Source organism: Protomyctophum bolini (genome assembly GCF_963924005.1).
Source record: "Protomyctophum bolini genome assembly, chromosome: 6".
Taxonomy (NCBI): Eukaryota; Metazoa; Chordata; class Actinopteri; order Myctophiformes; family Myctophidae; genus Protomyctophum; species Protomyctophum bolini.
In genome coordinates, this window is record NC_137867.1 from 43,909,169 (window position 1) to 44,053,347 (window position 144,179).

General features: G+C 40.9%; 5 protein-coding genes across 6 annotated transcripts; 4 read left to right on the top strand and 1 right to left on the bottom strand.

The window, feature by feature from the left end:
• Positions 1-1,761: 1,761 nt before the first annotated feature.
• Positions 1,762-13,460, top strand: klf9 (Kruppel like factor 9). The gene is made up of 2 exons (XM_080765250.1): positions 1,762-3,198; positions 9,979-13,460. The coding sequence occupies exons 1-2, from the start codon at positions 2,388-2,390 to the stop codon at positions 10,296-10,298; spliced, it is 1,131 nt and encodes a 376-aa protein (XP_080621376.1). The 5' UTR covers positions 1,762-2,387; the 3' UTR covers positions 10,299-13,460.
• Positions 13,461-14,898: 1,438 nt separating this feature from the next.
• On the bottom strand, positions 14,899-15,969 carry LOC308317036 (UDP-galactose translocator-like; the record flags this gene model as incomplete). Its single annotated transcript, XM_080765827.1, has 1 exon — positions 14,899-15,969. One exon carries the CDS (start codon positions 15,967-15,969, stop codon positions 14,899-14,901), a length of 1,071 nt encoding a protein of 356 aa, XP_080621953.1.
• A 10,096-nt stretch (positions 15,970-26,065) lies between these two features.
• LOC308316590 (uncharacterized protein) lies at positions 26,066-33,863 on the top strand. Its single transcript, XM_080765279.1, has 4 exons — positions 26,066-26,151; positions 27,487-27,567; positions 29,892-30,063; positions 31,709-33,863. The coding sequence occupies exons 3-4, from the start codon at positions 29,892-29,894 to the stop codon at positions 33,103-33,105; spliced, it is 1,569 nt and encodes a 522-aa protein (XP_080621405.1). The 5' UTR covers positions 26,066-26,151; positions 27,487-27,567; the 3' UTR covers positions 33,106-33,863.
• A 1,993-nt stretch (positions 33,864-35,856) lies between these two features.
• LOC308317152 (uncharacterized protein) lies at positions 35,857-58,134 on the top strand. 2 transcript variants are annotated; one of them, XM_080765989.1, is made up of 5 exons: positions 35,857-35,940; positions 37,892-38,540; positions 50,962-51,162; positions 52,979-53,048; positions 54,512-58,134. In XM_080765989.1, exons 2-5 carry the CDS (start codon positions 38,139-38,141, stop codon positions 55,441-55,443), a joined length of 1,605 nt encoding a protein of 534 aa, XP_080622115.1. In that variant the 5' UTR covers positions 35,857-35,940; positions 37,892-38,138; the 3' UTR covers positions 55,444-58,134. The 2 variants fall into 2 exon arrangements, with proteins under 2 accessions (XP_080622115.1, XP_080622116.1); XM_080765990.1 differs by lacking the exons at positions 52,979-53,048; positions 54,512-58,134 and having other exon boundaries at positions 50,962-51,361.
• Positions 58,135-66,278: 8,144 nt separating this feature from the next.
• Positions 66,279-88,873, top strand: LOC308317747 (uncharacterized protein). The gene is made up of 23 exons (XM_080767027.1): positions 66,279-66,413; positions 66,747-66,886; positions 67,045-67,241; positions 68,346-68,508; positions 69,054-69,628; positions 71,938-72,028; positions 72,171-72,225; positions 73,200-73,289; positions 75,257-75,412; positions 76,014-76,186; positions 77,570-77,610; positions 79,841-79,967; positions 80,113-80,188; positions 80,506-80,590; positions 81,934-82,026; positions 82,139-82,327; positions 82,979-83,063; positions 83,532-83,626; positions 84,166-84,244; positions 85,212-85,313; positions 86,555-86,652; positions 86,825-86,965; positions 88,233-88,873. The coding sequence occupies exons 1-23, from the start codon at positions 66,389-66,391 to the stop codon at positions 88,366-88,368; spliced, it is 3,012 nt and encodes a 1,003-aa protein (XP_080623153.1). The 5' UTR covers positions 66,279-66,388; the 3' UTR covers positions 88,369-88,873.
• The last annotated feature ends 55,306 nt before the right edge of the window (positions 88,874-144,179 follow it).

Consider the following 144,179-nt stretch of genomic DNA (forward strand, 5'->3'; position numbering starts at 1 on the left):
AGGGAGGGGAGGGGTATTTGGGAGGGTCCACCCACCATGATCCTAGACGGCCCGCCCCCACATGCTTCTAGGAACTTGAATGAAGGACCTTGAATGAACCCAACCGTCTCCAGCAGCTCCCTGGAAGGATCCTGTTACGTTTCCAACCCCCCGTCCCCCCGTACCCGTCCCCCCCCTCCTCTCTCATGAGAAAACATATACGTTTTCACATTGCCAAAGCAAAAGTGGAACAAGACAATCGAGATAAAACAATAAAATAAAGGTGTAAACGGAGCTGTGTTACATAATTAACACTGAGTTATACTATCTTCTGAAACTACCGTATAAAAATGATTTAAAAATGCATTTTGTGTCAGAGATAGAACTTTATATATACATCCATATAAGAGACATTAGCTTTATACTTTTGAAAGTTGACAGCAGTATTTCAATGTTACAGCATTCATTTGGATATAAACATGTCCTTGGGTGATTGTAATCCGTGGGAAGTATATGTCTCTGATGTCTTGGTACAGTGGGCAGACGGTTAGGAAGTGTAGCTCACTACTAGCTCAGTCTCTACCTCTCTCTCTCTCCTCTCTCTCACACACACACACACACACACACACACACACACACACACACACACACACACACACACACACACAGAGAGAGAGAAACAGACCCGTCTTTATACATGACTATAGAGATCACCGATTCTGAGCAAGACTCAGAAGTTCTGAACCCCTAAATTGCTCCCGGTTTGTGCAGATTGGTACCTTGCATGGTTTCCACCGCCATCGGTGTGTGTGTGTGTGTGTGTGTGTGTGTGTGTGTGTGTGTGTGTGTGTGTGTGTGTGTGTGAATGTAATGCACAATCTATGTGAAGGTGTGTGAATGTGTGTGAATGTGTGTGTAATGAATGGGTGAATGTAATGCACAATCTATGTAAAAGCGCCTTGGATAAAGGGCGCAATGTAAATGCACCATTTTGCCATTTAAGTGTGGTGCATTGTGTGATGGATGTTAACGGTATGGGTGTGCTGTGAAGGGCACCAGAAGGTCATGACCTCTGCACGGCTTGCTGCATGGCTGCATGGCTGCAATGCCCATGGCTGCAATGCAGCATGCATGCTGCATGCTGCATTGCATGGCTGCGTCTGCATGATGGCTGCATCTGCATGATGGCTGCATGCTGCATTGCATGGCTGCGTCTGCATGATGGCTGCATCTGCATGGCTGCATGCAGCATGCTATGCATGCTGTATTGATGTTGGTACCATGAGGAGAGATGTAACAGGCAGACGTTAATTGGATCAAAATAACAATTCTCCTACATTCTCTAACTGTGTAGACTTCTTGTATATTAAGTAATGCAGATGTTTAACAATAATGTAACTCTTGAGAGTGTAAAATTAAACCAAATGGTTTCTTTTTACACACTCAAGATTTGTTTTTCCCCGAAGGGGTCAAAGTAAGCATATTGCTCTCTCGCTCTCTCTCTCTCCCTCTCACACACACGCACGCGCGCGCACACGCACACACGCACACACACACACACACACACACACACACACACGCCCCCTCCCCGCCGTTGTCGACGCCGATTGGCCGCTCGCTCTGTCACTCAGGCCCACGCACGTGGGGGGCTATTCCAAGTGCCGCGTCACCGCTCCCTCCTTGGCCAATCGGTGCGCGTTTCCGTCGTGACGCCGTGGGATTCCGCGAATTTGGTTCTTGGAGAGTTCAGAGAGAGAGAGAGAGAGAGAGAGGCTAGTCCAACATGCAGTAAAATAAGGACAAGTTGACGCATGTGTCACAGAGAGAGAGACAAAGACGGAGAGAGAGAGAGAGAGAGGGCGAGGACAACTAAGGACACAACACCATCGATTATTGGAGAAGGGAAAAAAACCGTCCTTGGTTTAATCTGGTATTTTAATCAGACCAGATTACTTTTTATAGGCTATTTTATCCAGCCGGAGCCGCATGGGGGAAACACACGATTAGCACAACTTTAAACTTCATTTTACGCCGGGGGAGAATATTATATCTGCCTAATATACATATACAACACCGCGGCGAGAGAGCACGAGACACGCGTATCTAAGGCTACGAGAGAGAGAGAGAGAGAGAGAGAGAGAGGAGGAGCACATGTTTCCCGGCAGGTCGAGCTAGGACGGAGGCAGTGCGGTGTGTGTGTGTGTGTGTGTGTGTGGGGTGATTTATTTATCTGTGATCTGTCACATGTCCGTTTGAATTGATCGGGTTGATTTTTGGAGTTGGAGATTGAGCTAGAGAGAGAGAGAGCAGCAGCATCTGGACCGGATCTGGTCATTTCTCTCACAGCGGATCATAAACATTAACGGTCTCATCGATCCATGCATGGATGATGAATTCATAAAGTCAAGATGATGTCGGAGGTGGATTTGGCCGCAGAGACGCATCATCACCACCACCACCGTCTCTCGGTGTGCCTGGGGCCGGGTGAGGTGGCCCTGGGGCCGGGTGAGGTGGCCCTGGGGCCCGGGGGAGGAGGGAGCGTCTCCCTGGGGCCGGCGGCGGGGGAGGTCGCCGGTTGTCCCGCCGGCGCCGACGCGAGGCTGCCGGCATCGGAGGAGGACGGCACCTCCCTGAAAGAGAGCCAGGAGAGCAGGACTTTACTGATGGTGGCCATGATCCTGCTGGACCTGAACCAATGCAACCACAACAACAACAACAACCCCGACTTGAACAACAACCACCACGGACACGGGGCCGCGGGGGAAAGCGACCAGCACCACCAGGACATTAAGGTGGACCCGGACCCACCGCCGGGCATGGCGGGTGGGATGGCCGGGCGACCGACACCGAGCGGTGGCTGCGGCCACCCCGGGCTAGACGCACCGCCACCAGGTGGTTCGGTGACACCGCCACCACCGGCAGCTCGGGGGTCTTCTCCGCGGAAGAATCCGACCCGGAGCCTGCACCCGGTCCCCGGCGCCGCCCCCGCCCGGCCCGCCGTCGCGGTGACCCCCCTTGCGGCCAAACGGCCACGGAGTCACCGCAACAAGAAGGCGTTATTATCAACCTCCTCCTCCGCCGCCACCACCGGCTCCTCCACGCCGGGACACCGGCCTCATCCTCCCGGTCCGGACAAGAGGCACTGCTGTCCCTTTGCGGGCTGCGGGAAAACCTACGGGAAGTCGTCGCACCTCAAAGCGCACCTCAGGGTGCACACGGGTGAGTGTGTGTGTGTGTGTGTGTGTGTGTGTGTGTGCGCGCGCGCGTGTGTGTGACTGTGTGTGTGGGTTTCTTTTTTTGGGGGGGGGGGGGGGGCATACTGACGACAATGACAACAAACCAACCATGATGCATGTCATTTATATGATGCAAAAACAAGTAGGCCTATATACACGAAACTTTAGCAAAAACACATTTCTCAGTTTTTTCAAGGTGTAAAAATAGCCGCTCGCTACAGCCCCCCCCCCCTAACCCACACACACACACACACACACACACAAATTGACTGTTTTTTACAAGCCCCCCCCCCCCTCTCTGTATGGGAAACTGAAATATGATATTTATATGCTCGTGTTGTTTAGGCGACAATTCATGTCAACTGACACAAACATGCGTGCCAAGGAGAGAGAGAGAGAGAGAGAGGAGAGAGAGAGAGAGAGAGAGAGAGAGAGAGAGAGAGAGAGAGAGAGAGAGAGAGAGAGGAGACACGTTGTGTTACTGCAAATGGATAACAGATTATAGGAAAGGAAGAGAGAGGCCCTCCCATGAATTGGCACAGCTGGGGGGGGTGTGACCGCAGCCGGCGCTGTCGTGTCACTGTGTGTGTGTGTGTGTGTGTGTGTGAGAGAGAGAGAGAGAGAGATATGTTGACACGCACACAGAGATTGTGTTCTGGGAACGTACTGTCTAGGGCTATATAATATGAACGCCACCGCCCATTATGCGTGCGTGCATCCGTGCACGCGGAAGCATGCATGTGCTATTACACGACATTGCTACTAAAGTGTGTGTTGTTGTGCACATGGTGTGAACTGTGAATGATAGCCAGCCTATAGCCATAGGCTATAATAACACACCACAACAAGGTCAGATATTACTAGTACACGTATCTTATTATTATCCTTGCATTGTTTCGTGTCATAGGCCTAATAATACCTAATTGACATTTATCAATGTAAATGAGTACAAAAAAAGATTATTGGTTGTTTATTTTAGGCTATATCCTTAACCTCCGACAGTCCCAGGCTTATTCTTATCTGCCAGGGCTATCCTCAAATCTGCCCGAGAGCATGTGATAGGCTAATATCAGTGGTTTTAAACCAGTGGTCCGAGGACCACCGGTGGTCCTTGAGGGGGTTCCAGGTGTTCCCCACGCAGCTAAGTGATGGAGAGTTAATTGGTAACCAAAGAACTTTTACTCTCGAGAGCGTAAAATGAAACCAAATGGACCCTCATTTGGTTTCATTTTACACGCAAAGATTACTAGCAAAATAAACTAGAATAAAACAACAGTACAGTATAGTACAGTAGTGCATCCCGTGGATGCAGAGGTCTTTGTTTTATCGCGTCCCTTAACTGTAAACTGCGTTTTGGGATGCAAAATGCACCCTATTTTAATCTCTGTGCTGTTTTGTTGTGTGTGACGCTGTATCTTAGTGTGATCATGGATCAAGTATAGGAGCTTTAACTCGTTTTGACCTGAGGACGATTCCACAAAATGTCTTCTAAATACTGACAGTTTTCTGAAAAACCTCATGTTTCTGTGTCAGTCGTTCTCAAACATTTTCATGTCAAGGACCCCCAAAGATATTATGTAATTGGCCGCCGACCCCGCCCTTTGAAAAAGTTTTGTTCCAGCCTCCAGGGACCCCCCCCACCCCCCACCCCCCCCCCCCCCCAAAGATTTGAGCAAAAAACGTTCGCTCTGAAAGAATATATATCAAAAGATTTGCACTACATTTTCACGATTAAAAAAAAAATAGCAGAGTGCCGCGCTACGAGCTTGTAGATCTGCTATTTTATAATAGTATAAAATAATAGTTAAAACACCAAAAAGGGGTTCCCATCCTGAACGGGTTCTACGGGGGAAGAAAAAGAAGGAAAACACACACTAGAGTTGTCCTGACACCATTTTTTCCCCAGACAGAGTACAAGTACAAGTACCGATACGAGTACTTTTTATTTTTGTTATGAGTAACCACTTATTTGACCCCCTTTTCCTCATAGTTGCAGATGGATCTCCGATCTACACTTGATGCTAGATCGGCTGTTTATTTGGCGATTTGCTGCAGTGTTGGGTCAGATTTATATCGTTATGTTATCATGTTTTGGTACTCGGGTCACACACACACACACACACACACACACACACACACACACACACACACACACACACACACACACACAGTTTTAATGTGGAGATAATGATGCCTCAGTCAGTGAACACATGCCATGTGGGGTCACTGCGACACTGCTGGCTGGCTGCATGGCTGTGTTGCCAGATTGTGTGAGGGAAATAAGCATCCAGGTCTACGAAAACAAGTCTGACTACTAGTATTAGGCTATTTGTAAATAGCCGATCTGTGTCAAGTTGTGAGCGTGTAGATCGGCTATTTTCAAAACAATCATGGAGAAGAAAAAAAGGGACAAAATGTGGAATATTCTTGGAAACGTTTTCGTTTTTATCAACAACACTAATCTTGTAATGGGGGTTCCTGGCCCTAGATCTAGGCCTTAGGGTCCTTAGTCCTTGACACGGAAATGTGTGAGAATTACTGGTTTACATTAGGAAACCAGCCCAAATCAGCAATTATTACACTTTAGAAACAACGTAACCCTGCAAGACCCGGATGTATTTCTACCTGCAAAAAGGAGATTTCAACCTTACTACTAGTTGTACTACTAGGACTTTGTAGAAGAAATCATGTAAAAAAAGAAAATCTAATTCTATGCACATTTATAGTAAAAAAATATTTATTTATAAAAAAAAAAAAAAAAAAAACCTGCAACCCAGCTTAAAGGACCACTTCACCACTTTTCAACCTATCTTCATATAATACGTCCTCACTAATAATCATGAAAAAATGGTGCAATTTTATTCTACTCGGTCTGTGTCTCATAGGAGGGCTGTGGGCAGTTCAGAAACCGTCTTCCAGTGACATCATCAATGGGGAATACAAGCTAATAAAAACTGCAGGCTTTCTAGTCCTGAAAAGTTGCAATGCGAAAATGGAAGCCATCGTTCGCACGATAATGAAAATCTAAACATTTTTGTAAAAAAAAATCTTATCTCATGATCTGCCTAATGATGATGTCACTGGAAGACGGTTTCTAAACTGCCCACAGCCATAATAATAGTGAAGACCTATTATATGAAGATAGGTTGAAAAGTGGTGAAGTGGTCCTTTAAAGGGACACTTCACCCTTTTTGCAAAAAAATATATGTTAATGACGTTTAGGAGCTTTAGAACACTTTCCTGGGGGTCTTTTTGTGTGTAATATGTGATTTTAGATATTTTAGATTGTAGCAGTGAGCCTGTTGTCTCTGATGTCATGGACACTGGGCTCACTTCCTTCCTGGACTACATGTTGTCTCAGTAAGACAGCTCTCACCCCTATCCACAAGGAGGAGCAGTGCACCAAAGAATTATGGGAATTGTAGTCCAGGAAGGTAGTGAGACCAGTGTCCATGACATCAGAGACAACAGGCTCACTGCTACAATCTAAAATATCTAAAACCACATATTACACACATAAATACCCCCAAGAAAGTGATCTAAAGCTTCTAAACGTCATTAACATATATTCTTTTGCAAAAAGGGTGAAGTGTCCCTTTAAGTCTACCAATATTTACAAGCAACTATACAGAAAAAACAAGCCCTAAAGGTGCTTATAATAAGCGGACATGGCAACCCTGGCTGGCTGCTGTCCCCACATGTTCCTCTGACTGCATGGTGGTGTTCGGAGGTAACCTTCCCCTCCCCTCCCCTCCCTCCTGCACCACTACAGTTCCTCCTAGCTAGTAGCTACGTCATCTCTCTGAGGTTGTAAACATCACGAGACCAGACGTGTTTTTAGAGCGAGAGAGAGACAGAGACAGAGTGAGAGAGATAGAGACAGAGAGACAGAGACAGAGACAGAGAGAGAGAGAGAGAGAGAGAGAGAGAGAGAGAGAGAGAGAGAGAGAGAGAGAGAGAGAGACACACACACAGAGTGAGAGAGACAGAGAGACAGAGACAGAGACAGAGAGAGAGAGAGAGAGACAGAGACAGAGAGAGAGAGAGAGAGAGAGAGAGAGAGAGACAGAGAGAGAGACAGAGACAGAGTGAGAGAGATAGAGATAGAGACAGAGAGAGAGACAGAGAGAGAGAGATAGAGAGACCACGTGGGTGGATGGGTGGGCGTGCTGGTGTTCTGTAGTCTGTAATGTGCTCTCTGTGGTTTGTTGTTTTAGGATGTGCTATTTTTGTGATGTTCTTTTTTCTGCACGGTTGGTTGTAGACAGTCAGTAGTTGGTTGTAGACAGTCAGTAGTTGGTTGTAGACAGTCAGTAGTTGGTTGTAGACAGTCAGTAGTTGGTTGTAGACAGTCAGTAGTTGGTTGTAGACAGTCAGTAGTTGGTTGTAGACAGTCAGTAGTTGGTTGTAGACAGTCAGTAGTTGGTTGTAGACAGTCAGTAGTTGGTTGTAGACAGTCAGTAGTTGGTTGTAGACAGTCAGTAGTTGGTTGTAGACAGTCACGGTTGGTTGTAGACAGTCAGTGGTGCAAAGTCACTAATAAGTACATTTACTCAAGTACTGTACAACTTTGAGTTTTTATTTATTTTTGCTTTACTGTACAATTTTCAATAATTTTACTTTACTCCAGTACACCTCAAATATTGTACTTTATACTTTATACTATATCGTTTATTATTTGAAAACAGTAGTTACTTTGTAGATTTTTATTATCATTATCATTTATTACAAAACCACTTCAGACCTACTTTGGAAATTTGAACATAGCCGATCTACCAGCTCACAACGCGCTGTGAGCTGGTAGATCTGCTATTTTCAAAGGATTTGTATACATTTCATGCATTTGAAAACTTGTGACGTGGCCAGGATCTTCTGCATAATGGTGCGTTCACACACCATCGTCATGTCGCTGGCTTCCATTGACAATGATTGGTAGACTGTGTATTTGCGTCATGTCGCTGGTTTGCTTCCATTGACAATGAATGGTAGACTGTATATTTGCATCATCATATCGCTGTGCTTCCATTGACAGTGAATGATAGACTGTATCTTTGCATCATCATATCGCTGTGCTTCCATTGACAGTGAATGATAGACTGTATCTTTGCATCGTCATATCGCTGTGCTTCCATTGACAGTGAATGGTAGACTGTATCTTTGCATCGTCATATCGCTGTGCTTCCATTGACAGTGAATGGTAGACTGTATCTTTGCATCGTCATATCGCTGTGCTTCCATTGACAATGAATGGTAGACGGCGTCGTTGCGTCTGCCCATGTGAACGCACCATAACGAGTAGCCTACTTTTAATCGTAGACTGTTGAATGCCGAACTTTACCTGTAACAGACAGCGTGCATGCGTGCGTGTGTGCATGCGTGAGTGTGAGGGTGTGTGCGTGCGTGTTTCTTATCAGTGTGCTGTTATGACTCAGTATTTGTCAGTCGAGTTGGGACGTTTGCCAAATTATGTTCCTATAAAAAGTGCTGTGACAAGCAGGACAGGTTTCCACCGCTTCAGCAGTGGCATAAAGTCACTGAGTACACTTACTTAACCCATTCTGGGCGGGAACCCCTTTTAGTGTTTTAACTAAAGCATTTTGTTATGCTTTAGCTATTGAAAAATAGCAGATCTACAAGCCGCGCTACGAGCTTGTAGGTCTGCTATTTTTGAAAAATCGTGAATCATGTGGCGCAAATCCTTGAATATATATTCACTCGGGACCACTTGGCAGGGAGCGGATCGCCCAACCGTCCCCGGGACCGCATGGGCTTTGCTTGGCATAGTTTCCAAAGTAAAACAAAATAATAATAATAATAATGCTAAAGTAGAATCCATAGCAAACTAATATCAAACACGACACTGGCGCACAGAACTGACTGACACAGTGAATAGCAGGCAGGCTGACAGTGACGTAGTATAACGGCCATAAGAGCCAGTGTGTGTCTGGATTTATTTGAGACAATGTCGCAGAGTTGATGGTCAGTGTCCGTGCACGCCAGCCATCAAGCACAGCGCCACCTGGAGGATTAAAGTGTGTTATGCAAGTGTACCCGGGTGCACTGTTGAATCTCGGGCAATGTGAATCATGGCCATCGGGGACCAGGCAACCGTATTCGGAAGCGGTTCCAATGAAACGGATTCAGTCCGTCTCAGTGTGAATTGCCTATCAAGTTTGTAGATCTGCTACATTTTGCCTTTTATTTTTTTTAATGAATCCTGAAAAGTAACAGTTTTGGACAATATGAGATATCATATTTCCCCCCCGACAGAGACGATGTTGTTTTATATTTATTTACAATTACAGTATATGTAATGTACTCTTATTGTATATGACGTGGATTACTCATGCAATGCAAAAGTCAACAGTAAAAAAAAAAAAGAAAGAAAGAAATAAACCAAAAATTGGTAACAAATTACCACATTTATTTTCTACAAGAAAAGAAGAAAAAAAAATTGTTAAATGAAAGCATGTATTTCAAAGATTCAAGATGTTTATTGTCACACAGATACGTACATAAGTACATGCGTTTGTGAAAAACGTAGGTTGGGGGGGGGGGGGGGTGCTCCACAATACACATGTTGTCTATTTATCAGTTTTCGTCTAACTTTACTTTTCCCTTTTTCTCCCTCTTTTTTCCGTGTGTGTGTATTTATGTCTGTGTGTGTGTGTGTGTGTGTGTGTGTGTGTGCGTGTGTGTGTGTGTGTGTGTGTGTGTGTGTACTGTGTGTGCGTGTGTGTGTGCGTGCGTGTCCCTCCTCCAGGCGAGCGCCCGTTCGAGTGCACGTGGCCGGACTGCGGCAAGCGGTTCTCGCGCTCGGACGAGCTGACGCGCCACTACCGCACGCACACGGGCGAGAAGCGCTTCGGCTGCCCGCTGTGCGCCAAGAGCTTCATGCGCAGCGACCACCTGACCAAGCACGCCCGGCGCCATGCGGGCTTCCATCCCAGCATGCTTCGCTGCTCCTCCTCCTCGACCTCCTCCTCCTCCGGCGGTGGCGGCGGCGTCGCCGCCAAGAGACGGCGCTGCTCCGTGTCCGTGTCGTCCACAGACTCGGGGGACCAGAGTCCCGCCGGGCCGTAGCTGCTGCTAAAGCTGCTGGCATAATTATATATACTCAAAGTCAAAGTCATACGATTTGTCACACACGTTACCGCGGTGAAATTCTTCCTCCGCATTTGACCCTTGATCTCTTGGAGCGGTGAGCCGCAGCCAAGGAGCGGTAAGATGCAGCCGTGCCGGTGAATCATTTTGATGAGTTGATTTGTCTCCCCCCCCCCCCCCCCACAATCCAACCCATTGATACTGAGTGCCAAGCAGGGAGGCATTGGGTCCCATTTTTTACAGTCTTTGGTATTTGGATTGAACCCCCGACCTTCCAGTGTCAGAGCGGACACTCTAACCACAAGGCCACTGTCTGGTCGATGCCGAGCATACTCACGACCGGACTCACAACCGCAGTAGACACTTTTTTCATGATTGGCTGCCTCGTCTCTCGGGCCACCAGACACTTTTCCATGATTGGCTGCCTCGTCTCTAGGGCCACCAGACACTTTTCCATGATTGGCTGCCTCGTCTCTAGTCTCTCTATAGGCTACCTCTAAGCCAATGGGAGAACCCAAAAGCCATCGTCTGAACGGACATGAAATCGCCTAGTCCGATCGTGCCAATATACACACCATATCGATAAGACGGGAGGAGTTGGACGAAGGCCCTACAATGCACGTCCTCCCGGTGGGGGCTCCTCACTGGAACGTGAGTCAGTGGGATATACAAAACCATCCCTGCTAGTTGGCTCACTGGCGTTCGAACTGAAGCATCCGGAAGAACGCTCCCTCTACTTCCGCATTTTTCTTGATTTGGACACCAACATTTACTTTTCATGTACGGAATAAATCAATAAACTCTGCACAATTTTTCCTCGTCTTTCTAATCCTGAAGATTTTTTTTGGTTCTCACAAGGACATTGGTACACGCATGCACGCGCACGCACCACACGCACGCACGCATGCACGCACGCACACACACACACACACACACACACACACACACACACACACACACACACATACACAGTTAACTTGCCACTGCAAGACAAGGTGAATGTATTATTAATTATTGTTATCATGTAAATAGATCGAATTAATTAAATATTTGCCAGATAGAGCTGATTATACTCAACGTGACCGGAGGGTAATATTGGCAACGTTTATGATATGGAGAATTGTGTGGCCGGGGAATATAATTTACTTAACTGTAATTAATCAAATCAGGTTTACTGACGGTAGACGATATTCATGGTCGGTGTGATTCTCAACTCATGTCATTGCATTAACGGACTTCCATCTTGTTATGTTTTTTTTACAGTAATTGTAGCAATTAGCTCAAAATCTGTTTGACACGGTCATGATATACAATACGAAACCTCATGATTATTTTTTTTACATAATTTCTGTACATAATAAGTGGGAATCTGTACATTTATAGAATTATTTCTTTTATGGTGAATGGAACACAGTACCATTCTTAACCCATTTAGACCGTACGACGTGTGGGAACGTCATAACTAATCCAACAGACGGGTTGCTAGGACGTCCTAGCGCATTTTCATTGATATCAAACGAGAGGAAAATATTCAGATTCTTTTTTTTTTCTTTTTGGCCTCTCCTTCTGCACCATACTCCTTGCTCTTCGTTCACTTGTTTACGGCTCAGAAATAATGCCTCGTATCTGCTAATCAAGGTGAAGTAGAACTAGAATGCACTAAATCGTGGCGAGTCGGTAAACTGGCGAGTTCTCCGGATACCGAAGGAAGTATAGGGAAGCGGCCCGGAAGTAGGAAGAGTGCATAGACGTAGAGCCCATTGGTTTCATTTGTACACTCTCAGAGATACAACAAACAGATAGATTAACACTTGAGGGATGTTACTGTGAAAGAGTGACTTATTGCCCATTTGCAGACTGTGGCCATTGGAAGCACTCGTTTTCAGTAAAGGAATGGTCCTGTTGCCTCTTGCATTATATGCTAATAATAAAACAGGTGGTACACAGGAAAGTTGAGTGATATCTAACGAGCGCTTCCAAACTCCAGCACCAAAAGAATCACCTGCAAGGACACAAAGTAGCTCATAACAACATGTCTACAGTGGATCTTTATTATGAAAAACAAACACTTTGAGGATAGAAAGAGAATAATTCAAGGCAAGCTTTCCGTACAGCTGCAATGTTGGTGAGTTTGACGTTGTTTAATACAATTTAGATACTTTTCTGTTTGGATGAATGGGCTGCCATTGGAAGTTGCACCTAGGTAGCACCTTGCCATTAACTTACAGTATATGGTAAGATGGCCGTGGTCTGCATATGGAGAATTACAGGTCCTAATTCACACACAAAGGACGTACTGTACTGTACTGTACTGTACGCGGTGCAGAGTTTTACCAACGGCTGTCGTGTGTAACTCATAACTTCAGTTTTGCCACTTCCTGCCTGTTGCATATTATTCATCATCAGAGAGTATAATGTTAGATGTGTTGCTACTCAGCCCCTGCCCGCCCCCTGGAGGTGGTAACTTGGAAGCACAACATCTACAGGAAAAAAAAAATAAAAAATAAGGTTTTGTCAGATAATAATTAATTACGTCTTTTCTGTATCCGAATCTTTCACCAGCATTTCTCACGCTTGCATAAAACAAATAATTCCATCTGTCATCATGTAGCATGTATGCTTATGTCTGGCAAAAAACAAACAGACATGTATGTTTATTTCTTTGATAAAACATATTTTATATAACAGCTAATGGGGTGAGATGTATGAGAGGTTTTGACACTTATTGCCACGGAGATGTATCCTAAGTGTTGAAGTAGTGTTCAAACATAAATAATACCCTCAACCTTAATCTGTAAAAGTGTATTATGATGATCAATGCTGTTTTAGTTTTTTATTATCAGCATTACAACATGCAAGTTGCAAGCAACTATGATCCAGATGTCAGTGCCTTTCACAGTGTGAAGTTGTTGGGTTTTTTATGCTGTTACTGTACTGTAATCCTTACTGTACTGTAATCCACTGGTTCCCAAACTGGGTCCCCCCCTTTAAAAAAAAAAAGCATATCAAAATACCATTTCTGTAATCAGGGAACGTTCTCATCATCACAGCCCCTGCGATGCATTATCACAATGTTCACAGCTCTGTAATTATACTGCTTAGAAAGCCTTTAACATTAAAATGACTTTCATTTCTTAACAACGCTCTCAAGTTCATCCTTACATGGCCAAGTTGAAGTCTACACCACTGAGGATGTTTCTTTCATGTCTTTAAGATGTTGCCTTCATGAAATGGATTGGGCCCTATAGGCTCCAGAGTCAGTGTCGAAGAGTCCTTGAGCAAGACACTGAACCCCCTAATTGTTCCTGATGTGCTGGTTGGTGCCTTGCATGGTCTCTGCCGCCATCGGTGTATGAATGTGTGTGTGAATGGGTGAATGTAATGCACAATCTAAGTAAAGCGCCTTGGATAAAGGTGTGTTACATCGATAGATTGTGCCATGCACCATTTACCATGTTGGGCTCTGCGTTTTCATGAATGCAATTCTGTGAAGTTTTTAGGCCCCAACATGGGCAGAGACCAACCACTTTTCCAACCCGGAAGAAGGGGTGAAAAGGGAGTACATGCACTGGATAAGCAACTCCATTCAAGTGGATAGGAGGGGATTTCCGGTGCTGTCTCTTATTTATGACTATTGGCTTATACCCCCCCTTGTCCGGCAGAGGAGATAGGCCTTTGTTCTTCATTGCAGAGGGGCCAGACTTAGTTTAGACTATAGCCTTTTTGTGGTGTCGAGTGAAATGTATGCCAAGGCGGGTTCCTTCCTCTTTAAGTAGTTCTGTTTCTGGAGAATCAGGATGTACACACACACACACACACACAAAAAACAAAGAACTTGTCAAAGCTTGTGCCGCCCAGCCCCATGTGTTCTGCTCTCGTTTTCACTGAAACTAAACTCATCTCTGCTTCTCTTGTTCTTCCCTATTTAATACCGCCCGTTACTGTTTCTGTCAGCAGTGCTTGCTTGTGTGAGTCTCCTAGTCAGTAGTAGACCACCACGTACGTGGAACAGCAGCGATGGCCGAGGAGGGGGACAATAAGGAGGCCAACATCTCTGTGTCTCAAGACCACTTCACCTGTCTGGGTCTGCTGAAGGATCCCGTGACTGTACCATGTTGCACACAACTACTGCATGGGCTGCATCACAGCCTGCTAGGACCGGCAGGAGGCTGAGGGGTGCAGAATGACTTTCACCCCCGAGGGACGTGCTGTGCAGGAACCCCCCCTTGCTGGTGACGGGGTTGCACTCACAGCGGCGGCGGCGCCAGGGGAGGTGGAGTGCACGGCCTGCGTCGGGAGGAAACGCAAGGCCGGCAAGTCGTGTCTCTGGACTGCCTGGCGTCCTACTGCGAGTCTCACACGAGGAGCTCCACTCGAGGGAAAGACACAAGGACGTTAGACACTTCCTTTGTACCGACAACCAATCATGAAAATAGAGATACAGAAAAACGAGCTGTCATTGGCTAAAGTAAACTATCAAAATCTGTATTTTTTTTTAAATGTTTATTTTACTATGTTTAGGAAGCAAAATAGAAGAAAGAAAAAACGACGGAGAAACACCACTAAAAATAAATTGCGATTACACCACTGACGATGATGAAGAGCGGCCAGCGGCGGTCGTACTGCGCAGACTGTACATGCAGATGGCTCCGATCACCATGGCGGCTCCGACAACAAACTGATCGTCTATAACAAACCCGAACAGGTACACCGACATGGCCATGGACACCACGATGGAGAAGGACGAGGCGAAGCCCTTGAGGATGTTGTCGGCGTAGCGCACCACCACGGCCACCAGGAGGCCCCCGAACGCCTGGTTGAGGACGCACGCCCACACCATGGGCGTGTAGCCGTGGAAGAAGCCTCTGGCGGCGACCTCCGCGCCGTCCTTCCACCAGAGCGCCAGCATGCTCAGGGCCGCGCCAAAGAGTCCCATCTGGACGTTGCGGACCCAGAGGGAGGCGGGCGTTCCCTTGAGGATCTTCTCGAAGTAGACGCCCGCGAACCCCGACGACACGCAGTTGACCAGCACGACGGCGAGCCCCAACACCTGGTTCTGGACGTGGGAGTGCATGAAGGCCAGCTCTGTCTGGCCGTCCTGCCGGCTCGGCGCCTGCACGACGACCACCCCGGCGAACAGGAGCAGCAGGGAGAGCCACTGGACTTTGGACAGGGACCTCTTCAGCATCACCACGCTGAACAGCGCCGTGGTCAGGATCTTCAGCTGGTAGGTCACCTGGAAGGTGGCGGCGGGCAGGTTGGACACGGCCACGTACTGCAGGTTGTTCTGCAGTGTGTAGAGGAAAGACGGCACGAACAGCTTCAGCGTGTCGCGGTACTGGACCACCACGCTGTGGTAGAGGGACCGGACCGTCCGCCTCGGACCGCATCCGTTCTGCAGGAGGACGACGAGCGAGCAGGCCACGAGCTTGAGGACCTCGGCCACGACCACGGCCGAGGTCCTGAGGAAGCGGTCGCCGGGCTGCATGCAGACGTACCGCATGCCCAGGACGAGGAACGTGTTCTGCAGCACCAGCAGCACCAGGCTGACGTATTTCAACATCCCGCCGTCCGTGTCATTGTGGCGTTTGCAGCCTGCCTCCGTATATGTGGCCCTTTTCTCTTCTTCTTCCCCGGCCTGGCTTGCCATGTTGGGCAACAGCGGCTGGAAAGAACTAACTTTGACTGGTTGTCTGGGACCAAGAGACGTCTAACCCGGGTTCACAAGGTGGTTCAATCTAACGTGTTAGCAGAGGCTGAAATGATACCTGCAAAAGGGCCCTGTACGACAATGGGGCATCTGGGTTAGCTTATGAGACCCAGATAAGGTTTTGTACAGGAGAACGCGGAACTTCTGAACTCCAAATTTAAGTTGGTAAGAGGTCTTGATGCCAGGTTCTTCAAGATGGACAAAGCTTTGCACAGAGCCGGGGACACTGACTGAATCTCACATGAGAATGCAATGCCTCTTATTCTGTTGGCTAAAATGTCATCAGTCGGCTATATCCATATTTGGAGTCCCACCAGGACAGCCATGCCCAAAAACAGAGTCCCGAGGCCAGATCATGAACTTAGATCTATCGGCCAGACCCAAACATGGAGTTTGGATACAACTAGTACAAGTACACCACTGGTCCCGCTCAGGAGTAGAAGACCAGACCTGCGGTGTGTATGGTCTTCCAGGACTCGGCGTCTGCACCACCTTCCCATCAGGCAGGGTCACGGTGATGGAGTCCATGGGGAGAGTCTAATGTCTTAAGTACCAGTCCTTGCCAACTCGCCCCCGCGAAAAGTGAAGACGGCTCGCCACAAGCCGTGGATAGCTCGCCCCCAAAGCGTGTGCAATGCAAACTAATAGGCGAGTGCGCTCCGGTGTGGTATATTTCCACACGCGCCCTATGAAATCCACCTTTTTTTCCCTGCAGGGAAGATTACATCCTATTGGCCTGAATATAAGACTATGCTTTTTTCCCAATGGAAATATAACACAAAAAGGGGGGCTCTTTATCAATAGCTTTGTATGTTTGTGTATGAAGACGTCACATAAGTGGAAAAGCAGGTCAGTATTAGCCTTTTTTTTGCCTCAAAGCCAGAGTATTTTACTGTTTTATGTAGGCTACATACAGACAGACAGTATAGACAGTCCATTGTAATGTGCACAACAGTACTGTATAGTAACACCTCAGTGTTGAGGACTATGCTGTCCGTTATTTATAGATAACAGATATGCCAAATAAAAAGACAATGTCAACCTGACTAAGTTCATATCCATGCAGTAATTAACGGGGCCCACTAGGTGGCACAATCACACAGGAGAAAACAGAACACAACACAGACCCTAGTAATATCATATCATAGAATTCCATACCTTTTCCAATCTCTTTAAAATCCAAACAGAATAAACTTGTTCGATATTCAACACCTCAATCGCAATCGGTATAAAATGATTGAAGTTCTTTATATAAACGATTAATGGAAAATGGAGGAACCTGATGAGTTTAAGTGCTTTTCCTGGTTTTATCCTCGTAGCAGTTTTTGTATTGACCTGTACTGTCGTTAAACTGTACCCATTATCCATCATGTGCATACTGTTAAAAACATTATCAATTTATTTCAATCAATCATTCTCGTTTGAGCCTAAAATCGAGCGATTAGTGAGGTCTCGGTAGTATCAGCGTTGCATGATGGGTAGTGTAGTCAAAATGGTGTTTATTACAGTCCAAACAAAGCAGCAGCTCTGTGTGTCTGTCGTGTCTATACAAACGTCATTGATTCACTTGATCTCCTCCTTTCAGGTACAGTGTTGTGTAGCAGGCTTTATTGCGATAAGTGTGGGGAATGTATTGTCATGTTGGTGTGTGTATGATTGATTAATTACTTGTGCATATAATATATAGGCCTATGTAGTCAATGTATGAAGACAGACGTGTGTTTGCTGTTATAGCTGCATGCATTGTGTGCATGCTGTAATGGCTGGTAGGGTTCGCTTTCCCAGAAAACATCATGACAATCTTCTTAGAGATAATCTTCCTTTAGCAGCAACAATTCCAACTAATAGGCACAGTCAGTGTGGAACCAAATATTATTAATTTATAAAGATAGGTGAATTTCAGTGGAGCCATCCTACCTTCCTACCTATAGCCCCTTTCGGCACCCTCCATAATGTTTGGAAGCGCTCTTTGGAAATCACTCAACCGGCCTGCGTGCCACCTGTTTCTAAATGTCACATAATGTTAAACTCGCCAACATTGCAGCTCTGAGCCAAGCTTGAAATATCCTCTTTCAATCTGCCGAGCTTTTGTTTCATAAAAATCCACCGTGTTATGAGCTATACTTTCTGTCAAGAAGTTCTGTGCAGGTGATTCTGTGCTGGAGTTTGGAAGCACTCGTCGTAAGTCACTGAACGGGCCTGTGTACCACCTGTTTCGAATTTGCACATAATGCAGGAGGCAGCAGTGTGACCCGAGTGCTTCCAAACTGCAACACAGAATCACATGCTTTAAGAATTTCTTGACAGACAGTAGCTCATAACATGTCTACGGTGGATTTTTATGAAACAAGCTCGGCAGATTGAAAGAGGATAATTAAAGCTTGGCCTAGAGCTGCAATGTTGCTGAGTTTAACGTTGTTTAATACAAGCAGATCGCAAACGCAATTTGGATGAATGGGGAGTCAATGGAGGGTATTGCAACTCAATCCCATTATAAAACAAATTAGAGTTGCAAAATGCGGCTAGTTCAGAAGCTGTGTTCACGTTCACTCTCCCATTGGAAATCGATAGACTCCAACCTGCTTCCCGTCTCCTAATAATGTGTCCGCCCCCTCCACACAGATATGGGAAGTAAAGCAAAGTTGGGACCTCTTGCTATTGGCCTCTGGGGTGGAACTCTCTGGAACACTCCTAACATGCTAACCATATCATCATGATACGCACAATGCCTAACCCAAGAGGCCAATAGAGCGTCGCAGTCCCGTCCGCTTTCATGACGACGACAGCCCCAGGAAATAATTCCCCCATGCACTTTTCCCATAGACATTTCAAAAAGTATTTATTTAAAGTAATCCTCGAACAAAGCCAACTCTGATTGTGACAAATCATGACAACAACAACAAAAAGTGTTGTAACCTGCCCTTTTTTTCTTCTTTCTAATTATTTGTTCGTCCCCCAAAAGAAATGTGTTTGTTGTCTTGATTATCGCGATCCGAGTTGGCTTACAGATCTGATAAATACTTTTTGAAATGTCTATGGGAAAAATGCAGTGGGAATTATTTCCTGGGCAGGAAGAGACACACAAGTCAACTGCTTGTGGCCGGTAGGTAAGCTCCGCAGAGCGGGCAGCAGTGTAGAATTGTAGATGCCTCTCGCTGGCCAGTCTGCCAGGCTGTTTTTGCCTTATAATGTAGGCTGTACAGGCTGTATATATTCAAAGATCTGTGCCACATTTTCACGATTTTTCAAAAATAGCAGACAAACAAGCTCGTATGAGCTTGTAGATCTGCTATTTTTCAATAGCTAAATGCTTATAGTTAAAACACCAAAACGGGTTCCCGTCCAGAATGGGTAGCCTTATGGATTTGGCACTTTTAGGCAGACATGGTATAAGTATGCCTACATTCATACTTAGAAAATGTTTCAGGTGAAAAAACAATAGAGATTATTTTAATCGAATATTTAGGAAAAGTCAAGGATGGTGAACCTTCTGAGAGCTTTGCGGGCAAAGACAGCACTTCCCAAAAACGGAGTAATCGGTTTGTCATTTCCATTCACAAAAATATATTTTAAAATATCTTTTCCCTTGTCTAAATGGACACTTTAGTGTATGTGGGTGCTTTGTAGTTCACTGAGAACTACAACTCCCATGAGCTATCATTCTAATTGAAAAGTTTTTACATAGGTGTGATCATTCAGCCAATCAAGTGAATATATATTCTGTCCTATGTCACTTTTTGATTGTGCCTGAAGAAGGTCAGTAGACCGAAAGGTTGCAAAATAGATACATTGATTGTGCGCAGATCTGAGTGTGCAGAGCTTCCCTTTATTTTTTTGTTTGTGGCTCCAGCACCTCACATAAGTTGTTTTTTTCAGCGGATGAGTGGTGGTTCTTTTTACAAAATATCTTTAGAGCACATTTTTCCAATGCCCAGCTTTCTGGGAACATTGGCTTGTGATTGGCTGGCAAAATTACATATTGAAGATAAAAGTGAGGGCAGAAAAGTGAAGACGCCAAAAGTGATTGGCCGGATTGAGTTGTGATGATTTGATTGGCTGAGCACTGAACGTGATGTATGATGATGTGTGACGATGAACAGTAGGAGCAGAAAGTAAAGTGAATGCTGTTTATTTGGCGAATATATTGCACCGGCCGTCGGGGATTAATTTCGTTCCATTATAATATTAACTATATTTATTTAACGGTATTTACGTCATGGCCAACACTGATGTGCCATTACAGTTCTTTTTAACTAATAAAGATCTAAATATGAATGAACCTGGCAGCTAGGGGATACATTAATTCACTTGAGAAAAGGTGATAATTTGTCTTGTTTATGTTTTTTTCTTTACTGTTTACTTTACAATCGGTCTCTCGCAGAGCTGCCAGTTCTCTCAAGCAATGAGCATGCACAACTGAGAAATCCAGCGACAAAGGCAATTCAATTTTGTATCAGAAGTACAGTAGACCTTTCCGTTAACGGTAGTGAAAAGGAGCCAGGAAACTGAGGACAGGCATGCCTTGTCTTACTGTGTGTGTTTGTCTTGTGTGACTGTGAGGTCCACAGTGGCGGCGGCAGGGTGTAAAATTAAATTGCATGCTGAAAATTGCTTATTTTTCAGCAATCAAGTGTAATATGACTTACTGGATCTCTTGTCCACACATTCAATTCTGTGCATTAAATTCATTAGATTTTAAACTTGGTGTCAGTAAAAAGGAACATCACAGGTGCAGCATGGTGACTGGGCGTATCATGTTTGTTTTTAGTTTTTTCCAAAAATGATGTTTTAGCAAATTCAACATAAACTAGGTGGGACCAGGGCGGAACAAGGCAGAAGAGCATGCTGGTTAGTCAGTCAGGGACCAATCGGAAAGGCTCACAAGAAAAATGTTTTGTGCCAGGGACCCCTATTCAAGATTTGTGTTGTCAAAATATTTAAAAAGTATATATTTTATTTAATTCTTAATATTGTTGTTTAAATAACAGATCTACAACCTCTGCTTCTAGAATCTGTTCTTTTCAAAATAGCCAATGTAAAGTGGTAAAACACAGACTAATTTGCTTCTTTTGGACTTGTTTTCATAGACTTGGCCGCTTGTTTCTCTTGCTAAAACTGAGTCACAGCCGCAACGACAACCAAGACGGTGAAGGTGCAAGACGATAATAGCAAGACATGCCATCTCCGGTTTACTTCCCGCATCTGTGTGAAGTAGGCGGTCGCAGTTTTTAGGAGACCAGTAGCAGTTTTCATACTAAAATAGCTTTTTTTCAGAGAGACAAATCGGTAGAAAATCTACTTTATTATCGACATTTCTGTGTCCCCAATAGGCGGCCCGTGGAGAGCCCCCTTGTGGCCCCTGGAAGAATAAAAAATAGACCTCGACCTCGCGTGTGCAGACTCGGCCCCCAGCCTGGTACCCTAGTCAAAATATGGCCCTTGAGGAAAATTAATTGGGGAACCCTCTGCACACTCTCGCAGTGGCAAATGGCCATTTGTTTGTACAGTATATTGATGTCACTTCCTAAATGTGTCACATTTTTATTTAACCTGACTAAGGCCCACATTATGAACATTATGTTTGTATAATGTGTACAGACCAGAGCCTCCTTTTTAAGCAACTGCGGCCAGATATGACGTGGTACCAGATACAACGGCAACAATATGATATTAAATGTCCTGGTTCCATTGATTCCATGTCTAAAGTGTCTCTCTCATCAGTCAGCAGATACTAAGGACCAGGCTGAGAGTGAACTCCTGATTGAGAAGGTGGAGGGGGCTGCAGCGATGCATTGTGGGGCTGTGGAGACCAGAGAGACTGGCCGGGAGGCCTTCACAGGAGGAGGAGGAGATAGTAGCTCCCCCTGTGGCCTGGAGGACCACGGTGACAGGGAAGTGGCTGCTCATCCCAGCGAAATGACGGTTAGTGGATTCCTTCCCCCTGAACAGCAGGAGAGGATTCTCCGTCCAGTGCAACGGGAACCTGCACAGATTAAAGAGGATCAGCGGGAGATGCGTCTCGGTATGGTCGAGGTGAAACTACAACCTCCACAGATTAAAGAGGAACAGGAGGAGGTACTTCTAAGAACAGAGGGTAGTGGGTCAACGTTGCCGTTACTAGCAGTGAATAGTGAAGATGTTGATGAAAATGGAGAAATGGATACTCCAGCCAGCACCTCAGCTGAACACATGGAAACACAAGCTTATATAGAGTACCGGGTATCGTCTGACACTGAAGACAGTGATGAGAACCTGGAATCATCTAAACAAACACCATCCATGAGGAGTCAAACTAGAAAGAAAAGCTTTGCCTGTACGGTTTGTAGCAAAAGCTTTGTTTGCAGAGACCATCGGAAAAAACACATGAGGGTTCATACGGGTGAAAAGCCCTTTGCATGTACAGTTTGTAGCAAACGCTTTGCACAGAAAGAATATCTGAAACCACACATGAGGATTCATACAGGGGAAACCCCATTTGCTTGTACAGTTTGTAGCAAAAGCTTTGTTTTCAAAAACCAACTGAAAGTACACATGAGGTGTCATACAGAGGAAAAACCCTTTGCTTGTCAAATTTGTAACAAAAGCTTTAGACAAGCTGGATATCTGAAAATACACATGAGGATTCATACAGGGGAAAAGCCCTATGTTTGTACAGTTTGCAACAAAAGCTTTGCCGTTCAATCAAATCTGAAAGACCACATGAAGATCCATGAAAAGAAAAGGCCAGTTACTAGGGAATTGTCCTTTAATTGTTCATTTTGTAGCAAAAGTTACACTAGTAAGAAGATTCTAAAAATTCACATGAAGATTCATAGTCGTGAAAATCCCTTTTGTTGTGCAATTTGTAGCAAAGACTTAACTCTTAATGAAGATCTGGAAACTCACATGAAGATTCATAAGCTCTTTTCTTGTACAGTCTGTGACAAAAGCTACCATATAGAAAAATCTCTAAAGCAGCACATGGATATTCATAAACGAGGAAAGCCCTTTGCCTGTTCAGTTTGTAGCAAAAGCTTTTACAATACAACAAATCTGAAAGACCACATGATAATTCATACAGGGGAAAAACCCTTTGCGTGTCCATTTTGTAGCAAATGCTTTAATCGAGCTGGAACAATGAAAACTCACATGAGGATTCATACAAAGGAATAGTAGCCCTTATACATTTTGTGAAACAAGCTTTACTCCTGAAGGAGAATTTCATGCTAGAAGGCTTTCTCGCCTTTAGTTGCAGTTGTTTAGTCCATAAAAGTGGTCCAGTTGTCCCCCTGAATAGGGCGTTGGATTGTAATGTAATACTTATTTCCTCCCATCCGTCTCCTCTATCTACACCATACGCACTAAGCGCAGATTGCAGAAGGTGATCGCCGACCCCTCCCACCCTGCCTGCTCTCTTTTCGCACCCCTGCCCTCAGGTAAGAGACTCCGGTCTCTAAAGTGCAATACCTCCCGCTTCAAGAACAGCACTTATCCCGAGGCTGTTCGCCTCTTGAATGCTGACCCTCTTTTCACTCGCACTTTACAGCGTGAAGCTGCTTTGTAAAACGATGAACTGTGATGAATTTGCTATTTATTTATTCAACATGAATTGTAACGTTTTACATTCTTATTTATTGATCCCCCTCATATGATGCCTGTACTTTTGTATCGTGTTCTGTCTGATTATGTGATGTGAATATGTGTATGTATCGTATGTATGTTTTTAGTGCACTGAAACAAATTCCAATCAACTCTGTTGACATGGCAATAAAGTCTTGAATTGAATTGAATTTTTTAAATATATATCCTCTTCATAATGTACAGTAAATAGTATCCCAAGCAGCACACTTTACTTCATAGTAACGCCTTTGCCGTGTTTCAGCCGCAAAGCGCGAACTCTGGTCTATCGTGAGACTTCGCGAGCTCCATCCACTTGCATGGAACTCGCGAAGTCTCGCGATCTCCTGTCACCTCTGAATAATGTGCTTTGAAATCTAAACGAATCTGCTGCTGCCTTTTACTGTTGTTTTTTTAATGTATTATTATTATTCTGTAGCCTACTGTTTATTCTTAATTTTCTGTTTATTTCAATGCATTCTCATGTTCTATTCTAACTAGTTATATTGTGTTACAGTACAGTACAATGCAAATTTATAATCTATTGCTGTTGTGTCTTAATACCGTTTTGTGTAAAGCACACTGACATGTTTAAATAAAACATAAAACGAAGAAAAGAAAGTTTGACTTCCAAATGACCCATTAGGAATACAATTCACAATTCAGGCATTTAGCAAATGTTCTTACCCAGAGCAAAGTGGATGCTTTGGGTTTGTGGCCCAGCTGGGGGCCCACGGGCCGTGGCTGGGGACCCACTGGGCCCAGGGGAGGATTATTGGGCCTTTTGGGCCCAGGGGCCCCTGAGCTAGGGGGGCCCCTGAGCTTGAGCGTCCGCGTGACTGCAAAGGGGCTCAAGCTCAGGGGCCCCCCAAAAAAGGGGTAACAGTGAATAACCGTGACGCACACGGTCCTTGTCACTGTTATTAACAATGGGCTTATTCATTTGTGTCAATAAAATAACCCCAAAAGTCCTAAACCTTCATGATACGGTACATTACTGCAAGTGTTTAAACCCTCAGTTAGCATTTATTTGGCTTCGTTTTTGGCTGTTTATTATTTTTAAGCAATCCCTTGCTGTAAATCCTGAATATTGCATGCCTATATGTCATAATTGTTATACGTACACATATGCAGACCGTATGGCCCTCATTTATCAATTGAGTGTAAAAAGACATGTTGATTAATGAGCTTTGTCCCTGTCAAATAAATAAAATAAAATAAATAGTACACCCACGTCGCCACGGCATTTATAAAGTGATCGCAAACAGCTGATCCTTCCTTAATTTCGTTCTGACGTTAATAAATGTGACGGCTGAAATCTATCTGGCACGCCCTATGAAATCAAGCCTCGCCCTCGTTTTTGCGACATGAACAACTGCAATACGACCTGGAAACCATGGTTACAGGAAAAATCTGATGCATAGATAACATACATGCCAATATGCTATGACAAAGCATCTAACTCCTATAATTAGTGTTCCCACTAACTTAGTTTTTAATCATTGAGGTATGGGTGACTATCCATCCGTGCAGTAATGAACGCAGGCCACTAGGTGGCACAATCACACAGGTCAGAACGCAAGCTGGGTTTAAGACTTCCCAAAACAAACTGGTCCTCCTACGGCCGATCACTCCCCGAACCCACCTCACCTCTGCCCACTTTGACTGGCTGGAATGGCATAGGGTTGACGACACAGTACAGCATAAAATAAATACTTGAAGTATTTATACTAGTAGCCTATTTATACTTAAACACCCACAAACCCAGAGGGAGTTCAACAAACCATGTGCAACCCAGATTCGGAACTAACATGGGACTAAATGAATTTCGCTCCTATGCCACCAAAATGTGGGACGCCCTAGCGGCCCTACCAACAGTCATTAAGACATGCGAATCCCTTTACTTCTTCAAAACCGCTCTCAAAGGGTCGTACAATCTGAACTCCCCTAACTGTATATTTTTTGTTTCCCTTTTTACCACCTTATGAGTGGTAATATTATCATGTAATATACTGCATGTATGCATGTATGTATATACATGTATGCATGTATGTATGCAGAGAGTGCTGAGGGGGCAGGGGCTGAAACCCCAGAAAAGGGCACATATGTGCCTTGTGCCATTTCATGTCATTGGACAGTAAAATAAGCAATACTGTACGTTCTCATTAGTCTGAAACTAAAACTGACTGATGGCAGCCAGCACATTAAAAGTAGGCCTATAATTAATGATTATTGGCCCCACATAAGCCCTTATTGGCCCTCCACACAAGCCCTTATTGGCCCCCACACAAGCCCTTATTGGCCCCCCCACACAAGCGCTTATTGGCCCCCCACACAACCCCCCTAGGGAAAGGGCTTTGAGGCAAAAGGGCAGGGGCTGTATATGGGCGAAGGATTGCTTCTTTTGGGCTTCTTTTCACAGACCTGGCAACCTGGGTGTTTTCAGTCCAAAGCAGCAGCTTTCTCTGTGTGTGTGTCGTGTCTACAGTACAAACTGCATTGATTCACTTCATCTCCTCCTTTCAGGTACAGTGTTGTGTAACTTGTGTAGCAGCCAGACATGCAGGCTTTATTGGCATATAAATGTATTGTTCATGTGGCGCCAGCAGGCGTGTTGTTGTAATGGTATCGTGGTGAAAAGTGGCTAACTGGCTAACTCTCTAGCCCCGTTTGGAACGGCTTTTGTTTGCTTTTACCGTCCCACTCCACGGTAGCTCGTAGGCAGCTATAGGCGTCCCACGGGGGTCCCTGACCGGCCTGTACGTCGACAGCGCCCCCGCTTAGGGCCCCACCGACCCCGGGTGCACACCCCGGACGGCCAATGCAGGCCCGCAGGTTGCCTGCCCGACCAAAGTAATTTAGTTTCTGCTGAATTATTGAAGTGATGGATGGTGGGGCAGGCGACAACTACAGCGAGCTTCATAACCGTCTAGCCCTGAAACATGACTGTCATGGTAAATCATTGTACCGTCATGTGAACCATATATGGCTGTGTGGTCAGTATGGTGTCACTTGTCTTGTTGTAGCATCGTAAAAGCAGGATCGACGCAATTATTTTCCCCCTGTAAAGTGGCCTGTGAATATTGATACCTGTATAGTTTGTTGTGGGTTTCTTAATTGTTTCTAAAGTGTAGCTGCTTATTTGGTAGCCCTGGTCCAGTGCACAGCGAGTCTCTCACTGTCAGTAAGCGCTGGACCAGGGCTACTTATTTGGGCTTGTCTCCTTAGTCCTTAATGATGCTTTTGTTTGAATCAATGGTTCTCAAACATTTTCATGTACTTAAAGATAGGGTACGTGATATTTGTGTTGGTTAAAACAACGTTTTGTTAAAAGGTTAAATCACTATGTTCTTGTGGTAATCATTACTAATATAGTGACTTAGGCCAACATTGCCCACCTGCCCCTGGCAGGTAAATAAAACACTAAGGTTTGCCCACCTGCCCCTGGCAGCTAATTAAAACACTAAGGGTTGCCCACCTGCCCCTGGCAGCTAAATAAAACACTAAGGGTTGCCCACCTGCCCCTGGCAGCTAAATAAAACCCTAAAGGCTCATATACATAGTCTGGATTTTCGGTGGTTAGGTGACCACCGAACTACAACATGACGTCACGAGCCGCGGTGAAGAGCAAACCACCACCAGCCCTTCTCTCTGTTTTTACTCACCACCGCTCAACGTTATTTCAGCTCCGGTGGTCACCTCACCACCTACACCCACGTGCTTCTCCATCATCAGATGGGCATTTTGTGGTTTGAAGAGCATGTCTTGATGTCTGTATAATTATCCACCGCAGTAGTCGTGCGAGGGGGAAAAAAAACGTGTTGTGATGATGATGATGATGATGGTGGTGGTCCTTTGCAGAAGAGTGCCATGCGGCTGCTCATGCTGACTGCTAGGACCGCAGCCTGCCTCCGTCGGCCTCCTGGAATGGACCAGTGACAGGTAGGGCTGTCTCTGTTTTTTTTTGCATTGAACATTGAAACTTTACCATTTATTGTTTTGCCTTTTAGCCCTCGTAATCACAAATTGCACAGGCCAGATATGACAAATTACTTACCCTATATTGACAATAAGACTACATTTTTTTCCCATGGAAATATCCCAAAAAACGGGGTCGTATTATAATCTGAAACACTCCTTGAGCTAAAAACGGCCGTACGCGTCCATTTAGTTTCATTTGACTCTCGAGAGTTAAATTATTATTAAGCATCTGTAGCCTATTACTTAATTTACAAGAAGTCTACACAATTAGAGAACGTAGAATAATTGTAATTATTTTTGATCAACTGTTATCACTCCTATGGTACCAACATAAATACAGCATGGAAATGTGGAGAAAATCTTATCCAACCAAACACAATTATTCAAGGTTTTGGGTCTGAGAGGCTAATCTCGTCAAATGGTGGTCTGTGGCTCAAATGCAGAATACATAATGAGCCTTGATACGATATGGGTTGAAAGCCACTGGCCTGGAGGATCCCAGACAGTGACCGGTTAATAGTAAGTGGTTCCAATGCTATCTCTCTCCTTCCTTTTGAAAATTCCTACAATGGCATGGTCAGGTTTTCAGGGCAAGTCACATCTCATATCGACTTGCCCTGCCTAAGGCTAGTAGTGAAAGGTGGTATAAGTATGTCTCTCATAACTTTCAACCAAAATGCATTGCCTGCAGATTGTATTGTGTGTAAAACATTGACGACCCGAGTTTCTTCAAAAACAGTTTATCTATATAAAGCCATGTTTAGATTTGAATAATGTAGACAGTTTCATTACAAGTCACGCCCTTCATGTGGGTAGGACCCTGGGGCTAGAGACCATTTCAATGTTTATTTTCCACAAAATAACTCTTGAAAAATGGCCGTCGTCTCATAATCAGAGTTGTCTTATATTCGGCACAATACGGTAAATGCAAAACTTGGAATCACTGACATACATATTTACAAAATGGCGTTGGATCTACAAGCTTACAGTTACAACATGTCATGAAGTGACTGTAGATCTGCTATTTCTGCTATTTTTGAAAAGGGTCTGAAAATGTATGGACATTTTTTTTTGTCAACATTGAAACGATGCAAAAGAAATGTGGGTAGGACCCTGCGTTCTTACTTCTTCTAGTTATGTTCTCATACCGACGGAGATCTCCTCGTGTGGACTGATTGATAAGACTTCCGAGCTCTGGTAGAGCAACTACACAAGCCTCAACACATGGTACCTGTACTGTTCCCAAGCGTAAGAAACAAATTTCCCTTGTGGATAATAAAGACATCTAATCTAATCTAATCTAAGAACTCATTCTGGCAGTCTGTCTTCTCAGTGAAGGGGGTCAAACTTTTGGAACTCTGCCTATACCGTTAAAAAACTAGAGACGGGTGGTAACGTGTTCTACAGAGGACTCTTAACTATGGTTGAAATCAAATCAACTGTGCTCACATGCAGCGGCGGAGCCAGGGGTGATGGACAGCTGGAGAGAGTTGAATAACCTTCAAATAACCAGAAGTTAATACAATGTGATTGTGATGTCCATGTCAAATAAATGAACGTAACTAACATCTGACCATATCCGTTTGGATCACTGCTGAAACCTTAGCTGTGACTGAGTCTAGATGTGAGGGACGAACCTACTGTTGCATTTTTGGGAAACTACTGTAATTAACATAAGTTGCAGGTGTGAGCAGTGGGAGGAGAGGGGTTCTCCTACCAGTAGGACCGTTTGCGGTGTGATCCGTTCTCATTCTTGGAATAGTCGAGTACAGTACTTGCTTCTCATGAGAGATTTGACTGTAGTTTTATTAACCCATTTTGGGCGGGAAGTCGGGAACCCCTTTTGGTGTTTCAAGCATTATGTTATACTTTAGTTATTGATAAATAGCAGATCTACAACTTCATAGTGCGGCACAGAGTGCCGTGCTACGAGCTTGTAGGTCTGCTATTTTTGAAAAATCGTGAAAATGCGGCACAAATCTTTGAATATATATTCTTTCACAGCAAACGTTTTTTTTAACTCAAATCTTTGCTTTTGGGATGTCACTGGAACAACATCTTCGGCGTCGGCGGCCGATTACATAGCACCACTGATATAGAAACATAGGGTTTTCAGAAAACTGTCAGGATTTAGAAGACATTTTAAAATGTGTTAATAGCACTGCCACATGAAGGATTAAAAACGGCAGAAAAGAAATACATGGATCCATATTGTGCAGGAAAAGTTGAAAGCCTAGAGACTCTGTGTGTGTGACTGAGTGTCTCTCTCTCTCTCTCTCTGTCAGATGTGTACCAGTGATGTTCATCTATCCAATCACAGCATGTGGTCTCAGCGTCAACACAACATGCATTCCTACAACTCGGCACACCTGAGCTCTGCTGCCCCCTGGAGGACGGCTGCCTGCATGACTTCCATCTTCACACGGCTTGAGAACAACCACTGCACTGAGACGAGCTGTGAGTAACACGCACTTAAACTTAAATTGAAGCATCAAAGCGTCTCTCCCTTAGAGTATATATGAATAGAAATGACATCCGAGTTCTCCTTCCATCCACTTGCATTAAGTTGCTCAAAAGCGCATGAGGCGATTTCACTCCTCCTTCCGGGTAGGAACAGATTGCATTCTGGGATGGATTTGCCCCAAACACATGAACGCGCTGCCGTCGAACGTGCACGAACGCGCACGAGCGTGCTGCCGTCGTGAACGTGCACAATGATAGTCAACGGACCAGCGCGTTCATGTGTTTGGGGCTAGGCTGCAATACCTTCATTCGGCCACTATGTCCATTTCGACCCAGGGTTTCCACTGGGTGCCTTCTCTATTCATATATACTCTAAGGTCTCTCCGTCGGAATTACCATTGGATCCCTTTATTATTAACCCATTCATACATTCCTACAAGCTAGTAGCTTGTACAGAGGGCTGCGCTACAAGCTCGTAGTTCTGCAAATCTTGAATATAATATATATATTTTCAGAGCGAAGGTTTTTAACTTCTGGGTGGTCCCTGGAACAGCATATTGTATTGTATGTCCAAAAATACTACTTCACGCTACCTCGTTTCTTAGGACTCTTTAGAAGCGTTAATATTCCAAACGAGGTTATTGATTAGTATTAAATGAGTACAGAACATTGCCGTTTTGATCAAAACCATGGAGAGCAACGTTATGGTCGCGCATCATCATTCCAAAACACGCTCGCACACTGTGGGCTCCGATGCTGTGACAAGTGCCTTTATTTGCACAAATAGGTGACTGTAACTGACACGTCAATGTTGTCATTTACTGGAAAGTCAAGAACTTCCTCAGTTGACTTGTATGGGAAAGTGTACGCCCCACACACTGTACGGGATTGACTGGTTGAGTCACCATTATTAGGAAATGTGCCAATATAACCAATATAATAATACATAATGGCTGTTAAGGGGAACACAACAGTGGTCCCTAGGTTGATTCTCAGTCAGGGTGGTGGTCCCTGGTTCAAAATCAGTTGAAAATCCCTGCTCTATACTATCTAATTACTACGCTCTATATCGTATACCGGTAGTCACTTTAGGGCTGCTATATTATTATCACAACATAGTGTTATATCATTGACCTAAATAGGGATAGTATAATAAAAATAAATATAAGGTTAGACTTTTCAGAAATTAATTTGGACATGTGGAAAACCTTAGTTAAACATGCAGTGACGCATTGCTTTACCTGTGTTACATTCTTAACCCATTTTAGGCTTGACATCTAAATAAAAAAAACGTCTTCTAAATCATGACAGTTTTCTGAATGTATCTATCTATCTATCAGTGGTGCTCAATATTTCATGTCAAGGACCCCCAGAATTATCTTTATTTGGCCGCGGACCCCCGTCTGAAAATATGTTTTGCCAGGGACCCACCCCCAGAAGCAACGATTTCAGTAAAAACGTTTGCGTTGAAAAAATATATATAATACATTTTCGCGATTCTTTTTCAAAAATAGCAGACCTGCAAGCTCGTAGCGCGGCACTCAAATCGGCACAAACAAATCAGTAACTTGGAGAATCAACTCAGAATTCCCATTGAGTTGCTCTCTGTGAAGTTACATCCTCTGTGGTCTGTCTATAGGTCTCCAATTCCTTCCTGGCTGTAAAGAAGAGGTTTCCCTTGAAATGCAGGAGCGGAGCAGCTGTCTGGTCCAGGCGAAACTAGAACCTCCACAGATTAAAGAGAAACGGCAGGAGAGGAGCGGCAGTCTGGTCCAGGCGAAAGGAGAACCTCCACAGATTAAAGAGAAACAGCAGGAAAGTCTGGTCCAGGTGAAAGTAGAACCTCCACAGATGGAGGAGAAACGAGAGTTGGTACTTCTAAGAACAGAGGAGGTTAGTGGTGGGTCAACGTTGACATTACTAGCAGCGACAAGTGATGATGATGATGATGATGATTATGATCACGGAGAGCCTCCAGCCAGCACCTCAGCTGAACACATGAAAACACAAGCTTACATAGACTACTGGTTGCCACCACAGCCAACTAGCGATGACCAGCTCCTCTCCTCACACAGTTCCGAATCCGACACTGAAGTCTCCGATGATTGGAAGACCAGCGACCAAGTGTCGGTTTCAAACGCACTGAATTCACACCGTTCCGAATCCGATGCTGAAGTCGACGATGATTGGAAGACCAGCGACCAAGTGTCTGTTTCAAACGCACTGAATTCACACCGTTCCGAATCCGACGCTGAAGTCGACGATGTTTGGAAGACCAGCGACGACGTGTGTGTTTCAGACACGCTGAAATCGCACAAAGGCTTTGCTTGTACAGTTTGTAGCAAAACCCTTGTTTGCAGGGACCACCTGGACAAACACATGAGGGTTCACACGGGTGAAAAGCCCTTTCCGTGTACAGTGTGTGACAAAAGCTTTGCGCAAAAGAGTTATCTGAAATATCACATGAGGATTCACACAGGGGAAACCCCGTTCGCCTGTACCGTTTGTAGCAAAGGCTTTGTTTGCAAAGACCATCTTGACAAACACATGAGGGTTCATACAGGTGAAAAGCCCTTTACGTGTACAGTTTGCGGTAAAGGCTATGCACAAAAGGGATATCTGAAATATCACATGAGTATTCATACGGGGGAAACCCCCTATGCCTGTTCAGTTTGTGGTAAAGGCTTTTACAATACGTCAAATCTGAAAGACCACATGAGAATTCATTCAGGGGAAAAGCCCTTTGCGTGTCCATTTTGTAGCAAAACCTTTAAGAAAGCTGGAACAATGAAAGACCACATGAGGATTCATACAGGGGAAAAACCCTTTGTGTGTCAACTTTGTAGCAAAAGCTTCACCCAAACTGGACATCTGAAAACTCACATGAGGATTCACACAGGGGAATCGCCCTTCTTCTTTTACTCTGAATTATCCATCCATCCATCCATCCATCTTCAACCGCTTATCCGTAGTCGGGTCACGGGGGCAACAGCTCCACCAGAGAGCTCCAGACTTCCCTCTCCAGAGCATCATTAGTGACTTCCTCCTGGGGGATTCCGAGACGTTCCAAGGCCAGTGAGTCGATGTAATGAATCATCTGAAAAAAGGAAAACTGAAACTCCACTTGTTTGTAGGGGAAAGAAAAAGATAGAAGACTATCTATGCTCTACTACGCCGGTGTGTTGATCTATCTAAACTGGACATTCATACAGGGAAATAGTAGCCCTTATACATTTTGTGAAACGAGCTTTACTCTTAACATGACCTGAAAAGAAAGAAGGAAAGGATATCTATCCTGAGACATCCAAGAATTGCTGAACATAATCAAAACACCTAACCGTCCATGTGAGGTTCCAGTAAAGGTCATTACACACCAGCAGTGATGAAATTGAAATGACGCAATAAAAACCACTTTTTTGGTGATGCCTCACTAATACTAATACAGGTATTTGAGGTGAATGTTAGTTATAATTTCATTGCTTCAGGGCCTCGGTATAATCATCCTCATCCGTGTGCATAATACTCCTAACCCTAATGGGTGTTTAAATTAATGTGAACTAATGTCAAAATAAATCATTCCCCATTGTGTATGGACCTTAACCTTAACTTAATTTTGTATGTTATTCTCTTTTTCTATTCTAACTATTACTATATTATGTTCAAATGCCATTTTGTTATAATGTATTCCGGTGTAAATGCGGCATACAATATTACAACGTTGATTTTGACTTCCAAGGCAACCATTAAATCTGCTATAAGCAATAATATGTCAAAATCTAATGACCATTTCATGGTGGAGGTACAGTGCGGTACGGTACGGCACAAAGTGTTTCTGATGCACTGCCTTCCATCGCCTGCCAACTTTTCAGCCGAATGCGGACGGAAATAAAAGCCTGGGTGCCGAGGCTACGTGCCGACTAACTGAGTTTGCATGACCGAGAGAGAGAGATTATGGGCTCCATTTTCGTCACCGCTAAACCCCTTATCCATAAACTTCTTTGCCTTTTCTTCTTTTTTTTTAACTATTTTGCGAAAGTTTTTTGAATAGTTAAAATGGCCAGTCTAGCCATGGGCCGTGGCTCAGTGGTCCAGGCACCTTGGCTGGTAATCCAGTCTGGCAGTGTGCCGGGGGTTTGACTCCTGATCCCGACGGCCTTTACTGCATGTCACCCCCCCATCTCTCGCCCCCATTTCCTGTCAGCCTACTGACCGCCTACTGTCTGTCCCTCCATAGAAATCCACACAAAAAAAGAAACATTTAAAATGACAAGCTCACAACGTGTCAATGTAGATTGGCTAGTTGAACTATTCAAAAATGTTTTTCAAAATGGTAAAAAGAAATAAAAGGCAAAGGAGTTTAGGAATAAGGCTTTTAGCGGTTATGATGCAGCACTAAGTATTCCTCATGTGTGGGAGATGACAGTTGGAGTGTAACAACTGGAAGAGCTGCCATTTTTAAGACGGGAGATTTTAAGACATTCTTTTTAACATGTCATGTCAACGTTGCCACACAACTATTTAGGGCATTTGATTTTGAACACTGATGGCTGCCAGTCACGATGTGGGACGCCTGAAAACTCTCTGACTGTCCCAAGCACAAGGGGACATCCAGGGGCCTTGTGTAACACCTCAACTATGCTTTCTAAATCCACTAGACCGGTGCCGGCAGTAGAGCACCCAGTCGGTAACGATGGAAGTTGGAGATCCATGCCCCACCCCCGGCTATGCAATAGCCTACTCGTATACCGATGTGAGAGTACCCGTTCCCGGTTCCACCCATCTGTCTGTGTCCTTTTTATGCCCATATATGGAGATTTCTGTATCTGTCTCTCTGTGTCCCTTTATTCCTATATATGGAGTTCTGTGTCGTGCATGCCCAAATATGAAGTGTGTTTGGGCGGGAACCCTTTTTGGTGTTTATAGCATTATGTTATGCTTTAGATGTTGGAAAAAATAGCAGATCTACTCGGTGCCGCGCTACGAGCTTGTAGGTTTGCTATTTTTGAAAAATCGTAAAAATGTAGTGCAAAGCTACTGAATATATTCTTTCAGAGCCAACATTTCAAATCTTTGCTTCTGGGGGTCCCTGGAACAACATATTTTCAGATGGGGGGTCGGCGGCCAATTACATATAATCTTGGGGGTCCTTGACATGGAAATGTTTGAGAACCACTGACATAGAAACATGCGTTCTTCAGAACACATGTAGGACAAACGTACACACACACACACACACACACACACACACACACACACACACACACAGATCGGACTTGAGCATTATTAGATAGATATTAGATTAGATAGATATAATTATGCCAATAGAAAATGTCCACTAATAGTGTTTGACTCCTGGGAGTGGTAACACCCTAACCCTGCAGGTAATGCACAATCTATGTAAAGGTGTATGAATGTGTGAATGTAATGCACATGTAAAGGTGTATGAATCTATGCTAGCTACAGTATGGCTGGTTATCCATGCAGTAATGAACTCAGCCCACTAGGTGGCACAATCTTACAGCAGAAAACGGAACACAGTCTGGGTTTAGGTCTACTACACAATACAGACTACGGTTACCATCATTTTGCTATGCTAAACGGTTTTTAAAAAATCCAAAATTTTCCAACATTCCAAATCCTATTAAAACTGTTTAAAATAGTCCAATCATTTTATCATTGTCGTTTGATTGAGCCTAAAAGAGCGATTAGTGAGGTCTCGCTAGTATTAGTGTTGCATGATGGGTAGTGCACTCAGTGCACTGTAGCCAAAGCGAGTCAAAGTGGTGTTTACAGTCCAAACAAAGCAGCAGCTCTATGTCTGTCGTGTCTACAAACGTCATTGATTCACTTTATCTCCTCCTTTCAGGTACAGTGTTGTGGGGGGGGGGGAAATGTACCATTGTCGTGTTTTTATTATTGATTTGTACCATAATGCAGTCTATTGTGAGTTAGCGATTGTGACTCAGATGACAGACGTGTTGTGTCAACGTGTGTGTGTGCGCGCTCGCGCTAACGCAGGGGTTCCCTTCCCAAACTTTTTCATGTCAAGGACCCCCACATCGACACTCATCAGCCCACGTGATGTACGGACCCCCATTTGAAGAGATATGCCAGGGACCCCCCCCCATTAGAGAATACATTTACAGCAGTCCCAGGACCCCCAGTTTGACATATGCATTAGTCTATGGACCCCCCATTTAATGGCATTTATATCTCAGGGACCCCCAATTCATATAGTAAAATCAATGTTATTTTAACTCTGAGAGCAAACGGACTCGTTAGGGTCCGATTGGTTCCATTTGTACACTTTCAGAGTTAAGGGTCCATTTGGTTCCAAACTATAGCTGGGAGTGGGGACCCCGGCCCCTGGAACTCCCTCTCAGGTACCCCTGCCTGGGGGTCCCCGTTAACGGATGTGGATAGCCCATTATTGACTGTGTCAATGTTTGTTGTCATGCTGTAGCTAAACTGTATAGCTACACGTGGCTATGAGAGTATAAGATAGGTCAGTGGTTTCCAAAGTGTGGTCCGGGGACCCCCCAGGGGTCCTTGAGGGAGTTCCCATGCTACATGATAGTTAGTAATCAAATACACCCTTATGGGTCTGTAAATCAGATTGTAGCCTACAAATGGAAACAAATGGACCTGGTTCCATTTGTACACTCTTTTTAATACAATATAAATTGGTGTCCCAGAGATATAAATGCCACTAAATGGGGGTCCGTAGACCACTGCATGTCAAACTGGGGGTCCTTGGAATTAAACTGGTTCAGAATCACTGCTAGAGCCATAAGAAATCTTCTTATGGGGGTCCCGATTCCCTGGCATACATCTCTTCAATCGGGGGTCCGCGGGGCTAATAGTGTCAATTTGGAACAGGTTTGGGAACCCCTGCTATAGGTGAATAATCTCATTAATTAACCGAAGAGTTAACGTACTGCAGTGTTGTTTTTCGTAGCAAATTTAGATTTTAGTCTCTTGAATAATTTTCATTTAGTTTTAGTCACATTTTAATCACCTGGAATGTGTTTAGTCTAGTTTTAGTCGACTAAATATAATACGACTTTAGTAGACTAAATCTACAGTTGATTTAGTCGACTAAAAAGTTTGGCAGATCTTGATGCCGTTGTAATGACTGATTTTACACTTGCTGAAAATAGCCGATCTACAAGCTCACAGTGCGTCGCAGTGCGACACGTTGTGAGCTTGTAGATCGGCTATTTTCAGCATGCAACCAAGTGTAAAATGAATTGGATCTCTTGTCCACTAGTCCCTTCCTATAACATTTTAGTCTAGTTTTGATTTGTTGACGAAATTGTCAATATATTTGTTTGTCATCATGGCTTAGTTTCCATTTAGTTTTAGTCAGCGAAAAAAGGAAGTCTACGAACATTTTTCGTCTTAGTTTTAGTCGACAAAAACAACACTGTTGTAGGGTATAGAGCACCGAAGTCTGACGTCAATATCGGTAGAGGGTTGCTATAAGTCCACGGGTTCATGTACTTTTTATTTGCCTTGTAATCCCCATAGATCGCCTCATACAAGAACTGTGTTTGAAAAATATACACATCATCCAGGCCGTTTCCCGTTTCACTCATATGGATATGAAGAATCAACTGACTGAGAGAAAACGTAATGTTACTGCTGCTGAATTAGTTACATTTTCGCTAGGAACAGACTGTCATAATGTGAGTGACTGACTGTCGTAAACGATACAGAGACACCTCCCTGACAATAACACAGAGACAGCTTGTTTATCTTTCGACCACAATGCTTATATGAAACCATTTTAAGATGAACCCATGTTTTTCTCCATAGAGAGAAACTTCCAGGCAGAACCAGGGGATGAGCGAGTGATCGACCTCAGGACTTGGGTGCTCTATATAGCCTGGCGGGGGCCAGACTCCTAGCGGAGATTCACTGAAGATTTGTCCCCACATATGAATCTGGAGTCGGACCCCATTGGCAGCTTGAAAAGTGGGCATAAGTAGTAGCGCGCCAGTCTGCTCCTCAGTTGAAAGACCCAAAGACCCCATGGAAAGACCACGCTAAAACAACAAGTTGTAACCATGTCGGACGTTAGCGATTTCTGCCGTCTTTGCCAAGACAACCTTAGATATAACGGCGTTCTGTGTAACACCACTCTGATATGGGAACGGGGAGATTCCAACGTATTTCAACGTCTGGATACAGTCGGTGTGACGTTGGAACGAACAGAGAACAAGTCGTGTCGAGTTTGCAAGAAGTGTGTGCGGTCCATTCAGAGAATAGAACAATCCATGCTGACCATCCAAGAGTGGAGGTGTTCAGAAGAGACGGATTCAGACGTCCGCGTGACGAAGAAAAGACGACGAGAGTCTCCGTCGAAGACGCAGAGGAAGTTGAGAAAAACTAGAAGAGGTCTCCCCGCAACTCCCAGTCGCACAACAGAAAGGGCTGGTATGCCCCCCCCTCAACACATCGTGACAGAGGTAAGTTGTGGTCAATGTTGTTTACGTCGACTAAAACCAAAACGAAAAATGTTCGTCGACTTGACTAGACTACCTTTTTTCACTGAGGAAAATTAAATGAGAACTAAGCTATGCTGACTATAAGACTAATTATACTGACAATTTCGTCAACAAATTAAAACTAGACTAAAATGTTAGGAAGGGACTAGTGGACAAGAGATCCAGTATAAATCATTTTACAATTAGTTGCATCCTGAAAATAGACGATCTACAAGCCCACAACGTGTCACGCTGCGACGCGCTGTGTGCTTGTAGATCGGCTATTTTCAGCAAGTGAAAGAAACTGTCATTACGACGGCATCAAGGCCCGCCAAAATACATTTTGTTCGACTAAATCACCTGTAGATTTAGTAGACTAAAATCTTATATTTAGTCGACTAAAACTAGACTAACACTAAATCGTGAAAATGTGGCGCAAATCTTTGAATATATATTCTTTCAGAGCGAACATTTTGAACTCAAATCTTTGCTTCTGGGAGGTCACTGGAACAACATATTTTCAGATGGCGGTCGGCCGCCAAATACATATATTTTGGGAGGTCCTTGACATGAAAAAGTTTGAGAACGACTAACATAGAAACATAGGGTTTTTCAGAACTGTCAGGATTTAGAAGACATTTGTAGAATCGTCCTCGGGTCTAAATGGGATAATGTGTTTTAATTTGTCTTGTTTTCTATCTAGTTACTGAATACTGGGGTCACCGGCGTAGGGTCCATTGGGCCACCCGGGCCGTGGCCCAGTCTAACTTAGAAACGAGAGGGGCGAAAAATCCAGAGAAAACAACAAAAGATAGGCTACTTTGGCAGCCCTTTCCCCTTTGTGTGCATGCACATTTCTGTTAGTAGCGAAATACAGCAAGCCGCCTTTGTTTTAAATGATCCTCCATTAGCAAGTCGGCGAAACCGTTCTCACCGGCTATCATGTGTCATGATTGTGAGCTAGTGTAAGTTTAGTTACTTGCGCAAGTAGAGCGTGCAAGTAATGTTATCAGTCAGGTGCTACGATGTGTATGTCCCTTAGCAGCATATGATATGACGCACTGCCGCGCTATGAGCTTGTAGATCTGCTATTTTTCAATAGCTAAAGTGTAACATAATGCTTAAAACACCAAAGGGGGCCAAAATGGACGACTGACATAGAAACAGGGTTTTTCAGAAAACTCTATTTAGAAGGCATTTGTTGAAACGTCCTCAGGGCTGAATGGGTTAATATTAAACTATCATTTAACTCACCAACAGCTGTAGAGCACGCTTGAATTATCGATTCATTCGATTCATAAAAATCATCTGTCAAGAAATTCTTCTGCAGGTGATTCTTTTTCTATTGTGTAAGCGTTTGGAAGCGCTCGTCAAAGTCACTGAACGACCCTGTGTATCACCTGCTTCGAATTAATGCAGGAGGAGCAGACCCGTTAATAAAAACAAGTGCTTCCAAACTCCAACACTTACAAATATATATAATGGCACTGAATTTCTTAGCAAAAAGTAGCTCATAACATGTTGTCTACGGTGGATTTTTATGAAACAAACAAACACTTTGCCGATTGAAAGAGGATAATTCAAGCTTGGCCTACACTACAGCTGCAACATTGGTGAGTTTAAGGTTGTTTAATACAAGCATATCGGAAATTTGATTTGGATCAATGGGTATTGCAACTCTAGATTCAACCCATTATAAAACAACATCTAGTGTTGCAAAATGCGGCTACAGCATCAGGGCTGCTAACGTTTCAGAAAACCTTGGAGTGAGAACTGGTGGCATGCGCAGTATATTATTATTTAGATATTTAATGTAAAATGAAACCAAATGGACCCTTATACGGATCCATTTGGTTTAAATTATTGTTAACCATCTTCATTTACTTAAAGTCTACACAATTAGAGCATGTAGAATGACTAGAAGTTTGGGCCACTCTGTGACCCTCACCTCTGGAGCCACGCCTATGTGGCAACACCGATCTGACTGTAGCCTGGCTTGGCCAGAATCAGTGTTGTTTTCGTCGACTAAAACTAAGACGAAAAATGTTCGTCGACTACCTTTTTCCACTGACAAACTAAATGAAAACTAAGCTATGATGACTTATTGCGAACTCAGTGAGCACTTACTATGAGACCTAGCAGATCATGTCTGTGCGTCTGTCTGTCTGTCCGTGTGTCTGTCCCGCTATCCAAATATGGAGTGTGTTGCATCAGCAATCACTCAGCTCCATATATGGGCACAAAAGGGGCCAGGTCCACTCAGCTCCATATATGGGCACAAAAGGGGCCAGTGATTTGTTTGTTGTGGACCTGGCCCCTTTTGTGCCCATATATGGAGCTGAGTGACACTAATTCGTAATTTATTCTAATTGTTATTGCAATTTACGATCTGCGTTCGCTTCCCGCGTTTGCGCGTCTTACTCGTAATAAGACTACATGTATTGCATTCAGATTTTCAGCAAGTGTAATAACAGTCATTACGACGGCATCAAGGCCCGCCAAAATACATTTTAATCGACTAAATCAACTGTAGGTTTAGTCGACTAAAATCGGTAAAGTCGACTAAGTCGGTGGGGCGAACGGTTCTCCAGTTACATGGATTACAGACGTACACACTTACGTGCACACAGAGACTTGGTGCATTTATTGAGACGTTGTGTCAGAATACCCTTTCCAACCATCTGTCTCTTTATGCCCATTTATGGAGATGTCTTTATCTGTCTCCTGTGTCACTTTTATTCCTATATATGGAGTTCCCTCAGGCTTGCCCAAATATTGAGTGTTGTGATATCAGGGCATGCCCAAATATGGAGTGTTGTAATTTCAGAACAGGCCAGCTCCATATATGGACCCTGGACAAGGGGACCCTGTCCAGAGCCCGGCAGAGACGATTCTGGACAACCGTGGGTCCGACCGACTCGACACCCGGCACTGCACTCCCTGTGGGGGTGTTGAACCCGCGTGTCGAACGGTCGAATTTGAAGTCGGTGGGGCAAATGGTTCTCGAGTTACGTTGATTACAGACGTACAAACAGACAGACATACAGAGACGTGGTGCAACTGCATTTATAGATAGATAGATAGATGCTGCGAGAGTGAGGTCTAGCCAACACCAACTCGGGATTCCTGGGTTGGGAAGTGATTAATCATCACTCGACCAACACCCACCGCTGAAGTGCCCTTGAGCAAGGGCTCAAGGGCACTACTTGCCTCAAGTTCTGGGTGCCTGAGACAGTGCCCTGCCAGCCTCATCCTTCTCTCTCTGACTTTGTCCGTGACCCGTGGTAGGTCCCCATAGAGGTCCACATTTCTGATGTGGTGCGTCCATGTGACATCCTCTCAGACTTCCAAGATCCGGGGAAACAATGCAGAGGAACGGGTTGAAGCATGGTACCAGCACTTCAAAACACTCCTAGGTAACCCGCCGGCAACCGAGGATGAGTATGATCCGATAGCCCCTGTCTTCCATGACCTTCCCATTCCAGATGGACCAATCACCATGGATGAGTACCAGAAGGCCAAGGCTACGATCAAGTGCGGCAAGACGGACAACTACCGTGGCCGTCACCAAGACGGACAACTACCGTGGCATCAGCCTGAGCTCACAAGTCACCAAGACCGCTAACAGGATGATCCGCAACTGTCTTAGACCAATCTTAAACCCTCTACTGAGAAACTCACAGAACGTCTTCCGCCCAGAACGAACAACAGTCGGGCAGATACTGGCACTGAGGAGGATAACAGCGGTGATCACCTTCATTGGCCTTTTTTCATTTATTTACCCAGGGTAGTAGCTGAGCACAAGTGCTCACTTTCAGCAACGCCCTGCCTGAACATAGAAACACACAGAAAGACACACATTCAAATCTGGGAGCTGACCAGTACAACCACAGTCTTTTATCTGCCACAAAGCAGATCCACTGGGGTTCAGTGCCTTGCTCAAGAGCACTTAACTTCAGCGGTGTTGGGGGAGTGATGATTAATCACTTCCCGACTCAGATTAGTCCTGCCCGTCCGGGGAATCAAACTGTCAACCTTTCGGCAACAAAGGCGCTCCTCTAAGCCTTAGGCCACCGCTGCCCATATATATATATATAATGTTTTTTTTTTGCAATGGCAAATTTGTCTGGTTTCCAGGCTATACAGCAGTGGTTCCCAAACCTCTTCATGCCAAGGAAACCCCCATAAGATAAGATTTGTATGGCTCTAGCAGTGATTTTCAACCATGCAGTTTAATTTCAAGGACCCCAGGTTTGAGCTCAATTAGGCCATAATGGCCCAATGTATATTGTAAAATCAAAGTTAATTAAACTCTGAGAACCATGAGCCAAATAGACCATTTGGTTCCATTTGTACACTCTGAGTTACAGACCCATACGAGTCCATTTGGTTCCTAATTATCATTTAGCTGGGGGACCCCTGGAACTCTCTCACGGACCCGTAGGGGTATCCGGACCCCACTTTGGGAACCGCTGCTATACAGTATATGGAGATATGTCCTTGTCTCTTTTATGGGCATTAGAGATCCCGTATGTCATTATGGCCATATAATGGAGCTGGCCCCTTTTGTGCCCATATATGGAGCTGAGTGATTACTGATTACAGTAACTATCGTCAATGAGTCAGCGAGTGACATCAAAGTGACAAGGAGTGATGCCACATTCCATCACAGTCACCTACAACAATATATAAGCAGAACTGTCTCCAGAACCCTCTCAGAGCATTTAACCTGCTTTTCAGTGGCAAAGTTCCTTGGTAGTCAATATAGTTGACTTTTGTTTTGCTGCTGTTTCCTGTGGTCTAAGAGTGAATCAGCTGCATCATATAACAGATCCTATCCGTACTGAGGACATTTCTGCTTTTGTGTTCCTGTGAGTCTGCCTCTGGGTCCTCCAACCTACCTACCTTTGTGACGACAACAGCCTTTGAAGTCGCTCGTTCCTCGCCTGCTAGCGGAAAAAAAAAGGACAGATGATGTCATCGAGTGATGCAGAGCCATTCTGTGGATGGACAATGGTAAATGCGGAGGAGGGGTGGGATGTTGAGACTCTGGGCTCAGAGAATGCACTGGAACATGGTGGGACAGACCTCCCAGAGACCACTAGTGCTCCCTCTTCCCACAACATGGACTGCCCTCACAGCAAGCGTACGGACTATCAGCTGCTCAACATCAGCGACAATTTCATGTCTATGATGGCCGATAACGGAGATATCAGGGAAGACCTGCAGGTTCCCGAAGGTGACCTGGGCAAGGAAATCGTGTCAAAGTTTGATGCTCAGGATGACTTTTTGGTCGTTGTGCTGGCTGCCATGGGAGACGAGTGTGTTATAGCCATCAAGTCTATGAAAGAGCTACAGAAGCAATCACCTGCTGAAACCTCCTGTGACCATTTGGACTTTGAGGACCAGATTAAATGCCTTGATGCCCAGAATGCAGATCTTGAGGACCAGAACGCAGTCCTTAAGGACCAGAATGCCGACCTTAAGGACCAGAATACAGACCTTAAGCACCAGAATACAGATCTTGAGAGTGAGAATGCAAACCTTAAGAACCAGAATGAAAACCTTGAGGAAAAGATTGCATGGAATGCAGATTTCGAGGACCAGATAAAATGCATTGATGACCAGAATGCAGATCTTCAGGACCAGAATGCATGCCTCGATGGCCAGAATGCAGATCTTAAGGACCAGAATACAGACCTTAAGGACCAGAATGCAGACCTTAAGGACCAGAATACAGACCTTAAGGACCAGAATGCAGATCTTCAGGACCAGAATGCATGCCTCGATGGCCAGAATGCAGATCTTGAGGATCAGATTGCATACCTCAAGGACCAGAATGCAGATTTCGAGGACCAGATAAAATGCCTTGATGACCAGAATGCACAAGTTAAGGACCAGAATGCAGATCTTGGCGACCAGATTGCATGCCTCAATGGCCAGAATGCAGATCTTGTGGACCAGAATGCAGATCTTCAGGACCAGAATGCAGATCTTAAGGACCAGAATACAGACCTTAAGGACCAGAATGCAGACCTTAAGGACCAGAATACAGATCTTGAGAGTGAGAATGCACACATTGTAGAGGTCCTTGCATATTTCGAGGACCAGATAAAAGGCCTTGATGACCAGAATGCACAAGTTAAGGACCAGACTGCAGATCTTCAGGAGCAGAATGCATGCCTCAATGGCCAGAATGCAGATCTTGAGGATCAGATTGCACACCTTAAGGACCAGATTGCAGACCTTGAGGACCAGAATGCAGTTCTTGAGGACCGGAACACACGCCTCAATGGCCAGCATTCACAACTCAAGGACCAGACATGCAGGCTGGTCCTTATGTTGTGCAATGGCCAGAATGCACAACTTAAGGACCAGAATGCACAACTTAAGGACCGGAATGCACACCTTTATGACCACAATGCACTACTTCAGGACCAGAATGCAGATCTCGAGGACCATGTCACATGCCTCAAGGGCCAGAATGCAGATCTCGAGGACCAGGTTACACGCCTTGATGACCGGAATGCACATTTTAAGGACCAGAATGCACGCCTTGACGGCCAGAATGCAGCCCTTGAGGACCAGATGAAATGTCTGGATGACCAGAATGCAGATCTTGAGGATCAGATCACATGCCTCGATGGCCAGAATGCGGATGTCCAGGACCAGGTTACATGCCTTGATGACCAGAATGCACAGCTTAAGGAGCAGAATGCAGACCTCAACGACCAGAATGCAGATTTTGAGAACCAGAATGCACTGCTTGAGAAGCAGAATGCACACCTCGAGGACCAGAATACAGATCTTGAGGATCAGATTGCATGCCTTGATGACCAGAATGCACAGCTTAAGGACCAGAATGCAGATCTTGAGGACCAGGTTACACGCCTTGATGACCAGAATGCACAGCTTAAGGAGCAGAATGCAGATCTTGAGGACCAGGTTACACGCCTTGACGGCCAGAATGCAGACCTCAACGACCAGAATGCAGATTTTGAGAACCAGAATGCACTGCTTGAGAAGCAGAATGCACACCTTGAGGACCAGAATACAGATCTTGAGGATCAGATTGCATGCCTCGGTGACCAGAATGCACTACTTAAGGAGCAGAATGCAGATCTTGAGGACCCGATTGCATGCCGTGATGCCCAGAATGCACATTTTGAGGGTGAGAATGCACGCCTTAAGTCTCAGATTGATCAGATATATAGGCATGCAAGGTGGGCATTCCCTCCCCAGACCACCAGGCCTGTGTCTACCTGGAAACCTGATGGTACATCAGACTATTGAGAAAGGCCCTGGCCACCACCTGGACCTTTCCTTGTGGAACCTGACAATGCGTTGATACTCTCTCATGCACAGACCTGCTGCTAAAGTACACCTACGTTTCACCACCTTGACCTTATGGCTCTGTCTGGAAACTACACGAACGATGGAGCTTGCACAAAAACAAATTTCACCCACTTTACACCTGCAAACCTGCGATGTAACAATCAATGGATTGTGCGCCGGTGGCGTTCCATTTTCAGACCAAGACAGACCAGCTGAGGGAGCTTATTGCCAGCTATTTACCATGACTAGGTCCATCTGCTTGGGAACGATGCAAGTTGGAAACATTTAAAAAAATCAGGAGCGTATGTCCACTTGGTCATGCAATACCGCTATAACCGTTGTACCCGTCTATGTCCTTGTCCCGTTTATGCCCATATCCAATAAAAAAATAGTAAAACTAAAAAACAAAAAATAAAACAGGATTCCAAAAATTACCAAAACATTTATAACATTAACTTGATAACTTAAAAAAAAGAAAAAACATGGGGGCACGGTGGCACAGTTGGTAGTGCTGTCGCCTCACAGCTAGAAGGTCCTGGGCTCGATTCCCGCTCGGGGCGCTGTGGGTGCTGGCGGCGTGTTTGCCGCTGCTCTCCCCATGTCCCCCATATATGGGGACTAGGTTGGCGGAGACATTAGATAATTGACACAGGGGTGAAAAACGGGTTACAAAATCGTGGAATAAAAAATCAAAAACTAACAAAAACAAACTGAAATGACAGGCAAAATGCCCTTAGTTTTAGGTTTTGTCAATTTATGAGCTTTAATCTATTTATTTCACTGTAGTTTTACATCAGCTGTCGGCACCACCTTATGGCACATTGCGGTCGGTGACGTCACTTGTTTACAATCTGACAAATACCTGAACGTATATAAAAAATCACACCCGTTTGAAGTGAGGGGCGCTCTTATCATCTTACAACATCAATTACAACGTTTGTTTAAGCAACGGGTGCTAATGTTTGTTTTAGTCCTCAAAACAAACTTTTTGTATTTTCCCAGTTTTTCATGTGTCTGAAAAATGAGGAGACAGTACTTCATTAGACACCCTGGAGTTGTTTTTATGTGCAATGTGTATTAACTTTGTATTTAGGGTTTCTTTCTGGAGGCTGAACCCTTGACAGTAATATAGTGACAGTAATATAGTGACACCACACTATCAGCCCCTCCCCTAACCCCTCCCCCTTTATCATACAACTACAGCTGTGGGTGCGGCTTCAGTTCAGGCTGATCACCAGTTCACCACCCATCACCACCCACCAGACAAACCAGGCATATTTAATGAACTGGTGGGCGTGTCCACATAAAAGCATGATTTTAACAAATACTGTACACTTTTTGGAAAAAGTTCTTCCCCCTTATATTGTAATAATACCTGTTGATCATGTTTTAGGGTGGAAGAAATGGTGGCACTCCATCTTTAAGCAAGCATCGTAGAAAAACTAACATTAAAGCTGTATATAGGAGGGGCTAGCGCCCCTCAAAAATCACACCCGTGTGAAGTGAGGGGCGCTAATATATTAAAGTCTTAACTCATGTTGATTAGGTGCCAACACAAACATTAAACTCCATTAACAATAAAGAGACTATATGACGTAATGAGGAACAATATGATGCTATGATAAGATGATAATATTTTCCCTTCATTGCCAATGGCGTTTACAAAGCAAACATTGAACTAAAGACAAACATTAATAGGAGGGGCTAGTGCCCCTCAAAACGTAACACTATAGAAACTAACTAAAACTACCTACGATTTTGAATAAAAACCAGAAAATCCGATCTAGAAACGAATTAAAATTATCTGGAAAATAATGATGCGACCGGTTTTGCTATCACTAATTTGACGGAGATTAATCAATCTCCGTCTCGGGCACATGACCGTGCACTTGAACTTGACAGTGATTTACGTCATGGGCCATTAAACAGATGCGTTCCTGTCCTTAGTGGGTTAATGACTTTAAAGCACGACCCTCAAGTATAATTGCGAACGCAGTGAGCACTTACTATGAGACCTAGCAGATCATGTCTGTCTGTCTGTGTGTCCCCCCTTTGTGCCCATGTATGGAGCTGGTGTCCGTGTGTCACGCTTTTGTGCCTATATATGGAGCTGCTTTGGGGACTCCTTATATGGTTATGGCTGAGTCATGGTGACAACTTAAATATGTATGAGCTGCGTTCGCTTCCCATGTTTGCGCGTCTTACTGGTATTGTATTGTATTGAATGCCATATAGATATTTGCGTTGTGTGAATATATAGATATAGATATAGATATAGATGTAGATCTTTGTCCTAACACAAACATTAAATGCCATTGACAATGAATGGAGAATTTAAGTTTTACGTGTCAGTCATGCCCAAATATGGAGTGGCCCGGGCAGAGGCCTTTTGCGGCAGTTCTGTACAACCGTGGGTCCGACCGACTGGACACCGGGCACTGCACTCCCCGTGGGGGTGTAGAACGTGCGTGTCGAATTTGAAGTCGGCGGGGCGAACGGTTCTCGGGTTACGTGGATTTCAGCCATGTCCAAATATGGAGTCTATGCAATGATGTCAGAAGTGATGTCAGCTGTGTCCCATGTTATGCCCATATATGGAGTTCTTTGTCAGCCAGGCATGCCCAAATATGTAGTCTGACCGGGCAGGGGCCTTTTGTGGCGGTTCTGGACAACCGGGGCGGGTACTGCACTCCCTGTGGGTGTGGAATGCATGTGTCGAATTTCAAGTCGGTGGCACAAACTGTTCTCGACTTACGTGGATTTCAGACACACACAAACACGCACACATACACACACAGACGTGGTGCATTTATAGTTAGATATAATATTTTGTCATAGTTTTACTCATCATAGCTTTGTTTTTATTTAGTTTTAGTTTAGTTTCCGTCAGTTAAAAAAAGGTATTTTGTTATTAAACCCACTTTAAAAGAAAATCTGGTCATGGATGGTATGGCCGACTTGATACTGTAGCCTACTTTTTTTTTTAGTGGTGCAACCACTCCCTTACGGAGCTGTGTGTGGGTGGGTAGGTGGGTGGGTGTCTGGGTATGAGCACGAAAACAGCATGGTTGTTTTTCACCACCTGTGCGCAACCTAACACACACACAAACACACACGCATGTATTAACTGTATATATGATGCTTTCGGGTGTGCCAGAACAGTACAACGGGACAACGTCCCACACGTCCCACACGTCCCACAGGCTCCACACGTCCCAAACTCTTCTCCCTTCTGGCTCCAAAACTGTGGAATGCACTTCCCATTGCAGTCAGAACTGCAGCATCACTCCCAATCTTCCGCCGTAGTCTGAAAACCCACCTTTTCACACTCCATCATGGCCCATAGCACTTACCCCACCCCCCTTAGATAGCATTTCTGTAGACTTAGATAGCATTTGACACAGACTTATAGCATGTTATGAAGACAGCACTATAATTGCATTGTATGTAGTCATAGCACGTCATAGTACATATGTATAGCATAGTAGTTTATATGTATAGTTTCATTATATAGATATTCCACTGTTACTTTCTTAGCTTACGCATGTTTCATGATATGTATTTTTATGTATTCCCATGCTTTTTTTTTCTTGCTTAATGTAAATCGCTCTGGATTAAGAGCGTCTGCTAAATTGTAAATTGTACAGTGACAGACAGTACAGGACAATAGAGGGTACAGTAGAGGAACCGCCACACGGTAACTGTCATTTCTCAACCGTTTCGGACGCAGGGCGGCACGCCGGAACCGGCCCGGCCCCCTGGGCAGGCGGGACGACACATCTTAAGTGATAAGTCATAAAAAAGACAAAAGAGTGGCCGCACACACTTATAGCAAAAGTGTATTTAGGATGCAGTATAGGAACCAACGTTTCGGCAGATGCAACTGCCTTCTTCAGGGTATGTCTCCTCCTGCACAGGGACGACACATCTTGCCTGCCCAAAATGTAATTCCTGAAAGCGCTACTGGCGTAGACCTACCCCATCCTACTCAGCTATGGACAGTTAACACAGGAGCTAAATGTATTCCCTGGAATTCATGGAAGCCAATAAGTAATTTGATGACGAATTATAGAAAATAAGTGATTTAACTTTAACTTCTGCAGTTGTCGTATAATAATGTCACAAGACAGACAGACAGAAAGTAATACAGAAAGTAATGCAGTAATACAAGACATATTTTTTATAATATATTAAAACTCCTTCAGCGCCACCTGGTGGTCACCAGTTTAGGCTTTGAGTGCCAATTCTCCCATTATAAAGAGAGAAATAATTTGTAATTCTATTATGCATGTAATGTGCATGTCATCACCTGTACACCAGATTAGAGGAATTTTCAAAATATGGATAAGAAAAAAATATATATAAATCCCAAGGGATCACGTCTTGTCGTCCGTGGCGTCCGGTACATAATTGGCAATTAGACGTCTTGACGTTTATGGCTCTTAACCCATTCTGACCTGAGATCAGATTCATACGAGGTTTCCACTGGACACACACTGGTCTGATTAACCCATTCTGACCTGAGATCAGATTCTAAGAATGTCAGTCGTTCTTCGATTTTTCAAAAATAGCAGACCTACAAGCTCGTAGCGCGCCACTCGGTGGCGCGCTATGAGCTTGTAGATCTGCTATTTTTCAATAGCTAAAGCATAACATGACGCTGACACCAAAACGGGTTCCCGTTCAGAATGGGTTAAACTGTTTTAATCAAGTAATGTATTATATTACAAGTTAACGCATTTCAGTAATATATTACGTAATATATTAAATTACGTAGTGTGTATTACCCAACACTGCATATAACCCATTTAAACCTGAGAACTGATTCTACAGAATGTCTTCTAAATCATGCCCGTTTTCAGAAAGATTTCCTCAGATGAGTGCTCCATCACAGCTTCGTGTCATCCCGATTCTCCATACGTCTGGCCAGGCAGCTCGTTGCCAGTTGGTGCTTTGCGTTCCTGCGCGTCTTGTGTTATATAATGTGGCACGTCCTTATGTGTTGGTGCCCACAGCATTGGATGTCGTGGTTCCATTGAGTCCATGTCTAAAGTGTCTCTCTCATCAGTCAGCAGATACTGAGAACCAGGCTGAGAGTGAACTCCTGATTGAGAAGGTGGAGGGGGCTGCAGCGATGCATTGTGGGGCTGTGGAGACCAGAGAGACTGGCTGGGAGGCCTTGACAGGAGGAGGAGGAGATAGTAGCTCCCCCTGTGGCCTGGAGGACCACGGTGACAGGGAAGTGACTGCTCGTGCCAGCGGAACAGAGGTAAGTGTCCTTCCTTTTTGAAAATGCCTATAACGACAGGCTCAGACCACAGAAAGGTTAGACGCCTCTTCCGGCTCTGGTGCTTCACAGAAGCTTCTGCGTGTGTCACAGAGCGGACGTTCGGGTCTGACAAGTGCCGCAAAAAGATGCGCTGTGATTGGCCAGTAGTCACTTGAGTGGCAGCGTGGCGTAGCGTGCCTTGCCCTTCCACACCTCCTCCCCAGAGTGTAACTATTGTTCCGCCCTCCCGTCGACACACATGGCTCCTACAACCAACTTGTACCACTCAGTTCACACGGGTGTGATTTATTTTTTAAAATATCAATGGGTCAGACATTTAAGGTTTTTTACGGCAAGTGCTTCTCACATATTTGTCTTGCCCTGTAGGGGGTACCGTTGAATCTAACCCGAGCTGTCTACGCTTGTGGTTCCTCTAGACCAGGGGTTCTCAACCTTTTTGGCTGGGGACCCCCATAAATGCTTTGGCTGTGTCTCGCGACCTCCTCCCCACCCCAATACAAACTGACTGCAAAAATAACCTTAATAATAGAGAAAATATATCATAAATAAATACTGAAACCAGATATAATCATTAAGGAAAGTGTATGCATGTACTATGTAAACTCTTCATTTCCATTTTCCAGCCATCCCCCCGAGGGGTCATGACCCATGGGTTGAGAACCCCTGCTCTAGACCAGGGGTTCTCAACCCGTAGGTTGCGACCCCTAGGGGGGGTCGCCAAATAATTTTGGGTGTCCCCAAATATATATTTTTTGCAACTGAATGGCTAGAAAATAGAAATGAAGAGTTTACATAGAACACATAGTACATGCATAAACTTATCTTAATGATTATATCCGGTACGCCAAAAGGGTGGAAGGCACGTTACGTCACGCATATGTTGATCCTTCCCCATCCATCCTTCCTCTTCCATGTCTCCCTTTTGACGGGTATGTTTGACTGTCTCCTATACCTGTCCATTCAAACTCTAGACGGGCCCGCCCCAAAGTTATTAGTGCAGCCGTGCACGGCAGCCGGCAAAAACTGGAGTTCTCAACAGGCCCGGAAATTAAGGCCTGGCCCTCATCATACCCTGTACACTCAAGATAATGTCCCCGCTATCACCCTTAGATCTGCATATAGAGCGTCGCAGTCCCTCCCCCTTTCAGAATGACGAGTGGCCCAGGAAATGAATCCCAATGCATTTTTTCTTAAAGTATTTATTTAAAGACGGTTACGCCGCGGACAAAGCCAACTCGGATCGTGACAAATCATGACAATGAACACAATGTTTTGGGCCGATCAAATAATTTATAAGAAGAAAAACAAAACAAATAGTGTTGTCTGCTGCCTTTATTTTCTTCTTTCTAATGATTTGATCGGCCCAACATATTGTGTTCATTGTCATGATTTGTCACGATCCGAGTTGGCTTTGTCCGCAGCGTAACCGTCTTTAAATTAATAATTTAAGAAAAGCCTATGGGAAAAATGCATTGGGATTCATTTCCTGGGCCACTCGTCGTTCTGAAAGGGGGTGGGACTGCGACGCTCTATATGGAGCAGACCTGTTCTGACATTCCATGTTAATCTGACCTCATCAAACCCTGTACAACACTGTCACTCAAGACACGTTCCTTATATGGCCAGTACAGAATTAATTCCATGTTGATCTGACCCCACCATGCCAAAGCGCCAGCTCTCGCCCAGCAGTCTGCCGTAAACGAGGTGAAAGCGTGCACGGGACCTCGCGCTTCTCGCCCTTATGTGTCTTACTATGTCATGTGTGTGTGTGTGTGTGTGTGGGCACTGTATGAAGCTGCTGAGTCAGGACCTGAACTCTGCTGTCCCCTGGAGGATTGCTGCCTGCACTGTTCCCATTTTCGACTGTGAGTAACAGTGTGACGCAAATCTTTCAATGTATATTCTTTCAGAGCGAGTTTTTGCTTCTGGGGGGGTCCCTGGAACAACATATTTTCAGATGGGGTCCGCGGCAAAATACATATATTTCCGGGGTCCTTGACATGAAAAAGATTGAGCACCACTGAAACATGAGGTTTTTCCGAAAACTGTCAGGATTTTTGTAGAATCGTCCTCAGGTTGAAATGGGCTAACTAATTGTTGCGAATGCAGTGAGCACTTACTATGAGACCTAGCAGATCATGTCTGTGTGTCTGTGTGTGTGTCTGTCCCGCTATCCAAATATGGAGTGTGTTGCATCAGCAATCACTCAGCTCCATATATGGGCACAAAAGGGGCCAGGTCCACTCAGCTCCATGTATGGGCACAAAAGGGGCCAGTGATTTGTTTGTTGTGGACCTGGCCCCTTTTGTGCCCATATATGGAGCTGAGTGCGTTCGCTTCCCGCGTTCGCGCGTCTTACTCGTCCATAGAGTGCTGTACATGGTGTGCTACTGCATAGTACAGTCTGGTACAGTACAGTATGGTACAGTACAGCAGGGGTTCTCAACGTTTTTGGCCGGGGACTCCCGGACATTCTTTGGCAATGTCTCGGGACCCCCGCACCCTCCCGACCCCCAATATAAATTGACTGCTACAATAACCTTAATAATAGAGACAATACAACATAAATAAATAACCAGATATAATCATTAGGGAAGATGTATGCATGTACTATGTGTACTATATGTAAACTCTTCATTTCCGTTTTCCAGCCATTCAGTTGCAAAGAAATACGCACAGTTTGATAACCCCTGCAGTACAGTACGTTACACTATGGTACAGTCAAATACAGTACAGTATGGTACAGTACAGTATGGCTCTTCGTTACTGTTTCACTGTTTCATGTTCATACTACACTGTCATATCCTGGATGTAATTCTACTACTATTTAGCCTTTCTTACTCTTTGCTACAAACACTGTAATACAACATGACAATACACAACAAATGCTATCTTATTTCAATCTACTTCCCTATTCTCAATCACACTCATACTCACACCAACACCTTCCTTGCTCACTACAATTACCAGTGCAACATTGCAAGGGTGACAACGTCAAGGGAGCCAATGACACGTGGAACTAGAATCGAGACCGGCCTAAGGCTGGACGAGTTTCTTGTTGTATCAATTCATGAACATTAGTGAGGACCAATTATATGAAGATAGGTTGAAAAGTGGTGAAGTGGTCCTTTAATGAGAAATACATTTTACTCTTGGAAAAGTGGCAGGTGTCGTTAATTAGTGCGATTTTATTTAGTGTAGCAGAAGGCAGTGGAACATGGGTCTGCTCAAAATGAATCCAATCATTCATTACAAAACAAATTGGTAACTGGGAGAATTGATGCTACCCAATCAGAAAACTTTCTGTGATGTTACATCCTCTGTCCAGGTCTCCAATTCCTTCCTGTGTGCAAAGAGGAGATTTCCTATGAACAGCAGGAGAGGATGAGTGGCAGTCTGGTCCAGGTGAACCTAGAACTTCCACAGATTAAGGAGGAGCAGGAGGAGGGCGGTGGGTCAACGTTGACATTACTAGCAGTGAAGAGTGAAGATGATGAAAGTGGAGAGGCGGAGCAGTATCCAGCCAGCACCTCAACTGAAGCTTTCACACACTACTGGGTACCAACCACAGGTGACCAACAGCTCCTCTCTTCACACGGTTCTGAAGGCTTTGTTTGTACGGTTTGTAAAAGACACTTTGCTCACGAAAGAAATCTGCAGAAACACATGAAGACTCACGGGGTAAGGCCTTTTGTTTGTGAGGTTTGTTGCAGAAGCTATATTTTTAAAGCACATCTGAAGATACACCTGAAGATTCATGTAAGGCCTTATCCTTGTAACCATTGTAGTAAATGCTTTAAACATATATCACGCCTGAAACATCACAAGCGTATTCACACAGGGGAAAAACCCTTTACTTGTACAATTTGTAGCAGAGGCTTTGGAGCTAAGGAACATCTGAAAAATCACATGATTACTCATACCGGGGAAAGGCCCTTTGCTTGTTCAATCTGTAGCAAAAGCTTTTCATTGTCTTGGAATCTTAAAAAGCACAAGGTTATTCATATGAAGAAAAAGCCTTCCTTTCCCTGTACAATTTGTAGTAAAAGCTTTCATCATAATTCAGATCTGAAACTTCACTTGACGACTCATACAGGGGGAAGAACCTTTACTTGTACAGTTTGTAGCAGACAAGTAAAACATCTGAAACAGCACATGAGGCGGGTTCATATGGAAAAAACCTTTGTTTGTACAGTTTGTAACAAAAGCTTTTCTTTACAATCTTATCTCAATTCTCACATGAGGATTCATACATGTTAGTTGATCAATAACAGTTCAATACCCTCACAAAAAACTGCTGTTGAATTACTACACAAAACCTATTCGTTTGGAGTGGCTGTGTAGTCACGTGTAGCAATTGTCTAGTAAATCTGTAATTTATACACTACTCAAGACACACCAGTGGAGTATTGTAGTGAAACAGTAGTGTTCCCAGTAGTAACCACGTGTAGTAGTGAAAAAGATGTTAAAACACTACTGCTTCACTACAAGGGCTTTTAAATAGTGATTATGTACAGTAGAGGTTTTACTACTTGCTTGTGTAGTGAATATGTAGTCACAACACTACTACAACACTACTAGCCCCTCTCGGAACCCCCTGGGTCAGCCCAATCTATCGTGCCGAACCGGGCTGACCCATGGGGTCCCTGTTCGTTAATGTGTTTTCGTATGTAAATGATAGAACGCAGACATAAATACCTTCGGATACGTCGTTTCTGCGGCGTTTGGGGGCTTCTGGTCGTTTGAGTGATTCTGATTCTGAGAACTCTATGATACAACGGACACCGCAGCAAATTTTCCTGTGCCGCAGAAGCCGTTAAGTATTTTTAATCTGTGTTTGACCGATTTGGAAGCTTTGATTCATCTCTTCCTTCCTTGTTTATTGACACCTCATTGTACCACCTCCAGGTGTGGGGTTGGCATGTGCGTCCCTACGTTCCTGCTTCTGATCTGCTCTGTCATAGCTATAGCCACTAGTTAGCCAGTTAGGCGGTACAATGTGGTGTCAATAAACAAGGAAGGAAGAGATGAATCAAAGCTTCCAAATCGGTCAAACACAGATTAAAAATACTTAAAAACGTCAGAAACTTCAGTACCATGTTTACTCTTTTATGTCATAATTGTGGGGTTTATTTAATGTTACATAGTGATCAAGTAGAGATTTTTACTACTTGCTCATATAGTGAATATGTATTTATGTAACGCTATATATTTTAGTACATTTTACATAGTGATAAAGTAGTTTTTTAAATAGTGATCAAGTAGAGTTTTTAGTACGCAAGTATTATATCTGATGGGTTATTGCAAAATTATTTCATTGCAATTAATTTAGGATATACAGTATCTGGCATAACTGAAACCACAAAGAAATTGCATTTATTATTTTATCATTTATGATTGGACACAAGGACAACACTAGACATACAAGACGGTGTACATCGGTAATCGGTAACATAATCATACAGATAAGATGCTAACAAAAAACATAAAAACAAAAACGATAAACAACAAAATGAAAAAGAAAAGAAAAGGGTATATAAGTGAAAAACTGCTTATCACATATGACGTAAATTCTCCATTCATTGTCAATGGGATTAATGTTTGTGTTAGGACAGAATCTACAGTCTACACTATAGCTATGATTGCGGCCCTCAAGAAGGGGTCCATATACCTCTAAGAATCCATCTTCAGAAATTGTATTTAAAATTATTTATGTATTTACTCAATCGGTTTCTTGGTCATTTGGCAAAGGAATAACATGGAGTCTTATTTCACTTTTAAGTATGCTTAGACTGGTGAAGAGTATCTGCTCTGACCCCTTACATGTTTTAAATGTGGAATATCAACTGTTGCCCTCCATTGAGGCTCCAAGACACGCTCCATTATGGCCAGTGCATGTGACCTGCACCCTTTAGGGTTTGGGAACTGCTGCTTTAGGGCGAGGTCGCTTCTCGCCCTCCGGCGTTTTACTGGTCTTTGTGTAGGACGAAAATAGTTAATTTGCTAGCCCTTATCATCGTACATCATCCTGATGTAACATGTCGATTTGCTCAGACGCATTTGACGAAAAGTCTGCATTCATTGTCAATGGCATTTAATGTTTGTAGGACAATAATCTCTATAGCATGTCTATTTGATCTAATTGTCATATTGCTTCATTGTCAATGGATTTAATATTCATATTGGGAGAAAATTGCTGATAAGCTCGTCCTCAGATGATGTAAATTATCCATTCATTGTCAATGGGATTTAATGTTTGTGTTGTTAGCAAAATAGCCAATTTGCTCAGATACATGACGTAAATTGATAATGGGATTTAATGTTTGTGTTCTACACTATAGCTGTATATAGGAGGGGCTAGCGTCCCTCAAAACGCCAGGTTCCATACCTCTAAGAATCCATCTTCCTAAATTGCATTAAAATGACTTCTATAAGACTTGAGAAGTAAGGAAGACAGTAAGCTGGTATTTCCTGATTTCTACCTGTCTGGAATGGCATTAAAAGAATGCAAAGAGACCAATCTTTAGAGAGCGGCGTAAACTGTATGCTCAAGCCAACACACTCATGCGCAAGTTTAATTTCTGCTCTGTTCCTGTGAAAATCTCACTTTTTAAAGCTTATTGTACTCCGCTGTACACTGCCCACTTGTGGCGACACTACAAAAAGGGCAGCCTGCAAAAAATGACAGTGGCATATAATGACTGCATGAGACTGCTGCTCAAAGCCCCAAGATGCTGTAGTGCCAGTCAAATGTTTGTATAAATAAATGTACCCACTTGCCCTGCTGTGCTACGAAACCTCATGTATAGATTTATGTGCAGGTTAACAGACTCTGAGAACAGCATCATTGCATCACTTTCTAACCCTGCTAAGAGCTCTGTCAGACTATCATCTAAGCTGTGGAGCCACTGGCGTTCTAGCCTGTATGTACAGAGATAAGTCCCCCCTGTTTGCTTGTTTATGTTTATGTTTATTTTATTTATAGTTTGTTTACTTTTGAGTTTTTATGTTTTATGTGTTCTGCCCTATGGACCCCCCTGTGAGTGTCTTGAATAAAGTTTGAATTTAATTGAATTGAATATACTATCTGTTTACTCAATCTGTTTATTGGTGATTTGGCAAAGGAATAACATGGAGTCTCATGGATATATGGATCTCACAAATAATAAATTACACAACTGTTAAGACATTAAAAGCCCATTTTCATGCCACACATTTTGCTATTCCCCCCCCCACGATCTGTGATCGTTTAGTTTAATCTAGCGAGATCGTCAGTTGATTAGTGAGGTCTCTCGGTACCAGTGTTGCATGACGGGTAATTAAGTGGTGTTTACAGTGTGTGTGTGTCACAGGTTTGTATAAGTGCAGTACTAAGCCTTCTAATTATTGTGGGATTGATTGGGAACGATAACTATCGAGGAACTATTTGGCTTAAAACCTATAGCTATAAATCCAAAATGGCGGCCTCCATAAAGATGAACTGAGCGGCGAATGAACTTTAATATAATTAGGTTTTTTTTATATACACATGTCTACGGCTGCTAAATCCACCACGGACTCGTGCTGCAGACTCTGCGGAGATAAGTTTTGGACTCCCAAAAACAAACACAATCTGTTCATCCGGGACGTGAAGCAGGACTACGCGCTGGTGTTGGAGGAGCTCACTGGGACGGCGGTGACGAAAACAAGCGACGACGACGTCTCGTCAAAGTCCGTGTGCGGGACCTGCCGCACGAAATTAAACCAGTATCGCTCGTGCACGGAGAAGCTTCGAAAACTCGCCGACGAAATTAGACGTTTGGACGAGAATAAAAGCCTGGGTTTGGCTGCTAATCGAGGAGCGACCAGAGTCAGACGGTGCAGACCACTACCAGAGGTGAGGACAAATCAAAGGATGGAAATACTACAAGCCATATATTATATTATATTATATTATATTATATTATTAGTGATTGATTGAAATGTTTATGTCGCACTGTGTCTGCATACTGTGACAGTCACAGTATGCAGCAGAATGGGTACATTTTAAACGAAAGCACAAGTCAATACAAATACTGTTGACTTGAACACACGAACCGTGATTAAGCATTTCACTTGTTTACAACAGGGTCCACCATTCTTTTTTGATTAATTGAAAATGGTGGGCCCTATTGTGTAATGCTTTATGGTGTCGTCCACTTGATCACAGTTAACAGTTTTTGTATTGAGTTGTGCTTGGAATGTACTGTAATTCTGCAAACTAATAAATACATTTAGAAATCAATCAATTAATTCATCAGAACATTTTTTTAAATACGTACAAATATACACTTCTATTATAACAACAGCAGGAAATCATCATATAAAGAAAGTTTTTAAAAAATCGAAAAACATGTAGCCTATAGTATGGGGTGAAAGTGGTGGTGGTGCTGGGGAGGGAGACTTGTAAGCTCAGACTTATAAGTCTGCTTAAAGGAGCTGTTTTGAAGGAGTCAAGGGATTCACATTCGGTTGAGCCGAATGCTTTCTTGTGTTTAATCCTATTAGCAGACACATTTGTTTGTATTGACTGTATGTGCTTGTCTAGTTGTCTTTGCAAACTAATACAGTATTCAGTCAATGAATCACATCCCAGAGCGTGGATCCCATCAGAGGAGAGGGGATAAAAAAAAGAAGGAAGAAAAGACTAGCTCTGTTTAGCCTCTGGTACCACAGGCGTTTACTGCCAGAGATGTTCAAAATTATTATTTGTTTTTGTATTGTTTTTGTAAACCAAAGCAACCCAAGCTTGTAGACCGGTTATTTTCAAAAGTCCGAAATGTACAGTGTGGGTTGAAGTGGTTAACTGGAAATACTGGAGGCGTTGTGAACTTGTAGATATGCTATTTTCTTCCTAATGTACCTGTCTTAAGATGATTGCCTGGAGGGGAAGGTCTGACTGGAAGTGTCGTGCAAAACTCCACCTATAACCGGCCAATGTGAAAAGGGTGGTATATAGTGGTATTTTAAATCGAAGAACGACTGACCTAGAAACATAGCTTTTTCAGAAAACTGTCAGGATGTAGAAGACGTTTTTAGAATCTGATCTCGAGTCAAAATGGGTTAAATGGACTTTATAATGGTACATTGTGTGTGTGCAGACCAGGGACTGCTCTGCTGCCCCCTGGGGGACTACTGCCTGCATAACGTTCTTCACCTTCGCTGCAGCGAACAACAACTACTGCACTGGCACTGAGACGGGCTGTGAGTCACACACACACACACACACACACACACACACACACACACACACACGCGCTGTCAGGCAAAGGGGGGCAGTGGTCCACTCGCTTGCTTTCCTCATCTTCCTCCCTAGCCACTGGACAACATCGCCTACCGGCTATGACTAAAACTGTAATAGAAATGTGCTGCTATTGAAAAATGGCAAATCTACAAGCTCATAGCGCGGCACCGAGATTTTAACTCAAATCTTTGCTTCTGGGACGGTCCCTGGAATATGTTCAGATGGGGGGGGGGTCTGCAGCCAAATGCAGATAATTCTGTGAGTCCTTGACATGAAAAAGGTTGAGCACCACTGACATAGAAACATGGGTTTTTCAGACCTCAGTCCAAAATGGGTTAAGTTGACTAAGTACAACTTTTTTACAAAATGTTATAGCGATTTATTTTTGTATTATTTACTATAGTCCTACTAGACCCCAAGAAATTATATTATTGTAGTGTAGTAGGGATATAGTAAATAATACAAAAATAAATCGCTATAAAATTCGAATGTCAAAAACAGCTAAAATCCCTAAAACGAAAGAAAGCAGCAAATAAACAACACTCATCTTTTAGTTTCTCTATTAACAACCTAAAACATGAACCGTGGTTGGAAAAAACTAAAGTTGTCCCTTTAAGTATATGAGTAGTACTAAAATTTGAAGTTTATCAGAAGACGGAATTTTTGGGAAGATTAGGATTTTAGAAATCATTTTTTAAAATCGGCCTCGGGTCAGACAATTGTAAAATATCATTACAAAACAAATGAATAGGTAATAAGAATCAATTTGAAAACGCATTGAGTTGCTCTCCTCTCTTTCCTTCTAGCTCTCCAAACCCCTCCTTTGTGCAGAGAGGTGACACCAGGACCGGCAGAGATAAAAGAACAACAGGAGGAGGTGTGTCTAAGTCCAGAGGAGGCTGGCGGGTCAACGCTCTCAGACACGGATCCTTATATAGAGTACTGTGTACCATCAGAACCGACTAGTGATGACCAGCAGCTTTCTTCCCACTCTTCTGAATCCGACGCTGGAGACATGAGGACGCAGGTGACACCACCAGAACCTCCTGAGATAAAAGAGGAACAGGAGGAGGTACTTCTGAGTCCAGGGGAGGCTGGCGCGTCGACGTTCGGAGAGACGGAGCCTTCAGCCAGCACCTCGACTGAGAATGTTAAAAAACAAGCGTATGTAAAGCACTCTCTAGCTCTCCAATCCGGTCCTTTGCGCAAAGATGTTTCTCCTGAACAGGACGAGATGGGTCCCAGTGTGGTCCCGGTGACGCCAGAATCTCCAGAGATAAAAGAACAGGAGGAGGGTCTTCTAAGCCCAGAGGGTTCATCATTCAGAGAGACAGAGCCTTCAGTCAGCACCTCGACTGAAAACATAAAAACACAAGCTTATGTAGAGCACTGGTTACAATCACAGCCAACCGGTGATGACCAGCTGCTCTCTTCACACTGTTCTGAATCGGACGCTGAAGACATGAGGATTGATTCGGGGGGAAGACCCTTTAGTTGTACCGTTTGTAGCAAAAGCTTTACGCTCAAAGGAAATCTGAAAAAGCACATGGCCATTCATACAGGGGAAAGACCATTTGTCTGTCCATTTTGTAGCAAAAGCTTTAACCAAATACAAAATCTGAACAAGCACATGAGGATTCATACAGGGGAAAGGCCCTTTACTTGTCTAGTTTGTAGCAAAAGCTTTAACCAACCTCAACATCTGAAAAGACACATTAGGAGTTTTCATGCAGGAGACAAGCCCTTTAGTTGTGCAGTTTGTAGCATAAGCTTTACTACTAATGAAGATCTAGAAGAACACATGAGGATTCATACAGGTGAGCTGTTTTCTTGTAGTGTGTGTGACAAAAGCTTTGATCAAAATGTTTCTCTAAAGATGCACATGAAGATTCATACAGAGGAAAAGCCCTGCCAATGACTCATTCCATATTGGGCCTAATGATATTTATTATTAAAAAAGGAATCCTGAAGAAACCGCATGTGCTCGCTATGATTTTTTCCTAATATATTTTTTATCCCACGATTTTGTAACCCATTTTTCACCCCTGTGTCAATCATCTAATGTGATCCTGGGCTCTACACACCCTCCGCCAACCTGGGGAGAGCAACGGACTTAATTCATGCTTCCTTCATGCCTGAGTGTCCAAGTTGCTCCTTTACACCTGACAGGGGGGAGTTTCCCTGGTTGGACGTAGCACGTTATTCTAACCAGTTCCTTTCCCCTCCATCAGGCGCCCCGGCTGGCCAGGGGGAGGCAGTTTAGAGACCAGGATAACTGCATGTTTTTGTGAGGGTACCTACCCTAGGGGACACGGGGAGAACATGCAAACTCCACACAGAAAGGCCCTTTCGCCAACCCCGCCTTCGGGTATGGGCACTGATGACGCGGAGGAGGAAACACGCCACCAGCACCCACAGCGCCCCGAGCGGGAATCGAACCCAGGACCTTCTAGCTGTGAGGCGACAGCACTACCAACTGTGCCACCGTGCCCCGGTATGTGCTCGCTTTGTTGATGGATAGCATACCTCGTAACGAGGCATATATTTCTTATGTATTTTAGGGGTTTCACACCTGCCAAGTTGTGCCAGCCGACAATGTACTGGCTGGTTGCAATTTGCCCATTCGGTAACGTCTTCAAGTTGGGATTCAACCTGGGTTGAAACTGGAACTCCATGTCAGAACGATCTTATATATTATATATTATATATATGTTCTGTTCAAACCTCCCAATTCTTTAGTCCTGTGCATGCAGCTGTCGTCGGGGGCATCATCAGCTGGTTGGGATGCTGTCATGAAGGTCAGACTCTGCGCTATCGACTGCACCACCGTGCCCCTCTTTTGTTTCTTTGACCTGATGAGGTCAGCATCAATGGCAACTGGTCAGCTTCTTGTCATTGCCATGTCGTCTAGTTCAGCTACAACGGCAGTCGTCTGGTTTCTTGTCATGGGTGGGTCAGGGACGTGCAGAGAGTGTTAGAGAGGCAGGGGCTGAAATCCCGTAAGAGGGAACTTTTGGCCAAACATTGCTGATCTACAAGCTCTCAGCGTGACTCAGTGCAACGCGTTCTGGGCTTGTAGATCCGCTATTAGACACACACACACACTCACGCACACATCAGCTTGTAGATCTGCTATTACACACACACACACACACACACACACACACACTTTTCGGGGCGCAACAGCACTCTTTAGCTAGTGGAGATGCGGTGTGTACGACATGAATTTGCAAAACTAAGTTGTTCAACGCAAAATGCTGCATTCAAGTTCAAAAAGCCAATTCTCCTGAACGCTGCATGGAAAAGAGTGGCATTTTGCATTTCTTTCACCATGTAGTAAATGCTGCATTCGTGGTCTGGAGAGGGCAGTTGTTTTACAGACGGGTAAAAGGGCAGGGTGCTGCTGAAGCCCCCTTTGATGTCTGTGTGTGCACGTCCCTGTGAGGGGTCATGAAGGACAGACTCTTGGTTAATTTGAATTTGTTAATAAACGTATGTTATTTGACACATACAGAACATGCATATTATCATTCTGGTGGGTTTGCTTGAAACCTGATACATCACAAAGTATAGCTTATAACTGACTGATTAATATATCTATCTGAGACACGTACTGCTGCATTGGTATTTGGTTTTGGTGGTGTTAATTTTTCACCATGAAATTTCATGGGACTGCACTCACTAAAATACGCTTGTGTTACTTGTCGCCCCTCAACTTCTCTGCATGTCCAAAATAAACGCACGCCTCGTTGAAAACGAAATACTAGTCACTGCCCGACTGAAATTATTTCAACTCCTGTCACATCTACATCATGGAAATCAAAGCTATTCAGTCATTGTATTCTTATATTTCAATTTTATCTGAAAGTATTCCTATTTTCTATTCCAAACGGTTTGTATTGTGTTCAATTGACATGATCTCGTGATGTGTTTCTGTCAATTCATTTATTTATTTTTATGTAAAGGAGACTGAATTGCCTTGTTGAAATGAGCTATACAAATAAATGTATACCTATCCAAATGACCCTTTTTACTCGTTCTAACTATTAACGTCAAATATATTGTTCAGCTTCAACGAGCACAACCTCTTCCTCTTCATTACACTGTGTTGGAGTGAAATTATGACATAACTGTCGCTGGACACTCGTGTGGAAACCATGGGCTGTATTTTGCGTGTCTTAAGTACCAGGTCTTATTCCCTAACTTGAGTAAACTAAAGACCTGGAGGCGTGGTCAATGCTCTTTGGCCACTCAGAATAACCAAATGGCATTGATCACGCCTCCAGGTCTTTAGTTTACTCAAGTTAGGGAATAAGACCTGGTACTTAAGACACGCAAAATACAGCCCCATGTCTCAAATACCTTACTTTTCAGGATTAAATTTCACGTGAGCTTGTAGGGGGTATGCGCGTGACATCATCATACCTGGAAGTTATGCAGGAACGCCTACTGAGTGGCAAAAAAACTAAAAAACTACTTTCTGGCCTTGATAGCCCCGTACATCCAAACAGAACCAGTCCTATCGCATTGCATCAAACGACATTAAACTCAATTTGCCATGTCACTTTGTCACTCGATTTCCCCATTCACTTTATGCATACCCTCTATGTTGTACAGCAGTAAATGATGTTATTCCCATAATTGTTGATGAAGGTACAGTATTCCTTCTCATTCATGCTGGGAGATCCCTCCATTTTGAAAGACCTAACCCCTGCTACGGTACTGGGTCCAAACGGACCCATGCTGTGTACAAGACTGCTATAGTCAGGAAGTCAGGATTTGGATCTGCATTACTTAATGTACAAGAAGTTGACACCATTAGAGAATGTAGAAGAATTGTCAGGCAAACAATTCCATGCTGTCGGTAGGAGATAACGGGCAAACTTTACCTGTTATCTACTTTTCTCCTACCTACAGCATGGAATTGTGGACAAATCCGTATAGGCCTACATATAAAACAACATTGCCTTTAGATTTGGGTCTGAGAGGCTAAATGTCATCAAATATAAGTGTTGAAACCCCACTGCTGTAAATGACCTGTTGTCCATTTAAACGTTTACTATGGCCACAGGGGGGCGCTGTCTCTCCATCAACATCAGCAACACCACCAGCGGTTTACACATAAAGTTGTGGGTGTTGCAGAGCTGACGGTGACCTGTAGAACTTTGCGACCCCGAAGTGTACTGTACTGGCTGCCCCTCGGTAGCCCACTAGTTTATCCTTGGTTTTATTATTGGTTTAGTTTGTTTAAATTAATCTCTAGTATACGGTCACATTTGTTGGATTGAGAGTTTCAGTTTATAGGCTCTAAATGTTGTGATGAATTGAAAATGGATGAACCTGATGTAAACCAGTCTTTAATAGTGCTTTATTTTGGATGTTCTTTTTTTATCTTCAATGAATCAATCAATTCAATGCTTCCACAAATTTGCTCAGAAAAAGAGTTTGCAATTTCACGTAGAAGACCATATTTAAAAAAGTCTATCAGCATTTTAACATGCCTGTTGTGTTGTGGCAAACGTTGATTAAAAGAAAAAACAGTTGTTCTACATTAGTAAATTAAGTAATACAAATGTTTAACAATAATAATCTGTAACTCTTGAGAGTTACAGATCCATTTGGTTGGTTATCAACTCTCCATCATTTAGCTCCATGGGGACCACCTGGAACCCCCTCAAGGACCACTGGTGGTCCCCGGACCACTGGTTGAAAACCACTGCTCTATGCCTGGGAATCAAACCGAAAAATACCCCAGCAGCGGCAGTGTGGCCCTTGTGGACTGTGGAGTCACATGATTGGATGGGTCACCGATGTGTGTGTAACAACAGCGGGATGCGGAACAGCCGAGCAAGTGGAGCTGCGGCCGGGCGAAGTGTTTCAGACAGTTTCAGTACTTTAACTTTGATCATGAGGATAAAACTCGTAAAACACTAAAGAAGAAGAATGTCCGCTCGAGACAGCAAAGCCGGTAAGATCTACGTTCTGTTTCTGTTTGTGTCTTTAAAGGTGTCTGAGGATGTTGCTGTAGCATGCTGACCGTTATCTGCTGTCAACACACTGTGTGCGCGTGCGTGTGCCAGTTATACACATTTATTTTCTGAACGGTCTACTCGTGTCAAATAATAATAATAGGCCTATAATAATAATAACCTGAGTAGTAATTAATTTGTAAAATAAATACTATAAATTAAATGAGCAAAAAATACATTATAGCCTATCAATTTTTTATACCAGTATGCTATTATATTTGTATTTTAAGTTTCATCATGACCGCTCCTTATTTTGCTCTCTCTCTCTCCAGACCGCTGCTCTCTCACCATGAGGCTGAAGGACAAGCTCCACCCGCCCAAGGTGAAGAGCCCAGTGGAGAGAATCAAACGCACCCAGTCTCAGAGAGCCTGTGTTCAACCAGATGTCAGCAGCACACACAAACACAGAAAGGTACACACACACACACACACACAGCAAGGTCGGACCTATATACATTGATTGATTGAATAGTTTATTAGGCAGACGTGTAAACGCTACAAACGTTTAGTCTAAAAAAATATCACTGAAAAATGTCCTTGTGCCTGCCTGCCTGTCTGTCTGTCCGTTAGCCTGTCTTGCTGCTAGCGGACCAGGAGCGTGCGGTGGTCAGCGCTCTGCGGTACTTCCAGACTCTGGTTGACAAGCTGTGGGTGGCGGACCTTCGGGGGGCGGCGGCGGACCGGCGGGCGGCCGGCGTGGACCTGCTGTGCGGCGCGACGGGGCAGATCCTGGAGGCCACGCGGGACCTGGTCCAGGCCGCTGAGAGGTACGTACTCCCCAGAGCCTTCTAATAGAAGAGTTACGACATTGAGGGGGCATAAAATAAACCGAGCGCTGTTCATGCAGCCTGAACCAACGGCGTCAACTCCGCGGGTGCTCAGGAGCAGAAGCACCCACTGGCAAAATAATAAGCCAATAAATAATAAGTTGCGGGGCGGGTGGGCACCTTAAAATATATAGGCAATACTAAGGTGGGCACCCACTGTCGTTAGAGGAACCCTCCGCCACTGGCCTGAACTGAGACAGGCTGGAGTTGGAAATACATTGTTTTCAACGAGGGCGGCGCAAATAAGAGCTATTTTAAGCATGTGTGCAACATGAGAACTGTTTCAAAGTATTGTACAGTAACAACTAAAGTCTCTTTAATGTTTATGTTGTACTATTACTACAAAACAATCTAAAATAAAGGGATTTAAGATCATTAAACCCGGGCTGTTGCCTGAGTCCAATACATTTCTGAGACCTCTTGTGGCTTATTGCTTTATTCTTTGGCAAATGGTCAAATAGAAACAGACGGTATCATCCATGGACTTTAAGTTATGTCAAATCAATTTAATTTGCCATATTAAAGCAGACTCCAATCAAGTTATTGAAACATTTGAGTTATACAGTATGTCTCTATAACTCCCGTTCCAGATATCCACTACAATGTTCTAAATATTTTAAGTTTCATATTATACGTTTGAAACTCAAATTGGTTACGTCATCCACATAATGTCGGTGTTACATAACTACTCCGTTTTTAATCTCATTCAAGATGAAAACCAGACAGTGTGTTACTCATTTTAACTCGGCACGCTAAAAATATGTATCTGAAAATAAGCTGTGCTTTGCTGCCCGTCTGCACGTGACTTGTGACGTTTTGCAGTAAACAAACAACTCCACGCGTCACGGAAGCTACGTCCCATAGCCTGAAGGGATGCGACGCTGTGATTGGTTCAGAAGCACACAGTTTTAGACTGAAATGTCAAAATAGAATGCCCAAAAAGCCATTTCACCCCATCTTTAAATGTTTTATATGTTAAGTCTTTCTTCTAATTATTATCGACTTTCCCCTCACAAATATACCTGTCTGTCTGATTGTTTGCAGTGAGACGGTTTCCTCTTCCTGTCTGTCTGACCTCTATGGGTCTGTGGCTCAGCTGATTGGATGGACCGATCAGCTGACGGTGCGTCACACCGCTCATGACGACGACGAGGTATCCATGGCGACGGTTACAGCGGCGATCCAGACCGCGCGGGATGCAGTGAAGGTAGCCCCTCCCCCTAGCCCCTCCCCTAGCCCCTCCTATGACCAGCCTTCCGGGTTTGTGTAAACGCAAACGTTTGCTTGTGATTGGCTGATCACCCCATAGCGATTTTAATTGGCTGAGCAAAGTACATGTTGAAGATTAAAGTGAGGACTGAAATTGTGTGTACAATGACAAAATGCTGTGTGTGACTGGTTGTTGTTGTTGTTGTCTCCGACCGCGAGTATCACAGCGCCTGCTACAGGCCGTTGAAAAACCTTGTCTTCCCCGGAAACGGCCCCTGAATGTCGTTTCTGAGATAGAGGGCTTTGAATGCAGCCTATGCAATGCAAGTGGATGCGTGCGCATCTTCAAAATGGCCGCGGCCACTGTCCCACTTTGAGTATTATGCTAACGAACGGTACCTAACGATTCGATCGGATAAAAACATGGATTAAAGAACAAACCCTGGAAAACGGAGGTCCCGGGTTTGGCAGGCTAGGCTTTGGGGTACTCCGTGTTAATTGAGGGATGAATAAATTCTGTCTGTCTGTCTGTCTGTCTGTCAGGAGTTGGTGAGGCTGGCCAATGGAACGCCACGTGGCCTCGCACCCTCCTCTCCCGGCCTATTAGACGCCACTTCTGCCGAGGTTCCAGCCAATGAGGGAACAGAACCGAGTCGTCAGAACCTCCCCTCTGAGGAGGTTCCGGCTCCTCCCCCTAAACCCCCTAAGCCCCTCCCCCTGCTAAACATGCAGACGGATAAGCCCCTCCCCCTGCTAAACATGCAGCCTGATAAGCCCCTCCCCCTCCTAAACATGCAGCCGGATAAACCCCACCCCCTTCTAAACATGCAGGTGGATAAGCCCCTCCCCCTCCTGAATATGCAGACAGATAAGCCCCTCCCCCTCCTAAACATGCAGGTGGATAAGCCCCTCCCCCTGCTAAACATGCAGACGGATAAGCCCCTCCCCCTCCTAAACATGCAGGCAGATAAGCCCCTCTCCCTGCTAAACATGCAGACGGATAAGCCCCTCCTAAACATGCAGATGGATAAGCCCCTCCCCCTGCTAAACATGCAGACGGATAAGCCCCTCCCCCTGCTAAACATGCAGACGGATAAGCCCCTCCCCCTGACAAACAGGTGAGACACATACAATTTATCATTGTGAATGTTTTTGTTTTTTTAATCTGAAGCGTTTTATTGGTTTAGTGACAAACTCAAATATGCTAATGAGCTCACATTCAAAGCTAGCATTTATTGACAAATTATCATATTATTCACGCCAGCATTTTTTAGTTGAGCTCTTATTTTGAAAAGCCCTGGAACAACATATTTTCAGATGGGGGTCGGCGCCGCTCGGCGGCCTTTTACATATATTTTTGGGGATCCTTGACATGAAATTCTTTGAGAACGACTGACAGAAACATGGGGTTTTCCAGAGAACTGTCAGGATTTAGAAGCATTTCAAAGCGCCATGGCCCGCATGCAGCTTACAGGGCCATGTGATTGTCTATTAACCCCCAAAAATCTATGTAATTGGCCACCGACCCCCATCTGGAAATATGTTGTTCAAGGGACCCCCCCAGAAGCAAAGTTGAAACGCTCACTCTGAAAGAATGTATTAGGCCTATTCAAACATTTTCGCGATTTTTCAAAAATAGCAGACCTACAAGCTCATAGTGCGGCATGAGCTTGTAGATCTGCTATTTTCCAATAGCTAAATTATAACATAAACATAATGCTTAAAACACCAAAAGGGGTTCCCACCCAAAATCGGTTAATAGTGTCCTGGTACCGCTTGCCACCCATAGAAACATGGGGTTTTTCAGAAAACTGTCAGAATTTAGAAGCATTTCAAAGCACATCAAAGCGCCATGGCCCCGCATGCAGCTTACAGGGCCATGTACGAGAGACTATTTCAGGGAGGTATAGAGCTACAGCTGTTGCTTCCCATTTCAATGTGACGCAACACAAGAACCCCCGCTAGTGTTTTTTTGGTCGTCCAACAGTTTCCTAACCACGCGGTGGGAGGAGACTAGAAAACAGTGAACTGCTAGAAAACGGCGATTGTATACTGCATGCGTTCATTCAGTTTCTGAATGTGTTACACGTGCGTGCATCACATGGGGCCCTTTGATTTGGTGTAGGGGGGGGGGGGGGGGTTCGAAGACAGGAAGTTGATCAGCTCTGCCCAGGAAGCGTGCCTGCGTGCGTGCATGCATGAGAAGAGAGGAAGAGAAAGAAGACAGAGCAAAGAGAAGTGGTCATTAATAAGAGGAAGTTAAATAATGGACAACACAGAGAGAGAGAGAGATTGTGATAAACCCATTTTGACCTGAGGTCGATTCTAAAAAAACAGTTTTCTGAAAAAACAATGTATCTAGATTCTATATGTGAGTGGTTCTCAAACATTTTCATGTCAAGGACCCCCAAAAATCTATGTAATTGGCGGCCGACCCCCATTTGAAAATATGTTGTTCAAGGGACCCCCCAGAAGCAAACTAAACGCTCGCTCTGAAAGAATGTATTAGGCCTTTTCAAAGATTTGCACCACATTTTCGCGATTAAAAAAAAATAGCAGACCTACAAGCTCATAGTGCGGCACCGAGTGCCGCACTATGAGCTTGTAGATCTGCTACTTTTCAATAGCTAAAGTATAACATAATGCTTAAAACACCAAAAGGGGTTCCCACCCAAAATCGGTTAATAGTGTCCTGGTACCGCTTGCCACCCTTGAGCTGCCGTTCGTGGGGGAAATGGAGAACAGGAGGCATCTATGAAACCATTCAAGCCAGGGTTATATAGGCTGATGGAAAGGAAAGGAAATGTTTACCCAGGGTAACTGGACTAAGCTCAAGAACTTGTTTACAGCCAGGCCCTGCTCATAGAACATTTCATGGTAGAGGTTCAATGCCTTGTCCAAGGGCACTTCAGCTGTGGTAATTTTAACGTGCCGGGCCGGGGATACGAACTAACGACCTTCCGATATCAAGACGATATCAAGGTGTGGCACCGCTGCCACACCGCTGCCACACCGCTGATTCTGGCTCCAAAACTATACTTCCCATTGCAATCAGAACTAGTGCAGAGTCTCTCACAATCTTCTGCCGTAGTCTGAAAACCCACCTCCTCAGACTCCATCTTGGCCCGTAGCACTTGTCTTAGCACTTGTCCTATAGCCTCGACGACCTTACAGGCGTTTGCAAAGGCCCAACTTATGTAACTTACTGTAGATAGCTTTTTATGTAGACATAGCAGTCTATGGTGTATACGCATAGTTTCATTCATTGTTCTTGCTTACTGTAAATCACTGGATTAAGAGCGTCTGATAAATGCCTAAATTGTAAATCCATGGATACATGTGTTTTGGTCTGATAATCAATGATAATAATAGTTATACTGTTTTAAAAAAACGTTTGAAATTATCTGTCTGTCTGTCTGTCTGTCAGAGTTCCTGCTCTTCCTCCTAAGAAGCGCCACTCTATGATAGGCTCCTCCCCCTATAAAGTCACCGTGGTCACACCAATGGGACGAGTAGAGGTACGCACACAGCCACACACGCACGCACACACACACACACACACGCACGCACGCACGCACGCACGCACGCACGCACGCACACACGCACACACGCAGATACACAGATATTATGATAATTGATGTTTGTTTCTGTGTTTACCAGGAGGCTGAATGTTTGAAGTACAACTCTGGAGACATGCTGTGTTCAGAGACGCATGGTAAACGCACACACACACACACACACACACACACACACACACACACACACACACACACACACACACACACCACACGAATACACACAGTCACACGCACACATACACACACACGCACACACTTACACACACACACACACACACACACACACACACACACACACACACACACACAGGTTCCCGTCAGAGCGCTTCTAGTCAGCCACATGAAACAGGAAGTGGTTACCACTGCTACTTCCTGCATGCGGTTTGGCCGGTGAGGCGAGGCTGACTCACTGCTGCCCCCCGCAGGCAGGTCGTCATGGCAACACATTTATTTAGCTGCCACTGGTTGTCAACGTGTGCCGTGGGGACCACGTGTCGGTCCAAATGGAACGCTCACCGGTCTGCAACTCTGAGTGTTACAGACTAGCAACCAACCTGTTTGGTTCCATGTGTTACACTCTCAGAGTTTAAGCTAGGGTCCAATGCGATGCATTGTGACTGTGAGCTTGTAGATCTGCTATTTTCAAAAGATTTGTATACATTTGAAAACTTGAAATGCGACATTCTGTGTGTACTTTCTACTATTGGTACTATAAACTGTGATATTCGGAGCCTTTTAAAACTCAATTCGAGGTGAAGAACACAATAACACTGATGGGAGCCGCACCACACAGCCAGTAGCACAGCACAGCACGGAATGGCCGACATCTACATACATCCGGTTCACACGGTCAGCCAGCCAAGCCAAGAGCTAAGAGATAAGCACATTCTGATTATTATTGAGTATTTCTATGTTAGTACAGATACTTTTACTCCAATAAAAGTATGTTTTCCTCTAAGCCCGAGTTACACTTGTAGATAGTGGTACCCGAACCTGACAGCCCGAGACCCGACAACACAAAGCATTTATTATCACAATATTTGAATGTAATTCAATCACTCTCTCTCTCTCTCTCTCCCTCCCCCCCCTCCCCCCCCCCCCCCCCCCCCAGATAATGGCTTCCTTCATAAAGATGATGAAATGCTCCCTCCTCCTCTTCCTCCTCCTCCGGCTCTTCCACAGAAGAGGCGTTCTGCTCAAGGTGATCACATGACTCTGACATCATCCATCCATCCAGAGCAGGGGTGGGAAACTATAGTTCCACACTCACTCCAGACGGCCACTATAGACCGATTCCGTAGCGGTTTCATGGTCGCAGCCTACGTATTTCCTGTAGGTGGACTCGACGTAGCTGCGGGGTTTAAACCCTCACCAGGCGCATCTCTTCCACTACAGTGAACGGCAGAGTGACTGATGTTAGTCTGCCTCAAACTTTACTCCTTTACCTGCTTTTTTACTAACACTAACATTACAAAGATGTCCAGAACATCGAGATGCCTCGATGTAGTGTGTAGTTTATGGCTGCTCCAACAGTAGTGGCAACATAAAAAATAAATAAATACGGAATGTCAAAATATCCGCCGCGGTGGCTGAGACCAGAGCCATTGAGTAATGTTTGAGACAAAGCACTGAAAGGTCCTGAAAGATACATAATGTCAGTCTTACCCAATACCCAATCTTTCTGTTTTATGAACACAAGGCTGCTATATTTTATACCTCATACTAAGCATTTAAAGTATGAGGTATAAAGTACAGCAGCCTTGTGTTAATAAAACAGAAAGATTTGGTATTGGGTAAGACTGGCGTTATGTATCTTTCACTGCTTCGTCTCAACCATGACTCAATGGCTCTGGTCTCAGCCACCGCGTGGATATTAGACATTCCGTTTTTTTTTTTTTTTTAATGTTGCCACTACTGTTGGAGCAGCCATAAACTACACAGGTTCATCTCGATGTTCTGGGCATCTTTGTAATTTTAGTGTTAGTAAAAAAGCAGGTAAAGGAGTAAAGTTTGAGGCAAACTAACATCAGTCACTCTGCCGTTCACTGTAGTGGAAGAGATGCGCCTTGTGAGGGTTTAAACCCCGCAGCTACGTCGAGTCCGCCTACAGGAAATACGTAGGCTGCGACCATGAAACCGCTACGGAATCGGTCTATAGTTCCACACTCACTCCAGACAGCCACTATAGTTCCACACTCACTCCAGATGGCCACTATAGTTCCACACTCACTCCAGATGGCCACTGTAGTTCCACACTCACTCCAGAGAGCCACTATTGTTCCACACTCACTCCAGAGGGCCACTATAGTTCCACACTCACTCCAGAGGGCCACTATAGTTCCACACTCACTCCAGAGGGCCACTATAGTTCCACACTCACTCCAGAGGTCCACTATAGGTCCACACTCACTCCAGAGGGCCACTATTGTTCCACACTCACTCCAGAGGGCCACTATAGTTCCACACTCACTCCAGAGGGCCACTATAGTTCCACACTCACTCCAGAGGGCCACTATAGTTCCACACTCACTCCAGAGGGCCACTATAGTTCCACACTCACTCCAGAGGGCCACTATAGTTCCACACTCACTCCAGAGGGCCACTATAGTTCCACACTCACTCCAGAGGGTCACTATAGTTCCACACTCACTCCAGAGGGCCACTATACGTAGTTCCACACTCACTCCAGACTAGGGCCACTACATTTCCACACTCACTCCAGAGGGCCACTATAGTTCCACACTCACTGTAGATCAGCCATTTTCGAGGCTCAACCCTGCACTCTTTAGCTACTGGAGATACAGTGTAACGACTTGGATTTCGAAACAAATTAGTTCAAAACAAAATGCTGCGTTCCAAGTTCAGGAGACTGTTTTTCACTGTGACTTGACAAAGCTTCTAGGAACATCTTTGAATGCAGATTGTGGCCCCTAGATGTGTCAGAGACGTTTTGCCCATTGCTGGCTGTCTTGAAAAAATAAATAAATCATTCACATTTTTGACATGATTGCTTATAGCAGCTTTAAGTGTGTCTGTGGGTTTTTATAAATCTGGAAAACAGTTTCCTGAAAAGTCTCTGGTGGAGCCGTTGCCCCCGCGACCCGACTACGGATAAGCGGCTGAAGATGGATGGATTCATTGACACATTTAACACACTCTTTGTTGTAGGCATCGTCAACTCTCAGACCACACCCCCTGGTGGAGATGACCCCGCCCCTCTGCACCGAAGCCCCTCCCACCAAGCCTTCGATGAGCGTCTCCACGTCTCCTCCCCCCCCTCTCCCAGCGCGAGCCCCCCTCCCCTCCCTGAGAAGAAACATCACAGTGAGTATGCACGCACGCACACACGCACGCACACACACACACACACACACACACACACACACACACACACACACACACACACACACACACACACACACAAGACCAACACGAGGTGATACATCAAATGCATACATATAATTAGTCATCTGGGATCATCAGTAAACCAAGCACCTATCATCATAGTCTTAACCCATTCTGGGCGGTAACCCCCTTTGGTGTTTTAAGCATTATGTTATACTTTAGCTATTGAAAAATAGCAGATCTACAAGCTCATTGCGTCTATGAGCTTGTAGGTCTGCTATTTTAGAAAAGTCGTGAAAATGTGCCTCAAATCTTTGAATATTCTATAATGTTTTTAACTCAAATCTTTGCTTCTGGGGGGTCCCTGGAACAACATATTTTCAGATGGGGGTCGGTGGCCAATTACATATAATTTGTGGGGGTCCTTGACATGAAATATTGAGAACCACTGATATAGAAATCGACGCCAGGCCTAAATGGGTCAACAGTAGAATATCCAAATCAATAATCTGTACGTGTGCGTGCGTGCGTGCGTGTGCGTGTGCGTGTGTGTGCGTGTGCGTGTGTGCGTGCGCTCCAGTCCATGAGTACCTCCAGTTCATGTCGACATCCAGCAGCAGTGCCTCAGACATGTTCTTCTACCAGCGCTGTTCCCAGAGCAGCCACAAGGGGGCGTACCCCCCCACGGTCTACCAGCTGACCCACCACGACCTGCCCACTGTGCCCTGCCTGCCCCCCAAGAAGAGACCACTGGTACGTACACACACACACACACACACAGACATGCATGCACGCACGCACGCACGCATGCACAGACACACAGACACGCATGCACGCACGCACTCATACACACACAGACACGCATGCACACGCAGGCACACACACACGCTGAAAATGAAGGCCTGGCCCGAACAACCATACCATAATGTTAGGCCCCGAGACCGGCCCGATAGCCTGAGAAAAAGAGAAACAGAAATAGAAGGCCAGTAGGTAGTGCCCCAAGTTATTGCCTATTGGGTCGAAGTGTTCCGAGGAGGCACCCATCCAAACAGAAACGTCCTGTCTGCTTACCCATTCAGACCTGAGGACGATTCTACAAAATGTCTTCTAAATCATGACAGTTTTCTGAAACACCCATGATGTTTCTATATCAGCGGTTCTCAAACTATTTCATGTCAAGGACCCCCAGAATTATCTGAACATGTGTTGTTCCTGGGACCTCCCCAGAAGCAAAGATTTGAGTTGAAAACGTGGAAGAATATATATTCAAAGATTTGCGCCACATTTTCGTGATTTTTTAAAAATAGCAGACCTACAAGCTCGTAGCTATAGTCACCAAAAGCCAAATCTTGGTGATTCCTCCCCAGCTACAATTAACTGTACATTTTGAATTCCGGATTTTTACTTCTAACTTGTGACTAATTCTACATTGTAGTATTGATACTTTTACTTAACCCATTTAGGCCTGACGTCGAAATTAAAAAATAGTCTTCTAAATCCCGACAGTTTTCTGAAATTCATGCGTCTGTATCAGTGGTGCTCAATATTTCATGTCAAGTACCCCCCCGTCTGAAAATATGTTATTCCAGGAACCCTCAGCCTCCCAGAAGCAAAGATTTGAGTAAAGAAATGTTTGCTCTGAAAGAATATATATTCAAAGATTTGCACCACATTTTTCAAAAATAGCAGACCTCTGCTATTTTCCATTAGCTAAAGTACAACATAATGCTTAAAAGGGGTTCTCGTCCTGAATGGGTTATGTAAAAAACGTAAGTACTTTTGTCTACCACTGACAGCATGTGAGGTTACAACAGCTTTGTACAGTGTGATGATGATGATGATGATGAATGAATGCATTTTATTTATATAGCAAACAAAAACATAAAGTGCTTTACAGACAGGTTGGAAACAACAATCATAAACAACATCAAGAACATCAGAAATAACAAAGCATAACATCACATCAAAACACATCAAGGAAAAAATAAACAAATATATACATATATAATATACGTGTATATATATGTATACATACACATAGGCCTATACATACATATAAAACTGAATTCGGAAGAGCATTTGACATACAGGTGTGTTTTTAAAAGCTGATGATGATGATGATGATGTCTTCATCAGGTTTCCAGGGCAGAAGATGGAGTGGACATTACCAAAGAAAGGTAACATGCACGCGCACGCACCCCCCCCACACACACACACACACACACACACACACACACACACACACACACACACACACACACACACACACACACACACACACACACACACACACACGCGCGAGAGATAAAGCATGTCTATGGTCCAGAAATTGATGCCATGTGTATCCAATAAATAATTGTGTTCAAATCAGGGCTGGCACACTGGAGACGGTTGAGGAGGAGAGAGGATGTACAGTTTGTGAGATATTAAAGTTGTATAGTGAAATGAAAAATATGTTTTTCCACACTTTTAGACCACATCCGTGGTCATCATATATGACCATACCTAAATTTAAATTTTTGTGTAATTGTTTATATTAAAAGTCCATAAAAATAGAATTTTAATTACTTCCAGAAAACGTACTGCGTGATGACGTGTCGAGGCCCACATCGATAAAAGCCAATCAAAATGAAGCTCACCCGTTTGAGTCCCAGTATCTGCGTGTCCGTCCAACACAGCTGCTACTGATTACAGAAATCCTCCGTTTTTATTCCCATTCAGGATAACGACAAGTGTATTACTCGGTTTCAACTTAATCATCACGCTAAAATATGTATCTGAAAACATTATAGGGTAGAAATAAGCCAAATAGCAGTAAACTGGGTCAGCTGGCCGACTATCTGACTTGTAAACAAACACTCCGTGCTCCTGCGTGTAGCATAGCTACCGTCCCTAGCTACCGTCCCATCGCCTGAAGGGATGCGACTGTCTGATTGGTTCAGAAACTTCAGAGCCAGCGTTTCAAGCTGAAACTTCAAAATAAAATGCCCACCGTTTCCGTTTCACTACACCTTTAAGGAAGTTGTTTTGTCCTGGCCATTCAACTCATTCAAGTTTACAACTCCACCAGAGCTTGATCGCGATCTTTTTTCGATGAATTATACAGCACTTAATCCAAATGATACCATACCATACCATACCATCTTTATTTCTATAGCACATTTAAATAACAACAAGTTGTACCAAAGTGCTTTACAATAAAATAATAAAAATCACAACTTCATTTAAAAACAAACAACATACAGTACACAGTGTCACTTTCAACATCAAAAGCTCATACTATGCTTGGAAAAGCCAAAGAATCAAAATATGTCTTGAGGCGTGATTTAAACCCCTGAAGAGTGGGGGCTTGTCTTATGTGCAGAGGCAGCTCATTCCAGAGCTTGGGAGCTGCCACTGCAAAAGCCCGGTTCCCTCTGAGCTTCAGCCTTGATTTAGGCACCACCAGGAGAAGCTGGTCAGACGACCTGAGGGTCAATCAATCAATCAATCAATCAATCAGACTTTATTGTCACAACACATTACAAGTAACATGGGTGAAATTCTGGTTGTGCAGGTACTCATTGCAGTTACGGGGATAGAGACAACAATCAGAGCTACACAGCTGCAGCCATATTTCGGCGCTGCCCTCAGCTTTCTTGCATCAGAAAAGAATAAAGAAGAATAGGGTGGGGGGGGGGGGGAGCATCGAGTGGGTGAGGGGTATTGACAGATAGGGAGGGAGGGGATGAGGACATCATATCACATACAGTTGCATTGTGTAGGCACGGAAACTTGGGTGGGGTCCTTGTGGGAACATACGGTATGAGTAGTTCAGAGAGATAAATGCGTGCCAAACCATTTAAACATTTAAAAACAAAAAGCAAAACCTTGAAATCAATCCTGTATCGCACAGGAAGCCAATGGAGGGAGGCTAGTACAGGACTAATATGGTCACGCTTACGTGTACCTGTAAGCAACCGTGCGGCGGCATTCTGGATTAGCTGTAAGCGAGAGATGGAGGCCTGGTTAACTCCAATATACAGGGCATTACAGCAGTCGAGGAGGGATGTCATAAAGGCATGGATAACAGTTTCGAACACAGGGCGGGAAAGACGAGATTTAATCTTTGCCAGCCTTCTAAGCTGGAAGAAGCTCTTTCTGACTGTTTCATTTACCTGTTTGTCCATTTTTACATCAGAGTCTATCTTAAAGCCTAGATTGGTGGCAATTGGCTTTAAGAAAGGCTCAAGGGGACCTAAATCACCGGGAGGAAACACATTGTTGCTTGGCCCACAAATGATGAATTTGTGTTGTTGAATGACTCAGAGACACTCTCACGTACATTAATGTAAAATGTACATTATCCTAATAAGATTGCGAGAAAACACAAAGCGGTTGCACCCTATAACCATGAGCATCCTGCAGTTCCCACCCTGACCAGCGGGGCAGCGAGGAGCACAAGGATGAAGATGATGATGAAGAAGATGAAGATGGGGGGGTGTTACTGATGGACCAGCAGGACGTCCTGGACAGGCTGACCCTGAAGACAGAGGTCAGAGGTCACCGTCATGGCTCGTGTGTGTGTGTGTGTGTGTGTGTGTGTGTGTGTTTGCACCTTAACACATCTTGTGCCCAATTTATTTTCTTTTTTTAGTGTTAAATGACCCATGACCTCTGTCTATCTGTCTGACCTATAGGAGGAGGAGGGGCCGGATGTGAAAGCAGGATCTCCTGACGTGCTATTGGTCCACGCCACTGAGATTGACAGCAACGGTAAAAACGATTCCAATAAACCTTATGTTCTTTTTATGTACAGTGGTCCCCCATGGAGACACGAAGGAGGCTCTTCGTGTCTCCATAGGGAACCACTGCTGCTCGTCAAACTATTGGCTTAGGAATGTGACAAAAAATATCCATGAGTTCAAGTCTCAGAGGGGGTGGGGAGTAATCGGTGGAAATAATGTCATTTTGTGTGTGCGTGCGAATGTGCGTGCGTTCGTGTGTGTGGCGTGTGTGTGGCGTGTGTGTGTGTGTGTGTGTGTGTGTTTGTGTGTGTGTGTGTGCACGTGCGTGTGTGTGTATGTGCGCAGATCAAAGGCTGTACTGTGAAGCATTCCTCTCCACCTACAGAAGTTTCATCAGCCCCTATGATGTCATCAGCAAACTACAGCACAGATATCCTTCACACGCACACACACACACACGCACGCACACACACACACACACACACACACACACAGTTTCACAATTTACGATAGATCGAAAGATAGATATTGTTTTTATTAAAGTGTCCTACATCATACGATGCCCAGCCCGCACGGGCTTACAAGACACTCACAAAATTGTACATACATAGTGATACATATACACAAAATACATAGACTAGTTACTCATGGATACATCGTTCTCCAACGTAACTGCCATGACTTCTCTATGAATCTTCCAAAAACAAAAACTCTTCCTAAAACATAAAACTAATCTGGATTCTTATCCTGATTTTTTTTTTCAAATAAAGAGTTTCTTAAATCATGGAGTAGTTGGACAGTGGAAAACAAAATGAAACTCATCCTCTACAACTCCCAGGTCACAGAGAACACAGTCACTGCTCCTCAGGAATGCCAGTATATCTGCCCACCTCAACTTGCCAGAGGTAAAGCACCAGAACACAAGGTTCAGTCATGTAGTCCTCTTCGAATTGAATATCATTTCTTAATTTAGCTTTTTTCACAATGTCCACCCTCCATCGCTGCTGCCTGCTGATGTAACATTGACAGTTTATATTTGACTGTATTAATGTTACAATGAAGGTTATTTAAAAAATATATGTTTACATCAGAAAGTGAGAAATTGAGGAGACGTCTCTTATCCACGGATGATTACATATTTTATTCCAATTAAATATAGTTTTCGTAATCCTCTCTCTTCTGGCAGTTGGATAAGGCGATTCCATAATCTGATCATTTCACATCTCTCCCTTGTCCGGCAGCTTTCCCATGAATGTCCACACACAGGTTAAAATGACACTTGCAATGCAAATATGATTATGTACAACACGTTAACACCCTGAGCGCACAGGACAGAGTTCTCCGCCCTATCAATTAGTAACGCACAGCGCTCAAGACGGAGATTGATCAAAAGGACAGAGATTCATTGATATCAAAACCGATCGCATCGCTCCACAAGGCTGGGAGCGTCTGTTGCGCAACACTCTGTTATCCCATTCTGAACGGGAACCCATTTTGGTGTTAGCATCATGTTATGCTTTAGCTATTGAAAAATAGCAGATCTACAAGCTCATAGCGCGCCACCGAGTGGCGCGCTACGAGCTTGTAGGTCTGCTATTTTTGAAAAATCGAAGAACGACTGACATTTTTTAAATCTGATCTCAGGTCAGAATGGGTTAATCAGACCAGTGTGTGTCCAGTGGAAACCTCGTATGAATCTGATCTCAGGTCAGAATGGGTTATTTTCCGGTGGGACGTCATCGACACACGCACACATACCTTAACTAACATCACGTACAGACACTTGTGTAAGGGGATCGAACCTGTGAACCGGAGAGCCAGTAAGAACACATTCCTGGTGCTGGTCAGAGTGGTGGACGAAATCTGGTAAGAACGCACACACACACACACACACACACACACACACACAGCTTTTGTATCTGTCTCTAATGTTTATGCGTGTGCGTGTGTCTACACGTGCCGGGGTGGGCGTGTCCAGTGCCGTGGAACTGGACTGTGATTTGCAGGTTCTGCTGATGGAACTGGTGTTCAGGCTCGTGATTGGAGGAGAGCTGGCCTTGGCCTGCCTCCTGCGCGCCAACTTCCTGTCAAAGATGGTGCAGAGACGGAAGCTGATTGGCTCTCCTCTGTCCCTCCGCCCACTCTCGGCAATGGGTGTGGCCGCAAGGTAGGCTCCGCCCTTCAACCTTAGCCAATCAGCACAGCACAATTAACAATTTAGGAATTTAGCAGATGCTCTATTTATTTTTTATCAATCTTTATCCCACGATTTTGCAACCCATTTTTTCTCCCATTGTCAATTATCGAATGTAATCCTGGGCGCTACACTTCCTCTGCCAACCTGGGGAGAGCAACGGACTGACCTCATGCTTCCTTCTATGCAAGGAGTCCAAGCTGCTTCTTTTCAGCTGACAGGGGGGAGTTTCCCCGGCCGGACGTAGCGCGTGGAAGAAACACGTTATTCCAACCAGTTCCTTTCCCCTCCATCAGGTGCCCCGGCTGGCCAGGGGGAGGCAGTTTAGAGACCAGGATTACTGCATGTTTTTGTGAGGGTATCTACCCTAGGGGACACGGGGAGAACATGTGAGGGTACCTACCCTAGGGGACACGGGGAGAACATGTGAGAGTACCTACCCTAGGGGACACAGGGAGAACATGTGAGGGTACCTACCCTAGGGGACACAGGGAGAACATGTGAGGGTACCTACCCTAGGGGACACGGGGAGAACATGTGAGAGTACCTACCCTAGGGGACATGGGGAGACATTGCCATCTGGATTTTAGGAGTTTATATTGTGGTGTTTGTCTCCCCCTACAGGCCAGGGACCCTCAGTGATTTTAGCAGTAAGGACGTGGCAGAACAGCTCACACTGTTGGACTCTGAGCTCTTCTATAAGATAGAGGTATGAACTCTGACCTCTCATGTACTTCCTGACTCGAAACACATTAACATTTTGCACAGTTTCACACACACACACACACACACACACACACACACACACACACGCACATGCGCACACTGTCTGTCTGTCTGTCTCCCTGCCTGTCTGCCTGCCTGCCTGCCTGTCTCTCTGTCTCTCTGCCTGCCTGTCTGTCTGTCTGTTTCTCTGCCTGTCTAGCTTCCAGAGGTGTCGCTGTGGTCTAAAGGGCAGAATGAAGAGAAGTTTCCCAACCTGTCTGTCTCTCTGCCTGTCTGTCTGTCTCTCTGCCTGTCTGTCTGTCTCTCTGCCTGTCTGTCTGTCTCTCTGCCTGTCTAGCTTCCAGAGGTGTTGCTGTGGTCTAAGGAACAGAATGAAGAGAAGTTTACCAACCTGTCTGTCTCTGCTTGTCTGTCTCTCTCTCTGCCTGTCTGTGTCTCTCTGCCTGTCTAGCTTCCAGAGGTGTTGCTGTGGTCTAAGGAACAGAATGAAGAGAAGTGTCCCAACCTGACCGAGTTCACTCAGCACTTCAACAGCGTCTCCTTCTGGTAATCTCGTGCTATGAGCTCAATAGATCTGCTATTTTTCAACAGCTAAAGCATAAAATAATGCTTAAATTCATCCTACCTAGGCTGCCTAAATTGTCTTATTACCTTTGGAGCATAACGCCAAAGTATTTGCAGCTTTGATCCATGAAGATCTGACGGAAAATAGTCCCATGGTTTGTTGTTGAAGAGAAAAACATGCCGCCATTACGATGCGAGACGAACACAGCCTCCACAGCATGTTGTAGTCCAAACAAACCGCTCGTTCACTTGCATTGAACTCATTTTCCCAGAAGCCCTAGCAGCCCAGAGCATGGCTTGACTTCTGGGTTTCGTCATCATAACGCGACGGCCTCGTCACCAGGTCCGCGACGAATCCGCTCTTTCTTTTTAAATATTAAAAAAAACGTCGAATTAAAGAAATAGCGGGTTTAGCGTATTACGCAGCACCGACACATGGATGAAATAGCGGGGAACGCGGGTTACGCAGTACAACTGTTAATGATGTAACAACTGTGTGTGTGTGTGTGTGTGTGTGTCAGGGTTCGTTCGGTGGTCATTCTTCAGGACAGACAGACGGACAGAGAGAAACTGCTGCTGAAGTTCATCAAAGTTATGAAGGTAAACTTCGTGCCGCTGACCCTGAATCAGTGAGGACAGTGGGCGTGCACGTTCCGTGCGTGCGTGCGTGCGTGCATTAGGCCAGTGGGAACCAGGGGTCCTTGAGGGAGTTCCAGGGGGTCCCCAGCTAAATGATAGTTAGGAACCAAATGGACCCTTATGGGTCTGTAACTCAGAGAGTGTACAAATAGAACCAAATGGACCCGCTCTCAGAGTTAAATTAACATTGATTTTACAATATAAATCGGGGTCCCAGAGATAGAAATGCCATTAAATGGGAGTCCGTAGACTAATGCATGTCAAACTGGGGGTCCGAATCACTGCTAGAGCCGTACAAATCTTCTCTTATGGGGGGGGTCTCTGGCATAGCTTTTCAAATGGGGGTCCGCGGGGCTAATTAGTGTCAATTTGGGGGTGCTTGACATGAAAAGGTTTGGAAACCACTGCTCTAGTCTATAGCTATTGATTTCTAAACAAATTATTTCAGCGTAAAATGCTGCAGTTCGCCTGAACGCTGCCTCGTTTCAACAGACTACTAAAAGGGCAGGGGCCCAAGCCCCCTTTGATGTCTGTGTGCGTGTGTGTGTGTGTGTGTGTGTGTGTGTGTGTGTGTGTGTGTGTGTGTGTGTGTGTGTGTGGAAGGCAAAAAGGCTGGCAAAGTATTGTGGTGTCTCTGCTATAATTGGCAGCCGTCAGGTCATATTATGGTGGAGACGCTGTTACTTATACCCATAGAGTACTGAGTGACATGCCTGTTGTATCATGAAAACACATGCCATGACTTTGCAGATGTAACTTTAATGCACCGGCTATAATATTAATATAATATAATATAATATAAGTGTCCTTATGGATTATGCATATCCCTTGTGTGAACATAAACTAAAGTGTGTGTGTGTGTGTGTGTGTGTGTGTGTGTGTGTGTGTGTGTGTGTGTGTGTGTGTGTGTGTGTGTGTGTGTGTGCAGCACCTTAGGAAGCTGAATAACTTCAACTCCTACCTGTGTGTTCTCTCTGCGTTGGACAGCGCTCCACTCAGCAGACTGGACTGGCAACGAAGCACTGCAGAGGTCACACACACACACACACACACACACACACACACACACACACACACACACACACACACACACACACACACACACACACACACACACACACTCTAAACCCCCTGTGTCCCCACAGCGTAAATTCCGTTTGTGTCTGAGCATAGGCATGGTAACGCCCCGTGATCACTGCCTGTGATTGGCCTACTGTCCTCCGAGCTCCGTCCGAGGTGGATACATGCTGGATGCCTGCCTGGAATCGTCTGATGCGAGGTTACTGGTGGGAAATAATACAAGTAGTATGGTATGATACAAGAGAACGCTAACTTGTACGTTTTATTTTTGTAGAAGAGGCAAACTAAATTATTGTTTATGCCGTTTGCTTTGAAGGAATAATTGATTGAACATGCGCACGCCATAATATGATTTGGGTGTGTTCTAAAATAAAGTGTTTGTGTTGAAACATTATTGTACTATAAAAACTTATATTTTCCCTTCATCTTTAATCCTTTTTAGTGTAATAGTATTAGTTTACTATAATTAGATTAATACACGATAATCAACACGTAACACTTTATTTACCCAAATCAAATCATAGTACAACATACGTATTCAATCAAAGCAAACGGCAGCCGCATAAACGATAAGTTTGCCTCTTCTACAAAAATAAAACGTACAAGTTAGTTACAAGGCTGCATCCTGTCGCACGTGCCAAGCTGTCATTCTCTCGTTGTATTATTTATTTCTCAATCTCACCACGGAGTGACCTCGCGTCTTGGAGGGCAGTCAAGACGGGCAGTGTCAGTAGACCAATCACAGGCAGGCGGGGTGTTACCATGCCTATGCTCGGACACAAACGGAATTCACGCGTCCCCACAGAGATACTCTTAACCCCGGGCGAAATGTCATGGTTGACATACAGTACATAGGCATAAACCAACTACTTCACATGAACAATGTTGCCGGGAAATATATATTTTATATACACAGATTTACTATTACATTAAATACATAAATAAATAAATAGTATTGTCGTCCCATTTCCTCGTTTAGTGCGAGGCTAGAGTCAAACAACACTCTTCTTAATCAACTGCAGTTGTCTCATCGAGGTGTGTGTGTGTGTGTGTGTGTGTGTGTGTGTGTGTGTGTGTGTGTGTGTGTGTGTGTGTGTGTGTGTGTGTGTGTGTGTGTGTGTGTGTGTGTGTGTGTGTGTGTGTGTGTGTGTGTGTGTGTGTGTGTGTGTGTGTGTGTGTGTGTGTGTCCAGGCCTTGGAGGAGTACAGCAGTTTGATTGACAGCTCATCATCGTTCAGAAACTACAGAACAGCTTTGGCGGAAGTGGAACCTCCATGTATTCCCTATCTGTACGTATGACCTTTGACCTTACGACCTCCATGTATTCCCTATCTGTATGACCTTTGACCTCCATGCATGACCTTATGACCTCCACGCATTCCCTATCTGTATGTATGACTTTATGACCTCCATGCATTCCATATCTGTACGTATGACCTTTGAACTTGTCTGTCTGTCCAGGGGTCTGATCCTGCAGGACCTGACCTTTGTCCACTTGGGGAACCCTGACCAGGTGATGACATCACAGGGGTCAAAGGTGAACTTCTCCAAGCGCTGGCAGCAGTTCAACATCCTGGACACCGTGAGGAGTTTTCAACAAACGTTCGTTTAGCTTTTTTTCCCCTCCTCTGTCGTTCTGAATTGGACCGGTACCGTAGCACCAGTGGTGGAGAAAAGACATTCTGGACGGGAACCCCTTTTGGTGTTTTAAGCATTATGTTATACTTTAGCTATTGAAAAATAGCAGATCTGTGCCGCGCTACGACCTTGTAGGTCTGCTATTTTTGAAAAATCGTGAAAATGTTGCGCAAATCTTTGAATATATATTCTTTCAGAGCGAACATTTTTAACTGAAATATCTGCTTCATATTTTCAGATGGGGGTCGGCGGCATATAATACATATTATATATGTATGTGATATGTATATGTAATATTACATATAATTTTGGGGCTCCTTGACATGAAACAGTTTGAGAACCACTGATATAGAAACATGGGGTTTTCAGAAAACTGTCATGATTTAGAAGACATTTGTAGAATCGGTCGAAATTAAAGTAAACGTATCAATATTGCAATGTAGAAATATTCTGTTACAAGTAAAAGTCCAGAGTAAAAGTACTCATTACGCAGATATGTCCCATTTCAAGTTTTTTTTTTAAACTTTTGAAAATAGCAGATCTACAAGCTCACAATGTGTCACAATGCGACACATTGTGATCTTGTAGATCGGCTATTTTCAAATGGCCGAAATGTATCTAGGCCTTATATGGCTGAAGTGGGTAATGCATGTTTTTTTATTTATTTTATTTTATTATATATAATAATAATCAAAAGTAATGTAGACTAGTGGAGTAAAATTACAATATTTGCCTCTGAGATGTAGTGGAGTAGAAGTAAAAGTACTGAAAATTGGAAATACCGTCAAGATTGTAACCCATTTAGACCCGAGGACGATTATACAAATGTCTTCTAAATCCAGACAGTTTTCTGCAAAACCCCATGTTTCTATGTCAGTGGTTCTCAAACATTTTCATAGCAAGGACCCCCAATATACAGTATATGAAACATGCCTCCGACCCCTGTCTGAAAATATGTTATTCCAGGGACCCCCCCAGAAGCAAAGATATGAGTTAAAAATGTTCTCTGAAAGAACATACTGTACATTCAAAGAATGTACTTGAACCTTGAAAAGGGGTTCCCGTCCTGAGTGGAATCCACAATGTAAACAAAGGACCTGGTGTCCGTGTTATCCTTAGTTTTATCCTTAATGTGTTGCTGTTTACATCGTTTGACTAATGTAGTATTCAGTCCATCGAGTCAATACACTTTACACAACAAAAGTCTGTCTGTCTGTCTGTCTGCCTGCAGCCGTTACTCGTTATGTCGTAACGAGGACATCGTGTCGTTCTTCAACGGCTTCAGCGACCACCTGGCCGAGGAGGCGTTGTGGGAACTATCTCTTAGGATCCGCCCACGGAACACCCCGCGAGCCAATCAGAGGTGACGTGGGAGGAGTCGACACCGGCAGCTCTCCAGCTCTCTGGCACTACAAATTGTGTGTGTGTGTGTGTGTGTGTGTGTGTGTGTGTGTGTGTGTGTGTGTGTGTGTGTGTGTGTGTGTGTGTGTGTGTGTGTGTGTGTGTGTGTGTGTGTGATAGCATATCAAGTATACTGTATACCAGTAAGCCAGCAGCATTGGTGGTGAAAACAAACAAAGATGTCTTATCATTAATACATTCTTCTATTTTCCTTCATTACATTTGATTCTTATTTTTATCTGGTGTATATAGGCAACATTGTTTTGCAATATTAAAATGAAAGAATAACTTTATGCCTATACTACAAATTCAATAATAAATTATGATTAAATTCCTTATTAAATACAAACAAATTCCTTTTCATACTTCTCTGCCGTAGCAACTGGGAGCCATGGGAGAGGACCTATAAGAGCCGCAGGTTTCCCACCCCTGCCGTACACCAATACTGTACAGACAGTATACTGTATATATACCACCACTCGTCTCTCTGCCATGCACAATCGCACATTACAGTATCTTTAATTGGCCGCCGACCCCCCCCCCCCCATCTGAAAATATGTCGTTTCAGGGGGACCGCCCCGGAAGCAAAGATTTGAGTTAAAAACGTTCGCTCTGAAAAAATATATATTCAAAGATTTGCGCCACATTTTCACCATTTCTTCCCCTAAAATAGCAGAGCTACAAGCTCGGCACTCGGTGCCACGCTATGAGCTTGTAGATCTGCTATTTTTCAATGGCTAAAGTATAACCTGCTCAAAACACCAAAAGGGGTATTCCCGACCGTCCTGAATGTGTCAGGCAGAAATAAATGTTTAACTAAATATTCTTTAGTTTGGGGTCTGAGAGGCTAGATTTCATTGAAAGGTGGTCCATATGGCTCATATTCCTCATAATGTCAATTGAACCGGGCCTTGATATGAGAAAGGTTTAAAACCACTGATGAGATATTTCTGCCTGACGGCAACGATATAATATAATATATTTTTAAACCAGGTAGGTTTACTTAAAAAAGTTAAAATAGTTAGAAATAGTGCTTTTTAGCTTGTAAACATAATATAAAATACAACTTTTTAGGTAGTTGTTTTTAAAAAAATCACACCTGTGTGAACTGAGTGGTGCAATTCCCCCTCTCTCTCTCTCTCTCTCTCTCTCTCTCTCTCATTAGCAGCCACAGCAATACCCCTCTCTCTGTTTCTGGTGCCCCCTACTGGTATAAATACGTAACATACTCGTGCTCACGTGCACACACACACAGGTACACAGGTACACGGACATTGCTGCTTGTAGGAGTGGTTGCACCACTCAAAAACTTGTAGCATGTAAATCGTAGCTTGTAGACATCATTATTGTGCTTTTTTTTTTAAAGCTAGTAAACAAGTTCAGTACTACTCAGCTTACTCTAAGTATATTATGATGCCAACACTGTTATAATTTTAATCAATTAGTATATTAGTATCGTAGAATTGATTCATGAACTTTGTCTGTGGAATTGATTAATGACAATATTTTGCCTTGATCAAATGTGTTTATAAATCCATGTCGTTACACACCTGCATCTCCACTATAGCAGAGTGCTGGGTTGCGCCCCGAAAATAGCAGATCTACAAGCTCTCAACGCGTCGCCGGCTGCGTGACACATTGTGAGCTTGTAGATCTGCCATTTTCACTATATTTTTGTCTAAAAAGTGCACCTGGAACACACTCTGCAAGTCCCTGCCATTTAGTCGAGGCCAGGGGTGTCCAAACCTTTTTTTCATATTAGAAAAAATTAGAACACCTTAAGGGCCAACTACGTAATCTACCTTCGGATTTAAACGATTCTATTTGACTATCATCATCTTCAATATTTAATATAAATGAACTCAGCCTTTTTTCAGCCTTATGTAGGCCTACTGTATGTCACAGACATTACCAAATGTAACCAGACGAGCAGGAGGAGAAACATGGCGCGTCACTCACCACATTCGCACAAATGTTTTTGGCTATAGACCGTTTAATTCTTCTCTGTCAGCACCAATCACCTGGCCGTAAATCCCCCCAGAGCGCGCGGAGCCTAGCGGAGCGGCAGGCGTGCGGCGGGACCGGGACCGCGCAGGGAAACCTCCACCAAGATGAGCAGTTTGGGGAGACGCAGGCAGGCAGGCAGCCAGTGTCTAAAACAAAAATGTCCGTTGATTTTTGGAGGATTTGAAAGAAAGATGAAAATCACGAAAAAACTACATAATATAGTCCATGGTTTCGGACGGCATACTATAGTATATGTCGTTTTTTTGGAGGATTTGAAAAAAATATGAAAATCACAAAACAGGCCTATATAGTTCATGGTTTCAGACAGCATAGTATGTCATTTTTTCATGATTTTGGGACACTATGTCAGAGCCAGGACTTGAACCTGTGGCCTCCTGATTCCCAGGCAGGCTCTGTACCACATTACCCAGTGAGCCACTGTGCTCGCTGTGTATACGGAAAGCTAAAATCAATAATGATGGAAGAGCCAGAGACTTGTTTCCATTGTGGAAACAATGCCCCTCGCCTCTGGAACAGCCTTCTATTCCCACCGACATTCGAAACATGGACTCACCTTCAAATCCCACCTCAAAACTCACCTATTCAGACAAGCTTACTCCCACCTTGAGTAAAAGTCTGCTGCAGGCCTTTGTGTGTATTTTAAACTTGCTTTATTGTATTGTATTTCTTTCCTGCTTGTTAGGCGACCTTGAGTGACCTGAAAGGCGCCATATAAATAAAATGTATTATTATAAGCATTCAAACGTCTAGAGATAAACAGCCCATGGCCTCAGACGGCATACTATGCATGACGTTTTTTTTTAATCATTTTTGAGGATTTGAAAAAAAGACGAAAATCACTCCGAGGCCTTCATGGGGTGAAGGAAACTGACCCCATGTTTTGTATATTGTGTATATTTTATTTGAATTATTTACATATATTTTGCAAGCATGACTGGGATGACCCCCATTGTAAATCCTCAAATGTTAAAGCACTATAATATTTCTAAATCTATGGAACATTTCAGAGATTCGTTTTCAGGCAAACATGCAGTCCACCGTAAGATGAACATATTTCTATAGGTGTATGTATAGGACTAGTAGCGTGCCGAAGTTTGTGCTATTGCCATTGGCAAAATATATGCATTGGGCGTTTAAGTTAAAATGCTCAAAAACTACAAATCATTTCAAAGTAAAAGGTGACAATTTATTCATATAATTATGAATGAATAAATAAAATAAAAATGCATTAAACATAAAATTGCTATAAAGAACAATCACATGTATCATTAATTTGCTGTATGTCCAAACCATTCTAGATCTGTCTGTCTGTCTGTCCGTCTGTCCGTCTGTCTGTCTGTCTGTCTGTCTGTCTGTCTATTTATTTATTCATGTATACTTCCTATACTTGTTTTACTTCCTATACTTTACAACAGAGTAGGCTATGTTTATATATCTCTTCTTTCAGGGTTCTTTAATCAATAAACCGTTTATAATTTATATTCATTGTCGTGTATTGGTTACTGAAGTCACATGACCAGGAAGCAAGCAGGTAACGACAGGTAACATAAATGTATAGGGACACCAAAGGTGATGTAACAGGATGTTATGATTGAGACCGGCAAGTCGACAGGAGCGGTCATGATAATAAAGAAACCAGAAAGACAATCTTATGTATATGATTCAATTCAGTAAGGATATAAGAACACAACATTCATGATGTTAATTTAATTTAATATAACACGTTTGTGAGTGCATGCAGGCTGCCTACTTCCACTCGCCGGTGCGTGTGCGTGTGTGTGTGTGCGTGCTGCTTGTAAATCCACACACAGCTGCAGCGGATGAGATGAGTCCATTCACTCTGACGGAACCAACCAACCAATGACCGATGGACTTTCCAATGACGTGTTTCAACAGATCCGGATACTCTAGGTTTAAAATGGACGCATGCGGTGCAGTGGCAGTGTGTTTGGGGCGTAGCTGCTGCAAGGTAAGGTTTTTATCCACCATTAACTCTATTGTTTAAACATTAGAGTTGTTAGAAGGACTGTTGGTTGTTTATTGTGACACTAAATGGACAACATTATGAGGAATTAGTTGGTCCTTTTTGAGAAGCAAACAAGCTAAACTAAACCAGTGTGAAGTTAATCACTACATTTTATTGAAGTTGGGCTACTGTGGAAAATATGTTGTAGGCTACTTTTATACTACACTACAATTATTTGGAAACTTTTAATTGCTAGTTACTTTGTCGATTTGGATTATTAAAATAAACAGCCTAGCTACATTGCAGTTATTTACCACTAGGGCTACAACCACATTTTGAAATTTGAAAGTAGCTTATCTACAAGCTCACAATGCATTGTGAGATTGTAGATCTGCTATTTTCAGATTTGTTTTCTTTCAAACATTTGAAATGGGACATATCTGCATAATGAGCTACATTTGGCATTTTGTTAGTGCATTTTGATGCCATACCCTTTTACTTTAGTACATCATGGTAACACAAGTTGTAACTGTGGCTCAGACACATTCATAAGATTAAACTAAATGTCTCTGCTGGATGGAAAACTCAAATGTACAAACGTACACATGCATACAAAAGTAGCAGATCTACATGCCAATTTCTACCATACAGAGCAACTTTAAAGGGCCACTTCACCCCTTTTGCAGCCAGATCTTATTTGAATGATTTTTGAGACAAACACTTTCCTGGGTTTTTTATGTGTTTTTAGTTATTTTAGTATTTCAAAGTGTCTATGGACTCCATGATGTCATGGACACCGGGCTCACTTCCTTCCTGAACTACAATTCCCACAATGCTTTGGTCCACTGCTCCTCCTTGTGGATAGGGGAGGGCTGTCTTGCTGAGACAACAGTCCAGGAAGGAAGTGAGCCCAGTGTCCATGACATCATGGACTCTTTGAAATACTAAAATATCTAAACGCATAAAAACCCCAGGAAAGTGTTTTTTGTCTCCCAAACATCATTAAAATAAGATCTGGTTGCAAAAGAAAAATGCAAGAATTTCCTAAAGACGTATTTTCTACAATGTATAAAATCTGGATAAAGAGTAATGTTGGTGTATGTTTGTGTCTTACAGGTTGATCATGTGACCTTGGTGTCATGCGGTGACCTTGGCTGCAGTCATCAGGAGATGGCTGGTATTGGTAATAGAGTGTCTACTCGGCTGGGCTGAAACGAATAACGGTGTCAACGAACGCTCCCTGAGATTACGAGGCGTACGGTGCTCGGGACGTATTGTGCCATACAACCTACGCGGCTCTATTAATACCGGCCATCTTCAACCGAGCGACGGAAGGCCCCACATGGTATGTACCTGGATTACATGTGGCTGTAGTAGAAACTAGGGCTGTCTTCATAAAATAAATGGTTGCACAAGGCAGATTATAGCCCTAGACTGTGTGTAATAAAGGTGACACAGCCCTGTCAGTGACTTTTATGACTTCCAAAATGTCATCCTGTAGGCCGACAACTAATTTTCTTTCCCCCTGCCATTTCAGAAAGTGAAGCTGACTGGAGGTGTGAACTCTATGCTGTTGCCACTGCTGGCTGCTGTTAGCAGTGAAGGTTAGTTAACCGTCTGATTCCTGCTGCTTGTTTAAGTGGGCTACATGCTACCATACCGTAGGTTGTCTTTCGCGCCATGTATAGTTTCACTTAATTTGTGTGTATAATGACAGTCCACATCACCGTTATGTGATGTTTGTTGAGGCATGTGATTTATTTATCGTTTAACATAATTTACGGGTAAAGTCTGTCCACATCACATATGTATGTTCTCTTGTGTCTCCTTTCTCTTCTCTATTCTTTGGATTTAATAAAGTTATTTATTTTTTGTTGTCATAGTTTTTAATCGCATTTTGCTTTATTTAGGTTATTTCTTTCTTCTTGCCTATCTATTGCCCTAGTTCTTCACTAGTGTTTTATGTGTGTACAAATGTGATGTGGAGGTATGTGATTTATGTCTTGCGTCATTATGGTAGCATGTAGCCCCTTAACACTGTGTTTACAGCTTACTATGCTGTAGGTCTGTGCAAACTAACAAGAGGAAGCAAATGATGGCCGCTGTGTCATTTGTTTCCTTGGTTGGTGTGTGTGTTTTGTTTAGTGCTGATATTGAAGGTAAGTGAGCGTAGTTTATTATCCTTGACTGTTGGGCAGAAACCTTGTATCGCCATAGTTCAATCTTTAGTAAATACATTTCCTTACTTGGTCATGCTACAGTGTCACACACAAGTAGCAAATGGCCAATCTCACGAGGCAAATGCATTATTGAATATTTAACATTATGTAGTATTCTGTTTTTCTAATATATTGAACCAGTGAAGTATCAGCAAGAGCTTGTGACTAAATAATAACATTGGAACACAGATTATTATATTAATAATATTGGATCACAGTAGTTTTTTAGTCCAGAAAAGTAACTGTTTTGGATGTACAAGGTTTCTACCCAACCTTCATCTTTTCTCTCTTCTATTCTTTGCTTTAATAAAGTTATTTTTTTGTGGTCAGAGTTTTTAATCGCATTTTGCTGTATTGTAATTTATAATTTCTTTCTTTCCTATCTATGACACTAGTTCTTCACTAGTGTATGTGTGACTCGGGTATGTCTCGTGTACAGTTTCTCACTTGAAGCTGTTTCATGTAATTTACCAGTAAAGCGTCAACACGTCAGTTCACATCAGATATGAACACAGGCCGATATGTGATGTGCATTCATGTGTTTTTTAAAGGTGATATTTCACAGCAATTGCGGATAGCTTGTTATTCACGTATGTTGGCATTGCGCCATACGAATTGTGTTTATTGCTGTTGTATGTTGTGTACTAATGTTCGTAGTATTGCTGACAAATACTGGGGCGCAAAGAATGCTGCTACCTCGTATAATTTATGTCAATCGTCCACAAATGGCATAAATTGTACATTTTGCCCCATGTTTCCTACATGGGACAACTAGATAGACAAACTTGTGCCACGGAAACTTAAGGCCAACTGCTTGGGCAGAGACCAAGAAAATCTATTTTGTTCATGTTCATAAAGTGCTCAAAGTTCTTAAAGTGAAAAGTGCAGCAGCAAACATCTAGGTCATAAGACCATTGTTGGTGCTATATTATCAGATCTAATTTGTGAGTAAAGCTTCATTATGTAAGCCCACATCACCTATGAACACAGGCCCGGTATGTGATGTGTGTTTATGTCTTGTCTCATTTCACATTTGTGAGTAAGGCTTCATCATGTCCTCCTACATCACATAATGTACATAGGGTAGGGTTAGGGCTAGGTATGTGATGTTGGTTGATGTGATGTATGTCTTTTATAATGTGCGAGTGAAGCTTCATCGCGTCAGTTAACATCACATTATGTGGTGTGTATTGATGTGATTTATTTATGCTTCCATTTGCACAGCTAAAACTTCATCATCCATGCCGGTCAGTAGACGAGGCATCGACGATGGGCCTATGACCCAAACGTTTTCTGCTGCACTTTTCACTTGTAGCACTTTGCAGCACTTTATGAGCATGACAAAATAAATGTCTTAGTTTATGTCTGAGGAGTTTTCCTTAATGTATTTGTGGTGTGAGTCTTCTTTAAATTGTATAAATACATAATCATGGCTATCATTCAAATTGAGTGTTTAGGCTATCTTTTTATTATCTTGCCGCAGGAGGTCGGCAAGAGTAAGTTAAACATATTTAGAAAAATTTAAACTAATGACTGATTTTGGACCTGTAAATTATAAAACAAAAAACTATGGCACTGGTGTGGTACTCCTGGTTTACCAGAATGGGGTTCAACTCCCTGCGGTGCCCTCAATTTGTTGTATTTACATGGTTCATTTTCTGCTCATTGTGCGCGCTATAGTATGCCGTACGATATGGGCAATGGTCCAAAATGATGAGAAACGAGACTAACTTTTTTTTTCAAAATTTAAAAAAACATGGGCTATAACCCATCGTTTTTGTCATTTCGTCATTTTTTTCAAAAATGATGAAAAACGGCGCGCTATAGTATGCCGTACGATATGGGCTATAGCCCATGGTCCAAAATGATGAGAAACGAGGCTAACTTTTTTTTTCAAAATTTCAAAAACATGGGCTATTACCCATCGTTTTTGTCATTTCGTCATTTTTTTCAAATCCTCAAAAATGATGAAAAACGGCGCGCTATAGTATGCCGTACGATATGGGCTATAGCCCATGGTCCAATATGATGAGAAACGAGGCTAACCTTTTTTTTTCAAAATTTCAAAAAACATGGGCTATAACCCATCGTTTTTGTCATTTTGTCATTTTTTTCAAATCCTCAAAAATGATGAAAAACGGCGCGCTATAGTATGCCGTACGATATGGGCTATAGCCCATGGTCCAAAATGATGAGAAACGAGGCTAACTTTTTTTTTCAAAATTTCAAAAACATGGGCTATAACCCAACGTTTTTGTCATTTCGTCATTTTTTTTAAAAATCCTCAAAAATGATGAAAAACGGCGCGCTATAGTATGCCGTACGATATGGGCTATAGCCCATGGTCCAAAATGATGAGAAACGAGGCTAACTTTTTTTTTCAAAATTTCAAAAAACATGGGCTATAACCCATCGTTTTTGTCATTTTTTTCAAATCCTCAAAAATGATGAAAAACGGCGCGCTATAGTATGCCGTACGATATGGGCTATAGCCCATGGTCCAAAATGATGAGAAACGAGGCTAACTTTTTTTTTCAAAATTTCAAAAACATGGGCTATAACCCATCGTTTTTGTCATTTCGTCATTTTTTTCAAATCCTCAATGATGAAAAACGGCGCGCTATAGTATGCCGTACGATATGGGCTATAGCCCATGGTCCAAAATGATGAGAAACGAGGCTAACTTTTTTTTTCAAAATTTCAAAACATGGGCTATAACCCATCGTTTTTGTCATTTTTTTCAAATCCTCAAAAATGATGAAAAACGGCGCGCTATAGTATGCCGTACGATATGGGCTATAGCCCATGGTCCAAAATGATGTGAAACGAGGCTAACTTTTTTTTTCAAAAACATGGGCTATAACCCATCGTTTTTGTCATTTCGTCATTTTTTTCAAATCCTCAAAAATGATGAAAAACGGCGCGCTATAGTATGCCGTACGATATGGGCTATAGCCCATGGTCCAAAATGATGAGAAACGAGGCTAACTTTTTTTTTCAAAATTTCAAAAAACATGGGCTATAACCCATCGTTTTTGTCATTTTGTCATTTTTTTTAAATCCTCAAAAATGATGAAAAACGGCGCGCTATAGTATGCCGTACGATATGGGCTATAGCCCATGGTCCAAAATGATGAGAAACGAGGCTAACTTTTTTTTTCAAAATTTCAAAAACATGGGCTAAAACCCATCGTTTTTGTCATTTCGTCATTTTTTTCAAATCCTCAAAAATGATGAAAAATGGCGCGCTATAGTATGCCGTACGATATGGGCTATAGCCCATGGTCCAAAATGATGAGAAACGAGGCTAACCTTTTTTTTCAAAATTTCAAAAAACATGGGCTATAACCCATCGTTTTTGTCATTTTGTCATTTTTTTCAAATCCTCAAAAATGATGAAAAACGGCGCGCTATAGTATGCCGTACGATATGGGCTATAGCCCATGGTCCAAAATGATGAGAAACGAGGCTAACTTTTTTTTTCAAAATTTCAAAAAACATGGGCTATAACCTTTCGTTTTTGTCATTTCGTCATTTTTTTCAAATCTTCAAAAATGATGAAAAACGGCGCGCTATAGTATGCCGTACGATATGGGCTATAGCCCATGGTCCAAAATGATGAGAAACGAGGCTAACTTTTTTTTTCAAAATTTCAAAAAACATGGGCTATAACCCATCGTTTTTGTCATTTCGTCATTTTTTTCAAATCTTCAAAAATGATGAAAAACGGCGCGCTATAGTATGCCGTACGATATGGGCTATAGCCCATGGTCCAAAATGATGAGAAACGAGGCTAACTTTTTTTTTCAAAATTTCAAAAAACATGGGCTATAACCTTTCGTTTTTGTCATTTCGTAATTTTTTTCAAATCTTCAAAAATGATGAAAAACGGCGCGCTATAGTATGCCGTACGATATGGGCTATAGCCCATGGTCCAAAATGATGAGAAACGAGGCTAACTTTTTTTTTCAAAATTTCAAAAAACATGGGCTATAACCTTTCGTTTTTGTCATTTCGTCATTTTTTTCAAATCTTTAAAAATGATGAAAAACGGCGCGCTATAGAATGCCGTACGATATGGGCTATAGCCCATGGTCCAAAATGATGAGAAACGAGGCTAACTTTTTTTTTCAAAATTTCAAAAAACATGGGCTATAACCTTTCGTTTTTGTCATTTTGTCATTTTTTTCAAATCTTCAAAAATGATGAAAAACGGCGCCCTATAGTATGCCGTACGATATGGGCTATAGCCCATGGTCCAAAATGATGAGAAACGAGGCTAACTTTTTTTTTCAAAATTTCAAAAAACATGGGCTATAACCTTTCGTTTTTGTCATTTCGTCATTTTTTTCAAATCTTCAAAAATGATGAAAAACGGCGCGCTATAGTATGCCGTACGATATGGGCTATAGCCCATGGTCCAAAATGATGAGAAACGAGGCTAACTTTTTTTTTCAAAATTTCAAAAAACATGGGCTATAACCTTTCGTTTTTGTCATTTCGTCATTTTTTTCAAATCTTCAAAAATGATGAAAAACGGCGCGCTATAGTATGCCGTACGATATGGGCTATAGCCCATGGTCCAAAATGATGAGAAACGAGGCTAACTTTTTTTTTCAAAATTTCAAAAAACATGGGCTATAACCTTTCGTTTTTGTCATTTCGTCATTTTTTTCAAATCTTCAAAAATGATGAAAAACGGCGCGCTATAGTATGCCGTACGATATGGGCTATAGCCCATGGTCCAAAATGATGAGAAACGAGGCTAACTTTTTTTTTCAAAATTTCAAAAAACATGGGCTATAACCTTTCGTTTTTGTCATTTCGTCATTTTTTTCAAATCTTCAAAAATGATGAAAAACTGCGCGCTATAGTATGCCGTACGATATGGGCTATAGCCCATGGTCCAAAATGATGAGAAACGAGGCTAACTTTTTTTTTCAAAATTTCAAAAAACATGGGCTATAACCTTTCGTTTTTGTCATTTCGTCATTTTTTTCAAATCTTCAAAAATGATGAAAAACGGCGCGCTATAGTATGCCGTACGATATGGGCTATAGCCCATGGTCCAAAATGATGAGAAACGAGGCTAACTTTTTTTTTCAAAATTTCAAAAAACATGGGCTATAACCTTTCGTTTTTGTCATTTCGTCATTTTTTTCAAATCTTCAAAAATGATGAAAAACGGCGCGCTATAGTATGCCGTACGATATGGGCTATAGCCCATGGTCCAAAATGATGAGAAACGAGGCTAACTTTTTTTTTCAAAATTTCAAAAAACATGGGCTATAACCTTTCGTTTTTGTCATTTCGTCATTTTTTTCAAATCTTCAAAAATGATGAAAAACGGCGCGCTATAGTATGCCGTACGATATGGGCTATAGCCCATGGTCCAAAATGATGAGAAACGAGGCTAACCTTTTTTTTCAAAATTTCAAAAAACATGGGCTATAACCTTTCGTTTTTGTCATTTCGTCATTTTTTTCAAATCTTCAAAAATGATAAAAAACGGCGCGCTATAGTATGCCGTACGATATGGGCTATAGCCCATGGTCCAAAATGATGAGAAACGAGGCTAACTTTTTTTTTCAAAATTTCAAAAAACATTGGCTATAACCTTTCGTTTTTGTCATTTCGTCATTTTTTTCAAATCTTCAAAAATGATGAAAAACGGCGCGCTATAGTATGCCGTACGATATGGGCTATAGCCCATGGTCCAAAATGATGAGAAACGAGGCTAACTTTTTTTTTCAAAATTTCAAAAAACATGGGCTATAACCTTTCGTTTTTGTCATTTCGTCATTTTTTTAAAATCTTCAAAAATGATGAAAAACGGCGCGCTATAGTATGCCGTACGATATGGGCTATAGCCCATGGTCCAAAATGATGAGAAACGAGGCTAACTTTTTTTTTCAAAATTTCAAAAAACATGGGCTATAACCTTTCGTTTTTGTCATTTCGTCATTTTTTTCAAATCTTCAAAAATGATGAAAAACTGCGCGCTGTAGTATGCCGTACGATATGGGCTATAGCCCATGGTCCAAAATGATGAGAAACGAGGCTAACTTTTTTTTTCAAAATTTCAAAAAACATGGGCTATAACCTTTCGTTTTTGTCATTTCGTCATTTTTTTCAAATCTTCAAAAATGATGAAAAACGGCGCGCTATAGTATGCCGTACGATATGGGCTATAGCCCATGGTCCAAAATGATGAGAAACGAGGCTAACTTTTTTTTTCAAAATTTCAAAAAACATGGGCTATAACCCATCGTTTTTGTCATTTCGTCATTTTTTTCAAATCTTCAAAAATGATGAAAAACGGCGCGCTATAGTATGCCGTACGATATGGGCTATAGCCCATGGTCCAAAATGATGAGAAACGAGGCTAACTTTTTTTTTCAAAATTTCAAAAAACATGGGCTATAACCTTTCGTTTTTGTCATTTCGTCATTTTTTTCAAATCTTCAAAAATGATGAAAAACGGCGCGCTATAGTATGCCGTACGATATGGGCTATAGCCCATGGTCCAAAATGATGAGAAACGAGGCTAACTTTTTTTTTCAAAATTTCAAAAAACATGGGCTATAACCTTTCGTTTTTGTCATTTCGTAATTTTTTTCAAATCTTTAAAAATGATGAAAAACGGCGCGCTATAGAATGCCGTACGATATGGGCTATAGCCCATGGTCCAAAATGATGAGAAACGAGGCTAACTTTTTTTTTCAAAATTTCAAAAAACATGGGCTATAACCTTTCGTTTTTGTCATTTTGTCATTTTTTTCAAATCTTCAAAAATGATGAAAAACGGCGCGCTATAGTATGCCGTACGATATGGGCTATAGCCCATGGTCCAAAATGATGAGAAACGAGGCTAACTTTTTTTTTCAAAATTTCAAAAAACATGGGCTATAACCTTTCGTTTTTGTCATTTCGTCATTTTTTCAAATCTTCAAAAATGATGAAAAACGGCGCGCTATAGTATGCCGTACGATATGGGCTATAGCCCATGGTCCAAAATGATGAGAAACGAGGCTAACTTTTTTTTTCAAAATTTCAAAAAACATGGGCTATAACCTTTCGTTTTTGTCATTTCGTCATTTTTTTCAAATCTTTAAAAATGATGAAAAACGGCGCGCTATAGAATGCCGTACGATATGGGCTATAGCCCATGGTCCAAAATGATGAGAAACGAGGCTAACTTTTTTTTTCAAAATTTCAAAAAACATGGGCTATAACCTTTCGTTTATGTCATTTCGTAATTTTTTTCAAATCTTCAAAAATGATGAAAAACGGCGCGCTATAGTATGCCGTACGATATGGGCTATAGCCCATGGTCCAAAATGATGAGAAACGAGGCTAACTTTTTTTTTCAAAATTTCAAAAAACATGGGCTATAACCTTTCGTTTTTGTCATTTCGTCATTTTTTTCAAATCTTTAAAAATGATGAAAAACGGCGCGCTATAGAATGCCGTACGATATGGGCTATAGCCCATGGTCCAAAATGATGAGAAACGAGGCTAACTTTTTTTTTCAAAATTTCAAAAAACATGGGCTATAACCTTTCGTTTTTGTCATTTTGTCATTTTTTTCAAATCTTCAAAAATGATGAAAAACGGCGCGCTATAGTATGCCGTACGATATGGGCTATAGCCCATGGTCCAAAATGATGAGAAACGAGGCTAACTTTTTTTTTCAAAATTTCAAAAAACATGGGCTATAACCTTTCGTTTTTGTCATTTCGTCATTTTTTTCAAATCTTCAAAAATGATGAAAAACGGCGCACTATAGTATGCCGTACGATATGGGCTATAGCCCATGGTCCAAAATGATGAGAAACGAGGCTAACTTTTTTTTTCAAAATTTCAAAAAACATGGGCTATAACCTTTCGTTTTTGTCATTTCGTCATTTTTTTCAAATCTTCAAAAATGATGAAAAACGGTGCGCTATAGTATGCCGTACGATATGGGCTATAGCCCATGGTCCAAAATGATGAGAAACGAGGCTAACTTTTTTTTTCAAAATTTCAAAAAACATGGGCTATAACCTTTCGTTTTTGTCATTTCGTCATTTTTTTCAAATCTTCAAAAATGATGAAAAACGGCGCCATATAGTATGCCGTACGATATGGGCTATAGCCCATGGTCCAAAATGATGAGAAACGAGGCTAACTTTTTTTTTCAAAATTTCAAAAAACATGGGCTATAACCTTTCGTTTTTGTCATTTCGTAATATTTTTCAAATCTTCAAAAATGATGAAAAACGGCGCGCTATAGTATGCCGTACGATATGGGCTATAGCCCATGGTCCAAAATGATGAGAAACGAGGCTAACTTTTTTTTTCAAAATTTCAAAAAACATGGGCTATAACCTTTCGTTTTTGTCATTTCGTCATTTTTTTCAAATCTTTAAAAATGATGAAAAACGGCGCGCTATAGAATGCCGTACGATATGGGCTATAGCCCATGGTCCAAAATGATGAGAAACGAGGCTAACTTTTTTTTTCAAAATTTCAAAAAACATGGGCTATAACCTTTCGTTTTTGTCATTTCGTCATTTTTTTCAAATCTTCAAAAATGATGAAAAACGGCGCCATATAGTATGCCGTACGATATGGGCTATAGCCCATGGTCCAAAATGATGAGAAACGAGGCTAACTTTTTTTTTCAAAATTTCAAAAAACATGGGCTATAACCTTTCGTTTTTGTCATTTCGTAATATTTTTCAAATCTTCAAAAATGATGAAAAACGGCGCGCTATAGTATGCCGTACGATATGGGCTATAGCCCATGGTCCAAAATGATGAGAAACGAGGCTAACTTTTTTTTTCAAAATTTCAAAAAACATGGGCTATAACCTTTCGTTTTTGTCATTTCGTCATTTTTTTCAAATCTTTAAAAATGATGAAAAACGGCGCGCTATAGAATGCCGTACGATATGGGCTATAGCCCATGGTCCAAAATGATGAGAAACGAGGCTAACTTTTTTTTTCAAAATTTCAAAAAACATGGGCTATAACCTTTCGTTTTTGTCATTTTGTCATTTTTTTCAAATCTTCAAAAATGATGAAAAACGGCGCGCTATAGTATGCCGTACGATATGGGCTATAGCCCATGGTCCAAAATGATGAGAAACGAGGCTAACTTTTTTTTTCAAAATTTCAAAAAACATGGGCTATAACCTTTCGTTTTTGTCATTTCGTCATTTTTTTCAAATCTTTAAAAATGATGAAAAACGGCGCGCTATAGAATGCCGTACGATATGGGCTATAGCCCATGGTCCAAAATGATGAGAAACGAGGCTAACTTTTTTTTTCAAAATTTCAAAAAACATGGGCTATAACCTTTCGTTTATGTCATTTCGTAATTTTTTTCAAATCTTCAAAAATGATGAAAAACGGCGCGCTATAGTATGCCGTACGATATGGGCTATAGCCCATGGTCCAAAATGATGAGAAACGAGGCTAACTTTTTTTTTCAAAATTTCAAAAAACATGGGCTATAACCTTTCGTTTTTGTCATTTCGTCATTTTTTTCAAATCTTTAAAAATGATGAAAAACGGCGCGCTATAGAATGCCGTACGATATGGGCTATAGCCCATGGTCCAAAATGATGAGAAACGAGGCTAACTTTTTTTTTCAAAATTTCAAAAAACATGGGCTATAACCTTTCGTTTTTGTCATTTTGTCATTTTTTTCAAATCTTCAAAAATGATGAAAAACGGCGCGCTATAGTATGCCGTACGATATGGGCTATAGCCCATGGTCCAAAATGATGAGAAACGAGGCTAACTTTTTTTTTCAAAATTTCAAAAAACATGGGCTATAACCTTTCGTTTTTGTCATTTCGTCATTTTTTTCAAATCTTCAAAAATGATGAAAAACGGCGCACTATAGTATGCCGTACGATATGGGCTATAGCCCATGGTCCAAAATGATGAGAAACGAGGCTAACTTTTTTTTTCAAAATTTCAAAAAACATGGGCTATAACCTTTCGTTTTTGTCATTTCGTCATTTTTTTCAAATCTTCAAAAATGATGAAAAACGGTGCGCTATAGTATGCCGTACGATATGGGCTATAGCCCATGGTCCAAAATGATGAGAAACGAGGCTAACTTTTTTTTTCAAAATTTCAAAAAACATGGGCTATAACCTTTCGTTTTTGTCATTTCGTCATTTTTTTCAAATCTTCAAAAATGATGAAAAACGGCGCCATATAGTATGCCGTACGATATGGGCTATAGCCCATGGTCCAAAATGATGAGAAACGAGGCTAACTTTTTTTTTCAAAATTTCAAAAAACATGGGCTATAACCTTTCGTTTTTGTCATTTCGTAATATTTTTCAAATCTTCAAAAATGATGAAAAACGGCGCGCTATAGTATGCCGTACGATATGGGCTATAGCCCATGGTCCAAAATGATGAGAAACGAGGCTAACTTTTTTTTTCAAAATTTCAAAAAACATGGGCTATAACCTTTCGTTTTTGTCATTTCGTCATTTTTTTCAAATCTTTAAAAATGATGAAAAACGGCGCGCTATAGAATGCCGTACGATATGGGCTATAGCCCATGGTCCAAAATGATGAGAAACGAGGCTAACTTTTTTTTTCAAAATTTCAAAAAACATGGGCTATAACCTTTCGTTTTTGTCATTTCGTCATTTTTTTCAAATCTTCAAAAATGATGAAAAACGGCGCCATATAGTATGCCGTACGATATGGGCTATAGCCCATGGTCCAAAATGATGAGAAACGAGGCTAACTTTTTTTTTCAAAATTTCAAAAAACATGGGCTATAACCTTTCGTTTTTGTCATTTCGTAATATTTTTCAAATCTTCAAAAATGATGAAAAACGGCGCGCTATAGTATGCCGTACGATATGGGCTATAGCCCATGGTCCAAAATGATGAGAAACGAGGCTAACTTTTTTTTTCAAAATTTCAAAAAACATGGGCTATAACCTTTCGTTTTTGTCATTTCGTCATTTTTTTCAAATCTTTAAAAATGATGAAAAACGGCGCGCTATAGAATGCCGTACGATATGGGCTATAGCCCATGGTCCAAAATGATGAGAAACGAGGCTAACTTTTTTTTTCAAAATTTCAAAAAACATGGGCTATAACCTTTCGTTTTTGTCATTTTGTCATTTTTTTCAAATCTTCAAAAATGATGAAAAACGGCGCGCTATAGTATGCCGTACGATATGGGCTATAGCCCATGGTCCAAAATGATGAGAAACGAGGCTAACTTTTTTTTTCAAAATTTCAAAAAACATGGGCTATAACCTTTCGTTTTTGTCATTTCGTCATTTTTTTCAAATCTTCAAAAATGATGAAAAACGGCGCGCTATAGTATGCCGTACGATATGGGCTATAGCCCATGGTCCAAAATGATGAGAAACGAGGCTAACTTTTTTTTTCAAAATTTCAAAAAACATGGGCTATAACCTTTCGTTTTTGTCATTTCGTCATTTTTTTCAAATCTTCAAAAATGATGAAAAACGGCGCGCTATAGTATGCCGTACGATATGGGCTATAGCCCATGGTCCAAAATGATGAGAAACGATGCTAACTTTTTTTTTCAAAATTTCAAAAAACATGGGCTATAACCTTTCGTTTTTGTCATTTCGTCATTTTTTTCAAATCTTCAAAAATGATGAAAAACGGCGCGCTATAGTATGCCGTACGATATGGGCTATAGCCCATGGTCCAAAATGATGAGAAACGAGGCTAACCTTTTTTTTCAAAATTTCAAAAAACATGGGCTATAACCTTTCGTTTTTGTCATTTCGTCATTTTTTTCAAATCTTCAAAAATGATGAAAAACTGCGCGCTATAGTATGCCGTACGATATGGGCTATAGCCCATGGTCCAAAATGATGAGAAACGAGGCTAACTTTTTTTTTCAAAATTTCAAAAAACATGGGCTATAACCTTTCGTTTTTGTCATTTCGTCATTTTTTTCAAATCTTCAAAAATGATGAAAAACGGCGCGCTATAGTATGCCGTACGATATGGGCTATAGCCCATGGTCCAAAATGATGAGAAACGAGGCTAACTTTTTTTTTCAAAATTTCAAAAAACATGGGCTATAACCTTTCGTTTTTGTCATTTCGTCATTTTTTTCAAATCTTCAAAAATGATGAAAAACGGCGCGCTATAGTATGCCGTACGATATGGGCTATAGCCCATGGTCCAAAATGATGAGAAACGAGGCTAACTTTTTTTTTCAAAATTTCAAAAAAAATGGGCTATAACCTTTCGTTTTTGTCATTTCGTCATTTTTTTCAAATCTTCAAAAATGATGAAAAACGGCGCGCTATAGTATGCCGTACGATATGGGCTATAGCCCATGGTCCAAAATGATGAGAAACGAGGCTAACTTTTTTTTTCAAAATTTCAAAAAACATGGGCTATAACCTTTCGTTTTTGTCATTTTGTCATTTTTTTCAAATCTTCAAAAATGATGAAAAACGGCGCGCTATAGTATGCCGTACGATATGGGCTATAGCCCATGGTCCAAAATGATGAGAAACGAGGCTAACTTTCTTTTTCAAAATTTCAAAAAACATGGGCTATAACCTTTCGTTTTTGTCATTTCGTCATTTTTTTCAAATCTTCAAAAATGATGAAAAACGGCGCGCTATAGTATGCCGTACGATATGGGCTATAGCCCATGGTCCAAAATGATGAGAAACGAGGCTAACTTTTTTTTTCAAAATTTCAAAAAACATTGGCTATAACCTTTCGTTTTTGTCATTTCGTAATTTTTTTCAAATCTTCAAAAATGATGAAAAACGGCGCGCTATAGTATGCCGTACGATATGGGCTATAGCCCATGGTCCAAAATGATGAGAAACGAGGCTAACTTTTTTTTTCAAAATTTCAAAAAACATGGGCTATAACCTTTCGTTTTTGTCATTTCGTCATTTTTTTCAAATCTTTAAAAATGATGAAAAACGGCGCGCTATAGAATGCCGTACGATATGGGCTATAGCCCATGGTCCAAAATGATGAGAAACGAGGCTAACTTTTTTTTTCAAAATTTCAAAAAACATGGGCTATAACCTTTCGTTTTTGTCATTTCGTCATTTTTTTCAAATCTTCAAAAATGATGAAAAACGGCGCGCTATAGTATGCCGTACGATATGGGCTATAGCCCATGGTCCAAAATGATGAGAAACGAGGCTAACTTTTTTTTTCAAAATTTCAAAAAACATGGGCTATAACCTTTCGTTTTTGTCATTTCGTCATTTTTTTCAAATCTTCAAAAATGATGAAAAACGGCGCGCTATAGTATGCCGTACGATATGGGCTATAGCCCATGGTCCAAAATGATGAGAAACGAGGCTAACTTTTTTTTTCAAAATTTCAAAAAAAATGGGCTATAACCTTTCGTTTTTGTCATTTCGTCATTTTTTTCAAATCTTCAAAAATGATGAAAAACGGCGCGCTATAGTATGCCGTACGATATGGGCTATAGCCCATGGTCCAAAATGATGAGAAACGAGGCTAACTTTTTTTTTCAAAATTTCAAAAAACATGGGCTATAACCTTTCGTTTTTGTCATTTTGTCATTTTTTTCAAATCTTCAAAAATGATGAAAAACGGCGCGCTATAGTATGCCGTACGATATGGGCTATAGCCCATGGTCCAAAATGATGAGAAACGAGGCTAACTTTTTTTTTCAAAATTTCAAAAAACATGGGCTATAACCTTTCGTTTTTGTCATTTCGTCATTTTTTTCAAATCTTCAAAAATGATGAAAAACGGCGCGCTATAGTATGCCGTACGATATGGGCTATAGCCCATGGTCCAAAATGATGAGAAACGAGGCTAACTTTTTTTTTCAAAATTTCAAAAAACATTGGCTATAACCTTTCGTTTTTGTCATTTCGTAATTTTTTTCAAATCTTCAAAAATGATGAAAAACGGCGCGCTATAGTATGCCGTACGATATGGGCTATAGCCCATGGTCCAAAATGATGAGAAACGAGGCTAACTTTTTTTTTCAAAATTTCAAAAAACATGGGCTATAACCTTTCGTTTTTGTCATTTCGTCATTTTTTTCAAATCTTTAAAAATGATGAAAAACGGCGCGCTATAGAATGCCGTACGATATGGGCTATAGCCCATGGTCCAAAATGATGAGAAACGAGGCTAACTTTTTTTTTCAAAATTTCAAAAAACATGGGCTATAACCTTTCGTTTTTGTCATTTTGTCATTTTTTTCAAATCTTCAAAAATGATGAAAAACGGCGCGCTATAGTATGCCGTACGATATGGGCTATAGCCCATGGTCCAAAATGATGAGAAACGAGGCTAACTTTTTTTTTCAAAATTTCAAAAAACATGGGCTCTAACCTTTAGTTTTTGTCATTTCGTCATTTTTTTCAAATCTTCAAAAATGATGAAAAACGGCGCGCTATAGTATGCCGTACGATATGGGCTATAGCCCATGGTCCAAAATGATGAGAAACGAGGCTAACTTTTTTTTTCAAAATTTCAAAAAACATGGGCTATAACCTTTCGTTTTTGTCATTTCGTCATTTTTTTCAAATCTTTAAAAATGATGAAAAACGGCGCACTATAGAATGCCGTACAATATGGGCTATAGCCCATGGTCCAAAATGATGAGAAACGAGGCTAACTTTTTTTTTCAAAATTTCAAAAAACATGGGCTATAACCTTTCGTTTTTGTCATTTCGTCATTTTTTTCAAATCTTCAAAAATGATGAAAAACGGTGCGCTATAGTATGACGTACGATATGGGCTATAGCCCATGGTCCAAAATGATGAGAAACGAGGCTAACTTTTTTTTTCAAAATTTCAAAAAACATGGGCTATAACCTTTCGTTTTTGTCATTTCGTCATTTTTTTCAAATCTTCAAAAATGATGAAAAACGGCGCGCTATAGTATGCCGTACGATATGGGCTATAGCCCATGGTCCAAAATGATGAGAAACGAGGCTAACTTTTTTTTTCAAAATTTCAAAAAACATGGGCTATAACCTTTCGTTTTTGTCATTTCGTAATATTTTTCAAATCTTTAAAAATGATGAAAAACGGCGCGCTATAGAATGCCGTACGATATGGGCTATAGCCCATGGTCCAAAATGATGAGAAACGAGGCTAACTTTTTTTTTCAAAATTTCAAAAAACATGGGCTATAACCTTTCGTTTTTGTCATTTTGTCATTTTTTTCAAATCTTCAAAAATGATGAAAAACGGCGCCATATAGTATGCCGTACGATATGGGCTATAGCCCATGGTCCAAAATGATGAGAAACGAGGCTAACTTTTTTTTTCAAAATTTCAAAAAACATGGGCTATAACCTTTCGTTTTTGTCATTTCGTCATTTTTTTCAAATCTTCAAAAATGATGAAAAACGGCGCGCTATAGTATGCCGTACGATATGGGCTATAGCCCATGGTCCAAAATGATGAGAAACGAGGCTAACTTTTTTTTTCAAAATTTCAAAAAACATGGGCTATAACCTTTCGTTTTTGTCATTTCGTCATTTTTTTCAAATCTTTAAAAATGATGAAAAACGGCGCACTATAGAATGCCGTACAATATGGGCTATAGCCCATGGTCCAAAATGATGAGAAACGAGGCTAACTTTTTTTTTCAAAATTTCAAAAAACATGGGCTATAACCTTTCGTTTTTGTCATTTTGTCATTTTTTTCAAATCTTCAAAAATGATGAAAAACGGCGCGCTATAGTATGCCGTACGATATGGGCTATAGCCCATGGTCCAAAATGATGAGAAACGAGGCTAACTTTTTTTTTCAAAATTTCAAAAAACATGGGCTATAACCTTTCGTTTTTGTCATTTCGTCATTTTTTTCAAATCTTCAAAAATGATGAAAAACGGCGCGCTATAGTATGCCGTACGATATGGGCTATAGCCCATGGTCCAAAATGATGAGAAACGAGGCTAACTTTTTTTTTCAAAATTTCAAAAAACATGGGCTATAACCTTTCGTTTTTGTCATTTCGTCATTTTTTTCAAATCTTCAAAAATGATGAAAAACGGCGCGCTATAGTATGCCGTACGATATGGGCTATAGCCCATGGTCCAAAATGATGAGAAACGAGGCTAACTTTTTTTTTCAAAATTTCAAAAAACATGGGCTATAACCTTTCGTTTTTGTCATTTCGTCATTTTTTTCAAATCTTCAAAAATGATGAAAAACGGCGCGCTATAGTATGCCGTACGATATGGGCTATAGCCCATGGTCCAAAATGATGAGAAACGAGGCTAACTTTTTTTTCCAAAATTTCAAAAAACATGGGCTATAACCTTTCGTTTTTGTCATTTCGTCATTTTTTTCAAATCTTCAAAAATGATGAAAAACTGCGCGCTATAGTATGCCGTACGATATGGGCTATAGCCCATGGTCCAAAATGATGAGAAACGAGGCTAACTTTTTTTTTCAAAATTTCAAAAAACATGGGCTATAACCTTTCGTTTTTGTCATTTCGTCATTTTTTTCAAATCTTCAAAAATGATGAAAAACGGCGCGCTATAGTATGCCGTACGATATGGGCTATAGCCCATGGTCCAAAATGATGAGAAACGAGGCTAACTTTTTTTTTCAAAATTTCAAAAAACATGGGCTATAACCTTTCGTTTTTGTCATTTCGTCATTTTTTTCAAATCTTCAAAAATGATGAAAAACGGCGCGCTATAGTATGCCGTACGATATGGGCTATAGCCCATGGTCCAAAATGATGAGAAACGAGGCTAACTTTTTTTTTCAAAATTTCAAAAAACATGGGCTATAACCTTTCGTTTTTGTCATTTCGTCATTTTTTTCAAATCTTCAAAAATGATGAAAAACGGCGCGCTATAGTATGCCGTACGATATGGGCTATAGCCCATGGTCCAAAATGATGAGAAACGAGGCTAACTTTTTTTTTCAAAATTTCAAAAAACATGGGCTATAACCTTTCGTTTTTGTCATTTTCTCATTTTTTTCAAATCTTCAAAAATGATGAAAAACGGCGCGCTATAGTATGCCGTACGATATGGGCTATAGCCCATGGTCCAAAATGATGAGAAACGAGGCTAACTTTTTTTTTCAAAATTTCAAAAAACATGGGCTATAACCTTTCGTTTTTGTCATTTCGTCATTTTTTTAAAATCTTCAAAAATGATGAAAAACGGCGCGCTATAGTATGCCGTACGATATGGGCTATAGCCCATGGTCCAAAATGATGAGAAACGAGGCTAACTTTTTTTTTCAAAATTTCAAAAAACATTGGCTATAACCTTTCGTTTTTGTCATTTCGTCATTTTTTTCAAATCTTCAAAAATGATGAAAAACGGCGCGCTATAGTATGCCGTACGATATGGGCTATAGCCCATGGTCCAAAATTATGAGAAACGAGGCTAACTTTTTTTTTCAAAATTTCAAAAAACATGGGCTATAACCTTTCGTTTTTGTCATTTCGTCATTTTTTTCAAATCTTCAAAAATGATGAAAAACGGCGCGCTATAGTATGCCGTACGATATGGGCTATAGCCCATGGTCCAAAATGATGAGAAACGAGGCTAACTTTTTTTTTCAAAATTTCAAAAAACATGGGCTATAACCTTTCGTTTTTGTCATTTCGTCATTTTTTTCAAATCTTCAAAAATGATGAAAAACTGCGCGCTGTAGTATGCCGTACGATATGGGTTATAGCCCATGGTCCAAAATGATGAGAAACGAGGCTAACTTTTTTTTTCAAAATTTCAAAAAACATGGGCTATAACCTTTCGTTTTTGTCATTTCGTCATTTTTTTAAAATCTTCAAAAATGATGAAAAACTGCGCGCTGTAGTATGCCGTACGATATGGGCTATAGCCCATGGTCCAAAATGATGAGAAACGAGGCTAACTTTTTTTTTCAAAATTTCAAAAAACATGGGCTATAACCTTTCGTTTTTGTCATTTCGTCATTTTTTTCAAATCTTCAAAAATGATGAAAAACGGCGCGCTATAGTATGCCGTACGATATGGGCTATAGCCCATGGTCCAAAATGATGAGAAACGAGGCTAACTTTTTTTTTCAAAATTTCAAAAAACATGGGCTATAACCCATCGTTTTTGTCATTTCGTCATTTTTTTCAAATCTTCAAAAATGATGAAAAACGGCGCGCTATAGTATGCCGTACGATATGGGCTATAGCCCATGGTCCAAAATGATGAGAAACGAGGCTAACTTTTTTTTTCAAAATTTCAAAAAACATGGGCTATAACCTTTCGTTTTTGTCATTTCGTCATTTTTTTCAAATCTTCAAAAATGATGAAAAACGGCGCGCTATAGTATGCCGTACGATATGGGCTATAGCCCATGGTCCAAAATGATGAGAAACGAGGCTAACTTTTTTTTTCAAAATTTCAAAAAACATGGGCTATAACCTTTCGTTTTTGTCATTTCGTAATTTTTTTCAAATCTTTAAAAATGATGAAAAACGGCGCGCTATAGAATGCCGTACGATATGGGCTATAGCCCATGGTCCAAAATGATGAGAAACGAGGCTAACTTTTTTTTTCAAAATTTCAAAAAACATGGGCTATAACCTTTCGTTTTTGTCATTTTGTCATTTTTTTCAAATCTTCAAAAATTATGAAAAACGGCGCGCTATAGTATGCCGTACGATATGGGCTATAGCCCATGGTCCAAAATGATGAGAAACGAGGCTAACTTTTTTTTTCAAAATTTCAAAAAACATGGGCTATAACCTTTTGTTTTTGTCATTTCGTCATTTTTTTCAAATCTTCAAAAATGATGAAAAACGGCGCGCTATAGTATGCCGTACGATATGGGCTATAGCCCATGGTCCAAAATGATGAGAAACGAGGCTAACTTTTTTTTTCAAAATTTCAAAAAACATGGGCTATAACCTTTCGTTTTTGTCATTTCGTCATTTTTTTCAAATCTTCAAAAATGATGAAAAACGGCGCGCTATAGTATGCCGTACGATATGGGCTATAGCCCATGGTCCAAAATGATGAGAAACGAGGCTAACTTTTTTTTTCAAAATTTCAAAAAACATGGGCTATAACCTTTCGTTTTTGTCATTTCGTCATTTTTTTCAAATCTTCAAAAATGATGAAAAACGGCGCGCTATAGTATGCCGTACGATATGGGCTATAGCCCATGGTCCAAAATGATGAGAAACGAGGCTAACTTTTTTTTTCAAAATTTCAAAAAACATGGGCTATAACCTTTCGTTTTTGTCATTTCGTCATTTTTTTCAAATCTTCAAAAATGATGAAAAACGGCGCGCTATAGTATGCCGTACGATATGGGCTATAGCCCATGGTCCAAAATGATGAGAAACGAGGCTAACTTTTTTTTTCAAAATTTCAAAAAACATGGGCTATAACCTTTCGTTTTTGTCATTTCGTCATTTTTTTCAAATCTTTAAAAATGATGAAAAACGGCGCGCTATAGAATGCCGTACGATATGGGCTATAGCCCATGGTCCAAAATGATGAGAAACGAGGCTAACTTTTTTTTTCAAAATTTCAAAAAACATGGGATATAACCTTTCGTTTTTGTCATTTCGTAATTTTTTTCAAATCTTCAAAAATGATGAAAAACGGCGCGCTATAGTATGCCGTACGATATGGGCTATAGCCCATGGTCCAAAATGATGAGAAACGAGGCTAACTTTTTTTTTCAAAATTTCAAAAAACATGGGCTATAACCTTTCGTTTTTGTCATTTCGTCATTTTTTTCAAATCTTTAAAAATGATGAAAAACGGCGCGCTATAGAATGCCGTACGATATGGGCTATAGCCCATGGTCCAAAATGATGAGAAACGAGGCTAACTTTTTTTTTCAAAATTTCAAAAAACATGGGCTATAACCTTTCGTTTTTGTCATTTTGTCATTTTTTTCAAATCTTCAAAAATGATGAAAAACGGCGCGCTATAGTATGCCGTACGATATGGGCTATAGCCCATGGTCCAAAATGATGAGAAACGAGGCTAACTTTTTTTTTCAAAATTTCAAAAAACATGGGCTATAACCTTTCGTTTTTGTCATTTCGTCATTTTTTTCAAATCTTCAAAAATGATGAAAAACGGCGCGCTATAGTATGCCGTACGATATGGGCTATAGCCCATGGTCCAAAATGATGAGAAACGAGGCTAACTTTTTTTTTCAAAATTTCAAAAAACATGGGCTATAACCTTTCGTTTTTGTCATTTCGTCATTTTTTTCAAATCTTCAAAAATGATGAAAAACGGTGCGCTATAGTATGCCGTACGATATGGGCTATAGCCCATGGTCCAAAATGATGAGAAACGAGGCTAACTTTTTTTTTCAAAATTTCAAAAAACATGGGCTATAACCTTTCGTTTTTGTCATTTCGTCATTTTTTTCAAATCTTCAAAAATGATGAAAAACGGCGCCATATAGTATGCCGTACGATATGGGCTATAGCCCATGGTCCAAAATGATGAGAAACGAGGCTAACTTTTTTTTTCAAAATTTCAAAAAACATGGGCTATAACCTTTCGTTTTTGTCATTTCGTAATATTTTTCAAATCTTCAAAAATGATGAAAAACGGCGCGCTATAGTATGCCGTACGATATGGGCTATAGCCCATGGTCCAAAATGATGAGAAACGAGGCTAACTTTTTTTTTCAAAATTTCAAAAAACATGGGCTATAACCTTTCGTTTTTGTCATTTCGTCATTTTTTTCAAATCTTTAAAAATGATGAAAAACGGCGCGCTATAGAATGCCGTACGATATGGGCTATAGCCCATGGTCCAAAAGGATGAGAAACGAGGCTAACTTTTTTTTTCAAAATTTCAAAAAACATGGGCTATAACCTTTCGTTTTTGTCATTTCGTAATATTTTTCAAATCTTCAAAAATGATGAAAAACGGCGCGCTATAGTATGCCGTACGATATGGGCTATAGCCCATGGTCCAAAATGATGAGAAACGAGGCTAACTTTTTTTTTCAAAATTTCAAAAAACATGGGCTATAACCTTTCGTTTTTGTCATTTCGTCATTTTTTTCAAATCTTTAAAAATGATGAAAAACGGCGCGCTATAGAATGCCGTACGATATGGGCTATAGCCCATGGTCCAAAATGATGAGAAACGAGGCTAACTTTTTTTTTCAAAATTTCAAAAAACATGGGCTATAACCTTTCGTTTTTGTCATTTCGTCATTTTTTTCAAATCTTCAAAAATGATGAAAAACGGCGCGCTATAGTATGCCGTACGATATGGGCTATAGCCCATGGTCCAAAATGATGAGAAACGAGGCTAACTTTTTTTTTCAAAATTTCAAAAAACATGGGCTATAACCTTTCGTTTTTGTCATTTCGTCATTTTTTTCAAATCTTCAAAAATGATGAAAAACGGCGCGCTATAGTATGCCGTACGATATGGGCTATAGCCCATGGTCCAAAATGATGAGAAACGAGGCTAACTTTTTTTTTCAAAATTTCAAAAAACATGGGCTATAACCTTTCGTTTTTGTCATTTCGTCATTTTTTTCAAATCTTCAAAAATGATGAAAAACGGCGCGCTATAGTATGCCGTACGATATGGGCTATAGCCCATGGTCCAAAATGATGAGAAACGAGGCTAACTTTTTTTTTCAAAATTTCAAAAAACATGGGCTATAACCTTTCGTTTTTGTCATTTCGTCATTTTTTTCAAATCTTCAAAAATGATGAAAAACTGCGCGCTATAGTATGCCGTACGATATGGGCTATAGCCCATGGTCCAAAATGATGAGAAACGAGGCTAACTTTTTTTTTCAAAATTTCAAAAAACATGGGCTATAACCTTTCGTTTTTGTCATTTCGTCATTTTTTTCAAATCTTCAAAAATGATGAAAAACGGCGCGCTATAGTATGCCGTACGATATGGGCTATAGCCCATGGTCCAAAATGATGAGAAACGAGGCTAACTTTTTTTTTCAAAATTTCAAAAAACATGGGCTATAACCTTTCGTTTTTGTCATTTCGTCATTTTTTTCAAATCTTCAAAAATGATGAAAAACGGCGCGCTATAGTATGCCGTACGATATGGGCTATAGCCCATGGTCCAAAATGATGAGAAACGAGGCTAACTTTTTTTTTCAAAATTTCAAAAAACATGGGCTATAACCTTTCGTTTTTGTCATTTCGTCATTTTTTTCAAATCTTCAAAAATGATGAAAAACGGCGCGCTATAGTATGCCGTACGATATGGGCTATAGCCCATGGTCCAAAATGATGAGAAACGAGGCTAACTTTTTTTTTCAAAATTTCAAAAAACATGGGCTATAACCTTTCGTTTTTGTCATTTTGTCATTTTTTTCAAATCTTCAAAAATGATGAAAAACGGCGCGCTATAGTATGCCGTACGATATGGGCTATAGCCCATGGTCCAAAATGATGAGAAACGAGGCTAACTTTTTTTTTCAAAATTTCAAAAAACATGGGCTATAACCTTTCGTTTTTGTCATTTCGTCATTTTTTTTAAATCTTCAAAAATGATGAAAAACGGCGCGCTATAGTATGCCGTACGATATGGGCTATAGCCCATGGTCCAAAATGATGAGAAACGAGGCTAACTTTTTTTTTCAAAATTTCAAAAAACATTGGCTATAACCTTTCGTTTTTGTCATTTCGTCATTTTTTTCAAATCTTCAAAAATGATGAAAAACGGCGCGCTATAGTATGCCGTACGATATGGGCTATAGCCCATGGTCCAAAATTATGAGAAACGAGGCTAACTTTTTTTTTCAAAATTTCAAAAAACATGGGCTATAACCTTTCGTTTTTGTCATTTCGTCATTTTTTTCAAATCTTCAAAAATGATGAAAAACGGCGCGCTATAGTATGCCGTACGATATGGGCTATAGCCCATGGTCCAAAATGATGAGAAACGAGGCTAACTTTTTTTTTCAAAATTTCAAAAAACATGGGCTATAACCTTTCGTTTTTGTCATTTCGTCATTTTTTTCAAATCTTCAAAAATGATGAAAAACTGCGCGCTGTAGTATGCCGTACGATATGGGCTATAGCCCATGGTCCAAAATGATGAGAAACGAGGCTAACTTTTTTTTTCAAAATTTCAAAAAACATGGGCTATAACCTTTCGTTTTTGTCATTTCGTCATTTTTTTCAAATCTTCAAAAATGATGAAAAACGGCGCGCTATAGTATGCCGTACGATATGGGCTATAGCCCATGGTCCAAAATGATGAGAAACAAGGCTAACTTTTTTTTTCAAAATTTCAAAAAACATGGGCTATAACCCATCGTTTTTGTCATTTCGTCATTTTTTTCAAATCTTCAAAAATGATGAAAAACGGCGCGCTATAGTATGCCGTACGATATGGGCTATAGCCCATGGTCCAAAATGATGAGAAACGAGGCTAACTTTTTTTTTCAAAATTTCAAAAAACATGGGCTATAACCTTTCGTTTTTGTCATTTCGTCATTTTTTTCAAATCTTCAAAAATGATGAAAAACGGCGCGCTATAGTATGCCGTACGATATGGGCTATAGCCCATGGTCCAAAATGATGAGAAACGAGGCTAACTTTTTTTTTCAAAATTTCAAAAAACATGGGCTATAACCTTTCGTTTTTGTCATTTCGTAATTTTTTTCAAATCTTTAAAAATGATGAAAAACGGCGCGCTATAGAATGCCGTACGATATGGGCTATAGCCCATGGTCCAAAATGATGAGAAACGAGGCTAACTTTTTTTTTCAAAATTTCAAAAAACATGGGCTATAACCTTTCGTTTTTGTCATTTTGTCATTTTTTTCAAATCTTCAAAAATGATGAAAAACGGCGCGCTATAGTATGCCGTACGATATGGGCTATAGCCCATGGTCCAAAATGATGAGAAACGAGGCTAACTTTTTTTTTCAAAATTTCAAAAAACATGGGCTATAACCTTTCGTTTTTGTCATTTCGTCATTTTTTTCAAATCTTCAAAAATGATGAAAAACGGCGCGCTATAGTATGCCGTACGATATGGGCTATAGCCCATGGTCCAAAATGATGAGAAACGAGGCTAACTTTTTTTTTCAAAATTTCAAAAAACATGGGCTATAACCTTTCGTTTTTGTCATTTCGTCATTTTTTTAAAATCTTCAAAAATGATGAAAAACGGCGCGCTATAGTATGCCGTACGATATGGGCTATAGCCCATGGTCCAAAATGATGAGAAACGAGGCTAACTTTTTTTTTCAAAATTTCAAAAAACATGGGCTATAACCTTTCGTTTTTGTCATTTCGTCATTTTTTTCAAATCTTCAAAAATGATGAAAAACGGCGCGCTATAGTATGCCGTACGATATGGGCTATAGCCCATGGTCCAAAATGATGAGAAACGAGGCTAACTTTTTTTTTCAAAATTTCAAAAAACATGGGCTATAACCTTTCGTTTTTGTCATTTCGTCATTTTTTTCAAATCTTCAAAAATGATGAAAAACGGCGCGCTATAGTATGCCGTACGATATGGGCTATAGCCCATGGTCCAAAATGATGAGAAACGAGGCTAACTTTTTTTTTCAAAATTTCAAAAAACATGGGCTATAACCTTTCGTTTTTGTCATTTCGTCATTTTTTTCAAATCTTCAAAAATGATGAAAAACGGCGCGCTATAGTATGCCGTACGATATGGGCTATAGCCCATGGTCCAAAATGATGAGAAACGAGGCTAACTTTTTTTTTCAAAATTTCAAAAAACATGGGCTATAACCTTTCGTTTTTGTCATTTCGTCATTTTTTTCAAATCTTCAAAAATGATGAAAAACGGCGCGCTATAGTATGCCGTACGATATGGGCTATAGCCCATGGTCCAAAATGATGAGAAACGAGGCTAACTTTTTTTTTCAAAATTTCAAAAAACATGGGCTATAACCTTTCGTTTTTGTCATTTCGTCATTTTTTTCAAATCTTCAAAAATGATGAAAAACGGCGCGCTATAGTATGCCGTACGATATGGGCTATAGCCCATGGTCCAAAATGAGGAGAAACGAGGCTAACTTTTTTTTTCAAAATTTCAAAAAACATGGGCTATAACCTTTCGTTTTTGTCATTTCGTCATTTTTTTCAAATCTTCAAAAATGATGAAAAACGGCGCGCTATAGTATGCCGTACGATATGGGCTATAGCCCATGGTCCAAAATGATGAGAAACGAGGCTAACTTTTTTTTTCAAAATTTCAAAAAACATGGGCTATAACCTTTCGTTTTTGTCATTTTGTCATTTTTTTCAAATCTTCAAAAATGATGAAAAACGGCGCGCTATAGTATGCCGTACGATATGGGCTATAGCCCATGGTCCAAAATGATGAGAAACGAGGCTAACTTTTTTTTTCAAAATTTCAAAAAACATGGGCTATAACCTTTCGTTTTTGTCATTTCGTCATTTTTTTCAAATCTTCAAAAATGATGAAAAACGGCGCGCTATAGTATGCCGTACGATATGGGCTATAGCCCATGGTCCAAAATGATGAGAAACGAGGCTAACTTTTTTTTTCAAAATTTCAAAAAACATTGGCTATAACCTTTCGTTTTGTCATTTCGTCATTTTTTTCAAATCTTCAAAAATGATGAAAAACGGCGCGCTATAGTATGCCGTACGATATGGGCTATAGCCCATGGTCCAAAATTATGAGAAACGAGGCTAACTTTTTTTTTCAAAATTTCAAAAAACATGGGCTATAACCTTTCGTTTTTGTCATTTCGTCATTTTTTTCAAATCTTCAAAAATGATGAAAAACGGCGCGCTATAGTATGCCGTACGATATGGGCTATAGCCCATGGTCCAAAATGATGAGAAACGAGGCTAACTTTTTTTTCAAAATTTCAAAAAACATGGGCTATAACCTTTCGTTTTTGTCATTTCGTCATTTTTTTCAAATCTTCAAAAATGATGAAAAACTGCGCGCTGTAGTATGCCGTACGATATGGGTTATAGCCCATGGTCCAAAATGATGAGAAACGAGGCTAACTTTTTTTTTCAAAATTTCAAAAAACATGGGCTATAACCTTTCGTTTTTGTCATTTCGTCATTTTTTTCAAATCTTAAAAAATGATGAAAAACTGCGCGCTGTAGTATGCCGTACGATATGGGCTATAGCCCATGGTCCAAAATGATGAGAAACGAGGCTAACTTTTTTTTTCAAAATTTCAAAAAACATGGGCTATAACCTTTCGTTTTTGTCATTTCGTCATTTTTTTTCAAATCTTCAAAAATGATGAAAAACGGCGCGCTATAGTATGCCGTATGATATGGGCTATAGCCCATGGTCCAAAATGATGAGAAACGAGGCTAACTTTTTTTTTCAAAATTTCAAAAAACATGGGCTATAACCTTTCGTTTTTGTCATTTCGTCATTTTTTTCAAATCTTCAAAAATGATGAAAAACTGCGCGCTATAGTATGCCGTACGATATGGGCTATAGCCCATGGTCCAAAATGATGAGAAACGAGGCTAACTTTTTTTTTCAAAATTTCAAAAAACATGGGCTATAACCTTTCGTTTTTGTCATTTCGTCATTTTTTTCAAATCTTCAAAAATGATGAAAAACGGCGCGCTATAGTATGCCGTACGATATGGGCTATAGCCCATGGTCCAAAATGATGAGAAACGAGGCTAACTTTTTTTTTCAAAATTTCAAAAAACATTGGCTATAACCTTTCGTTTTTGTCATTTCGTAATTTTTTTCAAATCTTCAAAAATGATGAAAAACGGCGCGCTATAGTATGCCGTACGATATGGGCTATAGCCCATGGTCCAAAATGATGAGAAACGAGGCTAACTTTTTTTTTCAAAATTTCAAAAAACATGGGCTATAACCTTTCGTTTTTGTCATTTCGTCATTTTTTCAAATCTTTAAAAATGATGAAAAACGGCGCGCTATAGAATGCCGTACGATATGGGCTATAGCCCATGGTCCAAAATGATGAGAAACGAGGCTAACTTTTTTTTTCAAAATTTCAAAAAACATGGGCTATAACCTTTCGTTTTTGTCATTTTGTCATTTTTTTCAAATCTTCAAAAATGATGAAAAACTGCGCGCTATAGTATGCCGTACGATATGGGCTATAGCCCATGGTCCAAAATGATGAGAAACGAGGCTAACTTTTTTTTTCAAAATTTCAAAAAACATGGGCTATAACCTTTCGTTTTTGTCATTTCGTCATTTTTTTCAAATCTTCAAAAATGATGAAAAACGGCGCGCTATAGTATGCCGTACGATATGGGCTATAGCCCATGGTCCAAAATGATGAGAAACGAGGCTAACTTTTTTTTTCAAAATTTCAAAAAACATGGGCTATAACCTTTCGTTTTTGTCATTTCGTCATTTTTTTCAAATCTTCAAAAATGATGAAAAACGGTGCGCTATAGTATGCCGTACGATATGGGCTATAGCCCATGGTCCAAAATGATGAGAAACGAGGCTAACTTTTTTTTTCAAAATTTCAAAAAACATGGGCTATAACCTTTCGTTTTTGTCATTTCGTCATTTTTTTCAAATCTTCAAAAATGATGAAAAACGGCGCGCTATAGTATGCCGTACGATATGGGCTATAGCCCATGGTCCAAAATGATGAGAAACGAGGCTAACTTTTTTTTTCAAAATTTCAAAAAACATGGGCTATAACCTTTCGTTTTTGTCATTTCGTAATATTTTTCAAATCTTTAAAAATGATGAAAAACGGCGCGCTATAGAATGCCGTACGATATGGGCTATAGCCCATGGTCCAAAATGATGAGAAACGAGGATAACTTTTTTTTTCAAAATTTCAAAAAACATGGGCTATAACCTTTCGTTTTTGTCATTTTGTCATTTTTTTCAAATCTTCAAAAATGATGAAAAACGGCGCCATATAGTATGCCGTACGATATGGGCTATAGCCCATGGTCCAAAATGATGAGAAACGAGGCTAACTTTTTTTTTCAAAATTTCAAAAAACATGGGCTATAACCTTTCGTTTTTGTCATTTCGTCATTTTTTTCAAATCTTCAAAAATGATGAAAAACGGCGCGCTATAGTATGCCGTACGATATGGGCTATAGCCCATGGTCCAAAATGATGAGAAACGAGGCTAACTTTTTTTTTCAAAATTTCAAAAAACATGGGCTATAACCTTTCGTTTTTGTCATTTCGTCATTTTTTTCAAATCTTTAAAAATGATGAAAAACGGCGCGCTATAGAATGCCGTACGATATGGGCTATAGCCCATGGTCCAAAATGATGAGAAACGAGGCTAACTTTTTTTTTCAAAATTTCAAAAAACATGGGCTATAACCTTTCGTTTTTGTCATTTTGTCATTTTTTTCAAATCTTCAAAAATGATGAAAAACGGCGCGCTATAGTATGCCGTACGATATGGGCTATAGCCCATGGTCCAAAATGATGAGAAACGAGGCTAACTTTTGTTTTCAAAATTTCAAAAAACATGGGCTATAACCTTTCGTTTTTGTCATTTCGTCATTTTTTTCAAATCTTCAAAAATGATGAAAAACGGCGCGCTATAGTATGCCGTACGATATGGGCTATAGCCCATGGTCCAAAATGATGAGAAACGAGGCTAACTTTTTTTTTCAAAATTTCAAAAAACATGGGCTATAACCTTTCGTTTTTGTCATTTCGTCATTTTTTTCAAATCTTCAAAAATGATGAAAAACGGCGCGCTATAGTATGCCGTACGATATGGGCTATAGCCCATGGTCCAAAATGATGAGAAACGAGGCTAACTTTTTTTTTCAAAATTTCAAAAAACATGGGCTATAACCTTTCGTTTTTGTCATTTCGTCATTTTTTTCAAATCTTCAAAAATGATGAAAAACGGCGCGCTATAGTATGCCGTACGATACGGGCTATAGCCCATGGTCCAAAATGATGAGAAACGAGGCTAACTTTTTTTTTCAAAATTTCAAAAAACATGGGCTATAACCTTTCGTTTTTGTCATTTCGTCATTTTTTTCAAATCTTCAAAAATGATGAAAAACTGCGCGCTATAGTATGCCGTACGATATGGGCTATAGCCCATGGTCCAAAATGATGAGAAACGAGGCTAACTTTTTTTTTCAAAATTTCAAAAAACATGGGCTATAACCTTTCGTTTTTGTCATTTCGTCATTTTTTTCAAATCTTCAAAAATGATGAAAAACGGCGCGCTATAGTATGCCGTACGATATGGGCTATAGCCCATGGTCCAAAATGATGAGAAACGAGGCTAACTTTTTTTTTCAAAATTTCAAAAAACATGGGCTATAACCTTTCGTTTTTGTCATTTCGTCATTTTTTTCAAATCTTCAAAAATGATGAAAAACGGCGCGCTATAGTATGCCGTACGATATGGGCTATAGCCCATGGTCCAAAATGATGAGAAACGAGGCTAACTTTTTTTTTCAAAATTTCAAAAAACATGGGCTATAACCTTTCGTTTTTGTCATTTTGTCATTTTTTTCAAATCTTCAAAAATGATGAAAAACGGCGCGCTATAGTATGCCGTACGATATGGGCTATAGCCCATGGTCCAAAATGATGAGAAACGAGGCTAACTTTTTTTTTCAAAATTTCAAAAAACATGGGCTATAACCTTTCGTTTTTGTCATTTCGTCATTTTTTTCAAATCTTCAAAAATGATGAAAAACGGCGCGCTATAGTATGCCGTACGATATGGGCTATAGCCCATGGTCCAAAATGATGAGAAACGAGGCTAACTTTTTTTTTCAAAATTTCAAAAAACATTGGCTATAACCTTTCGTTTTTGTCATTTCGTCATTTTTTTCAAATCTTCAAAAATGATGAAAAACGGCGCGCTATAGTATGCCGTACGATATGGGCTATAGCCCATGGTCCAAAATTATGAGAAACGAGGCTAACTTTTTTTTTCAAAATTTCAAAAAACATGGGCTATAACCTTTCGTTTTTGTCATTTCGTCATTTTTTTCAAATCTTCAAAAATGATGAAAAACGGCGCGCTATAGTATGCCGTACGATATGGGCTATAGCCCATGGTCCAAAATGATGAGAAACGAGGCTAACTTTTTTTTTCAAAATTTCAAAAAACATGGGCTATAACCTTTCGTTTTTGTCATTTCGTCATTTTTTTCAAATCTTCAAAAATGATGAAAAACTGCGCGCTGTAGTATGCCGTACGATATGGGTTATAGCCCATGGTCCAAAATGATGAGAAACGAGGCTAACTTTTTTTTTCAAAATTTCAAAAAACATGGGCTATAACCTTTCGTTTTTGTCATTTCGTCATTTTTTTCAAATCTTAAAAAATGATGAAAAACTGCGCGCTGTAGTATGCCGTACGATATGGGCTATAGCCCATGGTCCAAAATGATGAGAAACGAGGCTAACTTTTTTTTTCAAAATTTCAAAAAACATGGGCTATAACCTTTCGTTTTTGTCATTTTGTCATTTTTTTCAAATCTTCAAAAATGATGAAAAACGGCGCGCTATAGTATGCCGTACGATATGGGCTGTAGCCCATGGTCCAAAATGATGAGAAACGAGGCTAACTTTTTTTTTCAAAATTTCAAAAAACATGGGCTATAACCCATCGTTTTTGTCATTTCGTCATTTTTTTCAAATCTTCAAAAATGATGAAAAACGGCGCGCTATAGTATGCCGTACGATATGGGCTATAGCCCATGGTCCAAAATGATGAGAAACGAGGCTAACTTTTTTTTTCAAAATTTCAAAAAACATGGGCTATAACCTTTCGTTTTTGTCATTTCGTCATTTTTTTCAAATCTTCAAAAATGATGAAAAACGGCGCGCTATAGTATGCCGTACGATATGGGCTATAGCCCATGGTCCAAAATGATGAGAAACGAGGCTAACTTTTTTTTTCAAAATTTCAAAAAACATGGGCTATAACCTTTCGTTTTTGTCATTTCGTAATTTTTTTCAAATCTTTAAAAATGATGAAAAACGGCGCGCTATAGAATGCCGTACGATATGGGCTATAGCCCATGGTCCAAAATGATGAGAAACGAGGCTAACTTTTTTTTTCAAAATTTCAAAAAACATGGGCTATAACCTTTCGTTTTTGTCATTTTGTCATTTTTTTCAAATCTTCAAAAATGATGAAAAACGGCGCGCTATAGTATGCCGTACGATATGGGCTATAGCCCATGGTCCAAAATGATGAGAAACGAGGCTAACTTTTTTTTTCAAAATTTCAAAAAACATGGGCTATAACCTTTCGTTTTTGTCATTTCGTCATTTTTTTCAAATCTTCAAAAATGATGAAAAACGGCGCGCTATAGTATGCCGTACGATATGGGCTATAGCCCATGGTCCAAAATGATGAGAAACGAGGCTAACTTTTTTTTTCAAAATTTCAAAAAACATGGGCTATAACCTTTCGTTTTTGTCATTTCGTCATTTTTTTCAAATCTTCAAAAATGATGAAAAACGGCGCGCTATAGTATGCCGTAAGATATGGGCTATAGCCCATGGTCCAAAATGATGAGAAACGAGGCTAACTTTTTTTTTCAAAATTTCAAAAAACATGGGCTATAACCTTTCGTTTTTGTCATTTCGTCATTTTTTTCAAATCTTCAAAAATGATGAAAAACGGCGCGCTATAGTATGCCGTACGATATGGGCTATAGCCCATGGTCCAAAATGATGAGAAACGAGGCTAACTTTTTTTTTCAAAATTTCAAAAAACATGGGCTATAACCTTTCGTTTTTGTCATTTCGTCATTTTTTTCAAATCTTCAAAAATGATGAAAAACGGCGCGCTATAGTATGCCGTACGATATGGGCTATAGCCCATGGTCCAAAATGATGAGAAACGAGGCTAACTTTTTTTTTCAAAATTTCAAAAAACATGGGCTATAACCTTTCGTTTTTGTCATTTCGTCATTTTTTTCAAATCTTTAAAAATGATGAAAAACGGCGCGCTATAGAATGCCGTACGATATGGGCTATAGCCCATGGTCCAAAATGATGAGAAACGAGGCTAACTTTTTTTTTCAAAATTTCAAAAAACATGGGCTATAACCTTTCGTTTTTGTCATTTTGTCATTTTTTTCAAATCTTCAAAAATGATGAAAAACGGCGCGCTATAGTATACCGTACGATATGGGCTATAGCCCATGGTCCAAAATGATGAGAAACGAGGCTAACTTTTTTTTTCAAAATTTCAAAAAACATGGGCTATAACCTTTCGTTTTTGTCATTTCGTCATTTTTTTCAAATCTTCAAAAATGATGAAAAACGGCGCGCTATAGTATACCGTACGATATGGGCTATAGCCCATGGTCCAAAATGATGAGAAACGAGGCTAACTTTTTTTTTCAAAATTTCAAAAAACATGGGCTATAACCTTTCGTTTTTGTCATTTCGTCATTTTTTTCAAATCTTCAAAAATGATGAAAAACTGCGCGCTATAGTATGCCGTACGATATGGGCTATAGCCCATGGTCCAAAATGATGAGAAACGAGGCTAACTTTTTTTTTCAAAATTTCAAAAAACATGGGCTATAACCTTTCGTTTTTGTCATTTCGTCATTTTTTTCAAATCTTCAAAAATGATGAAAAACGGCGCGCTATAGTATGCCGTACGATATGGGCTATAGCCCATGGTCCAAAATGATGAGAAACGAGGCTAACTTTTTTTTTCAAAATTTCTAAAAACATGGGCTATAACCTTTCGTTTTTGTCATTTCGTCATTTTTTTCAAATCTTCAAAAATGATGAAAAACGGCGCGCTATAGTATGCCGTACGATATGGGCTATAGCCCATGGTCCAAAATGATGAGAAACGAGGCTAACTTTTTTTTTCAAAATTTCAAAAAACATGGGCTATAACCTTTCGTTTTTGTCATTTCGTCATTTTTTTCAAATCTTCAAAAATGATGAAAAACGGCGCGCTATAGTATGCCGTACGATATGGGCTATAGCCCATGGTCCAAAATGATGAGAAACGAGGCTAACTTTTTTTTTCAAAATTTCAAAAAACATGGGCTATAACCTTTCGTTTTTGTCATTTTGTCATTTTTTTCAAATCTTCAAAAATGATGAAAAACGGCGCGCTATAGTATGCCGTACGATATGGGCTATAGCCCATGGTCCAAAATGATGAGAAACGAGGCTAACTTTTTTTTTCAAAATTTAAAAAAACATGGGCTATAACCTTTCGTTTTTGTCATTTCGTCATTTTTTTCAAATCTTCAAAAATGATGAAAAACGGCGCGCTATAGTATGCCGTACGATATGGGCTATAGCCCATGGTCCAAAATGATGAGAAACGAGGCTAACTTTTTTTTTCAAAATTTAAAAAAACATGGGCTATAACCTTTCGTTTTTGTCATTTCGTCATTTTTTTCAAATCTTCAAAAATGATGAAAAACGGCGCGCTATAGTATGCCGTACGATATGGGCTATAGCCCATGGTCCAAAATGATGAGAAACGAGGCTAACTTTTTTTTTCAAAATTTCAAAAAACATTGGCTATAACCTTTCGTTTTTGTCATTTCGTCATTTTTTTCAAATCTTCAAAAATGATGAAAAACGGCGCGCTATAGTATGCCGTACGATATGGGCTATAGCCCATGGTCCAAAATGATGAGAAACGAGGCTAACTTTTTTTTTCAAAATTTCAAAAAACATGGGCTATAACCTTTCGTTTTTGTCATTTTGTCATTTTTTTCAAATCTTCAAAAATGATGAAAAACGGCGCGCTATAGTATGCCGTACGATATGGGCTATAGCCCATGGTCCAAAATGATGAGAAACGAGGCTAACTTTTTTTTTTCAAAATTTCAAAAAACATGGGCTATAACCTTTCGTTTTTGTCATTTCGTCATTTTTTTCAAATCTTCAAAAATGATGAAAAACTGCGCGCTGTAGTATGCCGTACGATATGGGTTATAGCCCATGGTCCAAAATGATGAGAAACGAGGCTAACTTTTTTTTTCAAAATTTCAAAAAACATGGGCTATAACCTTTCGTTTTTGTCATTTCGTCATTTTTTTCAAATCTTCAAAAATGATGAAAAACTGCGCGCTGTAGTATGCCGTACGATATGGGCTATAGCCCATGGTCCAAAATGATGAGAAACGAGGCTAACTTTTTTTTTCAAAATTTCAAAAAACATGGGCTATAACCTTTCGTTTTTGTCATTTCGTCATTTTTTTCAAATCTTCAAAAATGATGAAAAACGGCGCGCTATAGTATGCCGTACGATATGGGCTATAGCCCATGGTCCAAAATGATGAGAAACGAGGCTAACTTTTTTTTTCAAAATTTCAAAAAACATGGGCTATAACCCATCGTTTTTGTCATTTCGTCATTTTTTTCAAATCTTCAAAAATGATGAAAAACGGCGCGCTATAGTATGCCGTACGATATGGGCTATAGCCCATGGTCCAAAATTATGAGAAACGAGGCTAACTTTTTTTTTCAAAATTTCAAAAAACATGGGCTATAACCTTTCGTTTTTGTCATTTCGTCATTTTTTTCAAATCTTCAAAAATGATGAAAAACGGCGCGCTATAGTATGCCGTACGATATGGGCTATAGCCCATGGTCCAAAATGATGAGAAACGAGGCTAACTTTTTTTTTCAAAATTTCAAAAAACATGGGCTATAACCTTTCGTTTTTGTCATTTTGTCATTTTTTTCAAATCTTCAAAAATGATGAAAAACGGCGCGCTATAGTATGCCGTACGATATGGGCTATAGCCCATGGTCCAAAATGATGAGAAACGAGGCTAACTTTTTTTTTTCAAAATTTCAAAAAACATGGGCTATAACCTTTCGTTTTTGTCATTTCGTCATTTTTTTCAAATCTTCAAAAATGATGAAAAACTGCGCGCTGTAGTATGCCGTACGATATGGGTTATAGCCCATGGTCCAAAATGATGAGAAACGAGGCTAACTTTTTTTTTCAAAATTTCAAAAAACATGGGCTATAACCTTTCGTTTTTGTCATTTCGTCATTTTTTTCAAATCTTCAAAAATGATGAAAAACTGCGCGCTGTAGTATGCCGTACGATATGGGCTATAGCCCATGGTCCAAAATGATGAGAAACGAGGCTAACTTTTTTTTTCAAAATTTCAAAAAACATGGGCTATAACCTTTCGTTTTTGTCATTTCGTCATTTTTTTCAAATCTTCAAAAATGATGAAAAACGGCGCGCTATAGTATGCCGTACGATATGGGCTATAGCCCATGGTCCAAAATGATGAGAAACGAGGCTAACTTTTTTTTTCAAAATTTCAAAAAACATGGGCTATAACCCATCGTTTTTGTCATTTCGTCATTTTTTTCAAATCTTAAAAAATGATGAAAAACGGCGCGCTATAGTATGCCGTACGATATGGGCTATAGCCCATGGTCCAAAATTATGAGAAACGAGGCTAACTTTTTTTTTCAAAATTTCAAAAAACATGGGCTATAACCTTTCGTTTTTGTCATTTCGTCATTTTTTTCAAATCTTCAAAAATGATGAAAAACGGCGCGCTATAGTATGCCGTACGATATGGGCTATAGCCCATGGTCCAAAATGATGAGAAACGAGGCTAACTTTTTTTTTCAAAATTTCAAAAAACATGGGCTATAACCTTTCGTTTTTGTCATTTCGTCATTTTTTTCAAATCTTCAAAAATGATGAAAAACTGCGCGCTGTAGTATGCCGTACGATATGGGTTATAGCCCATGGTCCAAAATGATGAGAAACGAGGCTAACTTTTTTTTTCAAAATTTCAAAAAACATGGGCTATAACCTTTCGTTTTTGTCATTTCGTCATTTTTTTCAAATCTTCAAAAATGATGAAAAACTGCGCGCTGTAGTATGCCGTACGATATGGGCTATAGCCCATGGTCCAAAATGATGAGAAACGAGGCTAACTTTTTTTTTCAAAATTTCAAAAAACATGGGCTATAACCTTTCGTTTTTGTCATTTCGTCATTTTTTTCAAATCTTCAAAAATGATGAAAAACGGCGCGCTATAGTATGCCGTACGATATGGGCTATAGCCCATGGTCCAAAATGATGAGAAACGAGGCTAACTTTTTTTTTCAAAATTTCAAAAAACATGGGCTATAACCCATCGTTTTTGTCATTTCGTCATTTTTTTCAAATCTTCAAAAATGATGAAAAACGGCGCGCTATAGTATGCCGTACGATATGGGCTATAGCCCATGGTCCAAAATGATGAGAAACGAGGCTAACTTTTTTTTTCAAAATTTCAAAAAACATGGGCTATAACCTTTCGTTTTTGTCATTTTGTCATTTTTTTCAAATCTTCAAAAATGATGAAAAACGGCGCGCTATAGTATGCCGTACGATATGGGCTATAGCCCATGGTCCAAAATGATGAGAAACGAGGCTAACTTTTTTTTTCAAAATTTCAAAAAACATGGGCTATAACCTTTCGTTTTTGTCATTTCGTAATTTTTTTCAAATCTTTAAAAATGATGAAAAACGGCGCGCTATAGAATGCCGTACGATATGGGCTATAGCCCATGGTCCAAAATGATGAGAAACGAGGCTAACTTTATTTTTCAAAATTTCAAAAAACATGGGCTATAACCTTTCGTTTTTGTCATTTTGTCATTTTTTTCAAATCTTCAAAAATGATGAAAAACGGCGCGCTATAGTATGCCGTACGATATGGGCTATAGCCCATGGTCCAAAATGATGAGAAACGAGGCTAACTTTTTTTTTCAAAATTTCAAAAAACATGGGCTATAACCTTTCGTTTTTGTCATTTCGTCATTTTTTTCAAATCTTCAAAAATGATGAAAAACGGCGCGCTATAGTATGCCGTACGATATGGGCTATAGCCCATGGTCCAAAATGATGAGAAACGAGGCTAACTTTTTTTTTCAAAATTTCAAAAAACATGGGCTATAACCTTTCGTTTTTGTCATTTCGTCATTTTTTTCAAATCTTCAAAAATGATGAAAAACGGCGCGCTATAGTATGCCGTACGATATGGGCTATAGCCCATGGTCCAAAATGATGAGAAACGAGGCTAACTTTTTTTTTCAAAATTTCAAAAAACATGGGCTATAACCTTTCGTTTTTGTCATTTCGTCATTTTTTTCAAATCTTCAAAAATGATGAAAAACGGCGCGCTATAGTATGCCGTACGATATGGGCTATAGCCCATGGTCCAAAATGATGAGAAACGAGGCTAACTTTTTTTTTCAAAATTTCAAAAAACATGGGCTATAACCTTTCGTTTTTGTCATTTCGTCATTTTTTTCAAATCTTCAAAAATGATGAAAAACGGCGCGCTATAGTATGCCGTACGATATGGGCTATAGCCCATGGTCCAAAATGATGAGAAACGAGGCTAACTTTTTTTTTCAAAATTTCAAAAAACATGGGCTATAACCTTTCGTTTTTGTCATTTTGTCATTTTTTTCAAATCTTTAAAAATGATGAAAAACGGCGCGCTATAGAATGCCGTACGATATGGGCTATAGCCCATGGTCCAAAATGATGAGAAACGAGGCTAACTTTTTTTTTCAAAATTTCAAAAAACATGGGCTATAACCTTTCGTTTTTGTCATTTTGTCATTTTTTTCAAATCTTCAAAAATGATGAAAAACGGCGCGCTATAGTATGCCGTACGATATGGGCTATAGCCCATGGTCCAAAATGATGAGAAACGAGGCTAACTTTTTTTTTCAAAATTTCAAAAAACATGGGCTATAACCTTTCGTTTTTGTCATTTCGTCATTTTTTTCAAATCTTCAAAAATGATGAAAAACGGCGCGCTATAGTATGCCGTACGATATGGGCTATAGCCCATGGTCCAAAATGATGAGAAACGAGGCTAACTTTTTTTTTCAAAATTTAAAAAAACATGGGCTATAACCTTTCGTTTTTGTCATTTCGTCATTTTTTTCAAATCTTCAAAAATGATGAAAAACGGCGCGCTATAGTATGCCGTACGATATGGGCTATAGCCCATGGTCCAAAATGATGAGAAACGAGGCTAACTTTTTTTTTCAAAATTTCAAAAAACATTGGCTATAACCTTTCGTTTTTGTCATTTCGTCATTTTTTTCAAATCTTCAAAAATGATGAAAAACGGCGCGCTATAGTATGCCGTACGATATGGGCTATAGCCCATGGTCCAAAATGATGAGAAACGAGGCTAACTTTTTTTTTCAAAATTTCAAAAAACATGGGCTATAACCTTTCGTTTTTGTCATTTTGTCATTTTTTTCAAATCTTCAAAAATGATGAAAAACGGCGCGCTATAGTATGCCGTACGATATGGGCTATAGCCCATGGTCCAAAATGATGAGAAACGAGGCTAACTTTTTTTTTCAAAATTTCAAAAAACATGGGCTATAACCTTTCGTTTTTGTCATTTCGTCATTTTTTTCAAATCTTCAAAAATGATGAAAAACTGCGCGCTGTAGTATGCCGTACGATATGGGTTATAGCCCATGGTCCAAAATGATGAGAAACGAGGCTAACTTTTTTTTTCAAAATTTCAAAAAACATGGGCTATAACCTTTCGTTTTTGTCATTTCGTCATTTTTTTCAAATCTTCAAAAATGATGAAAAACTGCGCGCTGTAGTATGCCGTACGATATGGGCTATAGCCCATGGTCCAAAATGATGAGAAACGAGGCTAACTTTTTTTTTCAAAATTTCAAAAAACATTGGCTATAACCTTTCGTTTTTGTCATTTCGTCATTTTTTTCAAATCTTCAAAAATGATGAAAAACGGCGCGCTATAGTATGCCGTACGATATGGGCTATAGCCCATGGTCCAAAATGATGAGAAACGAGGCTAACTTTTTTTTTCAAAATTTCAAAAAACATGGGCTATAACCTTTCGTTTTTGTCATTTTGTCATTTTTTTCAAATCTTCAAAAATGATGAAAAACGGCGCGCTATAGTATGCCGTACGATATGGGCTATAGCCCATGGTCCAAAATGATGAGAAACGAGGCTAACTTTTTTTTTCAAAATTTCAAAAAACATGGGCTATAACCTTTCGTTTTTGTCATTTCGTCATTTTTTTCAAATCTTCAAAAATGATGAAAAACTGCGCGCTGTAGTATGCCGTACGATATGGGTTATAGCCCATGGTCCAAAATGATGAGAAACGAGGCTAACTTTTTTTTTCAAAATTTCAAAAAACATGGGCTATAACCTTTCGTTTTTGTCATTTCGTCATTTTTTTCAAATCTTCAAAAATGATGAAAAACTGCGCGCTGTAGTATGCCGTACGATATGGGCTATAGCCCATGGTCCAAAATGATGAGAAACGAGGCTAACTTTTTTTTTCAAAATTTCAAAAAACATGGGCTATAACCTTTCGTTTTTGTCATTTCGTCATTTTTTTCAAATCTTCAAAAATGATGAAAAACGGCGCGCTATAGTATGCCGTACGATATGGGCTATAGCCCATGGTCCAAAATGATGAGAAACGAGGCTAACTTTTTTTTTCAAAATTTCAAAAAACATGGGCTATAACCCATCGTTTTTGTCATTTCGTCATTTTTTTCAAATCTTCAAAAATGATGAAAAACGGCGCGCTATAGTATGCCGTACGATATGGGCTATAGCCCATGGTCCAAAATTATGAGAAACGAGGCTAACTTTTTTTTTCAAAATTTCAAAAAACATGGGCTATAACCTTTCGTTTTTGTCATTTCGTCATTTTTTTCAAATCTTCAAAAATGATGAAAAACGGCGCGCTATAGTATGCCGTACGATATGGGCTATAGCCCATGGTCCAAAATGATGAGAAACGAGGCTAACTTTTTTTTTCAAAATTTCAAAAAACATGGGCTATAACCTTTCGTTTTTGTCATTTCGTCATTTTTTTCAAATCTTCAAAAATGATGAAAAACTGCGCGCTGTAGTATGCCGTACGATATGGGTTATAGCCCATGGTCCAAAATGATGAGAAACGAGGCTAACTTTTTTTTTCAAAATTTCAAAAAACATGGGCTATAACCTTTCGTTTTTGTCATTTCGTCATTTTTTTCAAATCTTCAAAAATGATGAAAAACTGCGCGCTGTAGTATGCCGTACGATATGGGCTATAGCCCATGGTCCAAAATGATGAGAAACGAGGCTAACTTTTTTTTTCAAAATTTCAAAAAACATGGGCTATAACCTTTCGTTTTTGTCATTTCGTCATTTTTTTCAAATCTTCAAAAATGATGAAAAACGGCGCGCTATAGTATGCCGTACGATATGGGCTATAGCCCATGGTCCAAAATGATGAGAAACGAGGCTAACTTTTTTTTTCAAAATTTCAAAAAACATGGGCTATAACCCATCGTTTTTGTCATTTCGTCATTTTTTTCAAATCTTCAAAAATGATGAAAAACGGCGCGCTATAGTATGCCGTACGATATGGGCTATAGCCCATGGTCCAAAATGATGAGAAACGAGGCTAACTTTTTTTTTCAAAATTTCAAAAAACATGGGCTATAACCTTTCGTTTTTGTCATTTTGTCATTTTTTTCAAATCTTCAAAAATGATGAAAAACGGCGCGCTATAGTATGCCGTACGATATGGGCTATAGCCCATGGTCCAAAATGATGAGAAACGAGGCTAACTTTTTTTTTCAAAATTTCAAAAAACATGGGCTATAACCTTTCGTTTTTGTCATTTCGTAATTTTTTTCAAATCTTTAAAAATGATGAAAAACGGCGCGCTATAGAATGCCGTACGATATGGGCTATAGCCCATGGTCCAAAATGATGAGAAACGAGGCTAACTTTTTTTTTCAAAATTTCAAAAAACATGGGCTATAACCTTTCGTTTTTGTCATTTTGTCATTTTTTTCAAATCTTCAAAAATGATGAAAAACGGCGCGCTATAGTATGCCGTACGATATGGGCTATAGCCCATGGTCCAAAATGATGAGAAACGAGGCTAACTTTTTTTTTCAAAATTTCAAAAAACATGGGCTATAACCTTTCGTTTTTGTCATTTCGTCATTTTTTTCAAATCTTCAAAAATGATGAAAAACGGCGCGCTATAGTATGCCGTACGATATGGGCTATAGCCCATGGTCCAAAATGATGAGAAACGAGGCTAACTTTTTTTTTCAAAATTTCAAAAAACATGGGCTATAACCTTTCGTTTTTGTCATTTCGTCATTTTTTTCAAATCTTCAAAAATGATGAAAAACGGCGCGCTATAGTATGCCGTACGATATGGGCTATAGCCCATGGTCCAAAATGATGAGAAACGAGGCTAACTTTTTTTTTCAAAATTTCAAAAAACATGGGCTATAACCTTTCGTTTTTGTCATTTCGTCATTTTTTTCAAATCTTCAAAAATGATGAAAAACGGCGCGCTATAGTATGCCGTACGATATGGGCTATAGCCCATGGTCCAAAATGATGAGAAACGAGGCTAACTTTTTTTTTCAAAATTTCAAAAAACATGGGCTATAACCTTTCGTTTTTGTCATTTCGTCATTTTTTTCAAATCTTCAAAAATGATGAAAAACGGCGCGCTATAGTATGCCGTACGATATGGGCTATAGCCCATGGTCCAAAATGATGAGAAACGAGGCTAACTTTTTTTTTCAAAATTTCAAAAAACATGGGCTATAACCTTTCGTTTTTGTCATTTTGTCATTTTTTTCAAATCTTTAAAAATGATGAAAAACGGCGCGCTATAGAATGCCGTACGATATGGGCTATAGCCCATGGTCCAAAATGATGAGAAACGAGGCTAACTTTTTTTTTCAAAATTTCAAAAAACATGGGCTATAACCTTTCGTTTTTGTCATTTTGTCATTTTTTTCAAATCTTCAAAAATGATGAAAAACGGCGCGCTATAGTATGCCGTACGATATGGGCTATAGCCCATGGTCCAAAATGATGAGAAACGAGGCTAACTTTTTTTTTCAAAATTTCAAAAAACATGGGCTATAACCTTTCGTTTTTGTCATTTCGTCATTTTTTTCAAATCTTCAAAAATGATGAAAAACGGCGCGCTATAGTATGCCGTACGATATGGGCTATAGCCCATGGTCCAAAATGATGAGAAACGAGGCTAACTTTTTTTTTCAAAATTTCAAAAAACATGGGCTATAACCTTTCGTTTTTCTCATTTCGTCATTTTTTTCAAATCTTCAAAAATGATGAAAAACGGCGCGCTATAGTATGCCGTACGATATGGGCTATAGCCCATGGTCCAAAATTATGAGAAACGAGGCTAACTTTTTTTTTCAAAATTTCAAAAAACATGGGCTATAACCTTTCGTTTTTGTCATTTCGTCATTTTTTTCAAATCTTCAAAAATGATGAAAAACGGCGCGCTATAGTATGCCGTACGATATGGGCTATAGCCCATGGTCCAAAATGATGAGAAACGAGGCTAACTTTTTTTTTCAAAATTTCAAAAAACATGGGCTATAACCATCGTTTTTGTCATTTCGTCATTTTTTTCAAATCTTCAAAAATGATGAAAAACGGCGCGCTATAGTATGCCGTACGATATGGGCTATAGCCCATGGTCCAAAATGATGAGAAACGAGGCTAACTTTTTTTTTCAAAATTTCAAAAAACATGGGCTATAACCTTTCGTTTTTGTCATTTCGTCATTTTTTTCAAATCTTCAAAAATGATGAAAAACGGCGCGCTATAGTATGCCGTACGATATGGGCTATAGCCCATGGTCCAAAATGATGAGAAACGAGGCTAACTTTCTTTTTCAAAATTTCAAAAAACATGGGCTATAACCTTTCGTTTTTGTCATTTCGTCATTTTTTTCAAATCTTTAAAAATGATGAAAAACGGCGCGCTATAGAATGCCGTACGATATGGGCTATAGCCCATGGTCCAAAATGATGAGAAACGAGGCTAACTTTTTTTTTCAAAATTTCAAAAAACATGGGCTATAACCTTTCGTTTTTGTCATTTCGTCATTTTTTTCAAATCTTCAAAAATGATGAAAAACGGCGCGCTATAGTATGCCGTACGATATGGGCTATAGCCCATGGTCCAAAATGATGAGAAACGAGGCTAACTTTTTTTTTCAAAATTTCAAAAAACATGGGCTATAACCTTTCGTTTTTGTCATTTCGTCATTTTTTTCAAATCTTCAAAAATGATGAAAAACGGCGCGCTATAGTATGCCGTACGATATGGGCTATAGCCCATGGTCCAAAATGATGAGAAACGAGGCTAACTTTTTTTTTCAAAATTTCAAAAAACATGGGCTATAACCTTTCGTTTTTGTCATTTCGTCATTTTTTTCAAATCTTCAAAAATGATGAAAAACGGCGCGCTATAGTATGCCGTACGATATGGGCTATAGCCCATGGTCCAAAATGATGAGAAACGAGGCTAACTTTTTTTTTCAAAATTTCAAAAAACATGGGCTATAACCTTTCGTTTTTGTCATTTCGTCATTTTTTTCAAATCTTCAAAAATGATGAAAAACGGCGCGCTATAGTATGCCGTACGATATGGGCTATAGCCCATGGTCCAAAATGATGAGAAACGAGGCTAACTTTTTTTTTCAAAATTTCAAAAAACATGGGCTATAACCTTTCGTTTTTGTCATTTCGTCATTTTTTTCAAATCTTCAAAAATGATGAAAAACGGCGCGCTATAGTATGCCGTACGATATGGGCTATAGCCCATGGTCCAAAATGATGAGAAACGAGGCTAACTTTTTTTTTCAAAATTTCAAAAAACATGGGCTATAACCTTTCGTTTTTGTCATTTCGTCATTTTTTTCAAATCTTCAAAAATGATGAAAAACGGCGCGCTATAGTATGCCGTACGATATGGGCTATAGCCCATGGTCCAAAATGATGAGAAACGAGGCTAACTTTTTTTTTCAAAATTTCAAAAAACATGGGCTATAACCTTTCGTTTTTGTCATTTCGTCATTTTTTTCAAATCTTCAAAAATGATGAAAAACGGCGCGCTATAGTATGCCGTACGATATGGGCTATAGCCCATGGTCCAAAATGATGAGAAACGAGGCTAACTTTTTTTTTCAAAATTTCAAAAAACATGGGCTATAACCTTTCGTTTTTGTCATTTCGTCATTTTTTTCAAATCTTCAAAAATGATGAAAAACGGCGCGCTATAGTATGCCGTACGATATGGGCTATAGCCCATGGTCCAAAATGATGAGAAACGAGGCTAACTTTTTTTTTCAAAATTTCAAAAAACATGGGCTATAACCTTTCGTTTTTGTCATTTCGTCATTTTTTTCAAATCTTCAAAAATGATGAAAAACGGCGCGCTATAGTATGCCGTACGATATGGGCTATAGCCCATGGTCCAAAATGATGAGAAACGAGGCTAACTTTTTTTTTCAAAATTTCAAAAAACATGGGCTATAACCTTTCGTTTTTGTCATTTCGTCATTTTTTTCAAATCTTCAAAAATGATGAAAAACGGCGCGCTATAGTATGCCGTACGATATGGGCTATAGCCCATGGTCCAAAATGATGAGAAACGAGGCTAACTTTTTTTTTCAAAATTTCAAAAAACATGGGCTATAACCTTTCGTTTTTGTCATTTCGTCATTTTTTTCAAATCTTCAAAAATGATGAAAAACGGCGCGCTATAGTATGCCGTACGATATGGGCTATAGCCCATGGTCCAAAATGATGAGAAACGAGGCTAACTTTTTTTTTCAAAATTTCAAAAAACATGGGCTATAACCTTTCGTTTTTGTCATTTCGTCATTTTTTTCAAATCTTCAAAAATGATGAAAAACGGCGCGCTATAGTATGCCGTACGATATGGGCTATAGCCCATGGTCCAAAATGATGAGAAACGAGGCTAACTTTTTTTTTCAAAATTTCAAAAAACATGGGCTATAACCTTTCGTTTTTGTCATTTCGTCATTTTTTTCAAATCTTCAAAAATGATGAAAAACGGCGCGCTATAGTATGCCGTACGATATGGGCTATAGCCCATGGTCCAAAATGATGAGAAACGAGGCTAACTTTTTTTTTCAAAATTTCAAAAAACATGGGCTATAACCTTTCGTTTTTGTCATTTCGTCATTTTTTTCAAATCTTCAAAAATGATGAAAAACGGCGCGCTATAGTATGCCGTACGATATGGGCTATAGCCCATGGTCCAAAATGATGAGAAACGAGGCTAACTTTTTTTTTCAAAATTTCAAAAAACATGGGCTATAACCTTTCGTTTTTGTCATTTCGTCATTTTTTTCAAATCTTCAAAAATGATGAAAAACGGCGCGCTATAGTATGCCGTACGATATGGGCTATAGCCCATGGTCCAAAATGATGAGAAACGAGGCTAACTTTTTTTTTCAAAATTTCAAAAAACATGGGCTATAACCTTTCGTTTTTGTCATTTCGTCATTTTTTTCAAATCTTCAAAAATGATGAAAAACGGCGCGCTATAGTATGCCGTACGATATGGGCTATAGCCCATGGTCCAAAATGATGAGAAACGAGGCTAACTTTTTTTTTCAAAATTTCAAAAAACATGGGCTATAACCTTTCGTTTTTGTCATTTCGTCATTTTTTTCAAATCTTCAAAAATGATGAAAAACGGCGCGCTATAGTATGCCGTACGATATGGGCTATAGCCCATGGTCCAAAATGATGAGAAACGAGGCTAACTTTTTTTTTCAAAATTTCAAAAAACATGGGCTATAACCTTTCGTTTTTGTCATTTCGTCATTTTTTTCAAATCTTCAAAAATGATGAAAAACGGCGCGCTATAGTATGCCGTACGATATGGGCTATAGCCCATGGTCCAAAATGATGAGAAACGAGGCTAACTTTTTTTTTCAAAATTTCAAAAAACATGGGCTATAACCTTTCGTTTTTGTCATTTCGTCGATTTTTTTCAAATCTTCAAAAATGATGAAAAACGGCGCGCTATAGTATGCCGTACGATATGGGCTATAGCCCATGGTCCAAAATGATGAGAAACGAGGCTAACTTTTTTTTTCAAAATTTCAAAAAACATGGGCTATAACCTTTCGTTTTTGTCATTTGTCATTTTTTTCAAATCTTCAAAAATGATGAAAAACGGCGCGCTATAGTATGCCGTACGATATGGGCTATAGCCCATGGTCCAAAATGATGAGAAACGAGGCTAACTTTTTTTTTCAAAATTTCAAAAAACATGGGCTATAACCTTTCGTTTTTGTCATTTCGTCATTTTTTTCAAATCTTCAAAAATGATGAAAAACGGCGCGCTATAGTATGCCGTACGATATGGGCTATAGCCCATGGTCCAAAATGATGAGAAACGAGGCTAACTTTTTTTTTCAAAATTTCAAAAAACATGGGCTATAACCTTTCGTTTTTGTCATTTCGTCATTTTTTTCAAATCTTCAAAAATGATGAAAAACGGCGCGCTATAGTATGCCGTACGATATGGGCTATAGCCCATGGTCCAAAATGATGAGAAACGAGGCTAACTTTTTTTTTCAAAATTTCAAAAAACATGGGCTATAACCTTTCGTTTTTGTCATTTCGTCATTTTTTTCAAATCTTCAAAAATGATGAAAAACGGCGCGCTATAGTATGCCGTACGATATGGGCTATAGCCCATGGTCCAAAATGATGAGAAACGAGGCTAACTTTTTTTTTCAAAATTTCAAAAAACATGGGCTATAACCTTTCGTTTTTGTCATTTCGTCATTTTTTTCAAATCTTCAAAAATGATGAAAAACGGCGCGCTATAGTATGCCGTACGATATGGGCTATAGCCCATGGTCCAAAATGATGAGAAACGAGGCTAACTTTTTTTTTCAAAATTTCAAAAAACATGGGCTATAACCTTTCGTTTTTGTCATTTCGTCATTTTTTTCAAATCTTCAAAAATGATGAAAAACGGCGCGCTATAGTATGCCGTACGATATGGGCTATAGCCCATGGTCCAAAATGATGAGAAACGAGGCTAACTTTTTTTTTCAAAATTTCAAAAAACATGGGCTATAACCTTTCGTTTTTGTCATTTCGTCATTTTTTTCAAATCTTCAAAAATGATGAAAAACGGCGCGCTATAGTATGCCGTACGATATGGGCTATAGCCCATGGTCCAAAATGATGAGAAACGAGGCTAACTTTTTTTTTCAAAATTTCAAAAAACATGGGCTATAACCTTTCGTTTTTGTCATTTCGTCATTTTTTTCAAATCTTCAAAAATGATGAAAAACGGCGCGCTATAGTATGCCGTACGATATGGGCTATAGCCCATGGTCCAAAATGATGAGAAACGAGGCTAACTTTTTTTTTCAAAATTTCAAAAAACATGGGCTATAACCTTTCGTTTTTGTCATTTCGTCATTTTTTTCAAATCTTCAAAAATGATGAAAAACGGCGCGCTATAGTATGCCGTACGATATGGGCTATAGCCCATGGTCCAAAATGATGAGAAACGAGGCTAACTTTTTTTTTCAAAATTTCAAAAAACATGGGCTATAACCTTTCGTTTTTGTCATTTCGTCATTTTTTTCAAATCTTCAAAAATGATGAAAAACGGCGCGCTATAGTATGCCGTACGATATGGGCTATAGCCCATGGTCCAAAATGATGAGAAACGAGGCTAACTTTTTTTTTCAAAATTTCAAAAAACATGGGCTATAACCTTTCGTTTTTGTCATTTCGTCATTTTTTTCAAATCTTCAAAAATGATGAAAAACGGCGCGCTATAGTATGCCGTACGATATGGGCTATAGCCCATGGTCCAAAATGATGAGAAACGAGGCTAACTTTTTTTTTCAAAATTTCAAAAAACATGGGCTATAACCTTTCGTTTTTGTCATTTCGTCATTTTTTTCAAATCTTCAAAAATGATGAAAAACGGCGCGCTATAGTATGCCGTACGATATGGGCTATAGCCCATGGTCCAAAATGATGAGAAACGAGGCTAACTTTTTTTTTCAAAATTTCAAAAAACATGGGCTATAACCTTTCGTTTTTGTCATTTCGTCATTTTTTTCAAATCTTCAAAAATGATGAAAAACGGCGCGCTATAGTATGCCGTACGATATGGGCTATAGCCCATGGTCCAAAATGATGAGAAACGAGGCTAACTTTTTTTTTCAAAATTTCAAAAAACATGGGCTATAACCTTTCGTTTTTGTCATTTCGTCATTTTTTTCAAATCTTCAAAAATGATGAAAAACGGCGCGCTATAGTATGCCGTACGATATGGGCTATAGCCCATGGTCCAAAATGATGAGAAACGAGGCTAACTTTTTTTTTCAAAATTTCAAAAAACATGGGCTATAACCTTTCGTTTTTGTCATTTCGTCATTTTTTTCAAATCTTCAAAAATGATGAAAAACGGCGCGCTATAGTATGCCGTACGATATGGGCTATAGCCCATGGTCCAAAATGATGAGAAACGAGGCTAACTTTTTTTTTCAAAATTTCAAAAAACATGGGCTATAACCTTTCGTTTTTGTCATTTCGTCATTTTTTTCAAATCTTCAAAAATGATGAAAAACGGCGCGCTATAGTATGCCGTACGATATGGGCTATAGCCCATGGTCCAAAATGATGAGAAACGAGGCTAACTTTTTTTTTCAAAATTTCAAAAAACATGGGCTATAACCTTTCGTTTTTGTCATTTCGTCATTTTTTTCAAATCTTCAAAAATGATGAAAAACGGCGCGCTATAGTATGCCGTACGATATGGGCTATAGCCCATGGTCCAAAATGATGAGAAACGAGGCTAACTTTTTTTTTCAAAATTTCAAAAAACATGGGCTATAACCTTTCGTTTTTGTCATTTCGTCATTTTTTTCAAATCTTCAAAAATGATGAAAAACGGCGCGCTATAGTATGCCGTACGATATGGGCTATAGCCCATGGTCCAAAATGATGAGAAACGAGGCTAACTTTTTTTTTCAAAATTTCAAAAAACATGGGCTATAACCTTTCGTTTTTGTCATTTCGTCATTTTTTTCAAATCTTCAAAAATGATGAAAAACGGCGCGCTATAGTATGCCGTACGATATGGGCTATAGCCCATGGTCCAAAATGATGAGAAACGAGGCTAACTTTTTTTTTCAAAATTTCAAAAAACATGGGCTATAACCTTTCGTTTTTGTCATTTCGTCATTTTTTTCAAATCTTCAAAAATGATGAAAAACGGCGCGCTATAGTATGCCGTACGATATGGGCTATAGCCCATGGTCCAAAATGATGAGAAACGAGGCTAACTTTTTTTTCAAAATTTCAAAAAACATGGGCTATAACCTTTCGTTTTTGTCATTTCGTCATTTTTTTCAAATCTTCAAAAATGATGAAAAACGGCGCGCTATAGTATGCCGTACGATATGGGCTATAGCCCATGGTCCAAAATGATGAGAAACGAGGCTAACTTTTTTTTTCAAAATTTCAAAAAACATGGGCTATAACCTTTCGTTTTTGTCATTTCGTCATTTTTTTCAAATCTTCAAAAATGATGAAAAACGGCGCGCTATAGTATGCCGTACGATATGGGCTATAGCCCATGGTCCAAAATGATGAGAAACGAGGCTAACTTTTTTTTCAAAATTTCAAAAAACATGGGCTATAACCTTTCGTTTTTGTCATTTCGTCATTTTTTTCAAATCTTCAAAAATGATG

Coding starts and splice junctions, on each gene's coding strand:
- LOC308317152 (XM_080765989.1), top strand. CDS start 38,139: ATGTCGGACGTTAGCGATTTCTGCCGTCTTTGCCAAGACAACCTTAGA. Junction 38,541..50,961: donor CTCAACACATCGTGACAGAG/GTAAGTTGTGGT, acceptor CTCTCTCATCAG/TCAGCAGATACTGAGAACCA. Junction 53,049..54,511: donor CACTGTTCCCATTTTCGACT/GTGAGTAACAGT, acceptor TCCTCTGTCCAG/GTCTCCAATTCCTTCCTGTG.
- klf9 (XM_080765250.1), top strand. CDS start 2,388: ATGATGTCGGAGGTGGATTTGGCCGCAGAGACGCATCATCACCACCAC. Junction 3,199..9,978: donor GCACCTCAGGGTGCACACGG/GTGAGTGTGTGT, acceptor TCCCTCCTCCAG/GCGAGCGCCCGTTCGAGTGC.
- LOC308317747 (XM_080767027.1), top strand. CDS start 66,389: ATGTCCGCTCGAGACAGCAAAGCCG. Junction 75,413..76,013: donor CCCTGAGAAGAAACATCACA/GTGAGTATGCAC, acceptor CGTGCGCTCCAG/TCCATGAGTACCTCCAGTTC. Junction 80,591..81,933: donor ATCAGCAAACTACAGCACAG/ATATCCTTCACA, acceptor AACTAACATCAC/GTACAGACACTTGTGTAAGG.
- LOC308316590 (XM_080765279.1), top strand. CDS start 29,892: ATGTGTACCAGTGATGTTCATCTATCCAATCACAGCATGTGGTCTCAG. Junction 30,064..31,708: donor CCACTGCACTGAGACGAGCT/GTGAGTAACACG, acceptor GTCTGTCTATAG/GTCTCCAATTCCTTCCTGGC.